This window comes from Saimiri boliviensis, chromosome 3 (genome assembly GCF_048565385.1).
Source record: "Saimiri boliviensis isolate mSaiBol1 chromosome 3, mSaiBol1.pri, whole genome shotgun sequence".
Taxonomy (NCBI): domain Eukaryota; kingdom Metazoa; phylum Chordata; class Mammalia; order Primates; family Cebidae; genus Saimiri; species Saimiri boliviensis.
The window spans coordinates 189,211-329,184 of record NC_133451.1 but is presented as its reverse complement, the minus strand read 5'-3'; the positions used below and the strand labels follow the sequence as shown (position 1 = coordinate 329,184).

The 139,974-nt window shown below is 42.7% G+C and overlaps 1 protein-coding gene and 1 pseudogene across 7 annotated transcripts; one reads left to right on the top strand and one right to left on the bottom strand.

Annotated features, from left to right (window-relative positions):
- Positions 1 to 19,705: 19,705 nt before the first annotated feature.
- LOC120363082 (uncharacterized) lies at positions 19,706 to 136,529 on the bottom strand. Of its 7 annotated transcripts, XR_012516773.1 has the most exons (5): positions 136,343 to 136,529; positions 129,054 to 129,180; positions 125,169 to 125,264; positions 86,087 to 88,630; positions 79,412 to 84,114 (listed from the first exon to the last, which is right to left on the bottom strand). XR_012516773.1 is itself a non-coding variant. In XM_074395745.1 (4 exons), exons 2-4 carry the CDS (start codon positions 43,282 to 43,284, stop codon positions 20,923 to 20,925), a joined length of 1,335 nt encoding a protein of 444 aa, XP_074251846.1. In that variant the 5' UTR covers positions 43,285 to 43,377; positions 125,169 to 125,258; the 3' UTR covers positions 19,706 to 20,922. The 7 variants fall into 7 exon arrangements, 6 of the variants coding, with proteins under 6 accessions (XP_074251846.1, XP_074251843.1, XP_074251847.1 ...); XM_074395745.1 differs by lacking the exons at positions 79,412 to 84,114; positions 86,087 to 88,630; positions 129,054 to 129,180; positions 136,343 to 136,529 and adding exons at positions 19,706 to 22,127; positions 42,727 to 42,822; positions 43,251 to 43,377 and having other exon boundaries at positions 125,169 to 125,258; XM_074395742.1 differs by lacking the exons at positions 79,412 to 84,114; positions 86,087 to 88,630; positions 125,169 to 125,264; positions 129,054 to 129,180; positions 136,343 to 136,529 and adding exons at positions 19,706 to 22,127; positions 42,727 to 42,822; positions 43,251 to 43,377; positions 66,693 to 66,914.
- On the top strand, positions 105,408 to 107,223 carry LOC104650420 (nuclear receptor coactivator 4 pseudogene; annotated as a pseudogene).
- Positions 136,530 to 139,974: the final 3,445 nt, after the last annotated feature.

The window sequence follows — 139,974 nt, the reverse complement described above, 5'->3', positions numbered from 1 at the left end:
GGGTTCATTTTTAACCCTCAGACGTGTTAAGGTTACACGCATTTATAAATTGTGAACGCACGCGCGTGCGCACACACCGACACACTCTTGTTCACAAATGGAAACAATATAATGACAACTATTTTAATATTTTACATTTCATAACCTTTCTGACCTCTGGTCTTTTGAGTAGGACACCTGAGATTTGAAGAGGGAAGCAATCCTCTAAAAAATAAAATGTTAGGGCCATGCCCGGTGGCTCACCCCTGTAATCCCGGCACTTTGGGAGGCCAACGTGGGTGGATCACGAGGTCAGGAGATCAAGACCATCCTGTCCAACATGGTAAAACCCCGTCTCTACTAAAAATACCAAAAAAAAATTAGCTGGCCTAGGTGGCACTCACTTGTAGTTCCAGCTACTCAGGAGACTGAGGCAGGGGAATTGCTTGAACCTGGGAGGTGGTGGTTGCAGTGAGCAGAGATCGCTCCACTGCACTCTAGCCTGGTAACAGAGCGAGACTCCCTCTCAAAAAAAAAAAAAAAAAAAAAATTAGCTATTTGTGAATTTTCGATTTTTTGTTAGCCACATCAAAACTAATAAAAATAAACAAGTGAAATTATAATTTTAACCGCTTTTATCCAAAATACTATTGTTTTAATGTGATCAATATTTATTTAGAAATAAAGTATATTTCTGATTTAATTCTTCTAATCTCACTGTATAATTTACTTTTGCAACACATTTTACTTCAAAACATCCATATTCTAGGTACCCAGTAGCTGCATAAGGCATGTGACTGCCACAATGAGTGCAGCCGCAAGGGCTCTGACCTCAGGGAAGTGAGGGCCTGAAACACCTTATTTCTGCTGGAAGAGAGGAAACAGCCTGTCTACCAACTTTTCTCCTCCGGGTTAAGGGTGGTTGGGACAGTGACCCTAGAGAGATCAGGGGCTGCAAGATGAGAGTGTCCATGTGAAGACCACGGTCTCCCAGTTGCTGTTTGGTGCTGGTGTGGTGGACTCCTCAGTTCAGCCAGGTCTGGGCTCTCATCCCCTGACCAGAAGAATAAGGCATACAGATACCAGAGAGTAAAGCAGAGTAGGATTTATTAAGCAAAAGGAAAGCTCTCAGCAAGAGGAGACATAAGAGCAGGTTGCCAGAAATGGAGCTGAGTTCTAGGTCTTTTATGTGTCAAAAACAAGGAAGTCTTCTGCAGGTTCTGCCCAAATGGGAGGGGTAAAGTTCCCCTCAAGGGTGTTGCATCTGAATATGTCTGGGGTTGACCACAGTATCTCCATCTTGGTTATTACCCATGAGTGCCCCGGCGAAACCCAGGGCAGGTGGAAAGCATAAAGCTAAAACCAAAATACTTATGTCATGTTAGTAACATTATAAGGAGCTTGGTCAAGTTAATGACATTTAGGTTGATTTATTACACTTGGGCCTAAGTTGGGACAGTCCCTTCTGAGCAACATTCTGGCATAAGAGGAAGCTCTCAATCATATTTCTTCTGCTAGCTACATGGGTGGTGCAGGTGCAGTCCTGCATGTGTTTTTCCTCTCCCGAGACCTTCCCTCCCTATCTTCCTAACCAGCCTCTGACTGCCTCCTCTCTCAGGGGTTCCTCTTCCTTTTAAATATCAGACAGTAAAAAAGAATGATGGGGCCCCAGGAGGAGAGAGCACCATGTTTTCAGATCTCTTCACAGCCTTGGCCTCCAGAGTTTAAATGTAGAGGGAATAGACTGAAGGCAAACTTCTTGTTTTGCTATTTGCCTTTGGACCTAATTGTCAGGCTGTAACTGTATGTTTTTCTCCGGTGGTGTGGGGCACTGTGTGAGTTTAATCACAAATCACCTGCATCCGTATCTACCTGCATTTCTGTTCCCAGAAGGAAGGCTGTGAATATGAGTTATCCAGATCCTTGACATTTTGAACAAAGAATCAAACAAAACGCACAAAGGAATGAAACATATGAAGGAAGCAGCAAAAACGGGGGTTTATTAAAGTGAGAAAGCACTCCACAGGGTGGGTGTAGGCCCCAGCAAGCAGTTTAAGGACCCGGTTACAAAGTTTTCTGGGTTTTAAGTACTCCTTTTGAGGTCCCTATCAGCTATCCATTATCTGAATGAAAGATTTGGACTGTGGCAATTGAAGGCTGAGGTGAATTTGTACCCTATGCAGATGAAGGCATGGCCTGTGCTTGGCCCATGGCCACTGCAAGGCACTCTCCTTTTCTTTTCTTTTCTTTTTAAGATGGGTTTCACCCTGATGGCCAGGCTGGTCTTGAACTCCTGACCTCAGGTGATCCACCCACCTCGGCCTCCCAAAGTGCTAGGATTACAGGCCTGAGCCACCGCACCCGGCGGCACTCTCCTTTTCTATCAGAGAAGTGGTGCAAGGGGGAGGGTTGTAGTGACAGTAGCCTTTGATCCTTTGCTACCTGGGTGTAGATGAGGTTTTACCTTTTGGTTTAGATGTGGAAAGTTCATATTAATTGGCCTTAGGTTCCCTGCTCCCAGACCTTGGTGCTTTTTCTCTTAGGAAGTCAGCACGAATTGGCTTTAAGCTCCCTGCCTCCAGACCCTGTTCTCCTGCCTCACTTACATATAAGTCAATATCATCTTACAACAAATTTAACTTTAAATAAAGGAAAAACAAAATCGATACTTATAGGGTGTCAGGCATTTGCAGGTTATTTGTAATCAATCTGTCCTGGAATCCTGGAAACCTGTCTTTTTTTTTTTTTTTTTTTTTTTTTTTTGAGACGGAGTTTCGCTCTTGTTACCCAGGCTGGAGTGCAATGGCGCGATCTCGGCTCACCGCAACCTCCGCCTCCTGGATTCAGGCAATTCTCCTGCCTCAGCCTCCTGAGTAGCTGGGATTACAGGCACGTGCCACCATGCCCAGCTAATTTTTAGTATTTTTAGTAGAGATGGGGTTTCACCATGCTGACCAGGATGGTCTCGATCTCTCGACCTCGTGATCCACCCGCCTCGGCCTCCCAAAGTGCTGGGATTACAAGCTTGAGCCACCGTGCCCGGCCGGAAACCTGTCTTTAATGGGTTTATATGTTACTAAGCTGTAACTGCATAACAATCCGAAAACATACTAGCTCAGGATTGAGCTGGTTAGAAATTTAGGCTGGGCTCAGCTGGGCCATTCTTCTGGGTTCAGTTTGGCTCCTTCAGGTGTGAGTGGTCAGCTCCTGGTGAATTAGGTGGCTCTGCTTCTGGGAGTGAGCTGTGTGTAAACTGGCACACTTTGGCTTTTCTCAGCATGCTATTTTATCCTCCAGAAAGCTGAAATGGGCTTGTTCTCATAGAGATGGAAGAATTCTGGACAAGATAACAGAAGTATTTAAGACCTTTTGAGCCTGGGCTCCAAACTGGCACACTGTGATATGCACAGCTTCGGCCTGTGCAAATAAGGCAAGAGAAATTCAAGTTTAGGAAACAGAAGCTGTCTCTTGATGGGAACAACTATAAAAGCCATTTCTAGGGACATGAATACAATAAGAAATACTTTTAAATTGCTGTTTTTGCAATCAATTTTTATCATGATTTTTCTTGCAGATGTGGCTTATATAACTAGCCCACAGCTGCCAAGCAGCTTGCCTGGACTCAGGATCAATGCTGCCTAACCCTGAAGCCCATGCACCTCCATAGACCACATTACTCAGCCAGGTTTCCTGGTCCTTCAAAGGGCTGAAGATTGACACTTCTGAAACAGAAGCAAGATTTTTTTTTGAGAATCTCATCCCATACATCCATTACTCTTCACCATTGGAAACAATTCACTCCAGGGAATGCTGCTGAAGTCTCTTGGAAAAACTAGAAACAATTTTAGGAAGTTGCTGAGCATTGATTTTAGGAAACTAATGCCCAACATTACATTTTTAATTTCTTATCATAGGAGAAATTTGAAAACACCTATAATGCACTCAACAGATCTGCAAACTCTTGGTAGTTTTTTGTATTTACAGACTATTTAAATTACCGTTCCTGAAACAAATTTTGCTCTGAAGGCAAGTGGCATAGCAATAGGGCTGCTGATATTTTTTTCCTGCTGCAATTTAGCCAACCAGAAGAGTATGCTTTGAAGGGCAAAGATGTTTTCTAAGACCCCACATTTAGGAGCATCTATAGGGCAAATCCCTAGAACACACATAGAAATCAAACACAACCAATGTATTTCTCATCCTGAATCAATGCTTCTCACCTTTGCTTGCATGTTAGAATAAACTGCCGTGCATGTTGGTGGTGGTATTTAAAGTTCCCAAACCCAAGTTGCAAGGGAATAATTAAGCCAGAATCTCTAGAGTGAGACCCAGGCAACGGTGTGATTTAAAGCTCTCCAGGTGATTACAATACGCAACCATACTCCCAAATGTCTGTGTAAACCAACATCTTTCAGAGAACCAGATGAAAATATTTCTCAAATTAATGTAAAAAGGGTTTGCTGTTGAGTTGTGGCCTTTCACAACTACCTGTATTATCTGCATTCTATCCTTTGAAAAACTGACCTCTGCTACTTGTTTTGTTCCTGATTAGAACCAGTTCCACACACACTGAGGGCACACTATGTGCAGCCCACTGTGCTAGGTGGCCTGGCTGTGGTGAATGTTATTGTGGAGGAAGGACTTTGCTGTAAGAAATTACATTCCCCAAAACTAAAACTATGCTACTCACTCAACTAAGGTAAAAAATGAAAGACTAAGGGGGATTCCCAAGGGTCAGGACATAAATAAACACCTTGGAATATTAATATCCATCTCATGATGCCTGAGTGTAAATGCTCTACTTTTTTTTTGGGTGGCAGGGGAAGAGTCTCACTCTGTTGCCCAGGCTGGAGTGCAGTGGTGCCATCTTGGCTCACCACAATGTCCACCTCCAGGTTCAAGCGATTTTCCTGCCTTAGCCTCCCAAGTAGCTCGGACTACAGGTGTGTACCACCATGCCGGGCTAATTTTTGTATTTTTAGTAGAGAAAGGGTTTCACTATGTTGGCCAAGCTGGACTGGAACTCCAGGCCTTGTGATCCACTCCCAAAAGCATTTACAAGCCCAAAAGATTACAGGCGATGCCTGGCCAATGCTCTGCTTTCAAATAATACCAAATATTGCATTAAAAAATGCATATTGCATTATTCTGAAATATTAAGTTAGGATTAAATATGTAATATTTACATTTTTATTGATGTATAACAATGCATACAGAAATACATCCACAGGCCGGGCGCGGTGGCTCAAGCCTGTAATCCCAGCACTTTGAGAGGCCGAGGCGGGTGGATCACAAGGTCAAGAGATCGAGACCATCCTGGTCAACTTGGTGAATCCCTGTCTCTACTAAAAAAAAAAAAATACAAAAAATTAGCTGGACATGGTGGCGCGTGCCTGTAATCCCAGCTACTCAGGAGGCTGAGGCAGGAGAATTGCCTGAACCCAGGAGGCGGAGGTTGCGGTGAGCCGAGATTGCGCCATTGCACTCCAGCCTGGGTAACAAGAGCGAAACTCCGTCTCAAAAAAAAAAAAAAAAATACATCCACAATAAATTATTAATGTAATGCTCAATAAATTACAACAAAGCCAACACATTTGTGTAACTACCCTTGTTTTTGCCCACAAATCACTTCCTCTTTTTCTCCTCCCCAAATATAACCGCAGTCTTAAGAGCTAAAGTTATAGATGGTTTCTCCTTTTATACAAGTGTTTTATTAGACAATATTTTAAACTTATACATAGTAACCAAAATAATGTAATAGGCTGATGCTCAGCCTCAACATCTACTAATTATGTCTCATTTCTGTTTAATTTCTACTTCAACTCCTTCCCTATCCCCACTTCATTGTTTTTAGTTATTTTCTGTAAGATAAGATGTATATGCATCGAAACATGCAGTCTTTACTGTACCTTTTGGACAAATCACTATATCCATATAAAGAATTACTGCCACTTAACAATTATTAATGTGCATATGAATCACCTGGAAATATTTGAAATACAGATTTTGATACACTATATCTGGGTTTTGCCTGAAAACCTGAATTTCTAACAAAGTACAGATCCATAGAGCACATGATAACTAGAAGGTCTCTTCTGCCTAAAGTGTATAAGACTTGATGAATAAAATTAAGAAAAATTGACCTCAGATAAAGGAACAGACCAAAATGCATGTGCAATATGCCATCTGGAGGAGCATTTTGTCAACAACGACTCATAGTTATATGTGACCTTTACTGAATTGCCCAAAATTCAGTCATTTATATACCAAGTGCACATAAATTTCAGTTTCCTATTAAAATTATATTTAATGCCTTTATAAAATCTGTTTTCTTATAAAATTAAGTAACAATATTTTATAGGACATTATAAGTTCCATTTATATTAAACTCAAGCTTACATAATTTTATTAGTCAGTGTCTGTGTGTCTACCACCGAATATTCTTTTGGGTTCCAGCATATTCACAGGCACCGAAGCTGAGAAGCACAGATTCACCATACACAGGATGTTCCCTGCATCTTTATCTTTCTCATTTCATCAGTTAATCAAGTCAGGTGAGAACTGAGGTCATGTATTCACTAGCATAGAGTCTCATGGACCCTCTCTTCAGAGGGAAAAGAGATTAGAAGATTCTTTTAGGGAGCAGTTCCTAGGACACGGGCTAAACTGCCGAAGGGGTGAGGTACAGACCAGCAGGTACAGACTTCTCAGAAGAGAAAGATGAAGTGGCCATTCTAAAACTGGAGCTCCATCACCCCTTATCCCATCTCATTAAGAGAATTCTGAGGGATTGTTCTGGAACATGTCTGGATGGTGGAGGTTAAAAGACAATGTGGGCTTTGATGGGACTTGGGTCAGATCTGTCATGGGAAGGCAGGAGGCCAGTGTTCAGCATCTGAGTTTGTGTTCTTGAGGATAATGAGTTGCCATTTTAGAGCCAAGTCTATTTTCACTAAAGAGTAGGCTAGAGAGTCTGAATGGCTCCCAGATTCCATTTATGATTCTTTCAGGGGGTGAGGTCAGGAAAAGGTAAGAGTCTGGGAAATTCTGGGAAGTCTGTTTTGGAAACTTGGAAAGACCTCTTGCCTTGTGCCTGAATGCTTGATTTGCTGTTCTGGATTTATATATTCTTGGCAGCCAGAGAGCCAGGTTTGCATTTACACCAATACAGCTGTGAGTCAGAGGCTGAAGTGGGCAGGACAAGCGTCTTGGTGGCAGGCTAGGGTACATTATGATAGCAAACTTCCAGGCTGTTTACAGTCAGCTTGGCAATCAGGGTTGAGTCCTAGCCCAAGTGCTTGGATGCAGCATGGGGCCAATCAATAAACCCACCTCCAATTCTTCAGCTGTCTATGAGGTAAAAAGGAGCCCAGTTCATGTCTTGATGGGAGGCTCTACCAGGGATTTAGATGACACCCTGGATTTCTTGACTTCTGACTTGCTTATAAAAACAGGTTGAGGACAGATGTATTCTTTTTTTTTTTTTTTTTTTTTGAGACAGAGTTTCACTCTTGTTACCCATACTGGAGTGCAATGGCATGATCTCGGCTCACCGCAACCTCCGCCTCCTGGGTTCAGGCAATTCTCCTGCCTCAGCCTCCTGAGTAGCTGGGATTACAGGTACGCGCCACCATGCCCAGCTAATTTTTTGTAGAGACGGGGTTTCACCATGTTGACCAGGATGGTCTCGATCTCTTTTTTTTTTTTTTTTTTTTTTTTGGAGACAGAGTGTCGCTCTTGTTACCCAGGCTGGAGTGCAATGGCACGATCTCGGCTCACCGCAACCTCCGCCTCCTGGGTTCAGGCAATTCTCCTGCCTCAGCCTCCTGAGTAGCTGGGACTGCAGGCACGCGCCACCATGCCCAGCTAATTTTTTGTATTTTTAGTAGAGACGGGGTTTCACCACGTTGACCAGGATGGTCTCGATCTCTCGACCTCGTGATCCACCCGCCTCGGCCTCCGAAAGTACTGGGATTACAGGCTTGAGCCACCGCGCCCGGCGGTCTCGATCTCTTGACCTCGTGATCCACCCGCTTCGGCCTCCCAAAGTGCTGGGATTACAAGCGTGAGCCACTGCGCCTGGCATGACAGATGTATTCTTGAATGTGTGGACAGTCATTACCCTGCTAGAATGATGTGGGAGAGATTGCAGTAAAATAGGTGTTAAGGGCTGGGCACGGTGGCTCATGCCTGTAATCCCAGCACTTTGGGAGCCTGAGGCGGGTGGATCACGAGGTCAGGAGCTCGAGACCATCCTGGCTAACACGGTGAAACCCCATCTCTCCTAAAAATACAAAAACAAAATCAGCCAGGTTTGGTGGCAGGCACCTGTAATCCCAGCTACTCAGGAGGCTGAGGTAGAAGAATTGCTTGAACCTGGGAGGCGGAGATTGCAGCAAGCCGAGATTGCTCCACTACACTCCAGCCTGAGCAACAGAGTGAGACTCTGTCTCACACACACACACACACACACACACACACACACACACACACACAAAAGGTGTTAGAAACCCCTGACAATAAAGAAAAAAATCACAAACTCAATTAAAAAATACACAGAATTTATTAAAAAAATTACACATTAAAAGAAGTAAAAATGGCCATTTTTCATAAGACATCTGACTTCAATGGTGGTTAGGAAAAAAAGCTACAAAATATATGAGTTTTGTCTGACCATCAGTTTGGGAAATTAAATGTTTTCTAATATTGTCCCTTTTTATGAGCAGTAGAAACACACTGTTCATACTTGCAAAGTGTATACATGTTCAATAACCTTTTGAAAGATAATTTAAAAATATGTATCAATAGTTGAAAGAAGCCAAGCATGACAGCTCACACCTGTAATTTCAGCACTTTGAGAGGCCAAGGTGGGTGAATTGGTTGAATACAGGAGTTCAAGATCGGGCTCAGTTACGTGTCAAAATCTCGTATCTAAAAAAATGCAAAAAAGATCTGGGTGTTGTGGTGTGAGCCTATAGTTCCAGTTACTTGGGAAGTTGAGGTGTGAGGATCAGTAGAGTTTGGAAGGTAGAGGTTATAGTGGGCTGAGATTGTATTATTGCACTTCAGCCTGGGCAACAGAGTGAAACCATATTAAAAAAAAAAAAAAAAAAAAAAGAAGTTGAGAGTCACATGTTACTGCATAAAGGATTCTACCTCCTCAAAGGCATCTCATAAGAACACTTGAGCATCTGCACAGAGATGCTCACACTAGCATGTTGTTTGTTGGTGGGCATATACATAATAAATAAGAAGAAACAGAAGTGGAAGTGAAAAAAAAAAGGAAAAGAAGGAGAAGGAGAAGAGGAAGAGGAGGAGGAGGAAGAGCACACATATATGTGAATTTTTTGGGTCAAGAACACCTAGAAATTTTTCTTGGCCAGGTGTGGTGGCTCTCACCTGTAATCCCAGCACTTTGGGAGGCCGAGGCAGGTGGATCACAAGGTTGGGAGTTCAAGACCAGACTGGCCAAGATGATGAACCCTGTCTCTACTAAAAATACAATAAAAAATTAGCTGAGTGTGGTGGCAGGCACCTGTAATCCCAGCTATCCAGAAGGCTGAGGCAGAGTATTGCTTGATCCTGGGAGGCAGAAGTTGCAGTGATCCAAGATTGTGCCACTGCACTCCAGCCTGAGTCACAGAGTGAGACTCTGTCTAAAAAAAAAAACAAAAAAAAAACAACTTTCTTGACATTGGGAAAGAATTTTTGGCTAAGTCCACAAAAGCAATTGAAAGAAAAACATTGACAAGTGGGACCTAATTAAACTAAAAAGCTTTTACACAGCAAAAGAAACTATCCACAGAGTAAAGAGAAAATCTATGGAATAAAAGAAGATAGAAAATTAAAAAAAAATAAAAAGACGATAATTGCAAACTATGTATCTGACAAAGGTCTAACTTCCACAATCTGTAATAAATGTAAACAATCAAAAAAGGCGAAAAAAGCCTATTTTAAAATGAGCAAAAGCATGAGCAGATACTTATTAAAGGAGAAATTACAAGCACCCAACAAACATGAAAATATGCTCCACATCACTAATCATCAGAGCAATGCAAATCAAAATCAGAGTGAGATATCATCTCATATCAGTCAGAATGGCTATGATTAAAAAGTCAGGGCCGGGCGCGGTGGCTCAAGCCTGTAATCCCAGCACTTTGGGAGGCCGAGGCGGGTGGATCACGAGGTCGACAGATCGAGACCATCCTGGTCAACATGGTGAAACCCCGTCTCTACTAAAAATACAAAAATTAGCTGGGCATGGTGGCGCGTGCCTGTAATCCCAGCTACTCAGGAGGCTGAGGCAGGAGAATTGCCTGAACCCAGGAGGCGGAGGTTGCGGTGAGCCGAGATCGCACCATTGCACTCCAGCCTGGATAACAAGAGCTAAATCCGTCTCAAAAAAAAAAAAAAAAAAAAAAGAAAAAGTCAGAAAAGACAGATATTGGTGAGGCTGTGGAAAAATGGAACACTTATACACTCCTAGTAGGAATGTAAATCAGTTCAGCCACTTTAGAAAGCGGTATGGAGATTCCTCAGAGAATTTAGAGTTACCATTTAATCCAGCAATCCCACTACTGGGTATTTATCCCAAAGAAACCCAATTATTCTACCAAAAAGACATATGCACTCACATGTTCATTGCAATACTATGCACAATAGCAAAGACATAAAATCAATCTAGGAACCTATAAGAAACCCAATTATTCTACCAAAAAGACATATGCACTCATATGTTCATTGCAATACTATGCACAATAGCAAAGACATAAAATCAATCTAGGAGCCTATCAGTGATGGGTTGGATTTTAGAAATGTGGTACTTTGGTTATCTTTTGAGCAGTGTCCTATTCTACTGGTACCAATTTACTGTATTTGTCCATTTTCATTTTCATGCTGCTGATAAACACATACCCAAGACTGGGCAACTTACAAAAGAAAGAGGTTTAATGGACTTACAGTTCTACATGGCTTTGAAGGCCTCACGATCATGGCACAAGGTGAAAGGCACATCTCACAGGGTGGCAGAAAAGAGAAGAGAGCTCATGAAGGGAACCTTCCCTGTATAAAACCATCAGATCTCATGAGACTTACTCACTATCATGAGAACAGCATGGAAAAGACCTGCCCCCATGATTCAATTACCTCCCACCAGATCCCTCCCACAACACATGGAAATTCAAGATGAGATTTGGGTGGAACACAGCCAAACTGTATCAGGCCCCTCCTGGGCTTTTGCTGTCCTCTGGGTGGACTGGCAACCCCTTCTCCTAGAGGACTCCACCTTCACCCAGCCCCTCCCATTCAGTATTCTCCCCTGCTACTCCCCCAGAGGCTAATTATTGCTCACTTGAGTCTTTCTCATCCTAATTGAAAATTAATGTCTGATTCCCTGTTTCCTCTGCATAACCTATGTGAAAAATGTCAGATGCCCTTAGATCCAAGAGGTTTCTTGCCTGTATTTCCATTCCCAGCTCCCATTCCCAGGCAATGTAGACTCCTTCAATTCATTCATCCACGTGTCCAGAGCCTACCCTATTCCAGCTCCTGGGGGTATAGCAATGAACAAAACAATGCCCACATCCTTGGGAGCCTGAGTTCTCGTTGAGGGAGACAGGTAAGAGACAAGATGAATAAACAATATATGTTGTGTGACTGGTGGTGATAAGGACTGTGGAGAAAATGAGATAGGGAAAAGACAGCAAACCCCTGAGGGAGGCAGTTCTGCATCTTTAGAGGCAGGTCAGGGAAGACCTCACTGTGAAGGTGACATTTAGGCAAAGGGTTGAAGGAGGTAAGGGAGAAAGCTGTGCAGCTATCTAAAGAAACGGCAGTTTCAGGCAGAAGAAACAGCAGGTGCAGGGGCCCTGAAGGGGCCCATATGTTCCAGGAAGAGTACAGGGCCAGGGTGGCTGGAAGGGAGCAAGTAAGAGGAGGTGCGGTGGAAGGCAAGCTCAGAGGGGTGATGTGCAGGCAGCATGAGCCAATTCTCCAATGTCTTCCGGGTCACCTTAAAGCCTTTGGCTTTTACTCTGATGAGACAGGAAGCTAGTTCATGGTTCTGTGCAGAGCACTGGTACGATCTCACCTAGTGTTGGGTTGTAAAGGGACTTCAGGGGTCAACAATGGAAGTGGAGACCAGGTGGGGGAGAGGGAATATGGAGGCTCACACCAGGCAATGAGTAGCCATGGGGGATGAGAAGCAACTGGATTCTTATATCTTGAAGTCGGGGCCCACAGGAGGTGGATGTGAGAGAGGAGGTGAGGATAGTGCCTGGTTCACTAACTGGAAGGATGGGATTTGGGGAGGAGGATGCAATGTAGGCAGCCTGTACACAGCATTTAGAGGTTTTTCTCTAGCAGTGTGTCAATGTGTACTTACCTCTATGCCTTTGCACATGCTGGCTTCTGTGCCTGGAAATCTTTCCCTGCCCCGGCAGAAGAACTTTAACTGCCTTCTCAGAAGTCCCTTTGTGAATCTGTCCTGTTGGCCTCCATTCCCTCTCTCTCTCTTGGCTTCATGCACATGCTGGACTTCTGAAGTTGCACAGCCTTGGCTATATTGTGCCCCAGAAATAAGGAGAGTGTGCCTTCCATCCCTGAAACCTGTGTTTCTTAGTGTCCACACTCTGCCATGCAGTAAGGGCTCAATCAAAGACTGACTGGGGACCTGACTGGGGTCTTGCTCTCCCTGTAAGCCTCAATTGGCAGGAATCACAGAGCTTTGTCCGACCCTGTGAGCCTGCCTGAGTGTTTTTGCTGGATGACATGCATGCCTCTGCCAGGAGTGCATAGACTAGGGTCTGGCTAGGCAGCCATGGCAGAAAAGAGCTTCAACATTGACTTCATCAGGCTGCTGTGCTTTTTTCTGTTGGCCCTCAGCACCTTTCTCATGGGCCATGATCAGCCTCTGGTCTATGTCACCTTCTGCAGCTATGTCATGGTGACTGGGGACACCATCTGAGGCATGTGCCACTGCTACCTCATAGCAGGTGTTGGAGGGGCTGAGTGGGGTTAGGAGGACTGGAGACTATGCTTCTATTTCATGCATCAATTCTTTATCCTTCAATCATCTCCTCATTGTCATTTTTACTCTCTTTACTTCTTTCTGCTCCCCTGAGCATCCATCCGTTTCCATCCATCCTTTCATCCACCCATCCATTCATCTATTCATCCATCACTTAGCAGAAGGGTTGATCACAAGGCCCCAGGATCTGGAGCCATGAAACTGACACCATGGAGAAGAGGAAATGAAACATATTACTACTCATGTGCTTAAACCAAAAGTCAGTGAGTGTTTTCCACCTGCCAGGCACTCCTGCATTCAGAGTGCAGTTCTGCCCTTATGCTGAGCTTATTGTTGCCTTGTAGTTTCATTTTATAACAGAAAAGGCTGAGGCTCAGCAAATGAGGTTTTATAGCTGCGTGGCAGAGTTTGGATTGGAGCTTAGATGTGCAAATGTAGGCATTATTTTCGTCCTTGATTTCTCTATCCCAAGGTCCCAGAGCTGCTTAGCTTTCTGGGGTGGGTCAGGTCTAATCTTGGTGGAATGTATTGAGACTTTTATTTGATGGAGTCTCACTGTGTCACCAGGCTGGAGTGCAGTGGGGTGACTGGCTCACTGTACAATGGAGTTTCACAATGTTGGCCAGAATGGTCTTGATCTCTTGACCTTGTGATCCATCCACCTTGGCCTCCCAAAGTGTAGGGATTACAGGCATGAGCCACCATGCCCAGACTAAAAATTTTATTTCTAACACGTATTTTCTCTTAAGAAATTTCAAGATTCTGATGTGATTTTTCATATGGTGCTTACAATATGCAACTCATTCATATTAATGCTTATTCTACGTTTTCTTTCTTTCTTTCTTTTTTTTTTTTTGAGGCGGAGTTTCGCTCTTGGTACCCAGGCTGGAGTGCAATGGCGCGATCTCGGCTCACCGCAACCTCCGCCTCCTGGGTTCAGGCAATTCTCCTGCCTCAGCCTCCTGAGTAGCTGGGATTACAGGCACGTGCCACCATGCCCAGCTAATTTTTTGTATTTTTAGTAGAGACGGGGTTTCACCATGTTGTCCAGGATGGTCTCGATCTCTTGACCTCGAGATCCACCCACCTCGGCCTCCCAAAGTGCTGGGATTACAGGCGTGAGCCACCGCGCCCGGCCCTACGTTTTCTTATATTTAGCACACTTTATGACAGAATCTCACACAATTTTTCTGTTACAAATACAAAAAAAGCAATACTGAATGACTTATTTCTCTTACCTGTGGAGTGAATTACTCTTATCTCAATTAAGTGATCTAAATGGCCGGGCGCGGTGGCTCAAGCCTGTAATACCAGCACTTGGGGAGGCTGAGGCGGGTGGATCACGAGGTCAAGAGATCGAGACCATCCTGGTCAACATGGTGAAACCCCGCCTCTACTAAAAATACAAAAAAATTAGCTGGGCATGGTGGCGCGTGCCTGTAATCCCAGCTACTCAGGAGGCTGAGGCAGGAGAACTGCCTGAACCCAGGAGGCCGAGGTTGCAGTGAGCCGAGATCGTGCCATTGCACTCCGCCTGGGTAACAAGAGCGAAACTCCGTCTCAAAAAAAAAAAAAAAATTTACCATATTAAAAAACTTCAGTCTTATCATCAGAACCTAAAGTCCATGTGAAATTACATGGCATGAAAAGACTAGTGAGGAAATTTTAGCCATAACACAAAGAAGAGGAAAGGCTGTGAGGCACACCGAGCTGGGGATAAACACATAAAGACATTACAAAACCAAAGTAATGGCCGGGCGCGGTGGCTCAAGCCTGTAATCCCAGCACTTTGGGAGGCCAAGGCGAGTGGATCACGAGGTCAAGAGATCGAGACCATCCTGGTCAACATGGTGAAACCCCGTCTCTACTAAAAATACTAAAAATTAGCTGGGCATGGTGACACGTGCCTGTAATCCCAGCTACTCGGGAGGGTGAAGCAGGAGAATTGCTTGAACCCAGGAGGCGGAGGTTGCGGTGAGCGAGATCGCGCCATTGCACTCCAGCCTGGGGATCAAGAGCGAAACTCCGTCTCAAAAACAACAAAACAAAACAGAAAAAACAAAACCAAAGTAATTAGAAAGCAAGAACAGAAGTTCTCTTTAAATTCATGAGTTGGTAATGCAGCCTGGGAACAGATATCCTCTCCACAGGCACAATTAATGCCATTTCTTCACCATACATATTTTCAATTTCTTACTTGGCGCTACAAACTAACTCCAGGAATATTTACGGCTAATTATGAAGCATGTGTTACAATCTCAGCGTTTTGTTTGTTCACTACAATAATGTATCAAAACATCCCCATGACTTACAAAGTCTTCCCACTACTTACCTGAACAAATTGGCAGAATAAACTCACTTATGTTGGTTATAAAAAGTGAAAGAACAATAACTAAAGAAAACAGCTCATGTAGGCTTCTTCAATTAAAACAAAATGAAATGTTCTAACTAAAACATAACTTAATACACACATTATGAAATTACAGCCAAAAATTATTTTGGGCTCACTACTGAATTTCATAAAAATAATCCTTTTTTTTTTGAGACGGAGTTTCGCTCTTGTTACCCAGGCTGGAGTGCAATGGCGCGATCTCGGCTCACCGCAACCTCCGCCTCCTGGGTTCAGGCAATTCTCCTGCCTCAGCCTCCTGAGTACCTGGGATTACAGGCACGCACCACCATGCCCAGCTAATTTTTTGTATTTTTAGTAGAGACGGGGTTTCACCATGTTTACCAGGAGGGTCTCGATCTCTTGACTTCGTGATCCACTCGCCTCGGCCTCCCAAAATGCTGGGATTACAGGCTTGAGCCACCAGGCCTGGCAAAATAATTCTTATAATTTCTGACCAGCTCACATAGTATTTCATGAAGTGAAAACAAAAACAGAGAAACAAAGAAATTATAGCTCTAGCATGAGCACCAGACAAATAAAAACAGAGAATTTGCATGGGGAGATTTTCAACAACAATCCAATAGACTTTATAGTAATTAATTAGATAAAAAATACAGATGTCGTTTCAGAATGTTTTAGGTTTATAGATTTCTAGTAAATTATCCATGGTATTAATAAAATATTCTTTGTTCTAATATTGCTATTTTCTTTTTTTTTTTTTTTTTTTTTTTTTTTGAGACGGAGTTTCGCTCTTGTTACCCAGGCTGGAGTGCAATGGCGCGATCTCGGCTCACCGCAACCTCCGCCTCCTGGGCTCAGGCAATTCTCCTGCCTCAGCCTCCGGAGTAGCTGGGATTACAGGCACGCGCCACCATGCCCAGCTAGTTTTTTGTATTTTTAGTAGAGACGGGGTTTCACCATGTTGACCAGGATGGTCTCGATCTCTCGACCTCGTGATCCACCCGCCTCGGCCTCCCAAAGTGCTGGGATTACAGGCTTGAGCCACCGCGCCCGGCCTATAATATTGCTATTTTCTTTGGAAAATAGGTGCAAACTGACACAAAATAGAATTGCTCGCTCCATAATTTTCTTAAACCTAATGTTTACCTTTAGAGCAACACATTTATGTATTTAACTTCATATAAATGAAACTAAAGGCTGTATGAGTTTGCAGGAAAAGATGCCACATGTTGAAAGATAAACATAAAACATTTTTAAAGTACTCATTCAGGACTCAGAAATGTATGAATTATAATTATACTCTGATATACTACAATCATAATTTTACATTTAAAAATAATTAAAGGCCGGGCGCGGTGGCTCAAGCCTGTAATCCCAGCACTTTGGAAGGCCGAGGCGGGTGGATCACGAGGTCAAGAGATCGACACCATCCTGGTCAATAGTGAAACCCTGTCTCTACTTAAAATACAAAAAAATTAGCTGAGCACGGTGGCGCGTGCCTGTAATACCAGCTACTCAGGAGGCTGAGGCAGGAGAATTGCCTGAACCCAGGAGGCAGAGGTTGCAGTGAGCCGAGATCGTGCCATTACACTCCAGTCTCGGTAACAAGAGCGAAACTCCGTCTCAAAAAAAAAAAAAAAAAAAAAAAAAAAATTAAAGTGTATAACTGGATTGTGTATAATACAAGGGACAAATGCTTGAGGTGATGAATAACTCATTTACTCTGGTATGATTATATGTTATATGCCTATATAAGAAAATAATGCATCTATATCATAGATAAATACACATACTATGTGCCCACAAAAATTAAAAAAAAAAACAAAACAATAAAATGCAACATATGGAAAGGATATTCTTCAATGCATTTGCTATTTAAAGCCATTGGAAAAAGAATACTAAAAATTTCATTCAACTATGTTACCATTGTTGCCATCTTTTACCTACAACCTTGAGTAAGGAGGGACAGGTTAAAGTTGGTGGCATAATAACACTTCATTCAAACAATTATTTCAACACATTAACAATTTTGTTTAGTTAAAAAAATTATGTTCCCACATAATATTAAGAGAATTTAAAAATTTACTGCATTTTATTACATAAATGTACAATTGGTAAAACAATTTACTACTAAAATAGAGATTATTTTTCTCACTACGATGCAGAAGAATATTACACTGAACACCTACCTCATGCGTCACTCAATATTGTCAACTACAAAAAAGCCTCTCTGCTTGGATTTTCACTGTGGATCTTTCATTTCTGTCCTCTTTCTTTTAAAGTTAATGAATAGGCCGGGCACAGTGGCTCATGCCTGCAATCCCAACACTTTGGGAGGCTGAGGTGGGTGGATCATGAGGTCAAGAGATAGCGATCATCCTTGCCAACACGGCGAAACACTGTCTATACTAAAAATACAAAAATTATCTGGGCATGGTAGTGTGCACCTGTAGTCCCAGCAACTTGGGAGGCTGAGGCAGGAGAATCATTTGAACCTGGGAGGTGGAGGTTGCAGTGAGACAAGATTGTGCCACTGCACTCCAGCATGATGACAGAGTGAGACTTCATCTCCAAAAAAAAAACCCAGAAGTTCATGAACAATGCCTACCTAATGAAAAATAATCTCTTATCTCTGATGCAGCAACAATTCATCACATGCTTTCACATAAACAGAAATGTTGAAATAGTATGAAACAATTTGAGTCGAACTATTATAAGCTTTTCAAAAAATCTATACTTTTTTCAAGTGAAAAAATATACTTTAAATGTGGTATCTCTTCAAAAATCTTCTTTCAACTTATATACAAAGAAATTCTCTAAGAGGTTCAACTTTGGATTGCTTTTTATACTTAATACTCCAATTTTCTGTAGTATCTCGTGTTAGCTGGTTAGTTCTACTGTAAATCCTGGTGTTTACATAGTCTTAATTTTAGACTAAATATTTCTCTAATTTACTGCATCTACAAATGTCTTCTCGTATAAACTCTCTGGTGTTTTTTAAGCTGCAGTTTTTCAACAAATGTTTTTCCACATTTATTTCATTTGTAGGATTTCTCTCCCATATAAATTTTCTCATGTTGAAGAAAGTCTCCTTCAGGGTCTTCTTCTATTGCAAGATGAGCACAATTAAGATCCATGATAGAAGTACTGGTACTACAACCCTCTTTATATTTGTATTGTTTGTCTTAAGATTACTCTTCTTCTCTTTAAAGGTCTATATTTTCTAAAAAGTCTCTGATCATAAATTACATTTATAATGTCTTTAGGAAGTCTGAACTTTGCTAGTTTAGTTAGTAAAATGTGAGTAGATATGACTTTTCTACAATTTTTATATTTCTGCAACTTTTCTCAAGTATAAAGGCTATCTTGTGCAAAAAGATGAGCATTGGTAAAGAGTTTTGCCACAGTTTTTGTATTTCCAGGAGATTTCTTCAGTAGGAATTATATACAGTAAGATGTGACAAGCATTTGAAAGCTTTGCCATTGCCACATTTTTCTTATTATTATGGCTTTTCACCAATATCAGTACTCTTATATTTAGAACAGACAGGTGTGCTTAAAAGCTTTGTCCCATTTTTTCATGTTTATAGTTTCTCTCCAGCATGAATTATCTTATGATTTAGAAAGGACTGAGGAAGATTTAAAGACTGCCACATTATTCACATTTATAAGACTTTCCTCCAGTATGAGGAATGTTTATGACTTTCCTCCAGTATGAGGAATCTTCTTATGTTTAAGAAGCCTGGGGTATGGCTTAAAGGCTTTGCCACATCCTTGACATTTCTATGGTTTTATATCCAGCATGAATTTTCTTTTTTTTTCTTTTTTGAGACGGAGTTTCGCTCTTGTTACCCAGGCTGGAGTGCAATGATGCAATCTCGGCTCACCGCAACCTCCGCCTCCTGGGTTCAGGCAATTCTCCTGCCTCAGCCTCCTGAGTAGCTGGGATTACAGGCACGTGCCACCATGCCCAGCTACTTTTTTGTATTCTTAGTAGAGACGGGGTTTCACCATGTTGACCAGGATGGTCTCGATCTCTCGACCTCTTGATCCACCCGCCTTGGCCTCCCAAAGTGCTGGGATTACAGGCTTGAGCCACCGCGCCCGGTGAATTTTCTTATATTCATTTCTTGTATCTTCTCACAATGCCCAAGTATGAATTTTCATAAAGGCATGCAAACTGTCTTAAGGCTTTGCCACATTCTTCATATTTTTAAAATTTTTCCCCAGAACAATTCTCTTGTGTATAGCAAGGGTCTCTTGAGAGCCTATTAAAGGCTTTTCTTCATGTGTAGGCTTTCTCTCTGGTATGAATTCTCTAATGTTTAACAAAGTTTGAGGATGTGGTAAACACTTTGCATCATTCTTCACATGTGAAGGGCTTGGCTCCAGCATGAATTTCCTTATGTTCATTAAGGGTTGAAGACCATTTAAAGGCTTTGCCACATTGTTCACATGTGAAGTTTCTTTACAGGATGAATTATATTTATTAAGGGTTGAGGACCAATTAAACACTTTGCCACATGTGTAGGGCTTCTCTGTAGCACAAATTTTCTTTCTCTTTCTTTCTTTTAGACAGAGTCTCACTCTGTCACCAGGTTGGAGTGCAGTGGCGTGATCTTGGCTCATAGCAACCTCCGACTCCCTGGTTCAAGATATTCTCCAGCAACAGCCTCCCGAGTAGCTGGGAGTACAGGTGCCCACCATCACACCCAACTAATTTTTGTATTTTTTTTTTTTTTGAGATGGAGTTTCGCTGTTATTACCCAGGCTGGAGTGCAATGGCGTGATCTTGGCTCACCCGCAACCTCCGCCTGCTGGGTTCACGCAATTCTCCCACCTCAGCCTCCTGAGTAGCTAGGATTACAGGCACGAGCCATCATGCCCAGCTAATTTTTTGTATTTTTTTTTAGTAGAGACGGGTTTTCACCAAGTTGACCAGGATGGTCTCGATCTCTTGACCTCGTGATCCACCTGCCTCAGCCTCCCAAAGTGCTGGGATTACAGGCTTTAGCCACCGCGCCCGGCATTTTTTTTTTTAAGTAGAGATGGGGTTTCACTGTGTTGGCCAGGATGGTCTTGATCTCCTGACCTGGTGATCTGCCCACCTCGGCCTCCTTAAGTGCTGGAATTACAGGCATGTGCCACCGCACCTGGCTTTACAAATTTTCTTATGTTGATTCAAGATTGTGGACCATCCAAAGGCTTTGCTACATTCTTCAAATTAGCAGGGGTTCTCTCTAGTATGAATTTTCTTTTATTCATGGGTGAGGACTGTTTTTTGTCACATTCTTTACATTTTAAGGGTTCATTTCCAGTAAGAATTTTTTTGTTCATTCAGATTTGTGGACCATGCACAGGCTTTGCCTCAGTCTTCACATTTGTAGTTTCTCTCCAGTATTAATTCTCTTATGTTTAGCAAGGTTTGAAAATGAGGTAAAGAACTTTTTCATACTGTTGACACTTCCAGGGTTTCTCTCCAGTATAAATTTTCTCATGTTCATTCAGTTTTGCGGACCATCCAAAGGCTTTGCCCACATTCTTTAAATTTATGGGATTTCTCTCAAGTATGAATTTTCTTATGTTTATTCAAGTGTGAGAACCGTTTAAATGCTTTGTCACACTCTTTACATTTGTAGGGTTTATCTACAGTATGAATTTTCTTATGTTGACTCAGGAGTGAGAACTGTTTAAAGGCTTTGTCACATTCTTTACATTTGTAGGGTTTATCTGCACTATGAATTTTCTTATGTTGACTCCGATCTGTGGACCGTCTAAAGGCTTTGCCACATTCTTCACATTTGTAGGGTTTTTCTCCAGTATGAATTTTCTTATGTTCATTCAGGACTCTGGACCGCCCAAAGGCCTTGCCACATTCATCACATTTGTAGGGTTTCTCTCCAGTATGAACTTTCTTATGTTCATTCAGTTTTGAGGACTGTCTAAATGCTTTGCCACATTCTTCACATGTGTAGGGTTTCTCTCCAGTATGAATTCTCTTATGTTTAGTAAGGGTTGTGGACCTATTAAAGGCTTTGCCACATTCTTCACATTGGTAGGGTTTCTCTCCAGTATGAATTCTCTTATGTTTGGCAAAGTTTGAGGATGAGGTAAAGATTTTGCCACATTCTTCACATGTGATGGGCTTCTCTCCAGCATGAATTCTCTTGTGTTTAGTAAGGGTTGTAAACGTATTAAAAGCTTTGCCACATTCTTCACATTTGTAGGGTTTCTCTCCAGTATGAATTATCTTATGTTTAGCAAAGTGTGAGGATGTGGTAAAGATGCTGCCACATTCTTCACATGTAAAAGGTTTCTCTCCAGTATGAATTCTTTTATGTTCATTAAATATTAAAGACCATTTAAAGGCCTTGCCACAGTCTTCACATGTGTAGAGTTTCCCTCCAGCATGAATTCCTTTATGCTGAGTGAGCTGCGAGAACTTCTGAAATGATTTGCCACATTCTTTACATTTAAAGGGTTTCTCTCCAGTATGTCTTGTCTTACATTTGTTTGAATTTAAAAACTTACCAAAAACTTTGACACGTGCTTTACATTGAAACATTTTGCTCTGGGTAGTTGGCAAGCATTCAATAAATTCATTATAACCTCCTTTCTGCACCTTACACTCATTCAAACTGTTGCAGCCTTTTCTTAATTGTAAATTCTCATGTCCACACTTCTCATATGTTCTCAGTATAAGTTTGTGGAATGAATCTTCTATGCCCTCCACTGGCCAATGGTCTTGGGTGAAAGGAGAACACATAGCTGAAAGAAAAAATAACAAATTATCCCACTTACTAGATTCATGTGAATATACTTTACAAATCTTATATAATTATACTAAGTACATTAGTAAGATGGCATAACAAAATACCACAGGCCATAATTCTTTTACAGACATTTACATGTGGTCGGGTGACTCATGCCTGTAATCCCAGCACTTTGGGAGGCCGAGGTGGGTGGATCACAAAGTCAAGAGATTGAAACCATCCTGGTCAACATGGTGAAACCCCATCTCTACTAAAACAACAAAAATTAGCTAGGCTTGGTGGCACATGCCTGTAATCCCAGCTACTTGGGAGGCTGAAGTGGGAGAATCACTTGAACCCAGAAGGCAGAAGTTGCAGTAAGCTGAGATCGCGCCACTGTCTGGTGACAGAGTAAGACCCCATCTCCAAAAAAAAAAAAAAAAGATATACACATGTAACAAACACATACGAACAAAAACGCCTTTATGTGAAATCTATAAATGAGTTAATTGTATGCAATGCCTCATGTAAGCACAATGCCAAGAGACATATGGAACAGGAAGGAAAGTTTGTTACATTTACCCACCAACAGCTCTTCCTCCTCCCTAATATAGCATTGTGCCCTTAGGAGTAAACTGTCAACTCCTGGCTTCATCCTTTAAAGAGAAGAAAAATGCTGACACACATATCCTTACTTCTGGCTTTTGGGGGTCTTTACAAAAAATGCTTTCTGTCTCCAATAACAGAGTGGTGAGAGAAGTGGTGGTATACTTTGAAATGTTTCAGGAGCAGACTGCAGTGCTAAATACAGGCAACAGGTAGGACAAGTGATTAGAGACTGTTAAGAAGAAACATGAAAAATGCTTTTAACTGAAAAACAAACACAAAATTTAAGACAAGACACATCCCTAGAACATGTATGAGTTTCCCATACTCTCTATCAAAGACAACTGGTTTTAGATTATGTCAGGAAAAAGCTACATTGTAAAGATTGTGACAAACAGCTTTTTGTTAATGTTCAAATAACAAGCAAACATTACAATGTATACAAAATATTGAACATGGACCAACAATTCAAAAATTTTCAGAAAAAAAATGAAGTACAAATTTTAAAAATTTAACGTGAATAAAGCCCAATGAGCTAAATGGTAATACAACTAAATATAATTTTAAAAATCAAAATATTAGTGAAAACATTAAAAATATTTTTAAAATCATGGAGGTGAAAGATACAAAACTAATGGCTGAGGAATTTTCAAAAGTAAAAAAAGGATGTAAAAAATGAAGAAGTTCAGCTGGGCATGGTGGCTCAAGCCTGTAATCCAAGTACTTTGGAGGCCAAGGTGGGCGGATCACCTGAGGTCGGGAGTTCAAGACCAGCCTGACCAGTATGGTAAAACATCGTCTTAGGAAAAAAAAAAAAAAAAGAAGAAGCTCAACAAACTTCAACTAGGATACACACAGAGATTTATAACAAGGCACATATACAAGCGAAGTTTCAAAAGTCAAAGAGAAAAATGGAGCAGCAAGATAAAAGTATTGTGTCATTTATAAGTATGTTCTTGTAAGATAACCAGTGAGTCTGTCAACAACATTTTTTAGAGAAGAGAAAGCTGTGATATAGTTAATGTGCTGTAGGAAAAATAACTTCTAAATGAGAATAATAAAACCAGCAAAACTGTGCTGAAAATCAAGAAAAAGTAAAGACTTTTCAAGATAACCAAATGCTGAAAAAGTGTATTGGCACACCTGCCTTATAAAAAAAAAATGCTGAAGTATCTTCCACTGAAAATAACATGATGCAAGAAAACAAAACATAATCATATGAAAATACGTAACTTTCTGAAAAAGATACGCACATACATGAAGTTCTGTATCATTATCATAATAGTGTAAAAAACTTTAATTATTCTCTAAAGTTTCAAAGACAAAAGCATAAAAATGATTATAAACAGTTCACCATAATCTGGTAATAAAAATACAACATAAAAAATATGATCAGTGACATCAATAACAACATTGAGGGCAGATGCAATAAGAAAGAATTTTCAAATGAAACCAAAGTTACATTTTTACCAGTTTAAAATATATTATTTTGGCCAGGTACAGTGGCTCACACCTGTAATCCAAGCACTTTGGGAGGCTGAGGCAGGTGGATCACAAGGTCAGGAGATCAAGACCATCCTAGACACAATGGTGAAACCCCATCTCTACTAAAAATACAAAATGTAGTTGGGCATGGTGGCATGCAACTGTAGTCCCAGGTACTCAGAAGGCTGAGGCAAGTAAACTGATTGAACCCAGGAAGCGGAGGTTGCAGTGAGCCAAGTTCACACCACTGTACTCCAGCCTGGGTGACAGAGTGAGACTACATCTCAAAAAAAAAAAAAAAGAAAAAAGAAAAAAAAAAGATTTTATCTTTCAGAAATTTTACAGAATTCCCAAGATACCACAAATAAAGTATCTGTATAGTTATGCAAAAGTATAAGAAGTCCTATCAATACAAAAATCTAGAAGACGAATAGGAAGACAGAAAAAGAAAATAAGGGACAAAGATAAAATAATCCAGGAAAACAATTAATTAAACAAGTAAGCTTTTCTATTTCAGTAAATTATTCAAGTATTTATGAAGTAAACGTTCCATTCAAAATACATGCACCAAATAAAATGATTCCAAAAATTAAAGAACAAAATGTGGCTGGGCGCAGTGGCTCAAGACTGTAATCCCAGCATTTTGGGAGGCCGAGGTGGGTGGATCACGAGGTCAAGAGATCGAGACCATCCTGGTCAACATGGTAAAATACCGTCTCTACTAAAAATACAAAAAAAATCAGCTGGGCATGGTGGCGCACGCCTGTAATACCAGCTACTCAGGAGGCTGAGGCAGGAGAATTGCCTGAACCCAGGAGGCGGAGGTTGCGGTGAGCCAAGATCGCGCCATTGCACTCCAGTCTGGGTAACAAGAGCGAAACTCCGTCTCAAACAAATAATAATAATAAGAACAAAATGCAACTTGTTTTTCTACAAGTCACTTGAGGTCTAATGATTAAAGGAGACTGAAAAAGGCAACATGAAAGAAGACATTTCATGGAAACAACCAAATAAGAGAAGAGGCCCAAGTAATGTAACACAAAATACATCTTAAGTCAAAAACTCTATTTCATAAGATATACTTTAACTAAAAGCTCATAAGGGGCAAAGGAGAACATTAAACAATAATAAAAAGGTTCACTTATTGAGAACCCATGACAAATGTGTGTAGACATATATTAATGTGTGTAAGTGTGTGTGGGTCAAAATGCAAATACTGACAGAATTACATTAGGGTTACATTAAGGTTCAAAAGCAAATACTGACAGAATTAGGGTTCAAAATATATAAAGCAAATACTGACAGAATTAAAGATATAGGGAGCAATATAATTTTAATAGGATATTCAATACTTCAATTTCTGTAATGAATAATGAAACAAGACAGAATATTCACAAGGGAATAGAAGAATTGAAAGCAGTATAAAACAATTATGCCTAACAGAATTGTAGGAAACACTGCTCAACAACAGAATAGCTCATACAATATTCTCCTTGATAGACTACATACATGCTAGGGCACAAAAAAAGTCTTTTTTTTTTTTGAGACGGAGTTTCACTCTTGCTACCCAGGCTGGAGTGCAATGGCGCGATCTCGGCTCACCACAACCTCCGCCTCCTGAGTTCAAGCAATTCTCCTGCCTCAGCCTCCGGAATAGCTGGGATTACAGGCACGTGCCACCATGCCCAGCTAATTTATTTTTTGTATTTTTAGTAGAGACGGGGTTTCACCATGTTGACCAAGATGGTCTCGATCTCTTGACCTCGTGATCCACCCGCCTCGGCCTCCCAAAGTCCTGGGATTACAGGCTTGAGCCACCACGCCCGGTCACAAAAAAAGTCTTAACACATTTTATTTAAACTTAAATTTTACCGATTACTTTTAATGATCAAATTGGAATGAGAGTAGAAATAAAAAAAAAAAGAATTCACACATTTATAGAAATTATACAACACACTCTTAAATATGCTTTTGTTCAATGTTTAAAATAATGAATACTATGAAGATGTCTACACTGCTCAATGTAATGTACAGATTAAATGCAATCCCTGTCAAATTTCTAATTAAATTCTTACAGAAAAAGAAACAGCAACACCAAAATTATATGGAATTTCAAGAAACAATGAAGCACTCAAAAATTTCAGAAAGAGATACAATGTGAAAAATACCACAGTTCCTGATACCAAAACACATACAAAGCTAAAGAATTAAAACAATTTGGTAAGTGTGTGACGGTGCACACCTAAATTGATCAAATCCGGCAAAAATATAAACTCTCACATATATGGTCACATGAAGAGTAATTTGAACACTCTTAATTGTAGCACTGTTACTGAAAGCAAGTAAATGAAAGCAATGCAAATTTCTCTCACCAAATAAATGAATATAATTTGAAATATTAAAATAATATTAATATTTGTAGAAAGCAAAAAATATTCTAACATGTATAATAAAGATCAATCTTAATGATACTGTGCAACATGAAATAAGTCAATCACAAAGAGACAGAAATTGTATGAGTCAACTTACATGGGATATCGAAAGCAGTCTGACTCTAAAACAGAAAACAGAATTGTATTTGTAAAAGGCCAAAAAACAGAAAAAGTAGGTAGTTGTTTAATGTGTATTGAGTGTTAGCTCTGCAAAATAAATGTATTCCAGAGACGTAGTGCATAAAAATATCAATATAATACAACTAAGGTGAATATTTAAAAATATTTAAGATTGTAAAGTTTATGTGTTTTTGACAACAATTAAAAATAATATCTAAAATCTGAGATATAGATATATGACAGTTTTTGAAATTATCTTCAAATCACAAAAGTGTTTCTCCCATACACAGAAATATAGATTTACAAAGAGAGGGTAAAATTAGGAGGACTTCAATGACTACTCAAAAGCACCACTGTATACACTCAAACAGAACAAGTATACAACTCATAAACGATATGCATACAGAACAAACACAGACTCATATTGGAAAATAGACATACCACTGATCCATATTCGACTTGTGTTCCAGTCTTATAGTATACATAGTTGAATGCTGTCATACATTAAAATATAAACTGAAACATCCTTGTCTTGTTCCAGATCTCAAATAAAAAGTTTTCTGCTCTTTCCTATCCAGTATATCAGCTATTAATCTGTCATATATGGTCTTTATTGCATTGAGGTACATACCACCTATACATAATTTGTTGAATTTCTTAAATCACAAAGGCATGTTCGATTTTACCAAATGTTGCGTCTACATTCACAATAAAAAATAAAGATGTTGGCCGGGTCCACTGGCTCACACCTGTAATCCCAGAACTTTGGGAGGCCGAGGCAGGAGGAACACCTTAGGTCAGGAGTTCGAGAGCAGCCTGGCCAACATGGCAAAAGTCTGTCTCTACTAAAAATACAAAAATTAGCCAGGTGCAGTGGCACATGCCTGTAATCCTAGCTACTCAGGAGTCTGAGGCAGGAGAATTGCTTGAACCCAGGAGGCAGAAGTTGTAGTGAGCCAAGATCACACCACTGCATTCCAGCCTGCGTGACAAAGTGGGACTCCATGTCAAAATAAATAAAATAAAATAAAAGATGTCTAGCAGCAAACCGAATTGAAAAGGTGAACACTCTCTACACTGTTAATTATAAAACACTGATAAGGCCAGGTGCAGTGGCTCACACCTGCAATCCCAGCACTTTGGGAGGCTGAGGCGGGCAGATCACAAGGTCAGAAGATCAACACCAGCCTGACCAACATGGTGAAACACTGTCTCTACGAAAACTACAAAAATTAGCTGGATGAGGGCGCATGCACCTGTAATCCCAGCTACTCAGGAGGCTGAGGCACGAGAATTGCTTGAACCTGGGTGTTGGAGACTGCAGTGGGTCGAGATGGCACCATTGCACTCCAGGCTGGGCAACCAGAGCAACAGAGCAACGCTCTGTCTCAATAAAAAAAGGAAAAAAAAATTTGATAAAAAACAGAAAAAGACATAAAAGTTGAAAGATATTTTTCTTCATGAATTGAAAAAATATTAAAAAAGTGGACATACTACCCAAGGTGATCTATAGATTCAATGCCATCTCTATCAAAATACCAAAGACTTTTTTCACAGAAATAGAACAAGCATAAAATTTACAACAAACAAGCAAACACCCCCAAAGAGCAAAAGTAATCCTGAGCAAGAAGAACTAAGCTGGAGGCATCACACTACCTGACTCCAAAATATACTACAAAGCTATATTTAGCAAAACAGGATACTGTCATAAACACAGATCAAACTATCCAGTGAGCCTAGTAAATTCATGAACCTAGAGGCAAGTGATTTTCAACAAAGATGTCAAGAATATACATTTGAGGCCAGGCGCGGTGGCTCAAGCCTGTAATCCCAGCACTTTGGGAGGCCGAGGAAGGTGGATCACAAGGTCAAGAGATCGAGACCATCCTGGTCAACATGGTGAAACCTCGTCTCTACTAAAAATACAAAAAATCAGCTGGGCATGGTGGCGCGTGCCTGTAATCCCAGCTACTCAGGAGGCTGAGGCAGGAGAATTGCCTGAACCCAGGAGGCAGAGGTTGTGGTGAGCTGAGATCGTGCCACTGCACTCCAGCCTGGGTAACAAGAGTGAAACTCCGTCTCAAAAAAAAAAAAAAAAAAAAATACATTTGAAAAAAGACAGTTTTTTCAATAAATGGTGCTAGAAAAATTGATTATCTACATGATAATAAAAAAAAATGATACTAGGCCCCTAGCTCTTAACTCAATCGCACATAAAGATTTAAATGTCAAACCAAAACCTATGACGCTATTTGGGTAAATATAGAGGAATGCTTTACACATATTACAGAGAAAAAAAATTTTAAGACAGACGTCAAAAGCAAAGACAAGAGGCTAAACTATGCAAATAGGATTACAACAAACAAAATGTTTTGCACAGTAAAGAAAACAATTAACAGAGTGAAGAGATAATCTACAGAATGAAAGAAAATATTTACAAAATGTATACATAACAAAGATAAACTTGTAGAATATATCTTAACAACAAAAAAATACACAATTTAAAAATAGAGCAGAGACCTTTTTTTTTTTTTTTTGAGACGGTGTTTCACTCTTGTTACCCAGGCTGGAGTGCAATGACGCGATCTCGGCTCACGGCAACCTCTGCCTCCTGGGTTCAGGCAATTCTCCTGCCTCAGCCTCCTGAGTAGCTGGGATTACAGGCATGCGCCACCATGCCCAGCTAATTTTTTTTTTTTGTATTTTTAGTACAGACGGGGTTTCACTGTGTTGACCAGGATATTCTCGATCTCTTGACCTCGTGATCCACCCGTCTCGGCCTCCCAAAGTGCTGGGATTACAGGCTTGAGCCACCGCGCCCGGCCAAGAGATATTTTTTAAAAGAAATACAAATGGCCAAAAAGTACACGCAAAGATGCTCAACATCACTAATTATCAGAGAAATGCAAATCAAAATCACCATAAGATACCATTTCACTACAATTAAAATGACTGTAATTAGAAAGACAAATAAAATGTAGTGAGAATGTACAGAAAAGGAAACATATACTAAAGAATATGTAGTAAATACATACAACAAAATACTATTTAGCTACAAAAAAGAATGCAATTTTGATATCTGCCACAACATGGATGAACCTGGAGGATATTACATTAAGTGAAATAAAATGGATACACTGAGACTAATACCTCATGATCTTACATACATGTCAAATCGAATATGAACATTTATGATGAAGGTTTCACATAACTGGTGTCAGCAATCACTTCTCGGGTATAACATGAAAAGCTCAGGAAACAAGAATGTGGAAACACACATGGTACTACATAACTGTATTCAAAATATCCCAAGAATATTAAAAACAGAACTTTATTAAAATAGATATTTACACATGCATGTTCGTTCATTATTATTTACAAAAGGCAATTCCTGGAAACACTACAAATGTCCCTTTAGAGCTCAGTATCAGTTTTGAAATGTGACATACACATACAATGCAATATTATTTCATTTTAAAACAAAGATACTCTGACACATCTTACAAAATTGAGATTATGTTAAAAAATAAGATAGTAAAAAAAAAAACAGATATTACATAATTACAGTGATAAGAATATAAAAATCAGTCAAAAGTAAGTAAAATGGTGTTCTCCAAGAGCTGAAAAGGGAAAAAGAGGAGTTTATTGTTTATTATTATATTTTACTTTTCTAAGATAAAATTAATCCAAAGATCTATTGCAAAATAATGTAAATGTACTTAACTCTACCAGACTGTATACTTGAAAATGTGTAAGATGGCAATTTTGGCCAGGCGCGGTGGCTCAAGTCTGTTAATTCCAGCACTTTGGGAGGCTGAGGTGGGTGGATCACGAGGTCAAGAGATCGAGACCATCCTGGTCAACATGGTGAAACCCCGTCTCTACTAAAAATACAAAAAATCAGCTGGGCATGGTGGCATGTGGCTGTAATCCCAGCTACTCAGGAGGTTGAGGCAGGAGAATTGCCTGAACCCAGGAGGCGGAGGTTGTGGTGAGCCGAGATCGCGTCATTGCACTCCAGCCTGGGTAACAAGAGCGAAACTTTGTCTCAAAAAAAAAAATAAAAGATGGCAATTTTGTTTTTCATCACAATTAAATATTTACATTTACCCAAAAAGCTTACATTTTTCAAAAATCACCTTTAAATAACAAGTGTTTCACTCACAGAATAACATAAACGATAAACAGATGGTAATTTTATACTGCTTCTTTGACTACTCGCTTAAACAAGAAAACACTGATGACTACCAAAGAAAATAAATAATTTATAAACCGGCTGGACGCGGTGGCTGACACCTGTAATCCCAGCACTTTGGGAGGCCAAGGCGGGTGAATCACGAGGTCAAGGGATCGAGACCATCCTGGTCAACATGGTGAAACCGTGTCTCTACCAAAAATACAAAAAATTAGCTGGGCATGGTGGGGCGCACGCCTGTAATTCCAACTACTCAGGAGGCTGAGACAGGAGAATTGCTTGAACCCAGGAGGCAGAGGTTGTGGTGAGCTGAAATCGCGCCATTGAACTCCAGCCTGGGTAACAAGAGCGAAACTCTGTCGCAAAAAAAAAAAAATAATAATAATAATAATTTATAAACAAAATAGGGATAATATTTATATAAGCAAATACCACATAAATAACTTTTATAGACAATAGAAAATTTAAATTTGCTCAAAGTGATTTTTCCAGGCAAATACCACCTAGATAACTTTTATAGGCAAAGGAAATGTCTCATATATGTATATATATATATATTCATTTAAATTTGTTCCAATGATTTTTATGTGAATACATGCTCATAAAATATAGAGTTGAAAATTACCAAATATGAAGATTAAAAACACACAAAAGTAAGCCAGGCGCGGTGGCTCAAGCCTGTAATCCCAACACTTTGGGAGGCCGAGGCGGGTGGATCACGAGGTCGAGAGATCGAGACCATCCTGGTCAACATGGTGAAACCCCGTCTCTACCAAAAATACAAAAAATTAGCTGGGCATGGTGGTGCGTGCCTGTAATCCCAGCTACTCAGGAGGCTGAGGCAGGAGAATTGCCTGATCCCAGGAGGCGGAGGTTGCGGTGAGCCGAGATCGTGCCATTGCACTCCAGCCTGGGTAACAAGGGCGAAACTCCGTCTCAAAAACAAACAAACAAACAAACAAACAAAAAAACACACAAACGTAAATGATCGAGGAGAGCCTACATGAAAAGAGACTCCCCAGTAAAATACAGTTGAAAACAATAAAAAATTCTGATCTGTAAGATACTGAATATAGATGTATCATAAAAACAATCCTTTAAATAACTAGTTTTCAACTGTGACTTATGAAGAGCCTGTATTTTGAATCTTTGATATGTAATGTACAGCAGTAATACATAATTAAATAATAATTAAATAATCTCAGTAATAAAATGAGAATCAAGCATTTCAGTATGTTTACTTATTACACAATGTGTATATCTGAATATTTTATTTCAGAAATTCGCATGTGTAATCAGATACATTTGACATAGAACATATGGGAAAGTAAAACATACAAGGGGTGTGACATAGCAAGATGGCAGAACAGGAGGTCCTCTACCCACATCTTTTACAGTAACAAAAATGCAGCAGTTAAGCCCTGACAAAAGCACTTTGGAATCCACGTGCAAGGTTGTGAACCCAAGACTGAGGAGGACTGTATTGAAAAGGCATGCCCTTACTTGAGTGGCATGCTTGCCCATCACTGTCTCAGCTACAGAATAAAATATGATTAATTTTCATTGTAAACATAGCTATAGACTATTTGGTTTTGTTTCTGCCACTAGCATCATCTGTCAAGATACCTAGGAGAATTCATAATGTCCTATGTCTCAGGTGAAAGGCCTTTAGATGTTGGTCCTGTCTGTGATCTCTGAACTAGCCCAAAATCCACTGCTTGCACGTATCCGTCATGATGTGGAAGAAATCCTACACAAATAGGGGCCCACAAACAGAAATATCCATCTATGCCCCTGAATGTAGGCTTGCCAATATTTGACAGTAGATCTTGACATGGCACTGTAACTTGGCTCCAAGTCCATCAACCAAAATCCAGAAGCAGTTTTTCCTAACCTGGGATCTGCCAAAAACCACATCTATATGTGTCCATGCTGGCTGACTTTATTCTTGCTGTAAATCTTGAGGCAGTCCTATAACCCAGTTCCAGTCCCTGTCAGCAAGAGTCTGGAAGCAGTCCTGCCCACCCAGGAATGTGGAGGGAAAAATGCCATAAACCCAGAAACAGACCTGAAGACTTTGGTCTCGGCTGTGTATCCTAAAACAGCCCTATGAATCAGTTCCAAACCCTCTCAGCTGTGATCAAGGGTCAGTACTGCTCATCTAGGAACCTGTCCGATGACTAGGTTAGAGCATTTCCAAACATCCAGCAAGAGCCAAACAGCAGGAGCCACACCTACTCATATTAATTGTATCAGCATCTCTAACTGCAGATATTAACTGGGGTTTGTTTTTTTTTTTTTCTCAGTGCCAATCTTATTGAACAAGATCTTGGAGACAAGTTCAGTCTCCTCAGAAAATAGAATCCACAACTATCTAATGCCTTTATAACAGGTCTGCCAAGCATGAACTTCACTGCAGATCCAGTAGTAGTTATGTGATCTGGATCCAGTAAAGTTGACTGAAATCTTAGTGGAAATCTCATCAGCCCAGAAATCCAATAGGAGATTTACCTCCCCAGACTAGTCTATGATTACTGAAAGAGGTATTTACTCCTTCAGATACAAGAACATCAAAACAAGGCTTCACAGATGATGAAGAATCAGGCAAACATAACACCACCAAAGGAAAGTAAAAATGCTCCAGAAACCACTAGCAATAAAGCACAGATCTAAAAAATGGCTAAGAATTCAAAATAACCTTCTTTAAAAATCTCAATAAAATGCAAAAGTACACAGATTACTAATTTTTTTTTTTGCAAAAATGCGTGGACAAAATCAGTTATAATAAAGCAAGAGAAACCATTTAAAAAGTACCAAATAGATATGCTGGAGCTGAAGTACATGACAGAACTAAAAATTTAATAGAAAGTTTTAACAGGAGACTCAGTTATACAGAACAAAAATAAGCAAACTTTAAGTAATTTGACAGTTGCTCATTAAAATTTTTAAAAATGAAAGAGTGAGGCCGGGCGCGGTGGCTCAAGCCTGTAATCCCCGCACTTAGGGAGGCCGAGGCGGGTGGCTCACAAGGTCAAGATATCGAGACCATCCTGGTCAACATGGTGAAACCCTGTCTCTACTAAAAATACAAAAAAGTAGCTGGGTATGGTGGCACATGCCTGTAACCCCAGCTACTCAGGAGGCTGATGCAGGAGAATTGCCTGAACCCAGGAGGCGGAGGTTGCGGTGAGCCGAGATTGCGCCATTACACTCCAGCCTGGGTAACAAGAGCGAAACTCCGTCTCAAAAAAAAAAAAAAAAAGACAGAGTCTGGCTCTGTTGCCCAGGCTGGAGTGCAGTGGCGTGATCTCAGCTCACTGCAGCCTCTGCCTCCCATATTCAAGCGATTCTCCTACCTCAGCCTCCTGAGGAGCTGGGACTACAGGTGTATGCCATCACACCTGGCTAATTTTTTGTATTCTTAGTAGAGATGGGGTTTCACCACGATGGCCAGGATGATCTTGATCGCCTGACCTCGTATTTACATATAAAAATACAAAAGAATTTACATATAAAAGTTTTCTAGATCAAAGGTTTTAAGAAAACGGAGGAGAATAAACACTGTTCCAATTTGAGGATTAAGTCTCTTAATTCTATTTTGCATTTGTATTTACAATAACCACACCCAAAAACTTTGCCTTGAACTCATGGACATCTGATTTCCTGCAGGGCCTGTATTTAGGCATCTGCAGGGTGATGTTGGGCATACTGTGTTCACAAGAAAGAGGGTCTGTGGGGGGAAAACGCAGAATAAAAAAAGATGCTATCAAGAACCCATGGGTGAAGGTCAGTGCACAGTTGGTAAAAGAACTGGTTAGCGGGCTAGGCGCAGTGGCTCACGCCTATAATCCCAGCACTTCAGGAGGCCGATGCAGGTAGATCACGAGGTCAAGAGATTGAGACCATCCTGGTCAACGTGGTGAAACCCCATCTCTACTAAAAATACAAAAAAATCAGCTGGGCATGGTGGCGTGTGCCTGTAATCCCAGCTACTCAGGAGGCTGAGGCAGGAGAATTGCCTGAACCCAGGAGGCGGGGGTTGCAGTGAGCCAAGATCACACCATTGTACTCCAGCCTGGGTAACAAGAGCGAAACTTCATCTCAAAAAAAAAAAGAATTGGTTAGCGCTCTAGATATTGGCCCAGGCAGGACTTATAAATGTGTGCATGCAGGGAGATGAGCTTGTCAGGTGATCCAGAAGCCGATTCTACTGGAGAAAACAGGTTACTGGTGCAAACTCAAGATCTGGCAGGTAGAAAGAGCCCATGAGTCTTCTGGACACTTATGTAGCCTATTCGTGGAACTCTAGAAGCAGAGGCGTTCTCAGCGCAATTCTTGAGTGAAGCTTTGTCATGAGACTAGTGTGGCCACACCATTGCCTAGCATGCATGTGTGTGAATGTGCAGAAATCACATTGTAGCAGAAGGGCGGAAGGAAGAGTCTGTCCTCAGAACGCCCTCCCTTTAAGTCCTCAGTCCCCTATGGAGGAGATCTAGAATCACAGGACACCTAACCATGTGACAACTTGTGTGCAAAAAAAATAAACTCTCAGCTGGGCACCATAGCTCACACCTGCAATCCCAGCATTTTGGGAGGCCAAGTTGGGTAGATCACCTGAGGTCAGGAGTTGAGACTAGCGTGGCCAACATGGTAAAACCCTGTCACTACTAAAAATGCAACAAGGCCGGGCGCGGTGGCTCAAGCCTGTAATCCCAGCACTTTGGGAGGCCGAGGCGGGTGGATCACGAGGTCAAGAGATCGAGGCCATCCTGGTCAACATGGTGAAACCCCTTCTCTACTAAAAATACAAAAAAAATTAGCTGGGCATGGTGGTGCGTGCCTGTAATCCCAGCTACTCAGGAGGCTGAGGCAGGAGAATTGCCTGAACCCAGGAGGCGGAGGTTGCGGTGAGCCGAGATCGCGCCATTGCACTCCAGCCTGGGTAACGAGAGCAAAAACTCCGTCTCAAAAAAAAAAAAAAATAAATAAAATAAAATAAAAATGCAACAAATTAGTCGGGTGTTGTGACACATTCCTGTAGTCCCAGCTACTCAGGAGGCAGAGACAGGAGAATCGCTTGAACTCAGGAGGCAGAGGTTGCAGTGAGCTGAAATCACACCACTGCACTCCAGCCCAGATGACAGACGGAGGCTGTCTCCAAAAACAAAAAGGAAAAATAAACTCTCCATTCTTCAGCAGACCCACCATCTCCCTGCAACCAACTCTGCTGTGACTTTTTTTTTTTTTTTTTGAGACAGGGTCTCACTCAGGCTGGAGTACAGTGGCAGCATGATCTCAGGTCACAGCAGTCTTGACCTCCTAAGGTTCAAGCAATCCTCCAGACTCAGTCCTCCAAGTAGCTGGGAATACAAGTGTGTCTCACCATGCCGAGCTAATTTTTTGTATTTTTGGTAGAGGTGGCATTTCACCATGTTGCCGAGGCTGGTGCTGAATTCCTGAGCTCAAGCCATCTGCCCTCCTTGGCCTTCCAAAGGAGGCGTGAGGCACAACACCCAGCCTGATCTCTTTATTCCAACACCAAATATATGGAGTTTGCTTAGCAGCAATGAATCCTCTAACACAACTGGGTGTCCAACAACTCAATTCTGACAACACCCAGGGTCAGCATAGACCCCACCGGCTCAGGGCTCAGCCCAACAACACTGCTTCCACTGCACATGCCAGTCACAAGCCCCAGGGGCCCATCTATACTTCTGAGCAACTGACTATAAATAATGGGCTTCCATAACTCCTTCCCTGAAGTTTAATAATTTGATAAAAATACTCACAGAACTTAGCAGAAACACTTTACATATGTTTACCAGGTTATTATGTTGAATACAACTCAGTAAAAGCCAAAGGGAAAAAAATGTATAGGACAAAGGAAAGTGGGAGAAAAGATGAGGTGGTGGCAAATCTTGGTAAATAGCTATGACTGTCTCTACAATCCTTTGTGTTCTGGAAGAAAAGCTTATTGCAAAGAAATACCCTTTTCATTATGACTTTGATGATGCTCCCTCTTTAGATATCACAAATTCGCAGGCTCTACATTCTCATTTTTCCCTCATAAACAAATAATGTTGTCTTTAGTGTTCAGAACAGAATACTTGTTAACCAAACTTTGCTTACATTTCTCTCCTTCCCCCAGGCCCTGGACTCTGCTACACCTTCAGTCTGATCCAGCATACAACTTCTTTTTATGACTCTCCCAAATACAGGCTGACTTCAGGGTGAAACATTGTCTAATCTTTAATCTAATTTTGCCATTCTCCAATCTGCCCTTTCCCTCTCACCTTCCTTCTAATCTTGTTTGCCCCTCTGTATGAAAAATAGCCCTTTTTTGCCTCATTTTGGAGATGCTTGCAGGTCTTATTCTCGATGCTTTCCCCATTGCAATACTCCTTAGAATAAACTCACTTTTTATTTGACAATATCTAGAAACAGCCCCATGACAATAACAATTACAGTCTCTCAGAGGATATCACAATCTCTTCCCATCCGAACCCGCACTGCATCTGCCTGTAGATATCCAGCTTTCCAGGGGTCTGTAGCTTCTCAGTACACGTATTGACCGACTTACGACCTATGCAACTTACGACCATTCGACTTTACGACCACAATCAGTAGCTACGACTGCTCCACCTCTGGCAGCACAAACGTTGCCCAGCTGGGCGTACGACAGTGCAGACCAGCTTCTGGCAGCACTACCATCTTTGCGTGCACCATTTCAACTGTACATATAGCCTACTCAACTTATGACCAAATTGTGTTATGACCGTTCCGCGGTCCCAACCGTGGTTTTAAGTCGAGCACTAGCTGTACAAAGTCTCCTTCCCTATCTAATTTGAGCAGGCAGGGACACCTGAAGGAAAGGTTCACCTGCAAAACATTATTGGGCTATTAATGACCTGCTTTGGCAGGATCAAGATTGACCTTACCCTGCAGTCAACTGGCTTAGGTCTCTGATTCTCAGTCAAAGTTAATCACTTAGTTTTGTATAAAAAGAACTCAGTAGTTGAAGAATACAGCAAAATTCTTCAAACCAGTGCTTATATTTATAGGAGGAAAGAAAATTGTAAGGCACTTAAGTTTTATACTTCCCCAAGTATATTGAAGTATAAATGTTTCTCCAAAGATGAAATACACAGGAACCCACAGACAGAAACATCCATCTGTGCCCCAGGATGTAGGCTTGCCAATATTTATTTGACAGTGGATCTTGACAAAGCAACCAATTATTGAGAAAATTTCCAATCTTTAGAAAAATGTGAAGCAAGGCCTGGTATGGTGGCTCACGCCTGTAATCTCAGCACTTTCGGAGGCCGAGGCAGGGGGATCACCTGAGATTAGGCAAGACCAGCCTGGCCAACATGGTGAAACCCTGTCTTTAAAAAAAGAAAGAAAGAAAAATGGGAAGCAAAACCACAATGAGGTATTATTGTGCATTAATTAGAATGGCCAATATTAAACAAACAAAAAATAACAAATATTGTCAAGAATGTAAAGGAAATGGCCAGATGTGGTGGCTCAAGCCTGTAATCCCAGCTCTTAGGGAGACAGAGGTAGAGGACTGCTTGAGCCCAGGCATTTGAAACTTGCCTGGGCAATATAGCGAGATCCCGTTCTCCAAAAAAAGGAAAAGAAAGAAGGAATGTAAATGAATTGAAACCCTTATGCACTGTTGGTGGAAAAAAAGTGATGGAGCCACAAGAAAAATGTATGCAAGTTCCTCCAAAAATAAAAAATGAATCTATATGACCCAATAATTCCACTTCTGAACATCTATTCAAAGTACGCAAAGTATGTATACCTGAAAGAAATATTCACACAACCATGTTTACTGCAGCAGTATTCACTTTATTATTCTCGCATTGCTATAAATAAATACTTGAGACTGGATTATTTATTTTAAAAAGAGGTTTAATTGGCTCATGGTTTTGCAGGCTATACAGGAAGTATAGCGGCTTCTGCTTCTGGGGAGGCCTCAAAAAGCTTCCAATCATGGCACAAAGCAAAGGGAGAGTGAGTCATCTCACACAGTGGGAGCAGGAGCAAGACAGAGTGACAGGAAAGGTGCCACATGTTTTGTTGTTTTTTTAGACGGAGTTTCTCTCTTGTTACTCAGGCTGGAGTGCAACGGTGCGATCTCAGCTCACCGCAACCTCCGCCTCCTGGGTTCAGGCAATTCTCCTGCCTCAGCCTCCTGAGTAGCTGGGATTACAGGCACGCGCCACCATGCCCAGCTAATTTTTTGTATTTTTAGTAGAGACGGGGTTTCACCATGTTGACCAGGATGGTCTCGATCTCTTGACCTCGTGATCCACCCGCCTTGGCCTCCCAAAGTGCTGGGATTACAGGCTTGAGCCACTGGGCCCGGCCGGTGCCACATGCTTTTAAAAAATAAGATCTCAGTAGAAGTTGCTCACTATGGAAAAGACAGTACCAAAGGGGCTGCTGCTAAACTATTCATGAGATGCCAACCCTATGATCCAATCACTTCCCACCAGGCCCCACCTCCAACATTAGGGATTGTAATTTGACATGAGATTTAATTGGGGACATAGATCCAAACCATATCATTCATAAAACTGAAAAAGTAAAAAAATTCAAACATCCTTCTTTTAAAGTCATTCATTCATTGATGTGGCTTGTACATGCAATGAAATTTTTTTTTTTTTTTTTTTTGAGACGGAGTTTCGCTCTTGTTACCCAGGCTGGAGTGCAATGGCGTGATCTCGGCTCACCACAATCTCCGCCTCCTGGGTTCAAGCTATTCTCCTGCCTCAGCCTCCCGAGTAGGCGGGACTACAGGCGTGCGCCACCATGCCCAACTAATTTTTTGTATGTTTAGTAGAGACGGGGTTTCACTATGTTGACCAGGATGGTCTCAATCTCTTGACCTTGCAATCCACCCGCCTCGGCCTCCCAAAGTGCTGGGATTACAGGTGTGAGCCACCGTGCCCAGCCAGCAATGAAATATTCTTTACGTTCGCATGAAAATATCTTGTCAGATGCTACAATAAGAATAAATCTTAAAGCCATTATCTTAAGTGAAATAAGACACCAACAAAATGACAGTACATGAGTCTACTTTTACACACTATTTTAAGTAGTAAGCATATAAAAAACAGAAGTAGAAAGGTGCTTGCCTATGGTTAGCATTGTGAAACCTCAGTGGAGCCAGAGATCAACAAGGGTTATTTGGAATAAGAAGGCCCTCTGTCAGATGGCCAACTCAAGAGCCCATAGACATGGCTACAGACAAGAAAATGGTGCACCCAGCTTGGTCTTACTAAGAATTCTGAAGCAGTTCTGCAACCTTTTACAAACTCCTCTCCCAGCTACAGTACACAAGTGGTCCTTCCTATCAAGAAACCTGCAGGGAGATACACTCAGCCATGGCCCTGGAGGCAGGCCTGCAGATCTTGGCCTCAACTGTGGTCCCTGAAGCAGCCCTGTGACTCAGTTCTAGCCCTCACAGCCACAGTACATAGCCAGTTGTACGCAATCACGGAACCAGAAAGAGGCCTGTGAAAACTGTTCCCCGGTAGTCAACAGAAGCCAAACCCATTCATATACCTGGTATCTGGCCCATCATATGCAGACGAACTTCAAAATCCTAGCCTACTGCCTGCCATATAGATTAATATCCTCAAGAAAACTTAATCTTTCCAGGGACCAAAAAGAATTCATGACTGTCCAAATCTCTGGTAACAGAACCATCAAAGGCAGACCCCACAGCAGACCCAGTAGCACCCTTGTGACCCAACTAGAACCCTTCTCTGTAACCCCAGAGGTAATATCATCAGCCTGGGGACTCCATGAAAAATCTTTACTTGCCAAAAATAGTTTATAGAAACTATAAGAGTTGCCAAATGCGCAAACACAGGGGTGCTTCAAGGACCACAGCCCAGGCCAAGATCTGCAGGCCCGCCCCCAGGGCCACAGCTTCTATCTTAACATATTACTGGAAATTTGTATCAGAATAATTAGACAATGAAAAGGAGAATAAAGCTCTCCACCTTGGAAATGAAAAAAAAAAATTACCATTTGTGAATAATCGAATCATGCATATATATAAAACCCTAAAGTAAAACCAGAAAAATTGATTGAACTAATAAATGTATTCATTAAAGTATCAGGATACATAATCAAAATATAGATGTTACCCAATCTATATTGGTTGTTGGGATTTTTTTTTTTGAGACAGGGCTCTATTGCCCAGGCTTATCTCAAACTCCTGTACTCAAGTGATATAACTGTCTTGGCCTCTTAAAGTGCTGGGATCACAGAAATGAGCCGCTGCACCTGGGACCACATACAAATATTTCTTGCATTTCCACAGAGTAAAAACAAACTTTCCAAAAAAAGAAACTTTCCATTTGCAATAGTATAAAAATAAGAAAGTTAATCCAAATACATTTAACAGATGATGTAAAAAATATATAGTATTATACACTAAATCCAATAAGATATTAATGACAGAAATTGAAGTAGACACAAATAAATGGAAACATATTCCATTAGGATAACTAATATTGTCAAAGAATATTATCCAAAGTGATCTACAAATTCAGTGTGATCCCTATCAAAATTTTACTGGCTTTTTTCACAATAATAGAACACACGATTGTAAAATTTAAGTAATCTTAAATGACTTTAAATAACCTGAGCAATCCTGAGAAAGAACAAAGCTGGGGGGCAGTGCACTCCCTCCCTCCCTCCGTCCCTCCCTCCATCCCTCCCTCCTTCCTCCCTCCCTGTCTCCCTTCCTTCCTCCCTTTCTTCCTCCCTCCCTCCCTTCCTCCCTCCCTTCCTTCCTTCCCTCCCTCCCTTCTTCCTTCCTTCCTTCCTTTCTTCCTTTCCTTCTCTCTCTCTCTCTCTTTTTTTCTTTTTGAGATGGAGTCGGGCTCTGTTGCCAAGGCTGGAGTGCAGTGGCACAATCTAGATTCACTGCAACCTTTGCCTCTTGGGTTCAAGAGATTCTCCTGCCTCAGATTTCAGAGTAGCTGGGATTACAAATGCCCACTATCACACCTGGCTAATTTTTGCATATTTTTAGTAGAGACAGGGTTTCACCATATTGGCCAGGCTAGTCTTGAACTTCTTTTTTTTTGAGACGGAGTTTCGCTCTTGTTGCCCAGGCTGGAGTGCAATGGCGCAATCTCGGCTCACCGCAACCTCCGCCTCCTGGGTTCGGGCAATTCTCCTGCCTCAGCCTCCTGAGTAGCTGGGATTACAGGCACGCACCGCCATGCCCAGCTAATTTTTTGTATTTTTAGTAGAGACGGGCTTTCACCATGTTGACCAGGATGGTCTCGCTCTCTTGACCTCGTGATCCACCTGCCTCGGCCTCCCAAAGTGTTGGGATTACAGGCGTGAGCCACCGCGCCCGGCCTGGTTTTTTTTTTTTTTTGAGGCAGAGTCTCCCTCTGTTGCCAGGCTAGAGTACAGTGGCAAGATCTCAGCTCACTGCAACCTGTACCTCACAAGTTCAAGTGATTCTCCTGCCTCAGCCTCCCAAGTAGCTGGAACTACAGGCGCATGCCACCACACCCAGCTAATTTTTGTATTTTCAGTGGAGATGGGGTTTCACCATGTTGTCCAGGATAGTTTTGATTTTTGACTTTGTGATCTGCCCACCTCAGCTTCCCAGAGTTCTGGGATTATAGGCGTGAGCCACCATACCTGACCCCAAACTACATTTTAAGGCCTGAGTTCCTTCTTGACCTTTGGTCCCCTTGCCTGTGTCTTCTCCTTCATTCACTCTCACATACCTGGTGGTCTGGCTACTGTCTTATGTATCTTCACATTGTAGGGCTCCTTTGTTTGCTCCAGACAGGTGACCAGGTCTGGGTTAGAGATAGCAACACCTGTTTTATTAAAAAAAAAAAAAAATGACTATTGACGGGATTCTCCAATTACCAACCTAGTAGTATGCTAAGCAGAATAGAGAAATTATGGAAGATTCTAGAAAATTCATCCAAAAATTGTTCCTGACAGAAACTTTAGAATATTTAAGTGTTTTAAATCTGTGGGTTCTAAGTTCCACTACCCAGTACTACTGAATAAAAAAAAACTTAAAATACAATACAAATTGTATTTTAAGATGTGGGAAATGATATTGCATGTCACTGAATTTCTAGAATTACCACTAACCTAATTTGTGAAGGACACAAATTAGCTCAAGAAAACAGAAGACTTACGTAAAGACATAACAAAAAAGTTCCCAAGAGACATTCTACAAAGGAATAAAATAAAGCTGAGAGAATTAGGAATTACGTGTTAAAGTTATACTCACCTAGGGAGACCAGGTTTCTGTAGTTCTCCAACATCACATCTCTATATAAATTCTGCTGGGCAGGGTCCAGACATTTCCACTCTTCTGGAGTGAATTCTACGGTCACATCCCTGAATGTTAAGAGTTTCTGAAAATACATATGTATCAAGTTACAGAGTTCTTCATTTGATCACAGGTAAAATGAGTTAAGATAACTAGTTCTAAGATGTGATTGACTGGGATTCTCTGACAAAACAACTTTGAACACAGTAATGTTCTCTAAGTATTCTATTCTGTAACTGCGGAAAAAGAGGGCAAACAAAAATTTCTGTCGCTGCAATAAAGAAAATGGGCTCAACAGCAGCAAGATGGCCGATTAGGAGCAGCTCAGGATTGCAGCTCCCAGCAAAAGCGCAGAGGGTGAGTGGGCACCGCATTTCCAGATGGATATTTATTGCCCAAAGACCAGGAGATTCCAGGCAGAGGAACCCCCCAGGTCACCAGCGAGGCGGTTTTGGCTGGTGCAGCCAGTGCAGCTGCTTCAGCCGGAGTGGCTGTTTCGGCCGGTGCCCCGGCGCAGCAGTTCTCCATAAAAAATACACGGGTCTGGGCACCATTTTAACTGGTGACTGGAGCTCAGGGAAAACAAGAGTCACCCATTCAACTGATAGAAAACAGGACTGAAACAGGGAGCCAGGCCAGGAGATTCCCAGGGAAAAAAGTGCCACGAATCTCAGCGGCAGCTGTTTCAGCCAGCGCAGTGGGTTGCTGCATGGGAAATCACACAGATCCCAGCGCCTTTTCAACAGGCTACTGGAACACCTGGGAGACAAAAAAAAAAAAAAAAAAGAGGCTCTGAGGCAGGGAGCCAGGTGATCAAGCTTGGCTGGTCCCACCTCTACAAAAAAACAGCAATCTGAAACGCTCTGGATTGAGAGTTTCACAGCAAGCACAGCTGAATCTGAGACTGTCCAGCTCTGTGAGGTAGGGGCATCTGCCATTACCGAGGCACTCCACCACTATGGAGGTAGTTTGCCATTGCTGAGGCAGCCTGCCGTTGCCGAGGCAGCCCGCCATTACAGAGAGAGTCCACCATTACAGAGGTGGGCAGCCATTGCCGAGGCAGTTCTAACTACACCCGTGTATACAGGACTGCAGGGAAGTTCACACGGCAGCTGGGTGGAGCCCACAGCAGCTCAGCAAAGCCTCTGCAGGCAGACAGTGACTAGGCTACCTCCTCACTGGGCAGGGCAGCCCCCAAAAAAGCCAGCAGCACAACAGAAACTCAAAGCCCCAACTCCCTGGGACAGAGCACCTGGGAAAAAAAGGGCGTTTATGAGCTCTGCTGCAGCAGACTTAAACGTACCTGTCCAGCAATTCTGAATGAACACCACAGCTCACATCTCAGCACTTGAGCTCCTATAAAGGACAGACTGTCTCCTCAAGCAGCTCCCTGACCCCCATATATCCAAAAAGTCACCTCATAAAGGAGAGCTCAGACTGACATCAGGTGGGTATCCTTAGGGGACAAAGATAGCAGAAGGAGAAACTGACAGCAACACTTAATGTTTTGCACCCGCTGCAGGTGATCCCCAGGCAATCAGGGCCTGGAGTGGACCTCAGAAGTCCTACAGTAGAGGTCCTGACAGTTAGAAGGAAAACAAAGAAACATAAAGAAATAACTTCATCATCAACAAACTGTACGTCCACTCAGAGACGCATTCTGAAAGTCAACAACTACAAAGACTACAGGTGGATAAATACACAAAGATGGGAAGAAACCAACACAAAAAGGATGAAAACACCCGAAATCAGAATGCCTCTCCTCCTACATAGGACCACAACTCCTCACCAGCAAGGGAACAAGGCTAGATGGAGAATGAGTGTGATGAATTGACAGAGAGAGACTTCAGAAGGTGGGTAATAAGAAACTTCTCTGAGCTAAAAGAACATGTTCTAACCCAACGCAAAGAAACTAAGAACCTGAAAAATAATTTGATGAAATGCTACCGACAATAGACAACTTATGGAGGAATATAAGTGAATTGATGGAGCTGAAAAACACAACATGAGAACTTCGTGAAGCATACACAAGTTTAAACAGCTGAATTGACCAAGCAGAAGAAAGGATACCAGAGGCTGAAGATCAACTCAATGAAATAAAATGAGAAGGCAAGATTAGAGAAAAAAGGGTAAAAAGGAATAAACCAAGTTTCCAAGAAATATGGGACTATGTGAAAATTCCTAATCTACATTTGATAGGTGTACCTGAATGTGACGGAGAGAATGAATCCAAGTTGGAAAACACTTTTCAGGATATCATTCAGGAAAAATTCCCCAACCTAGCACAGCAGGCCAATATTCAAGTCCAGGAAATACAGAGAACACCACAAAGATATTCCTCAAGAAGAGCAACCCCAAGGCACATAATCGTTAGATTCACCAGGGTTGAAATGAAGGAGAAAATGCTAAGGGCAGCCAGAGAAAAAAGTAGGGTTACCCACAAAGGGAAGCCCATCAAACTCACAGCAAATCTCTCAGCAGAAACTCTACAAGGCAGAAGAGAGTGGGGGCCAATATTCAACATCCTTAAAGACCTTTCAACCCAGAATTTCATATCCAGCCAAACTAAGCTTTGTAAGTGAAAGAAAAACAAAATATTTTACAAACAAGCATGTACTCAGAGATTTCCTTACCACCAGGCCTACTTTACAAGAGCTCCTCAAAGAGGCACTAAACATAGAAAGGAACAACCAGTACCAGCCACTCCAAACACATACCAAATGGTAAAGGGCATCAACACAATGAAGAAACTACATCAACTAATGGGGAAAACAGCCAGCTAGAATCAAAATGGCAGAATCAAACTGACACATAACAATAGTAACCCTAAATATAAATGGGCTAAATGCCGCAATCAAAATACACAGACTGCCAAATTGGATAAAAAGCCAAAACCCATTGGTGTGCTATATCCAGGAAACCCATCTCACATGCAAGGATACACAAAGGCTCAAAATAAAGAAATAGAGGAAGAATTACCAAGGAAATGGAGGGCAAAAAAAAAAAAAAGCAGGAGTTGCAATTCTCATCTCAGATAAAATAGACTTTAAACTAACAAAGATCAAAAGAGACAAAGAAGGACATTACAAAATGGTAAAAGAATCAATGCAACAAGAAGAGCTAAGGATCCTAAATATATACGCACCCAATACAGGAGCACCCAGATACATAAGGCAAGTTCTTAATGACTTACAAAGAGACTTAAGACTCCCATACAATAATAGTGAGAGACTTTATCAACTGATTGTCAATACTAGACAGATCAACGAGACAGAAAATTAACAAGGATATCCAGGACTTGAACTCAGACCTGGAACAAGCAAACCTAATACACATTTACTAACTCTCCACCCCAAATCCACAGAATATACATTCTTCTCAGCACCACTTCACACCTACTCTAAAATTGACTACCTAATTGGAAGTAAATCACTTCTCAGCAAATGCAAAAGAACGGAAATCTTAACAGTCTCTCAGACCACAGTACAATCAAGTTAGAACTCAGAAATCAGAAACACTCAGAACCACACAGCTTCATGGAAACTAAACTGGCTCTTGAATGTTGACTAGATAAACAATGAAATGAAGGTAGAAATAAAGATGTTCTTCGAAACCAATGACAACGAACACACAACATACCAGAAACTCTGGGACACATTTAAAGAAGTGTCTAGAGGAAAATATATAGCAATAAATGCCCAGATGAGAAGCAAGGAAAGAACTAAAACTGACACCCTATCGTCAAAATTCAAAGAGCTAGAGGAACAAGACCAAAAAAACTCAAAACCTAGCAGAAGACAAGAAATAACTAAGATCAGAGCAGAAATGAAGGAGATAGAGACACAAAAAACCCTTCAAAAAAAATCAATAAATCCAGGATCTGGTTTTTCAAAAAGATCAACAAAATAGACAAACCATTAGCCAGTTTTTTAAAGAAAAGAGAGAACCATCTAATAGATGCAATAAAAAATGATAAAGGGGATATCACTACAGATTCCACGGAAACACAAAGCATCATCAGAGATTATTACAAACATCAGAGATTATTATCTCTATGCACATAAACTAGTAAACCTGGAAGAAATGGATAAATTCCTGGACACTTGCATCCTCCCAATCCTAAACCAGGAAGAAGCTGAAACCTTGAATAGGCAAATAACAAGGTCTGAAATAGAGGCAGCAATTAAGAGCCTACGACCCAAAAAATGCCCATGTCCAGACGGGTTCACAGCCGAAATCTACCACACATACAAAAAGGAGATGGTACCATTCCTTCTGAAACTATTCAAAATAATCCAAAATGAGGGAATCCTTCCCAAATCATTTTATGAGACCAACATCATCCTAATACCAAAACCCCGCAGAGACAACAAGAAAAGAAAACTTCAGGCCAATATCCGTGATGAACGTAGTTGCAAAAATCTTCAATAAAATACTGGCAAACCGATGGCAAAAGCACATCAAAAAGCTTATCCACTATGATCAAGTAGGCTTTATCCCGGGGATGCAAGGCTGGTTCAACATATGCAAGTCTACAAACGTAATTCACCACATAAACAGAACCAAGGACAAAAACCACAAGATTATCTCAATCGATGCAGAGAAGGCCTTTGACAAAATTCAACAGCCCTTTATGCTAAAAACACTCAATAAACTAGGTACTGACGAAACATATCTCAAAATAATAAAAGCTACTTACAACAAACCAACAGCCAATATCATACTGAATGGGCAAAAACTATAAATATTCCCTTTGAAATCTGGCACTAGGCAAGGATGCCCTCTCTCACCACTCCTATTCAATATAGTATTGGAAATTCTAGCCAGAGCAATCAGGCAAGAAAAAGAAAGAAATAAAGGTGATTCAAATAGGGAAGGAGGAAGTCAAATTGTCTCTATTTACAGACATGACTGCATATCTAGAAGACTCCATCACCTCAGCCCAAAATCCCCTGAAGCTGATAAGCAACTTCAGCAAAGTCTCAGGATACAAAATCAATGTGCAAAAATCACAAGCATCCATATACACCAATAACAGACTTAAAGAGAGCCAAATCAAGAATGAAATGCCATTCACAATTGCTACAAAGAGAATAAAATACCTGGGAATACAACTAACAAAGGATGTAAATGACCTCTAACTACAAACCACTGCTCAACGAAATAAGAGAGGACACAAACAGATGGAGAAACATTCCATGTTCATGGTTAGGAAGAATCAACATCCTGAAAATGGCCACACTGCCCAATGTAATTTACAACTTCTACGCTATTCCCATCAAGCTACCAATGACCTTCTTCACAGAACTGGAAAAAAACACCTTAAACTTCATATGGAAGCAAAAAAGAGCGCACATAGCCAAGTCAATTCTAAGCAAAAAGAACAAAGCTGGAGGCATCACACTACCAGACTTGAAGCTATACTACAAGGCTACAGTAATCAAAACAGTATGGTACTGGTACCAAAACAGAGCTACAGACCAATGGAACAGAACAGAGGCCTCAGAAGCAACAGAACACATCTACAACCATCTGATCTTTGACAAACCTGACAAAAACAAGCAATGGGGAAAGGAGTCCCTGTTTAATAAATGGTGTTGGGAAAACTGGCTAGCCATGTGCAGAAAGCAGAAATTGGACCCCTTCCTGACACCTTACACTAAAATTAACTCCAGATGGATTAAAGACTTAAACATAAGACCTAACACCATAAAACCCTAGAATAAGATCTAGGCAAAACCATTCAGGACGTAGGCATAGACAAGGACTTCACGACCAAAACACCAAAAGCATTGGCAACAAAAGCCAAAATAGACAAATGGGACCTAATCAAACTCCACAGCTTCTTCACAGAAAAGAAACACTCATTAGAGTGAATCAGCAACCAACAGAATGGGAAAAAAATTTTGCTATCTACCCATCTGACAAAGGGTTGATATCCACAATCTACAAAGAACTGAAACAGATTTACAAGAAAAAAAACAAACAAGTCCATTCAAAAGTGGGCAAAGGACATGAACAGACACCTTACAAAAGAAGAGATACATGAGGCCAACAAACATATGAAAAAATGCTCATACCACTGCTCATTAAAGAAACGAAAATCAAAACTACACTGAGATACCATCTCACACCAGTTAGAATGGCGATCATTAAAAAATCTGGAGACAACAGATCTTGGAGAGGATGTGGAGAAATAGGAACACTTTTACACTGTTGGTGGGAGTGTAAATTAGTTCAACCATCGTGGAAGACAGTGTGGTGATTCCTCAAGGACCTAGACATAGAAATTCCATTTGACCCAACAATTCCATTACTGGGTATATATCCAAAGGATTATAAATCGTTCTACTATAAGGGCACATGGACACGAATGTTCATTGCAGCATAGTTTACAATAGCAATGACCTGGAACAAACCCAAATGCCCATCGATGATAGAAATCGACAGGGAAAATGTGGCATATATACACCATGGAATATTATGCAGCCATCAAAAATGATGAGTTTGTGTCTTTTGTAGGGACATGGATGAACCTGGAAACCATCATTCTCAGCAAACTGACACAAGAGCAGAAAATCAAACGCCGCATGTTCTCACTCACAGACGGGTGTTGAACAATAAGAACACATGGACACAGGGAGGGGAGCACTACACACTGGGGTCTGTTGGGGGGAAATAGGTGAGGGACAGCGGGGGATGGAGAGTTGGGGAGAGATAGCATGGGGAGAAATGCCAGATATAGGTGAAGGGGAGGAGGGCAGCAAATCACACTGCCACATGTGTACCTATGCAACAATCTTGCATGTTCTTCACATGTACCCCAAAACCTAAAATGCAATTTAAAAAAATTACATCCTATATATGTAATCATAAAATGAGTTGTATAAATTAGTAAATCCTAATTTTTAAGTTTGAATAGCAATCGGAAAATAGGAAAGCATGAAAATGTATCATTGATATTACTTTCTTTGCCTGCACATGACACTATAATTTTAGACATTTATTTATTTATTTATTTAGTAAATACTCCAGCTGTGTATAAAGGATCACTAAGTTTATCACCATAAAATGTATTGAGGTATCATTCATGTGGAATATTATTTTATATGCCAATAATACTTGCCATGTTAAATTTTGTTGTTTAAGTACTTTATTATTAATAGTATTCTTTGGACCAACTGATCAGTAGTCAGGTTTTTGCAGTTTTGCTGGGGCATTTCAGAGCTTCATAAGCATGATCTTTGGATTAGTTTTTCTTTTCTTCATATTATTATTAGAGACTTTATTTTTAAAGTGTCATCTTAGACTGCAAGGATGTTCATTAAGCATCACAATTAAACATGCCAGAGGACGGAAAAAAAAAAAAAAAAAAGAAATTCCATTTGACCCAGCAATCCCATTACTGGGTATATATCCAAAGGATCATAAAATCTTTCTACTATAAGGACACATGCACACGAATGTTCACTGCAGCACTGTTTACAATAGCAAAGACCTGGAACCAACCCAAATGCCCATCGATGATAGACTGTGGCACATATACACCATGGAATACTATGCAGCCATCAAAAACAATGAGTTCGTGTTTTTTGTAGGGACATGGATGAACCTGGAAACCATCATTCTCAGTAAACTGACACAAGAACAGAAAATCAAGCACCGCATGTTCTCACTCATAGGTGGGTGCTGAACAATGAGAACACATGGTCACAGGGAGGGGAGCATCACACACTGGGGTCTGTAGGGGGGAAAAAGGGGAGGGACAGCAGGGGATGGGGATCTGGGGAGAGATAGCATGGGGAGAAATGCCAGATATAGGTGATGGGGAGGAAGGCCGCACATCACACTGCCATGTGTGTACCTATGCAACAATCTTGCATGTTCTTCACATGTACCCCAAAACCTAAAATGCAATAAAATATAAAAATAATAATTAAAAAAAAAGAAAGAAAATGGGCTACACTGACATGCCCCTACCAAAACCAAGTGGAGTAGACCCTGTGACCTCCTGGAAAACAGGTTGAAATCACCTCTCAGTAAAGTATCTGGAAGCCCTCATGCTTGACCCTGGCATTGCTGTAGAATCATGCGAGGAACTGAATTTAAAAAATGGGGATGTTTTCACCCAGAATAACAGCATCTGTGAAGAGGGTACACCTGATGGTTTCTCTTCAAACTGTCCATGTGATCCTTTTGGAAGACTGGGCTAAGAGACACTGAGTTAAGCACTGCCTCTCAATCTTCAATGTACATATAAGTTATTTCATATTCTAGTCCTCAGTTTAAGTAACAAAATTCTGCAGGTTTGAAAAGGGTCCATGAATTAGCTTTTTATAGCAAGTCTCCTGTTAATGCTGACGCTCCTCCCCCTTGTTGGGTAGAAATAGCCCATTCCCCATATCCGGGGCCCACATCCAGCGGGCTGCCTCTGGAGGTTGGTCTGCCCAGCAACAGGACTAGCCAATTGCTCTCCCGCGTCAGCCCGCCAAAACCCGGACACGCCCCGACAGCAGCCCGCCAAAACCTAGTCACGGGGCTCTTCCCTCTTCTTTGTTTAGCCTCCACCAATCATCTCCTCACTTTAGCCTGCCAAAGCTAAACCAACCCTTGCACCCCACGATATTCCCACTCCACCCATGTCCAATCTCCACCAATCACTCCACGACACCCCACCTACGCGGGCCCCCTCCCTATAAAAACCCTCTCCGGCAGCTGCTGGGTGCAGCTCTTCCCTCTCCCGCTCGAGTTGCCCGTAAACCCCAATAAACCTGGACTCGGCCCAGCGGTTCCTTGGACTGAATTATTTCGGGAAGGGTCTCTGCGGGTCGCACATTTGGTGCCGAAACCCGGGAGGTGTGGGCGGCTGGTCCACCAGCGGCCCCCTCCCTCCGGCGACCCCCCTTCCTCTGAATTGGCCTCCACGCTCCGGATAAGGTAAGTCCATTTACTTGCCTATCTTCCCCGCGGTGCGTGTGGTGGCCTCTTTTCCTTTTGCGTCTCCCCTTCCACGGATCCCTCGCCAAGCGCCGGCCGGCCCGAGAGTCAGATCCTCCAACCAGGCTCCAGGAGCCTTGGAAGTGATCAGACGAGGGACGCCTCCTCTGGTCCTTCCCCCACTTCCACTTCCACAATAGGAACGGTCAGACAAGGGGACGCCCTTCCTGACTCTTCCTACCGTCCTCTAGAGGGGCCGTGGGACAGACGGGACGCCTCTTCCCACACCACTCTAGCCCAATCTCGCTAAAGGGAAGGTCCTGCCACACGCGCCATGGGGAACACAGAGTCTAAAATCCCTAGTAACACCCCCCTCGGGTGCTTACTCCTCAATTTTTCTAAACTGGGATATAAACAAACCTTGCGCAAGAAAAAGCTCATTTTCTTATCCCAGGTTGCTTGGCCCCAATATAAACTTGATAACCAGTCTCATTGGCCTCCGACTGGCACTTTCGATTCCAATGTGCTCCGAGATCTGGACAATTTTTGTCGCCGTTCTGGCAAGGATCGTGAGGTGCCTTACGTCCAGGCTTTTTGGGATTTGCGTTCCCACCCCGACCTCTGCTCCTCCTGTTCCACTCATCAAGTTCTCTTAGCTCGCTCCCCTCCCAAGGTCAGCTCTCCTCCTCCTTACGAACAGCAGGAGGAGCTGCCTGACCACCTATCCCATCCCCCTCCTGCTCACTTCAACTCCCTTCCTCCGCGGGTTGCAAACCCTGCCCTCACTCCCGCAGCTCCTCCTCCTCCTTCTCCGTCCCCCTCCCCTCCGACCGTAGCGGCGCCGCCCCCTTTAAGCTCTCCAGTTGCGGCCCGTACTAGATCCCACCCACCAGCTGTCTTGGCTCCCCTCCGCGAGGTGGCCGGGACGGAGGGACTCGTCAGAGTTCACGTTCCTTTCTCTCTCCAAGACCTGGCTCAAATTGAACGCCGACTTGGATCTTTCTCAGCCGACCCCTCCACCTATATTAAGGAGTTTCAGTACCTTACTCGGGCCTATAGTCTCACTTGGCATGATATCCATGTCATCTGCACCTCCACTCTTTCCGCGGAAGAGCATGAGCGCATCCTAGCAGCAGCTAGGCATGCAGCTGACAGGGACCATGCTATAAACCCCAACCAGGTCCCCGTTGGAGCTGAAGCTCTCCCTAGCACAGACCCCCAGTGGAATTATCAGGAGGGGCCAGGATCCCACATCCCAGCTCGCGATCGCATGCTCCAATATCTCCTACGGGGCATGGATACTGTCTCCAATAAGGTAGTAAACTATGACAAACTCAGAGAAATAACTCAGAAGCCAGATGAAAATCCCGCTCTCTTTCTCAGCCGCTTGCAAGATGCCCTTGTCCGTTTCACCCGGCTAGACCCTGCGTCCCAAAACGGGGCAACTGTTCTCGCCTCTCATTTCATCTCACAGTCTGCCCCTGATATCCGAAAAAAACTAAAAAAGGTTGAGGATGGGCCGGAAACCCCCATACAGGACCTGGTAAAAATGGCCTTTAAAGTTTTTAACGCCCGGGAAGATGCAGCAGAGGCAGCCCGCCAAGCCCGGGAAAATGCGGCAGAGGCAGCTCGCCAAGCTCGAATGAAACAGAAGGTCGCTTTACAAACCCAAGCCTTGGTAGCAGCTCTGCGGCCGGCAGGAGGCGGAAAAACGGGTGGCCGTCAGCGGCCCCCCCCGGGAGCCTGCTTCAAATGCGGGAATGAGGGTCACTGGGCCTCCAACTGCCCACAACCCCGTCCGCCCACTAAGCCTTGCCCCCTTTGTCAACTCACGGGACACTGGAAGTCAGACTGCCCTAGTGCGTCCGAGACCTCAGCCGCCCCTGGCAGAGGGATTGGATCGCGCAGGGCAACCCCGGATGATCCAGCCTCCGGCCAAAGTGCACGGAAGTCGGATTCTTCCGGAGGTTTCGGCCCCGAGTTGCTGGGACTCTTAGACGACTAGGGAGGCCCTGGCTCTTCAACCCCAGTTACCCTTGCCGAGCCCAGGGTGTTGCTTCAGGTAGCGGGTAAAAGTGTTTCCTTCTTACTCGATACGGGGGCTACCTTCTCTGCACTCCCTTTTTACCATGGCGAAACTCGTCCTTCCCAGGTTTCTGTTGTGGGGATTGATGGCGCCCCCCACGTCCCACGGCAAACCCCTCCGTTAATTTGCTCATACGGTCCCACTTTGTTTAGTCATTCCTTCCTAGTCATCCCCTCCTGTCCTGTACCCCTGTTAGGCCGAGATATTCTTGCCAAACTCCACGCCAACATCACCTTCCCTCCTATCACCAACTGCAGCTTCCTAGCGCTACTCCACAGCTCAGACCCTACGCCAACTCCCACTAACTCTCCTTCCCTCCTCCCGGACATCAACCCTCAGGTCTGGAACACTGAAACACCCACAATTGCAAAACACCACCAGCCTGTCAAAATTTCCCTTAAAGAGCATTCCCCCAGATTCCTCTGTCGTCCCCAGTTCCCCATCTCCAGGAAGCACCGCCTTGGACTTTCCCCCATCGTCAACAGACTCAAAGGTCGCGGTCTCCTCATCCCCATCAACTCCCCATGTAATACTCCCATCCTCCCTGTTCGCAAACCGTCTGGAGAGTATCGACTGGTCCAGGATCTCCGCCTGGTCAATGATGCTGTCATCCCCATACACCCGGTTGTCCCCAACCCCTACACCTTGCTCTCAAAGATCCCCTCCAACACTGCTTTCTTTTCAGTCCTGGATCTCAAGGATGCCTTCTTCACTATTCCCCTTCACCCTGATTCGTACTTTATTTTCGCCTTCACCTGGGAGGACCCGCACACGGACCTTTCTCAACAACTCACTTGGACGGTCCTCCCCCAGGGCTTCAGGGACAGCCCTCACTTATTTGGGCAAGCTCTGGCCGCTGACCTCCTTGACTGCAACCTCGCTCCTTCTGTTGTCCTTCAATATGTTGATGACCTGCTGGTCTGCTCCCCCAGCCACCCTGAATGTATTCGAGCCACCACCCTCTTGCTGAACTTTCTAGGCGCGAGGGGGTACCGCGTATCCCTCAAAAAGGCCCAAATAGCCACCCCCTCTGTAACCTACCTGGGCCTGCAAATAACTCCTGGGAAAAAATCTATCACAGCTGACCGCTTGCAGGCCCTCAGGTCCCTCCAACCGCCCCAGACGGCAGCAGAAATACTCTCCTTCCTGGGAATGGTTGGGTTCTTCCGCCACTGGGTCCCAAATTTTGCCCTCCTGGCAAAACCATTATACCAAGCCGCCGCGGACACTCCTGAGGGACCGTTGTCCTCTCCAGGCGTGGTCGCACGAGCCTTCCACACCTTACTCCAAACTCTATGCGCCTCCACAGGCCTGGCCTTACCAAACCCTAGCCTCCCCTTCCACCTGTACACTGACGAAAGGGCTCATGTGGCCCTAGGAGTCTTAGTGCAGCCCGTTGGCCCCACCCTTCTTCCCTTAGCCTATCTCTCTAAGCAGCTGGGACCCACCGAAAGAGGGTGGCAACCTTGTCTCCGGGCACTGGCGGCAGCCGCTATTCTCACTCCAGAAGCCCTCAAGATAAATTTGCAGCAGCCACTTCAGGTCTTCTCCCCCCATAAGCTCCGAGAACTCCTTTCCCATCAGTCCTTGCCACATCTGGGACCTTCTAAAATCCAGCTCATGCATCTACTTTTTATAGAAAATCCCAACATTACTCTTTCCCACTGTCCTGCCCTAAACCCGGCCACCCTCCTTCCTAATCCCGCTGCTCCCTCCCTGGAGCATAGCTGCCCCGAGGTTCTATCTGAGGCCCAGTCCCCCCGATCAGATCTACAGTCTACCCCCATAGAGGCAGCCGTAACCCTCTTCGTAGACGGCAGCTCTTTCTCACGTCCCTCCAAACCTCGCGCAGCTGGGTATGCCGTCGTCACCCACTCTGAAGTCATTGAAACCCGCCCCTTACCTTTAGGTACCACCTCCCAACAGGCAGAGCTTGTCGCGCTCACCCAAGCTCTTAAATGGGCAAAAGACAAAATTGTCAACATCTACACAGACTCCAAGTATGCCTTTCTTATTGCACATTCTCACTGTATGATCTGGAAAGAAAGAGGGTTCCTCACCACCAAGGGTACCCCGGTAATCAATGGCAAGCTTGTCGCTGGCCTCATCGAGGCCATCCAACTGCCCAAACAAGTAGCCATCATTCATTGTCGGGGACATCAGTCCTCGGGGTCTCCTGAGGCACTCGGTAATGCATTTGCCGACAGGACAGCAAGGAACACTGCGCAAAACTGTCCACCCCCAGCCAAAATATGTTTTCTATCTCATTGTTACAACCCCCAGTATTCTGACACCGAACTCCAAACCCTACAACAAACCCCTGGTGTTGCCTTCAGGGATGGATGGGCCTTTAAGCATAACCTACTTATCCTTCCCCAGTCCCAGAAAACCACTATCATACAGGACATCCATAACTCGCTCCATATTGGACCAAAAGCCTTACTTCACTTCCTTACACCTCTGCTACACCCCAGTGGACTTGCTCAAACTATCCACCAAGTCCACGCAAGCTGCTCCACGTGTGCAAAGACCAATTCTCAAGGGGCGTGTCACCTCCGCCAGCAACTCCACCAACTTCGCGGGTTTCTACCGGGTCAGGACTGGCAGATAGACTTCACCCATATGCCTAAACACAAACGCTTTAAGTATTTGTTAACCCTGGTTGACACTTTTTCAGGATGGATAGAGGCTTTCCCTACCACCTCTGAGTCGGCTGACCAAGTAGCCCACCATCTGATCCAGGACATCATTCCTCGTTTTGGACTCCCGGCTACCATCCAGTCCGACAACGGTCCTGCCTTTATCTCCAAAGTCACTAATGCGGTCTCTACCTCCCTAGGAATCCAGTGGAAACTCCACGCGGCCTACCATCCTCAATCTTCTGGTAAGGTGGAACGGGCCAACGGGCTCATCAAGGAGCAGCTCACCAAACTCTCCTTAGAACTCCGACAGTCGTGGATCACCCTGCTTCCCTTAGCCCTTGCCAGGTTGCGGGCACGTCCACGGGGCTCATCACAGCTCAGCCCGTTTGAACTCCTTTACGGGCGCCCCTTTTTGCTGTCCACCCCTCCACCTCCAAACACAACCCCTTTAGAAAACTATCTCCCCTACTTCACCCTCCTCAGAAACCTCCTCAGGGAACACGCCAACTCCTCCATACCCCATCCCTCTAATTCTCCTACCAGTTCCAAGGGTATCTCCCCCGGTGACTCAGTCCTCATAAAAAACCTTACCCCAAAGCCCCTAGTTCCTCGGTGGGAGGGTCCTTACACAGTTATCCTCGCCACCCCTTCAGCCATTAAGGTCGCACAAATCCCGTCGTGGGTCCACCTGTCCCGAGTGAAGAGGTGCCCTGATGGCTCTCTCTCTCCCCGCTGGGAGTGTACTCCTACTGGCCCTCTATCTCTCAAGCTTACCAAAACTTAGCTCCTCTCAGTATGTCTGGAGATTCTTCCTTACTGAAAACTATACCAAAACACAACATATCTGTGACCCTCCCCCTTACTCTCACAATTATCTTCTAGCCACCACTGACTGCCCCACAACGGGGTGCTCACGCCCCATACAGCTCAACTTTTCTAGGTTTTACAATTCCAGGGTCCCCTTCCCTGTTCTCTGCTACCATTACAGACAGCCTAAACCCTGTAAGACTTCTACCTGGCATTCTTGTCTGGGCTGTGTCTGGATGAACTCCTGTGCCCTGGAAAAAACTCTGAAAAAAGGCAGAAACAGTCTCTCACGTCTAACCAAAACTGACGCACTCAATTCCCAGGGCGCCCCTACGGGAGACGACCAATTCACTCTGCCCATTCCCGACCCTTGGGACCCAAGATGGACCAGCCCCCAAAAGGCAGCACTCTATGACTTCCCAGGGCAATCGTACCCCTCCTCACACCTTTACATATGGTGCGCTTATGTGCTCACTTCTGTAAGCGCCTCTATACAAAAGCAGGAACAAGCGCTAACCACCCAACTCCAATCCCACAATACTCCCTTTTCCTGGATAGCCCTCCTCAGGGAGGGGTTAGCACTTGCTAACCAGTCCGGACTTACTAATTTAACCTCCTGCCTTCTGTGTGCCACTCTAGGACAGACTCCTCTCGTTGCGGTACCAGTTCCCTTTCCGCGTAATGCTCCGGGATCATCTATCCCCTTTACTCCCATTCCTAACGTACAACTCTATGCCTTACCTGAGTCTCAGCTCCCGGCCTGCTACTCCCTAGGCCACAACTATTCCTATTGTAACCACACCAAGCGGGTTTCAACCAGCCTAACCGCTCCAAGGGGCATCTTCTTTTGGTGTAATGGCACCCTAACAAAAACCCTGTCTTCCAGCCAGCCTCCAACCCTCTTATGCCTTCCAGTCACCCTAGTACCTCGACTCACTATCTACTCCCCGGCTGAGTTCCTCTTATTACAAGTCCCGCAGGCTCCATCTCATCGCACCCGAAGGGCAGCATTCCTCCCGGTGGCGGTAGGTCTGTCCCTCGCAGGTTCGGCGCTGGCCACAGGGCTGGGAGGTGGGGCTCTGCTCCACTCTCACCAAGCCCTCGCCCGACTCTCCTCACAACTTCAGGCAGCCATCGAAGACTCAGCAGCATCTCTCGCATCTCTCCAACGACAAATCACCTCGGTTGCCCAAGTAGCCCTACAGAATCGTAGAGCACTGGACCTACTAACAGCAGAGCGTGGAGGAACCTGCATCTTCCTACAAGAGGAATGCTGCTACTATGTCAACGAATCTGGACTGGTAGAAATGCGAATCAAAAATCTCCAAAAAATCAAAACCAGCCTCCAGAATTACAAGTTTTCAACAGAGGCCTCCGCATGGTGGTCGTCTTCCATGTATACCCTCCTATCCCCACTACTTGGACCCTTACTAATTATCTGTCTTCTTCTGCTCATTGCTCCTTGTTTTTTCCAGTTCCTCCAACGCCGGTTTCAAGAACTGACCCGAGTCACCATCAATCAAATGATGTTACAGCCAGTCCTCCCCCCACCGGAGCCGAACTACAGTAGCACCGCACCAGCACCTGTTCCCCAGAACAACTACACCACTTCCCCACCAACCTCCCCGGAAAGCTACGCCCTTCTGCCCACTTCTCAGGCTCCCTAAAGATCAGATCCCTCCGCCGCCCACTTTCAGCAGGAAGTAGCCAACGACCTCGTCATCCTTTTTCCTTTTTTAGGGAGTCGGGAATGTTGGGTAGAAATAGCCCATTCCCCATATCCGGGGCCCACATCCAGCGGGCTGCCTCTGGAGGTTGGTCTGCCCAGCAACAGGACTAGCCAATTGCTCTCCCGCGTCAGCCCGCCAAAACCCGGACACGCCCCGACAGCAGCCCGCCAAAACCTAGTCACGGGGCTCTTCCCTCTTCTTTGTTTAGCCTCCACCAATCATCTCCTCACTTTAGCCCGCCAAAGCTAAACCAACCCTTGCACCCCACGATATTCCCACTCCACCCATGTCCAATCTCCACCAATCACTCCACGACACCCCACCTACGCGGGCCCCCTCCCTATAAAAACCCTCTCCGGCAGCTGCTGGGTGCAGCTCTTCCCTCTCCCGCTCGAGTTGCCCGTAAACCCCAATAAACCTGGACTCGGCCCAGCGGTTCCTTGGACTGAATTATTTCGGGAAGGGTCTCTGCGGGTCGCACACCCCTAGGCCCATAATAGTACTGCTCAGCTAGAGAAAGCAGACACAGCACACAGAGTCCCTTACCCCAACACCCTTATCACAACACAAATACTTTTCATCTGAAGATAAGACCATCAATCATCCTCTTGAAACATGGCATTCTCTGCAGCCCTTTAAAGGTTACAGAAGTTGGAAACTGTGGCAATGTCTATGTCTGCATTTGAAAAACAACGTGCACCTGCATTAATGCCATCTTTATGGGGCATGTAATACATGCTCAGATATATGTCATGGAGCACTGTGCTGGAAAGCTCACATTATGGGTGTTAATTCTCATAACATCCAGGAAGGTGGATACTAACTAAGTGTCCTATACTTTCCAGATTTAAATGCAGGGCCCAGAATTTCTATTTCCTTTCTTTTTTCCCCTCATTAATTTTTTTTTTTTTTAAATACATAGAATAATAGCTAGTAAATACAAGTGGATGGGAGAGAGACAGAAAGAAAGTGTTAAGTACAATTCAGAGGAATTTTTTATTCTTGTGTTTCTATTTACTTTGAGACTTGTAAGAAATAGCCACTGAAACTGCAGGGATGGAGAACAGGTTGCTGGATGGGATGTCTCTAGAAACACTGGTTTTAAATTTATAGAAAAGATTTAAGGCCCCAAAGTATCTAGCTTTTCCCTACTTACTGGCTTTTGGGTTTTAGAAAATTGTGAGCACCAGCTCTAGAGAGGAGGTAGGAGTAGCCACTCCAAACTCTGATCTCTTCTAACCAGTTCTGTGAGAGATTTCAGTGTGGGGTGAGACCTGGACAAGGATCAGAAGAGGATGGATCTGGGCAGGGATGGGACAGAAAGTGGGCCCTCTGCCCTCTGCTGTCTATGCCACTAAGTACTTTGAGTTTTGTCTTTTCTAAGCCTTACCAAGGGAAATTTGATTCCCAGAGTTTGCGAAATTTTAATCTATTTTAACCACTTCCCTGTCTCTTTTGTAACATACAATAACAAGGAATTTAACCAAAACTCTTATGTTTTTCTAGAGCAATTATATTAGAAGTTATTTATTCTTAGCAAGGTAAACACAATAAAAATAATTACAAATTCTCTTCTGTCACTGAATAGCCATTCACATGGTGGCATCAAAACTCATAAAACAGGCTGGGCGCAGAGGCTCACACCTGTAATCCCAGCACTTTGGGAGGCCCAGGCAGGCAGATCACAAGACCAGGAGTTCAAGACCAGCCTGGCCAATATGGTGAAACCCTGTCTCTACCAAAAATACAAAAAAAATTAGCCAACATTGTTGCAGTCACCTGTAGTCCCAACTACTCAAGAGACTGAAGAATCAACTGAACTCGGGAAGTAGAGATGGCAGCCACTGCACTCCAGCCCAGGTGACAAAGCGAGACTCCATCTCAAAAAACAAACAAACAAACAAACAAAACCAACTCACAAAATAATAAAGGGGAAGTAGTCCAAATGAAGTTTAAGTCTCCTGTACAGTTTCCGTCTTTGTACTGAACACATGATGCTGAATTCAACCATTTATTCATGTGCTCTAGACTGCAAGTTCCTTGAGGGTAGGGACCATGACTGCTTCATGTCTTTTTCTAATGACTACATGAAATATAAGCAATTAGCTTATTGATCAATTTGAGTCTCCAGATATCTTTATTTTTCACCAAAGAACCAGAAAACTAGAGCAACTCTTATCTGGGTACAAACCAAGGAGATTATTTTTGTGAGGGGAGGAACAAACCCTGGATGAATCACTTCTTTTCCTCTGAAATGGGAGCAGAATTAGACCTTGTGGTGAGACTGACCCTAGTCTGCAAAGGACATCCTCACATATCTCAAATACTCATAGATGCTGGTGAGAGTATCCCCAGTGACTGTGGGCTAACAGACTAAGGCTGACTTTGTGGGGTCCAAACAGAAAATGGAACAGCCCTGGTGGAGCTGCAAATCCTGGATCCAGATGTGATTGCCCCTGTCACTGATCAGCTAGTAGGGGAAGGATCAAAGTAATCTACTCAAGTAACACAGTTTATAGGGAGGCATAGTTGTGATTATGGCTCTGGATGTTTTGTAGCCCTGTCCTCCTACTGCTAAGGTGCTTGTTTACACTTACAGATTCTGCCAGAGAATTCTATTTATACCAGAAGCCTTGCACACAGCTGTATCAGGTCACAGGACAAGATCTGGAAAACTCAAAGGGCCCCACTATAAAAATGGGGCTTGGCCGGGCGCGGTGGCTCAAGCTTGTAATCCCAGCACTTTGGGAGGCCGAGGCGGGTGGATCACGAGGTCAAAAGATCAAGACCATCCTGGTCAACATGGTGAAACCCCGTCTCTACTAAAAATACAAAAAATTAGCTGGGCATGGTGGCGCGTGCCTGTAATCCCAGCTACTCAGGTGGCTGAGGCAGGAGAATTGCCTGTACCCGGGAGGTGGAGGTTGCAGTGAGCCGAGATCGCGCCATTTGCACTCCAGCCTGGGTAACAAGAGTGAAACTCCGTCTCAAAAAAAAAAAAAAAAAAAAAAATTGGGCTTAAGATTTCTATGTTGACCTCTTGTGATGCAGAAAATGCCTTCTGTTAGTTTTCTGTATGTCTTTTATTCAAAGTCTGCCCCAGTCTTGGGAATCCTAAGCAGAGGCCAGCTTTTATGTGCAGATTCTAGATGGGATCAGTGTGCTTCTGCATTCTTAGGGGTTACAGCAAGCAGAGTAAAACCAGACAACAGGTCCTCTCATGGGGGCTCCTTCAACACATTCTAAAGAATATTTTGACCTAAAAGGAAAAGCTGGGATAAAAGTAATATAGAGTTTATTTGGGCCAAAGCTTGAAGACTGCAACCCTGGAGTATAAAGCTGCCCTGAATATACACTCCAATTAGAAGCAGTTAACAAGTTTTGTTGTTGTTGTTGTTTTTTGAAACGTAGTCTGTAGGCCAGGCTAGAGTGCAGTGGTGCAATCTTGGCTCACTGCAACCTCCACCACCAGGGTTCAAGCAATTCTCCTTTAGAGTAGCTGGGACTACAGACATATTCCACCATGCTCAGCTAAAGTTTTGTATTTTTAGTAAAGACAGGGTTTCACGATGTAAGACAGGATGCTTTTGATCTCCTGACCTCGTGATCCGCCCACCTCGGCTTCCCAAAGTGCTGGAATTACAGGCACAAGAATATTTCTAAAGGCAAAAGAAAGGCAGAGGGAACTGAAAGAAAGCTTTCAGAAAATCTTACTGGTTTATAAAATTAACATAGGTTAGCAACTGGCTATATACATTGTTAAGCAATAATGTGTGGGTTATAGTGTCCAGTATGGCATCATTAGGTTAATTTATATCCACTTGTGGCAATAGCAAGCAATTTCAAAAGACAAATAGTTCAAAGAGGGGAACAGTAGGACTGTGGTCTAATTTTAACACATCCCTGGGTCTCATAATTAAAAGATCTTGTATTTCTCAGATAAAAGTTCTGTTCTTGTCTCAAATCCCAGGACATAAATTCAGAATTTGGAACTGCACATTTAAGACTTGGAGGGCTGGTGAGCTATGCACATTTGTGGGCATTTGGGCAAAGGGAGGAGGGAGTTGAAGTTCTCAGGTTTAATTAATGCACATGTGTGATCCTGGTTGGGTTCATGGGCCCCATGATCTCTGAATCAGTGTCAGAGCTGAAGATGCCTGGTGCACTGAAGGAGATCGAATAACTAATTGCAGTCCTAAAAAGTAATTTTTGTAGAAATCTAGTCTAACTGCTCTAAAAGGGACTGCAGATCCCAAATAGAGAGACCATTCTGTTTGCAGCTTTGGAAAGCACTTTGCTGCACAATTGTGCGTTGTAACTAGAATCCTGAGAAAGATAGTTTTCCTCTAAAGTGAAGCCCGGTGGGTACTTTGTGTGTAGCATCTGGTAATTCTGGGCAGTGTGTGGAAAACTATAATTAAAAGCAAAATCATCTCTGGACTCTCCACAATAACAGAACAGCAAGAAAATGTGTTGTTACATAATTAAACAAAATGTGATGGGCATGCATTACAGTAATCTACTAAGATTATAAAGAGAAAGTCACCATAATTAGTTCTCAAGCAGACGACTTGACAGCACCACTTGTCACACACAGTTTATAATAATGTCACCTAATTTGGGAGGTCATCTGGGTTTCCTAATTGGTAAAATTCAAGTGGAAAATAAACTTCCCGCAGCTTCATAACAGGAGGTGGATTTGAAATGTGATGTCAGGTACCTGCTGAAGGCAGCCTCCTATTCTCCTACAGAAACTGTGGAATAGGGTGTACATTCTTGCTATTTACATTTCTTTTTTCTTTTTTTTTTGAGATGGAGTTTCATTCTTGTTACCCAGGTTGGAGGGCAATGGCACGACCTCGGCTCACCACAACCTCCACCTCCCAGGTTCAAGCAATTCTCCTGCCTCAGCCTCCCAAGTAGCTGTGACTACAGGCGTGCACCACCATGCCCAGCTAATTTTTGGTATTTTTAGTAGAGATGAGGTTTCACCATGTTGACCAGGATGGTCTCGATCTCTTGACCTCGTGATCCACCCACCTCGGCCTCCCAAAGTGCTGGGATTATAGGTGTGAGCCACCTAGGTCCCGCTAGTTACATTTCAAAGCAACAGTTTCCATGCCCTAGATAAAGACAATTTTGAGTCAAAAAAGACAAATGACCTAGTTAATAGATAAAAATGATTTACATATGTTTCAAAGAAGTGTAGAAAACATTTAAATAAAAAAGTTTTCAAACTAAATGCTTTAAGAAAAGGCAGAAGAACAAAAATTCTTCACTCATTCTAAAGAGAAAGCATTAAGCCTCTTCTAATTTGAGTTTGCTCCTACAACAGCCAGGTCTAAAGGCATGGTCTTGAACTCACTAACTTCTTAATTCTAGTAGAACATGAGGGAAGGACTTGGGTACACCGCGTGCACAGGGAACACGATCTGTGAGGAAAGGAAAAAGCAGACAAGAGAAAGCAGCTATCAAGAGCCTTGGGAGGCCGGGGGCAGTGGCTCAAGCCTGTAATCCCAGCACTTTCGGAGGTCGAGGTGGGTGGATCACGAGGTCAAGAGATCGAGACCATCCTGGTCAACATGGTGAAACCCCGTCTCTACTAAAAATACAAAAAATTAGCTGGGCATGGTGGCGCGTGCCTGTAATCCCAGCTACTCAGGAGGCTGAGGCAGGAGAATTGCCTGAACCCGGGAGGCGGAGGTTGCGGTGAGCCAAGATCGCGCCGTTGCACTCTAGCCTGGGTAGCAAGAGTGAAACTCCGTCTCAAAAAAAAAAAAAAAAAAAAATAGCCTTGGATGGGGGTAGGGCAGGACTGACAAAAGGATTGGTTTGTACTACAAGTGCAGGCCCAGGCAGGGTTACTTTCTGACTCATTTCTGTGTCCATAAAGCCAGAAGAGATTAGCATCAGGAGGTCCAGAAGCCTGGGCTGGTGAAGGAATCAGGTTCCTGCTACAGATCCAGTGTCTGGGGTTGAGATGAGCCAGGAGTCTTCTGGGCAGTGTGGGTGTTCTTGGCAGAACACTCGAGGGGCAAAGCTGCCATTGGCACAATTCCTGAGGGAGGAAACCTATCCTGGGAGGGGTGTGACCATGCGAATGCGCAGTGGGCGTGCTCAGTAGTGGGTTAGAATTGGGTGAGGGCTAGCAGCATGGTGCAGAGAAGAGATAATTCTCAGAACTCCTTTCCTCTGTGTTTCCCGTCCCCTCTCTCCTCTGGAGACCTGGAAGAACAGGACAGTGCCCAGCGGGATAGAGCATGGGCAGAACCCAGTCACGCATCCCGCAGACACCCGGCATCTCCCTTCAGCCCAGGCCCAGTCATGTCTTTCTTCTCAAGGAAAACAGGCAGTTTGCTCAACCCGAGTCAGTGCTCCACCCAACGCGATGTCCAGCAACTCACTAACGACACCACCCAGGGTCAGCGCCGACCCCACAAGCTCAGCGCTCTTCCCGCAGCTGCCCCCCGCAGACGCCAGTCCCTGCCTCTGGACACGCGTCTCCAGTTCTGAACGCCTGCCTACAAACCAAGGGCGCCCACACCCTCCTCAGGCTCAATCACGTGGCAGAACTGCTCAGAACTCAGCGCAGCGCTGGGCGCACCTACGCCGGTGGATTCGAAAAGACGCCCCTCAGGAACGCCACGCGGGGGACACGCACAGGGCGAGGGAACCGGCGGGAAAGTCGGGGCGGGCGGGTGATTCGCTTCGCTCCCTCACACACCTCACAAAAGCCTTTCCTTCAAGACCCGCGGGCAGCCCCCAAACCACGAGCCACGGCCGGGGCCGTCCCATCCCCGAGTCCCCGTTTGCTCACAGGAACTCCATGTTTCCACGGAGCCTCCATCTAATTCCGAACGGGGTCCAGTAGCGACGGGACCCCGGACCACAGCGCCTCCCACGCAGGCACCGCGCACGCCGCGCCGGCGTCTTCCCGATCGGCTCCTCCTCACCTCACAGCCCGGGGACGCTGCGGGTGCGGGCGCAGAGCTGCACAGGAAGGGCCGCAGGCCGGGCCAGAGCCGCCGTGCGGGGGCCGACGGGAGCCCGGGTCCCCCACCGGAGGGGACTGAGGACCGACGGCCGAGCGGCGGCGGCGGGGACTCGGCTCACACACTCGGTCCCGCCGCCGCCGCCATTTCCGGCCGGTTCCGAGGAGGCCTCCCCGGCCTCGGGACGCCCTGCCCCGCACACTCACCATTTCTGGGCTTCAGGGTGTCGCGGAGTCTCAGCTGCGAATCATGCGATGCCCGCAGCTCACAGAGCGACGGAGGCCGAGGCTGTGGCAGAGTCACCCGAGCCTCCCTGACGGGGTGGAAGCAGGGCGGCGAGGCCCTAAACCGCGCCCTGGCAATAGCCAGAGGCAAAGGCCGCGCCACATCCCGGAAGCCGCCGTCTCCTCTCCGGCTGCGCGCCTCATTGGGCAGTTCTCGCCCCAGCGCCCTGATTGGATAGGACTCTAATCCCCGCCCTCAGGCCTTGAGTGATAGAAGTTGCAACCATACACTCCACGGAATGTGGGGAGAGTCACAGGCTGGGGCCTTCAGGCACTTTCAGGCAGGGCTTTCTCTCAATGCTTGGCCAGGCACAGCACACGGGTCATTTTTTAACCTTGTAGTGTGTATGTAAGGCGATGTCCATTTAGAAATTATATACGCACTCACGCACACAGACGTACACACGCGCGCGCGGACACACGCACAGTCCCAAACACATAGTCACACAGTGGCACACAATGTCACACACAGCCACACACAAACACACATAGTCACAGTCACACACAGTCATACAGTCACACACAAAGTGACACAGTCACACATACACAGTCACACACACATAGTCGCAGTCACACACAAGGTGACAGTCACACAGAAACACACAGAGTAACACATAGTGATATACACACACGGAGTCACACGCACACACACAGTCACACACACAGAATCTCACACACACAGAGTAACACACACATAGTGATATACAGTGACACATACGGAGTCACACACACAATCACACACACACACAGAATCTCACACACACACAGCCTGTCCTTCCTCCAGGCTCACGAATCACCTCTCCACAAACCCCGCCTTGGGGCGCAGCCCGAATGCTGACCTCAGTCTGTCCTCACACAGCGAGTGGGGTGCGCGGCCCCCCCTGACGCGGGAGGAGCAGGTTCAGGGGAGTCGGTCGCGCTCCCCAGCGCCCTGCGGGCCTCGCACCGGCTGGGGCAGGAACCTCGGGTGAGGAACGCTTCGGGACCGGTCGCCGTTGCTGAGGACGCCCTCCTCGCCAGGAAGCGGGGTCCTGGGGGGAATGGGGGGTCTGGGGGGCCGGTCACTGCCCGCTGGGAACGACAGCTCAGTGGTGTCCATGCAGCAGGCAGCAAATGCGCAGGAAGGGACCGTCCCGTGTTTGGCCTCAGCTTCGCGTCTGTAAAACCGGGGTGAGGGGGCCTCGGTCAGGCCTCGGAGCGCGGCCGGCGGGGCGATGTGGGCTGAGCGTGTGTCTCCATCCCCAAGCCCACCCGGAGCTGCGCGGGGCGGGGCGCAGGACCCTCGGTGCCGAGCAGCTCCCGGGGGCTCCGGGCAGCCGCAGCCCCGGTCCCGCCGGCCCCACCGCGCGGTCGCTTCGAGGTCGGCCGGGGTCTGCCCGGCGATGGCGACGCTGCAGCCGCTGGAGTCCTCCCGGCGGCGCCGAGGACGCGGACCCGGGAGAGGTGGGAGTGGGCGCCCGGAGCCCAGTCCCCGCCCACACCCGGCGGCCGGCGGCCAAACCAGGGCGGGGGCGGACACCGTGGGCGTCCAGGGCGAGGCCGGGCCGCGCCCCTGGGCGACCCCCTGAGCCGCGGAGCCCCGCGGGGTGGAGCCGGGCCAGGGCCCTCGGGTCCGGCGCGGGCGGCTGAGTCTCGGGTGGGCCAGGGCCCAGGACGCGCCCGGGAGTCCGACCTCATGGCGCTGCACGGTGGGGAGCGGGGCTGGGGACGGTGCCAGGGCTGCCCCGACGCCAGCGCCCCCGCAGGCCCCAGGGCCGCCTGTGGAGAGGCCGGACAGGTGCATTAAGCGATCCGAAAAGTCACTGGCCCGCTGTTGAGCAGAACGCTTGGCGGGAAGGTATGCTCACGGAGTGCTTGGACAGCATTCACGTAGTCTGACACTTGTCTGCTTGGGCAGATAGATGCTCATATGCTTACACGGAATGGATATTGTGATGGTGGAGGGTCGGTGGATGCTACCAGTAAAAATTACAGTCATGAGTTACTTTAAACAAGCAGTGGTGAAGGATCTCCTTCTGCAAGTTGGCCGGGCTTCAGGTATATTCATTCCATGTCTTTGATTTACATGGAGAAATCAGTTTTGAACAGGCAAAAATAAACATATATATACTCATATATTAAACAATAAATAGCCATATAACAAGACAACAAGATAAAATATTAATGAAATTATTGTATAAATTCTAAATTTCACCAACTTTTAATAAAAATATAATACAATTTTTCAAAAACCTTTCAGCAATAGAACAGGTAACATTTTTCTATTTATCTATTAGCCAAGAGTACTGTGATACCAAAACCAGACACAAGGATCACAAATAAAAAAGACTATGCACTTTGGGAGGCCGAGGCGGGTGGATCACAAGGTCGAGAGATCGAGACCAACCTGGTCAACATGGTGAAACCCCGTCTCTACTAAAAATACAAAAAATTAGCTGGGCATGGTGGCGCGTGCCTATAATCCCAGCTACTCAGGAGGCTGAGGCAGGAGAATTGCCTGAACCCAGGAGGCGGAGGTTGCGGTGAGCCGAGATCGCGCCATTGCACTCCAGCCTGGGTAACAAGAGCGAAACTCCGTCTCAAGAAAAAAAAAAAAAAAAGACTATGTATGGACCAAAGTCATATATAAATATAGGATTCCTGATGAAATTATCAGAAATATTAGCAAACTAAATTTAGCAACATCTAAAACTGATGACATACAATAACCAAGTAACAGTTTTTCACAAATGCAGTGTTGACTTAATATTTTAAAAATCAGTATCTTACAAAATGTTACTTGAATGATAGAAAAAAGTGACAACTTAAATAGATGGAAAAGTTTGACAAATCCAGCACCTATTTATGGTAGAGCACTCAGAAAACTACTAGAATGTAACTTCTAAGACCTGCTAGAAAGCATCTATAAAAAATCAACAGCTAATAGTGTACTTAATGGTGGATGACTGCAGACTTTATGTACATTTCTTCCACTCTGTTTAGCACTGTACTGGAACTATTAGCCAGAAAACTATACTAGAAAAAATATAAAACCTTTGGATTAGAAAATAAGTAGAATGCTATTTTCTTGCCATAATGTTGTATAAAAAAACTATTATGAATTTACCAAAAACTTACTTGAGCTAATAAGTATATTAATGTCACAAAATATGATATTAATATTAGAGGTTAAATAATATATACATTTTTTGAGATGGAGACTCACTCTGTCACCCAGACTGGAGTGCAGTGGTAAGATCTTGGCTCACTGCAACCTCCACTTCCCAGGTTCAAGCGGGAGCCTCAGCCTCCTCAGCCTCCTGCCTCAGCCTCCAAGTAGCTGTGACTACAGGTGGCCATCACTATGCCAGGCTAATTTTTGTATTTTTAGTAGAAATGGGGTTTCACCATGTTGGCCAGGCTGCTCTTGAACTGCTGACCTTGTGATCTGCCCACCTTTGCCTCCTAAAGTGTTGGGATAACAGGGGTGAGCCACTGTGCCTGGCCAAATACTACTTTTATAAAACAGTAATCAACATACAAAAAATTAAGTCAAGAAAAAAATTATTAATAAAAACAGAAAAAACATTTAGGAATATATATATATTTAAAAGTACACATACTTTACAGTGAAAATTTTTTAAATGCTGAAAGAAATTTTAAAAACTGTATAAGGAAAGATACATCTAATATTCAAGGTTATCAATAAGAAATGTTAAGATCAAAATCCCCAATGAAAGCATTTGCAGTATCTCGGTGTGGCAGCAAGTGCCTGTAATCCCAGCTACTCCGGAGGCTGAGGCAAGAGAATTGGTTGAACCCAGGAGGTGGAAGTTGCAGTGAGCTGAGGGCGTGCCACTGCACTCCAGCCTGGGTGAGGAGAGAGCCAAACTCTGTCTTAAAAAAATAAATAAAAATAAATAAATAAATAAAAATTACAGATTCAATGAAAATTTCGAAGTAACATAAATTGACAAGCTCTTTCTAAATTCTATATGGGTGTGCAAAAAAACCAAACACACATGAGAATTTTGAAAATAACAAAATTTATTTCTGATGTCAGTTCTTACTAAAATGTTATAGTAACCAAACAATATGATACTACTGTAAGGATAAATTTAGGGGACCTATGGAGGAGTGACACAGAGCCAACAAAACTCCCACCCCCCAGCCAAGAAAATCGGTCAGTGAATTTGCAACTCTAGGAAACCACACTTCCCCTACAGATCTTTGCAACCCTTGGATCAGGAGAGCCCCTTGTGAGCCCACTTGACTAGGGCCTTTGGCCTGACAAACAGAGCTATGTGGAGTCTCGGTAGAGCAGCTGCTCAGATGCACAGAGCCCCAGGGCTTTACTGACTTCAGCCCTGGAATTTCCAGCAAAGGTGACTGCAACTCAGGCAAGATGGGAGGTCAGTATGTACCTCTAGGAAGGGGACTGAATCCATGGGGCTGAGCAGTATCGGTCTGTGGGGACCACTTCCACTGCACCTCACTAGCTTGGTGATGATAAGACCCAGTAGCTTGGAATTCCAGCCAGCCACCAGCAACAGTGTAGAAGCTGACTGAGATGCGTTAGAGCCCCTGGGGGAGTGGCAGGCCGCCCTCTTTGCTGTTTGGATGATGCAGCCATTGCAGCCTGTGGGCTCTGGAGAATCCAGACAATCTGAATGAGGAAGGGTCCCCACAGCACAGCATAGCTGTTTTACCAAAATATGGCCACACTGCTTCTTCAAATAAAAATTCAATCCATTGCCGGGCGCGGTGGCTCAAGCCTGTAATCCCAGCACTTTGGGAGGCCGAGGCGGGTGGATCACGAGGTCAAGAGATCGAGACCATCCTGGTCAACATTGTGAAACCCCGTCTCTACTAAAGGTGCAAAAAATTAGCTGGACATGGTGGTGCGTGCCTGTAATCCCAGCTACTCCGGAGGCTGAGGCAGGAGAATTGCCTGAACCCAGGAGGCGGAGGTTGCGGTAAGCCGAGATCGTGCCATTGCATTCCAGCCTGGGTAACAAGAGCGAAACTCCGTCTCAAAAAAAAAAAAAAAAAAATTCAATCCATTATCCTCGCTGGATGAGTCCTCCCAGCAGGGGCCTCTAGCCAGCCCCACCCATCTTTTATGAACAGAGTTCTGATTTCTCCCTAAGATGGAGTGCCCAGAAAGGGGAAAACAGGCTGCCACCTTTGATGTTTGGGTGACTCAGCCATTCCAGCCTGTGGCTTTGGAAAGTCAAACCTGACTGGGATAGAGGTGGTTCCCCAGCACGGAATGGCCATTTTGTTGAGGCATGGCCTGACTGCTTCTTTGAATGGGACCCCAATCCATTTTTCCTTGCTGGGTGGGTCCTCCTGGCCAGGGCTTCCTGCCACCCATGCCCATGTTCTAAGGCCAACAGAGTTCTAATTCCTCCCTGGGATGGGGTGCCCAGCAGGCAAGGTGGGCCACCATCTTTGCTGTTTGGCCATCTCAGCCAGTGCAGCCTGTGGGCCTTAGAGAGCCCAATTGGGGGCTGAAGAAATCCCAACATGGTACAGTTGCTCTACTAAAACACAGCCAGACTCTTTCTTTAAATTGGTTGCTCATCCCCTTTCTCCTGATTGGGTGAGTCCTCCAAACTGTGGTCTCCAGCCACCTCCTACAGTTGTGTTCAAGCAGTCAACAGGTCAGTACCCCCTGAGATGGAGACCCCAGAGGAATGGGCAGGCTGCCATTTTTGCTGTTTTGCAGCCTTAACTGGTGATACTTAAAAAACCAAGGTGACCAGGGCCTGGAGTGGACCTCCAGTAAACCACAGCATCCCTACAAAAGAGCAGCCAGTTGATTAAAAGAAAAACAAACAAACAACAACAAAACCCACATTAACCCCATCCAAAGGTCAACAAGCTGAAAGATTGAAAAAAGATAAGCCCACAAAGATAAGAAGTGGCATAAAAATGATGAAAACTCGAAAAGTAAGGGTGCACCCCCATTCTCCAAATGACTGCAACACCTCTCCAACAAGCTTCAGAACTGGGCTGAGGCTGAAATGGCTGAAATGACAGAAGTAGGCTTCAGAATGTGAATATAAGTGAACTTTGTGGGGCTATTGGCCCCTTAGGGTCGTGGGGAGTCCTTTTTACTGTGCTGAGGTGCTGTATCCGAGAAATAAAGAGACAGGACACAGAAGAACTGGAAAAGAGCAGTTGGGCTCAGGGGCCATGTGACCAATGAGCGGAGACAGGTGAGGTCCTGAACGTCCATAAACGCCTGTATTTATTAGGTACAAGCCAGGGGGAAGGGTTGTGAGTTAGGTCATCTATAGGCTTAATGATAGGACATACATAATCACGTGAATAGTAAGAGGTGGTGGTGGTGGGGGGCACCACATTAGGTCACTTGGGCAGAGAGGTGGGCCGTGAGCAGTAGGGGGCAGTGCCAGGCACAGTCGTAGAAGGTTGTTTACTAAAAGGGGTCCAACCCCATTAGGTCACTGAGGCAAGTGGGTGAGCTGTGTGCAACAAGTGCTGTGTGCAACACTTCTTATCTGGGTGCTAGAAACTTCAAAGGATTCTTTTTTTTTTTTTTTGAGATGGAGTTTCGCTCTTGTTACCCAGGCTGGAGTGCAATGGCGCGATCTCGGCTCACCGCAACCTCTGCCTCCTGGGTTCAGGCAATTCTCCTGCCTGGGTAGCTGGGATTATAGGCACGCGCCACCATGCCCAGCTAATTTTTTTTTGTATTTTTAGTAGAGACGGGGTTTCACCATGTTGACCAGGTTGGTCTCGATCTCTCCACCTTGTGATCCACCCGCCTCGGCCTCCCAAAGTGCTGGGATTACAGGCTTGAGCCACCACGCCCGGCTGAAAGGATTCTTATAGAAAGAAACCAATACAGTGGGAGCTGACAGTCTTGTGCTCTTCTCTAAGATATTTTGTGGATGATTTGAGCTAGTACAGAAGCGAGAAAAGGCTGACAGTGTGTACAGCCGCCATGACCCGGTCACACCAGAGGGCTTCTTCTCCCTCGGTTATTTGCGGGATCTCAGGCCTGAGGCAGACTTTCCACAGGAACTGGATGCAAGGCACTACAACTCCTTTTTCAGGAGTTGTAGTGCTCCAAGCCTGCCATACAGCGTGTGCCCTTTCAGGCAGGGACGCTACCACCTGGGTCTTGGGTTCTCGTCCTGGCCTGGCTGTTTTTCCCATGTGCTTGCTTCCACTCTGTGACTGCTCTAGGCATTCCTCCTATTACAAACTACGATATGGTTATATGGAAGGATTATATAAATCAGCACTAAATGTGTCAGTACAGCTCTGACTACAATACCTATAGATTATATAGAATACATATGATTATATAGACTGTAATATTTACATGACTATATAGAAAGATTACATGGAACTAAGTATGCTAGATATAAGTACTAAATATAATTATATAAGCTAGATATATGTAAGCAGTAAGTTACACTTGAGGCACTAATTGTTCCAACTATAAACTAATACATGATTATATATAAAGGATTAGATAAAGGAAATAGCTGAGTAACAACACTGTAAACTAAGATATTCTTCAGGCACTAATTGTGCCTGAGGTTTGCAAAGCTCTCTCTCTTTCCTCAGTGCCCATGTAAGGGGTTACCCACAAACTTCGCTGAGCTAAAAGGGCACATTGTAACCCAATGCAAGGAAGCTAAGAATCATGATAAAACAATGCAGGAGGCTGGGTGCAGTGGTTCACGCCTGTAATCCCAGCACTTTGGGAAGCCAAGGTGGGTGGATCATGAGGTCAGGAGATCAACCCCATCTCTACTAAAAATACACAAATTAGCTGGGCATGGTGGCACATGCCTGTAGTATCAGTTACTTGGGAGGCTGAGGCAGAATCACTTGAATTTGGGAGGCGGAGGTTGCAATGAGCCAAGATCACACCACTGAACTCTAGCCTGGTGACAGATCAAGACTCTGTCTCATAAAACAAAACAAAAACTAATGTAGGAGCTGACAGCCAAAATAGCTAGCATAAAGAGAAAAATAACCTGTAAAGCTGAAAAACACACTATAAGACCCTCACAATGTAATCACAAGTTTTTTTTTTTTTTGAGACGGAGTTTCGCTCTTGTTACCCAGGCTGGAGTGCAATGGCGCGATCTCGGCTCACCACAACCTCCGCCTCCTGGGTTCAGGCAATTCTCCTGCCTCACCTCCTGAGTAGCTGGGATTACAGGCATGTGCCACCATGCCCAGCTACTTTTTTGTATTTTTAGTAGAGACGGGGTTTCACCATGTTGACCAGGATGGTCTCGATCTTTTTGACCTCGTGATCCACCCGCCTCGGCCTCCCAAAGTGCTGGGATTACAGGCTTGAGCCACCGGGCCCGGCCTCAATTTTTTTTTTTTTTTTTTTTTTTTTTGAGACAGAGTTTCGTTCTTGTTACGCAGGCTGGAGTGCAATGGCATGATCTCGGCTCACCGCAACCTCCGCCTCCTGGGTTCGGGCAATTCTCCTGCCTCAGCCTCCTGAGTAGCTGGGATTACAGGCATGTGCCACCATGCCCAGCTAATGTTTTGTATTTTTAGTAGAGACGGGGTTTCACCGTGTTGACCAGGATGGTCTCGATCTCTTGACCTCGTGATCCACCTGCCTCGGCTTCCCAAAGTGCTGGGATTACAGGCTTGAGCCACCGCGCCCGGCCAATATTCTTAAAGAAAAGAAATTCCAACCCAGAGTTTCAAATCTGGCCAAACTAAGCTTTATTAATGAAGGAGAATTAGGATTTTTTTTTTCAGACAAGGCAAATACTAAGGACTTCTAAAATACAACCAATAGTGAATAATTTGATTTTTATTTATTTATTTTTTATTTTTATTTTTATGATTAACATTTTATTTTTGAAAAAACAGATGTACTGTTGGGTCAGGATTATATGGAAAACAATTCCTGGTTTGGACACTTTCTACCCCTGGGAGCAGGACTTTCCCCACATCAGGCACAGCAGCTGCACTTGTCCAACATCCCTTTGCAAGCACAACCCTGGGCACACTTGGCACAGCCCATAGGGCAGCAGGAGCAGCAGCCTGGAGTAGAAGGGGAGGGTGACAGGTCGCAGAAGACTTGACCAGGCACCTCCCTGCCCCAAAAGCGGGACTGGCCCAAGCTCACACCCAGACCCAGAGGAACCTTAGTTCAGGATGGTGTGCTCCCTCAGGAGACAATGCGTCAATTTTTGGAGTGAAAGTCTTCCTATTGTAATAACCTACCCTGGACTAACATAACTGACTCCACTTTAGCTGTAAACTCCAACCTGGCTTCCCCTTCCTTATCACAGCCTCTTTGGGTGCATAACTGGATCATGCTGCACTTGGAAGCATTGAAGCCTACTGTTCTTAACACTTGTATCCTGCTTGGCATATCTCCCCCAACCCCCCATTGTAAGAAAAAAGTTTCCCTTTGATCATTGTTTAGAAGGAATCAGATTGCCCCCTTCTTGGTAATTGTATGGAAACCACTTGTGCCCGCAGACCTCTAACCTGCTTTTCTGCTTCTGTAAAATTCCACTTCAGCTAGGTACTTCCCTCCCCTACCTAAATCAAGGTATAAAAGATAATCAGGCCCCTTCCTTGGGGCTGAGAGAGAATTTTGAGCGTTAGCCGTCTCGGTCGCTGGTTAATTAATAGACTCTTAATTTGGAACTCAGAGCGTGGTGCATTCCTTCTAACTAGCTCAGTTACAACACTATGAAAAAGACGCTCAGCCCCACCTGAGCCCAGGACAGGGCAGAAGACTGGACAGGCAGTGACTGGGGTCTGTGGGGACAAAGGAAGGCGAATTCCCCAGGTCCATACGCTTCTGTGAGGAAAGTCCTCAAGTATCAGGTCTGTGCTTGGCCAGCTGGTGCATTCTTGTGTCTTCAGTTTCTCCATTGTAAGAATGAAGGGTGGGCATCAACCATCTCTAATGTTCTTCCAGATCTGATCCTGAATCCGTTTCTGGGGATGTGGGAAGCTGGTGATTGGCTTGCTCCTGCTGTGGACATCTGAGATCCCTCCTCTGACTCTGTCCAGCCTCCAGATTCCCAGGGAAGGCCCCACGCTCACTCTTTTTGCAGGAGGTGCATGTGCACGCTTTGCATTTGCAGGAGCTGGCACAGGTGCAGGAGTCACTACTGGAGCAGGAGCAGTTGGGGTCTATTTCGAGGGGAGATGAAACTGGAGTTTCTAAGCAAGAGGCGAAGACGCAGCGGGGCAGTTGGGAGGCGTGGTCAATTCTAGGAACAGCGGGCTCTCAATTCACTGTCAGAGGAGGGGGCCAGGTGCAGAGCACTCCTCCCGACCCCCACGTGGAATCCGCAGCGCCAGCTGTCCTTGCTTGGGCTGTGCGCAGCAGGCGGGCCGGGCGCACTATCCCCTGAGTGTCCCAGGGTGGGCCCCCGGGGGCCAAATAATTTGATTTTTAACAAAATGAACCAAGGTCTCCAAAGACATTCCTTTAAAAAAAGCTATGCAAATGGCCTAGAGCAGGCGTCCCCCTGAAGCCATTTATCCGGCCCCTCGCAGCACTTCAGGAAGGGGCACCTCTTTCATTGGTCAGTGAGAGGAGCACAGTATGTGGCGGCCCTCCAACGGTCTGAGGGACAGTGAACTGGCCCCCTGTGTAAAAAGTTTGGGGACGCCTGGCCTAGAGCCATTTGAAAGGATAATCAAAATTATTTTAAGAGAAATGCAAAGCAAAATCCCAATGGGCTCTTACCTCACGCATTAGGATGACCATTATTCTGCACTCAATAAACAAGAATGAATGCAGAAAGAGGTGAGTTCAGTTCCAAACATTGACAAGTGTCCGTTTTGGCTGCCCGACATCTGATATTCTGCCACTAAAGTTGCTGCTGCCCAGATCTAGACATGGGTGATTAGTTTAAATAAGAGAATGATTCCTATTTTCATACAAAATCACGGGTCTAGTGGTATCTGGGAGAAAGGTTTTCAGAAAGGCATGAAAGACTTGAAACCTATTGCATAATCCATACTGGCTCTGTTGGTATCGTGGGTTGGACTGATTGCAAGAAGGGTGATTGAGGCAGAATTCAGTGGCATCACTTGGGATAAATAGTCCAGGAGTTTAAATATTGGGAGTGGCCGGGCGCGGTGGCTCAAGCCTGTAATCCCAGCACTTTGGGAGGCCGAGGCGGGTGGATCACGAGGTTGAGAGATCGAGACCATCCTGGTCAACATGGTGAAACCCCGTCTCTACTAAAAATACAAAACATTAGCTGGGCATGGTGGCGCGTGCCTGTAATCCCAGCTACTCAGGAGGCTGAGGCAGGAGAATTGCCTGAACCCAGGAGGCAGAGGTTGCGGTGAGCCGAGATCGCGCCATTGCACTCCAGCCTGGGTAACAAGAGCGAAACTCCGTCTCAAAAAAAAAAAAAAATATATATATATATATATATATATTATATATATATATATATATAATATATATATATATATAATATATATATAATATATATATTATATATATATATATTATATATATATATTATATATATATACAGGGAGTGATGAGTAGAGAACCTCATTTAGTATTGGGAATATTTAGTGAAAATGAGAAAAGTTTGAGAGGTAGTAACAGTGGTGCTGGATGTGTTGCATTGTGTTGGGTCAAGAGGATCCCCACCCACAAAGGTTCTGGAATTTAAGGTAGCACAGATGCACAGGGATGCCTGGCCAATGAGGGTAACAGGGGAGAAGAAGGGGTTTAAAACAATAGGAGTGGGCTTAAGAAAACCTTCAAAGGCCTCTTTAGCTTGGGTTAGAAACAGTATGTTAGCAGGGCAAAGGTTTTGTATAAAGAGGTCCCAATGGTAAGTGAAGCTAAGTTGGGTTTGAGTAGTTGCCCATTCTTGTATTGTGGCCAAGGAGGCCATTTTTACCCTGAATGGAATTCATGCACAGCTAACAGGTCAAGGCATAGGAGGAATTGACAGGCTTTAGTAGTTGTGGAGCTGCCTACGGAGTTCTAAAATGTGGGCAGCTAGAGATTATGATGATTTTAGCCATAAGCGTGCGTAATGATCAGAGAGCATTAATGTGCATAGTTCTAAGGCAAGTAGATTAGGGCCAAATTGAGATGTTTGTTGATTACGAAGAAAGACTGTTAACCCAAATAGTATTAGAGATAGAGACCCCTATTCAAATTATGGCTTTGAAGTTTAAATTGAGGGGGGGCATAGCAAATTCTTCCTTGGAGGGGTGTTGGTATATAGTAACAAAGGCATATTAGTAAATCTGCAGAGTATTAGGACTTGTAATATAAACATCAAAATATTACTAACATTGCTGATGCACCAAAGCAATCAAAAGTAAAATCACTAGGCCAGGTGCGGTGGCTCAAGCCTGTAATCTCAGCACTTTCGGAGGCCGAGGCGGGTGGATCATGAGGTCGAGAGATGAGACCATCCTCATCAACATGGTGAAACCCCGTCTACTAAAAATACAAAAAATTAGCTGGGCATGGTGGCGTGTGCCTGTAATCCCAGCTACTCAGGAGGCTGAGGCAGGAGAATTGCTTGAACCCAGGAGGCGGAGGTTGCGGTGAGCTGAGATCGCGCCATTGCACTCCAGCCTGGGTAACAAGAGTGAAACTCTATCTCAAAAAAAAAAAAAAAAAAAAAAAAAAAAAAAAGTAAAATCACTAAATCATTAGGTCAAAAAATTCATATCAGATAAAGCAAGCTCATATTGGAACTCCTGGAGCTGCACAAGATAGGGTTAAACTAAAAATAAACAGTACCCTTTCAAATAAGATTGACAATATTTGGACTACCCTACCTTAAGGTAAAAGAAGTAAGAGCATTACTTATCTTCTCATTTAAAGAGAAATTATAAGTCCTCCAGTGGCTCACAAGAGTAGCTAAGTTCTGGTTCCATCTTTGGTTCCCTAAAGTGTTTCCAGGGTTTTATTCAGAAGTGATTTATCCAACTAGAGATGCCAGAAACTTTGATGAGTGGAAAGTATGATAGTAAAAGGTTCTTTTGTAAAGAGGTTAGTTGAGATCCAAAAGATCCATCTCTCCAGATTTTAATGAGGCCTATGTGGTAGAAAGGTTGTTGGTTGTTATGCGGGTCACTTAGGCAGGCAAATTCCTGATGGCCTCTTGAAATTGAGTCAGGGATTTTATGCATTGGGTTATTTTGGTAACTTCTTGGTGTAATATTGTTTGCATATAGAAAGGATCTCCCATACAGGATATATATGTAATTTAGGGGCTTTTCTGATCTGCAAAAGGCAGAAGTTCTAGCCATGGAAGAGGGGTTTTCCTGGAATCATTTGCTCAGGGTGCTTTTAATAGTTCAATTCATTCTTTTTACATCCCTGGAAGATTGTGGTCTTCAGGAGGACTATAAAAAGTATTTTATCCCTAGAAAGGCTTCTGCCACTAATTGGGTAGTGTGTAAAATAAAATATGGACCCTTGTTACTTTGTGAAGGTAGTGGAAGCCCAAACCAAAAGGTAATCTGAGAAGGGCCTTGGCAACTACTTGATTTTTTTTTTTTTTTGAGATGGAGTCTTGCCGTCACCCAGGCTGGAGTGTAGTGGTGCACTCAGCTTACAACAACCTCCGCCTCCTGGGTTCAAGCAATTCTCTTGCCTCAGCCTCCCAAGTAGCTGGGATTATAGGTGCACAGCACCACCCCTGGCTAATTTTTGTATTTTTAGCTAGAGACAGGGTTTCACCATGTTGGTCAGGCTGGTCTCGAACTCTCGACCTTGTTATCTGTCCGCTTCAGCCTCCCAAAGTGCTGGGGTTACAGACATGAGCCCCGCACCCAGCTGAATCTTTTCTATTCTACTGTGAGACACTTCAACTCTGTCAGTAAATGTATCCTCAAAGATCAGAAGCCTTGACAGGCTAACAATTAAGTGAAGTCCATCTGCCAGTCTTCCTGCTAGGTAGGTTTCTTGTTGCTGAACAGGCTGAATTCACGCTGCTGGAGAAGATACAGAACCTTTCCCAATTTATACAATCTTTCACATTCTAGGAAATATTCGCACTTGATAGTCCATTTCTTTTTCTTGTGAGCATATTGCAGGAAGGGTAGATTTGTCAGGTAAATTCGGAATAAGGGCCACAAAAGGTTCCCAGAGAAGGTGGTGGCCCTAGCTGCTTTGTTAGCTCTTCTGTTTCTCTGGGCAATTTTAGCTTGGCCCTTCTGGTAGCCTCAATGAACTACAGCTACTTTCGGTGGTAGGTGGACAGCCTAAGATAGGGTAAAAACCTGTAACTCTTATTAAATGGCAGCCTCCTTTGCTGTCAAAAATTTTCTTTTCAGATGGCTGCATTAAGTGTGGGAAACTAGAAGGGCATATTTAAAATCTGTATAAATAGTAACCATTTCCTAGTTCTAGGGCTCTTGTCAGGACTATGAGCTCTGACTGCTGAGCTGAGGTTTCTAAAGATAATTTAAAGTTTTATAAACAAATAGAAAAGTATTTTGGTGGAAAAATAAGTGGTAGTCTTTCAGCAAAGCTGAGAAACAGGCACAAAGGAAACTAAACTTGAGTGAAACAGCTCAAGAAATAAATTTGTATTAACAAAGGTAATAAAATCATCGTTTAAAATTATGCTGTAAGTACTCTGAGTTGCTGGAGGGGTAGGGAAGGGCAGCTGAAAAAAGTTGTTCCCAAGTTTATATGGTATAAATAGAGGAAATATTTCTCCTTTACATATCATATTTTACATATTTACACACACATATAACAAAAGAAGTATCAGTTGTTTCAATTTTTGTTGAAATTTTACTAAGAATGGGTGTTATTTTGCTTGAGAAGACGATTTACTGTATTAGATAAGAGCGCTGTTGGACATGGTTAATCATGCCTATAATCCCAGCACTTTGGGAGGCTGAGGCAGGCAGATCACCTGAGGTCAGGATTCTAGACCAGCCTGGCCAACATGGAAACCCCATCTCTACTAAAAATACAAAAATTAGCTGGGCGTGCTGGCACATACTTGTAGTCCCAGCTACTCGGGAGGCTGAGGCGGGAGACACGCTTGAACCTGAAAGGCGGAAATTGCAGTGAGCCGAGATCGCACCACTGCACTCCAGCCTGGATGACAAGAGTGAAACTCTGTCTTAAAAAGAAAAAGAAAAAAAAAAAAGAAAGAAAGAAAAGAAAAGAAAAGAAAAGAAAAGAAAGACTTGTTTCTGAAGTCAAAGTTGCTTGTGTTTTAATACTTGATTTGATGTAAGCAAGTCATTTTTCTCTGTGGCTCTGTTTCTCTGTAAACTTAGGATAATAACAATACCTATGCTATTGAGCTACTGTGGGAATTAAATTTATTAACATACATATAGAGTTTTGGTTAGTGTTTGGAACAAATTAGCTTTATTAATAAAAATTTTTACATTCTGAATTATATTAATATATGCTTTAACACAAATGTATCTTCATTATGAGTTTCTCAACAAATAAATGGTTATACATTTAAATTTTTTTTTTTTTTAAGACAGAGTATCACTCGTTACTCAGGCTGGAGTGCAATGGCACAATCGCGGCTCACCGCAACCTCTGCCTCCTGGGTTCAGGCAATTCTCCTGCCTCAGGCTCCTGAGTAGCTGGGATTACAGGCACACGCCACCATGCCCAGCTAATTTTTTGTATCTTTAGTAGAGACGGGGTTTCACCATGTTGACCAGGATGGTCTCGATCTCTTGATATCGTGATCCACCAGCCTCAGCCTCCCAAAGTGCTGGGATTACAGGCTTGAGCCACCGCGCACGGCTATACATTTAAATTTTTTAAAATGTGGTATATACAATTAAATACTATTCAGCAATAAAAGGGAAAAAAATCTTGTTATTTGAAACATGAATAAATTTTGAGGATATAATGCTAAATGAAGTAAGGCAGACAGTAAAATGCTGATTACCAGATACTTGGCTATTTAGAAAAAAGGGGCATTTGGAGAGATGTCTGTAAAATACATAATTACAATTGGTTAGGAGTAGGTTCTGAAAATTTACTATAGTCACCATGTACAGTATATGCTATACAATATAGAATACAGACTATTCTGCATAAAAAAGTTAGTTTTGCTATATTATGGAAAATTTATGTAAAATTTTTCACCTATAACTAAATCTCCAGAAAGTTTATTTCTAATACATATTTTATTCTAAGAGATTTCAAAATTCAGATGAGTTTCTTCATATGATGCTTACAATATGCCACCCACTCATATTAATGCTTTACCTATGCTAGCTTATGTTTCATTTAACAAACTTTGTTTAGAATCTCATTTTTCTTTTACAGAGAAAAACAACGCTGACTGACTTAATCCTCTGACATGTGAACAGTAAATCTGTAGTGATCTAAATGTTGCACTGACAAGCTTTAAATACCCTCAGATACGCCAGTTAAACACAGTAATTTACCACATTTAAAAAAACAAACATTTCATAAGAACCTAGAAAATCCATGTGAAATTACATGGCATGAAGAGAACAGTGAAAAAACTGTAGCCATAACACAAATCAGAAGGGCTGGGAGGTACATAAAGCTGAGGATGAACACATAAAGACACCAAAAACTAAAGAGAAACCTTCTTTAAATTTAGAATGAGTCATTTTTACAGTCTGGGAACAGATGTCCTCTTAACATGCAGAACTAATTCTTCACCATAGATATTTTCAATCTCTTACTTGGATCTACAAATAAACTCCAGAAAAATATTTCTGCCTAATTATGGAGCATCTATTACACATCCATCACTTTCTTAACGTTTATTCGCTACAATTACATATCAAAACATCCTCATGACTTATAAAGTGTATCCAGTACTTACTTGAACAAATTGGTAAAATCAATAAACTCAATTATGTTGATTATAAAAAGTGAAAGTAACAATAACTAAACAGCTTATATAGGATTCCCCAATTAAAGCAAGAAAACAAAATGTTCTAAAATATTGCTTAATACACATATTGTGAACTTATAACTAAAATTTGTATGCATACCAAATTTTATAAAAATCATTCTTTTTTTTTTTTGAGACAGAGTTTCACTCGTTACCCAGGCTGGAGTGCAATGGCGCGATCTCAGCTCACCACAACCTCTGCCTCCTGGGTTCAGGCAATTCTCCTGCCTCAGCCTCCTGAGTAGCTGGGATTACAGGCACGCACCACCATGCCCAGGTAATGTTTTGTATTTTTAGTAGAGAAGGGGTTTCACCATGTTGACCAGGATGGTCTCGATCTTTTGACCTCGTGATCCACCCGCCTCGGCCTCCCAAAGTGCTGGGATTACAGGCTTCAGCCACCGCGCCCGGCTTAAAAATCATTCTTATAATTTCAGATCAGCTCACACAAGTTAATGATGCTAAAAACAACAACAAAAAAACAGAAACAAGTGAATTACAGGTTTAGCATGAGTACCAGACAAAATAAATAATTTGCATAAGGAGATTCTCAACGATTCATTAGATTCTTTTTTTTTCAGATGGAGTCTTGCTCTTCGCCACACTGGAGTGCAGTGGTGCGATCTCAGCTCACTGCAACCTACGCCTCCCAGGTTCAAGTGATTCTCCTACCTCAGCCTCCCAAGTAGCTGGGACTACAGGCGTGCACCACCACACCTAGCTAATTTTCATATTTTTAGTAGAGACGGGGTTTCATTATGATGGCTAGGATGGTCTTGATCTCTTGACCTCGTGATCAGCCCTCCTCGGCCTCCCAAAGTGCTGAGATTACAGGCATGCACCACTGCGCCTGGCCATGATTCATGAGATTTTACAGTAATTAATTAAATACAAAGAAAGTATAGATTTGATTCCAGAATATTTTAGGTTTTAAAATTTCTAGTAAATTACATATATTATTAAAAGAATCTTTCTTATTCCAATTTTGCCATTTTCTTTAAAAAATTGGTACAAACTCCCAAACACAATTGCTTGCTCTATAATTTTTTTTTACACCTAAGGTTGGTCTTAGAGGAATACATTTATATATTTATCTCCATGTAAATCAAAAATCAAAAGTCTGCCGGGCGTGGTGGCTCAAGCCTGTAATCCCAGCACTTTGGGAGGCCGAGGCGGGTGGATCACGAGGTCGAGAGATCGAGACCATCCTGGTCAACATGGTGAAACCCCGTCTCTACTAAAAGTGCAAAAAATTAGCTGGGCATGGTGGCACGTGCCTGTAATCCCAGCTACTCAGGAGGCTGAGGCAGGAGAATTGCCTGACCCCAGGAGGCGGAGGTTGCGGTGAGCCGAGATCGCGCCATTGCACTCCAGCCTGGGTAACAAGGGCGAAACTCCATCTCAAAAAAAAAAAAAAGAAAAAAAAAAAAATCAAAAGTCTATACGTGTTTCCCAGAACAGGTGCCACATGTTCAAATGAAAATATTAAACAGTTAAAAAAATATTCAGGAATCAGAAATGTATAAATTGTAATTATACGAACATAATATTGAATACAATCTTAAAATGCCCTATAAAAATAATTTAATTGTACATTTAAAAATAAAGTGTATAAATGGATTATTTGTAATACAAATGATAAATGCTTGAGATGATGAATAACTCATTTTACTATGATGTGATTTTACGTGTTGTATGCCTGTATGAAGTAACTCATATATGCCATGAATATATACACATATTATGTACCCACAGAAATTAAAAAAAATAAACTTAAATAAGGAAAACAGTAACAATTTAACATGGGAACAATATTCTTCAATTTATTTGCTGTTAAAGCCACTGAAAGAGAGATTACTAGAAATGTCATTAAACTATTAATCTCTATTACCAAAAAGTACACTGTTACCATCTTTTACCTACACCACTGAATATGGTAGGATAACTGAAAGTTGGTGGCATAATACTTAATTCCAGACACAGTAACTTCTTTTTTTCTTTCTTTTTTTTTTTCTTTTTTTTTGAGACGGAGTTTCGCTCTTGTTACCCAGGCTGGAGTGCAATGGCGCAATCTCAGCTCAACACAACCTCCGCCTCCTGGGTTCAGGCAATACTCCTACCTCAGCCTCCTGAGTAGCTGGGATTACAGGCACGTGCCACCATGCCCAGCTAACAGACACAGTAATTTCAACACATTAACAAGTTTGTTGATTAACAAATTAAGTCCACACAAAATCTCAAAAGAGAATTTAAATTTTACTGCTTTTTATTACACAAATTTACAAGTGGTAAAACAATTTACTACTATAATTCAGATTGTTTTTCTCTCACTGTAATGCAGAAGAATATTACCCTGAACCTCATGCACCATTTCATGCATCTTTCATTTTAATGGCCTTACTCTTTCATGTAAAAGTCATGAATGGTACCTACCTAAAAGGAATCTCTCATATCGTGATGCAATAATTCTTCACATGCATGATTTCATATAAGAAAGTTGAATGAGTATGAAGTTTATTTTAGAGTTGAATTTGCTTTTCAAAAACTCTTAATTTTTTTCAAGTAAAAAAAGTATAATTTCGATGGAATAACTTCAAAAATTTACTCCTTTTCAACTTACATGTAAAAAAATTAACAGTTTCAGCTTTGGAGTTTAACACTCTGATTTACTGTAATGTTTCAAGTGCTAATGCCTTAGTCCTTTCTACTGTAAGTACTCTAATATTTATATAGTCTTTAGACTGAATATCTTTTCATATTTACTGCATCTACAAAATATCTTCTAGTATAAACTCTCTGGTATTTCTTAATCTACAGTTTTTGAACAAGCATTTTCCCAAATTTATTATAGTTGTAGAATTTCTTTCCAATGTAAATTATCTGATGTTGAAGGAAGTTTGGGCAACTGCTTCAGGGTTTTCCTCTAGTACAAAATATGCACAATAAGATCCATGATGCAAGTACAGGATCCATGATGCAAGTATTCTTACTATTTGCATTGTCTGTCTTCAGAATACTCTTCTTCACATGAAAGACCCATATTTCTAAAAGGTCTTTCAACAAATTATTACATTTATAATGCTTTTATTAAGTATGAACTTTCTGATATTTAGTAACACGAGTAGATATTAATGGCTTTTAACATTTTTTACATTTGTATGATTTTTCTCAAGTATATATGCTATCATGTGCAAAAGATACAAGCATTTGATAAAAGTTCTGTCACATATTTTATATTCCTAGGGATTTTCTTCAGTAAGAATTCTATACAGTAAGGCTGGGTGCAGTGGCTCACACCTGTAATCCTAGCGGTTTGGTAGGCTGAGGTGGGTGGATCACAATGTCAGGTGTTCAAGACCGGCTTGGCCAACATGGTGAAACCCTATCTCTACTAAAAACACAAAAAATTAGCTAGGCACGGTGGCAGGTGCCTGTAATCCCAGCTATTCAGGGGGCTGAGGCAGGAGAATCCTTTGAACCCGGGAGGCAGCCCTTGAAGTGAGCTAAGACTGCACCACAGCACTGGGCAACAGAGCAAGACTCTGTCTCAAAAATAAAAATTACCTACAGTAAGATGTGACAAGCATTTGAAGGCTTTGCCACATTTTTCGTATTTTTAATGGCTATTCACCAATACCATTTCTCTTATGTTTAGAACAGATTGAGGTGTGGTTAAAAGCTCTGTCACATTTTTCACATTTGTGGAGTTTCTCTCCAGTATGAATTATGATTAGAAAAGATTGAGGAATACTTAAAGACTCCCACATTCTTCACATTTCTAAAAATTTCCTCCAGTATGAGTTCTCTTATGTTGAGGAAGGTTGGAGTTCTGCTTAAAGGCTTTTCCACATTCTTTAAATTTGTCGGGTTTATCTACAGGATGAATTTTCTTATGTCTATTTAGGTGTGAGGACTGTTTAAAGGCTTTGCCACATTCTTGACATATGTAGGGTTTCTCTCCAGTATGAATTTTCTTATGATTACGCAGGTTTGGAAACCCTTTAAAGGCTTTGCCACAATCTTCACATTTGTAGGGATTTTCTCCAGAGTGAACTCTCTTGTGCACATTAAAGGTTGAGGACCAATTAAAGGCTTTACCACATTCTTCACATGTGTAGGGTTTCTCTCCAGTATGGATTCTCTTATGTGTAGTAAGAGTTGTTGACCTATTAAAGGATTTGCCACATTCTTCACATTTGTAGGGTTTCTCTCCTGTATGAATTATCTTATGTTTAGCAAAGTCTGAGGACGTGGTAAAGAGACTGCCACATTTTTCACATGAGAAGGGTTTCTCTCCAGCATGAATTCTCTTGTTATGTTCATTAAGGGATGCGGACCACTTAAAGGCTTTGCCACATTCTTCACATTTGTAGCATTTTTGTCCAGAATGAATTCTCCTGTGTAAATTAAGGGTTGAGGATTGGTTAAAAGCTTTACCACATTCTTTACATGTGTAGGGTTTCTCTCCAGTATGAATTCTCTTATGTTTGGTAAGGTGTGAAGACTGAGTAAAGCCTTTACCACATTCTTCACACTTGTAGGGTTTCTCTCCAGCATGAATTCTCTTATGTTTAGTAAGAACTGAGGACCAATTAAAGGCTTTGCCACATTCTTCACATGTGTAGGGGTTCTCTCCAGTATGAATTCTATTGTGTTGAGTTAGGCGTGAGAACACGTGAAATGATTTGCCACATTCTTTACATGTAAAGGTTTTCTCTCCAGTATATCTTATCTTATGTTTGTTTGAATTTGAAAATTCATTAAAAATTTCGACGAATGTATTACATTGAATTATTTTGCTCTGGGTAGTTGATAAGCACTGGTTAATTCCATTATAACCTCCTTTCTGCACCTTACAGTCATTCACACTTTTAAAACTTTTTCTTAAATTCTCATGTCTTTTCAGTATAAGTTTGTGGAACAAATCTTCTATGCTGTGCTCTGGCCAAAGGTCTTGGGTGAAATGAGAACACACAGCTGAAAAAAAAAAAAACAAACCCAAATTATCCCACTTACTAGATTCATATAAATGTACTTTACAGGCCAGGTGTGGTGGCTCACACCTGTAATCCCAGCACTTTGGGAGGCCAAGATGGGCAGATCATGAGGTCAGGAGTTTGAGACCAGCCTGGCTAACACAGTGAAACCCTGTCGCTACTAAAAACACAAAAAAATTAGCTGGGTGTCGTGGCACATGCCTATAATCCCAGCTACTCAGGAAGCTAAGGCAGGAGAATTGCTCGAACCTGGGAGGCGGAGAATACAGTGAGCCAAGACTGCACCACTGCGCCCCAGCCTGGGTGACAGTGTGTAGCTCTGTCTGAAAAAAATAAATATACTTTACAAATCTAATATATAAAATTATATAAAGTACATTAGTAAGATGATCAGTAAATACCACAGGCTATAATTCCTTTATAGACATATGTAATACAAATACACTGACAAAATGCCTTTTTTGTGAAATCTATAAATGAGTTAATTGTGTGCAATGCCTCAGGTAAGCACAATGCCAAGGGCCACATAAAACAGGAAGAAAAATGTGTTACATTTACCCACTGCGGCTCTTCCTCTTCACAAATATATCATTGTGCTTTTAGGAGTAAACTGTCAACATCTGGCTTCTTAGAGAAAAAATAATGACACACATATTCCAACATCTGGCTTTTGGGATTATTATAAAACTGGGTTTCTGTCTCCAATAACACAGGGTGCTGAAAGAAATGGTGGTGCGTCTACTGAGATCAAAGGTAAATGTTTTATGAGCAGACCGCAGTGCTAAATACAGGGAACAGGTAGAGCAAGTGATTAGAAACCATAAGAAGAACAAACTATTTTAACTGGAAAAAAAAAAAAAAAGACAATACACACCCTTACAACATGTATGAGAGGCTCTCATAATCTCTATAAAAGACAATTGGTTTCCAACTATGTCAGGCATACATATACAAGGCAACATTGTAAAGATTGTGAAAAATAGCTTTTAGTTAATGTTCAAATAACAATATTACAAAGTAGACAAAGTATTAGGGCAATGTGTCCCAATTTAAAAATTAAAAATGGCCAGGTGCGGTGGCTCCCACCTGTAATCCCAATACTTTGGGAGGCCAAGGCAGGCAGATCATGAGGTTAGGAGTTACAGACCAGTCAGGTCAACATGGTGAAACTTGTCTCTACTAAAAATGCAAAAAGTAGCCTGGCATGATGGCACATGTCTGTAGTCCCAGCTACTCAGGAGGATGAAGCAGGAGAATTGCTTGAACTCGGGAGGTAGAGGTTGCAGTGAGCTGAGACCCCACTACTGCACTCCAGCCTGGGTGACAAAGTGAGACACTGTCTCAAAAAAAAAAAAAATAAATAAAAATAAATAATAATAATTTCAGAAAACTGTAAATAAAGGACATTCAAATTTTAAAATTTTAACCTAAATAATGCTCAATGAGTGAAACAGAAACACAATGGACAAAATCAGAAAAATAACAGTATCAATGAAAACACTAAAAATATAAAAAACAAAAGTCATGAAGGTGAAAAATACAATAATGACAGAAATTTTCTTTTCTTTCTTTTTTTTTTTTTTTGAGATGGAGTTTCGCTCATGTTACCCAGGCTGGAGTGCAATGGCGTGATCTCGGCTCACCACAACCTCCGCCTCCTGGGTTCAGGCAATTCTCCTGCCTCAGCCTCCTGAGTAGCTGGGGTTACAGGCACGCGCCACCACGCCCAGCTAATTTTTTGTATTTTTAGTAGAGATGGGGTTTCACCATGTTGACCAGGATGGTCTCAATCTTTTGACTTCGTGATCCACCCATCTCAGCCTCCCAAAGTGCTGGGATTACAGGCTTGAGCCACCGCGCCCGGCCAATGACAGAAATTTTCAAAACTAAAAGGACGTAAAAATGGAAGAAGCTCCACAAGATTCAACTAGGATACACACAGAGAGATTTATAACAAGACACATATAAGCAAAGTTTCAAAAGACAAAGACAAGAAGAGAATCTTATGAGTTACAAGATAAAAGTGATATGTCATTTATTAGTGTGATCTTATGAAATAACCAGTGAGTCTGGGGAAAAAAAAACTCAGATGAGAGGGAATTGTAATATAAAGTACTGAAAGAAAAATAGCTTCTAAGCGAGAATAATATAACCAGTAAAACTGTCCTAAAAATGAAGAAAAAGCAAAGATCTTTCAAGATAACAAAATGCTGAAAAGTATATTAGTACTATACCTGCCTTGCAAAAAAAAAAAAAATCTAAAGAAAGTATCGTCCATTGAAAATAACATGATGCAAGAAAACAAAACATAATGTGAAAACATAATTTTCTGGGAAAGATATGCACATATGAAAATATAAAGTCCTATATCATTATGTTAGCACAGAAATCATTTTAATTAATCTCCAGAATGTGAAAGATAAAAACAAAACAATCATAAACTGTTCATCGAAAACTGTTAATATGCAAAATACAAACATGATTAGTGACATCAATAATAAAGGGCAAATATAATGAGGAAGAATTTTGATATGTAACTAAAGTTAAGTTTTTACCAGTTTAAAATACATTATTTCAACTTAAATAAATTTTATGTAATTCCCAAGATACCAAATAAAAAAGAAACTGTATAGATACTAAAAAAAAATAAGACGACCTGTCAATACAAAAATAAAAAAGACATAAAGGAAGACAGAAAATAAGGGACAAAGATAAAATTATCAAGTAAAATAATAAAATAACATGACTAAGCCTATTTAAGCAAATTACTTAAATATTTATGAAGTAAACTTTCCATTCATGCATCCATTTATGCACTGAATAAAAAGATTTTAAAAACTGGCTGGGTGTGGTGGCTCACACTTGTATTCCTAGCACTTTGGGAGGCTGAGGTGAGTTGCAGTAAGCTGATATTGAGCCACTACACTCCAGCCTAGGTGACAGAGTAAGACTCCGTCAAAGAAAAAAAAAAAAAAAAAAAATTAAAAATTTAAAAAACAAGCTCCAACCTGCTTTTCTACAAGTCACTTAAGATCTAATGATTAAAGGAGACAAGGCAAGATGAAGACATTTCATGCAAATAAGCAAATAAAAAGAGGTCAAAATCATATTACACAAAGTGCATCTTTTTTTGTTTGTTTGTTTTGTTTTGAGAAGGAGTTTCCGCTTGTTACCCAAGCTGGAGCGCAATGGCGCAATCTCAGCTGACCGCAACCTCCACCTCCTGGGTTCAAGCAATTTTCTTGCCTCAGCCTCTCGAATAGCTGGGACTACAGGCGTGCGCCACCATGCCCAGCTAATTTTTGTATTTTTAGTAGACACGGGGTTTCACCATGTTGACCAGGATGGTCTCGATCTCTTGACCTCGTCACCTCAGCCTCCCAAAGTGCTGGGATTACAGGCGTGAGCCAAAGTGCCCCGCCCACAAAGTGCATCTTTAGTGGAAAGCTATCTTTCTTCATAAAATATACTTTAAGTAAAAGCTTGTAAGAGACAAAGGATATTAAAGAATAATAATGCTTCATTTACTGGGAACCCATGACAATGTGTGTATGCATATATTAACGTGTGTGTGAGTGCATCTCACATTATGACTCCAAATATATAAATACTGGCAGAATTAAAGCAAGATACAGAAAGCAATATAATTATACTAGGATATTTTGATACCTCAATTTCTGTAATGAATAAGACAAAAAGACAATATTCATAAGGGAACAGAAGACTTGAGAGCAGTATTAAAAAATTACGCCTAACAAAATTGTAGAGAACTCCTCAACTAGAGCAGAATACACATTTTTCTCAATAGCTCATACAAAAGTTCTCTTGATAACCACCTGTTAGGCCAGAGTCTTAACAAATTTTTTTTAAATTAACATTTTACAGATTGCTTTTTTTGACCAAACTGGAATGAGAGTAGAATTAAAAAAAAAAAAGCAGAAAATCTTACATGATTGAAGAAATTAAACAATATACTCTTTAGGATGCTCTTGTTCAATCTTTGAAATAATATTATAAGGCTGTCTAGACTGTGTAATGTAATCTACAGATTAAATGCAGTCCCTGTCAAACTTCTAATTCAGTTTTTTTGCAGAAATAGGAACAGCAACTTCAAAATTATGTAAAATTTCAAAAGCCAATGTAGCACCAATCTTCAATAAGAAAACTAACAATGTTAAAGGCATCACAGCTCCTGATTTCAAAACATATACAAAGCTAAAAATTAAAACAATTTAGTATGAGTATAAGCTGAACAGCTAGATCAATAAAATTAAATCCAGCACAAATATAAACTCTCATACAAATGGTCACATGAAGAGTAATCTGTATACTCATAATTACTGCAGCATTGGTACTGAAGCAAATAAACGAAATTTCTCCCATCAAATGGGTAAATATAATTTGAAATATTATTACTCACAGTTTAGAAAAAAAATATGCTAACTAGTATAATAAATCATAATGAAATTGTGCAACATAAAATAAGTCAGCCACAAAGAGACAGAACCTATGTAAATCAACCTACATAAGAGATCTAAAACAGTCTGATTCTGAAGTAGAAAACAATTGTTTTGTACAGTCCCAGAAAACAAATAATACGTAGTTGTTCAATGTGTAGTGTTTTAGCTATGCAAGATAAATACATTCTAGAGATACAGTATATAATAATGTCAATATGATTAACATGACTAAACTGATTAAAAACATTTAAGATCGCAGTTTGTTGTTTTAACAATTAAAAATAATCTCTAAAAGAGATACAGAAGTATGATAGTTTCTGAATTATATTCAAATCACAAAAGTACTTCTCCACATAAAAATATAGATTTACAAATAGAGAGTAAAATTAGAAGTATTTCAATGACAACTCACCTAGACAGGGAAAATGACCACTGTATACACACAAACAGAACAAGTATCAAGTATAGAACTTATAAAGAATGCAGAACAATATACATACAGATAAACACAGAGACTTATATTGAAAATAGACTGATGCATATTTGACTTGTGCTCCACACTGTCTATATTAGTCCATTTTCATGCTGCTGATAAACATACCCAAAGACGGGGTAATTTTTAAGAAAAAAAAGTTTAATGGACTCACAGTTATATGTGGCTGGGGAGGCCTCAAAATCATTGTGGGAGGCAAAAGGTGAAAGGTACATCTTACATGGTGGCAGACAAAAGAGAGTAAGAGCCAAACAAAAGGGGAAACCCCTTATAAAAATCATCAGGTCTCATGAGAGTCATTCACTACAATAAGAACAGTATGGGAAAAACCACCACCATGCTTCAATTATATCACACTTGGTCCTTCCCACAACACATGGGAATTACAGCAGCTACAATCGAAAATGAGATTTTGATGAAGACACAGCCAAACCATATCATTCTACCCCGGCCATTCCCAAATCTCATGTCCTCACATTTCAAAACAAATTATGCCTTCCCAACAGTCCTCCAAAGTCTTAACTCATTTCAGGTTAACTAACACATCCACATTCAAGTCTCATCTGAGAGAAAGTAAGTCCCTTCCAACTATGAGCCTGTAAAATCAAAAGCAAGCTAGTTATTTCCTAGATACAATAGGGATATTGAGTAAATACACCCATACGAAATAAGAGAAATTGGTCAAAACAAGAAGGCTAGAGGCCCCATGCAAGGCCAAAATTCAGCAGGGCAATCAAATCTTAAAGCTCCAAAATAATCTCCTTTGACTCCGTGTCTCCCATCTAGGTCACATTGATGCAAGAAATGGGTTCCCATGATCTTAGACAGCTCCACCCTGTGGCTTTGCAAAGTTCTCTGAAACGCCCTAGAGACATTTTCCCCAGTGTCTGGTGATTATCACTTGGCTCCTAATTACTTATGCAAATTTCTGTAGGCAGCCTGAATCCCCCCTTCAGAAAATGGGTTTTCTTTTCTAGCACATCATCAGGCTGCAAATTTTCTGAACTTTTATGCTGTTTCCCTTTTAGAACTTAATGCTTTTAACAGCACCCAAAGTCACTTTGTGAATCCTTTACGGCTTAGGAATTTCTTCTGCCAGATACCCTAAGTCATCTCCCTCAAGTTCGAAGTTCCACAAATCTCTAGTGCAGGGCAAAATGCCACCAGTCTTTTTTGCTAAAACATAGCAAGAGACACTTTTACTGGTTCCCAAGTTCTTCATCTCTGTCTGAGACCACCTCAGACTGGATTTCGCTGTCCATATTATTATTAGCATTTTGGTCAAAGCCATACACACATCTCTAGGAAGTTCCAAATTTCCCCACATTTCTTGTCTCCTGCTCAGTCCTCCAAACTGTTCCAACCTCTGTAGGTTACATAGTTCCAGAGTCACTTCAACATTTTCAGGTGCAGTTCTCAACTCCACCGGTACCTATTTACTGTACATTGTCACACTGCTAATAAAGACATATCCAAGATTGGGTAATCCATAGAGAAAAAGCGGTTTAATGGACTCACAGTTCCATGTGGCTACAGAGGCCTCACAATCAGAGCAAAAGCCAAAAGTCATGTCATATATGGCAGGAGACAAAAGAGAATGAGAGCCAAGTAAAAGGGGAAACCCCTTATAAAATTATCAGATCTCCTGAGACTTATTCAACACCAAGAGAACAGCATGAGGGAAACTACCCCCATGACTCAATTATTTCTCACCGGGTCCCTCCCATAATATGGGAATTATGAAAGCTATAATTCAAGATGAGATAATTATGAACTATAGCTTTCACACCATATCAAACAAACCATATCACCATCTTACAGTGTACACAGTTGAATATTGTCACACACAATCATAATATAAAATAACATCCTTGTCTTGTCCTAGATTTCAAATGAAACATTTTCTGCTTTTTTTCTGTTCAGCGTATCAGTCATAGATATGTTAAATGTGGCCTTCATGATACTGAGCTACATACCATCTATACCTAATTTGCTGAGTTTCTTTTCTTTTCTTTCTTTCTTTTTTTTTTTTTTTGAGACGGAGTTTTGCTCTTGTTACCCAGGCTGGAGTGCAATGGCGCGATCTCGGCTCACCGCAACCTCCGCCTCCTGGGTTCAAGCAATTCTCCTGCCTCAGCCTCCCGAATAGCTGGGATTACAGGCGTGCGCCACCATGCCCAGCTAATTTTTTTTGTATTTTTAGTAGAGACGGGGTTTCACCATGTTGACCAGGATGGTCTTGATCTCTTGACCTCGTGATCCACCCAACTCTGTCTCCCAAAGTGCTGGGATTACAGGCGTGAGCCACTATGTGCCCGGCCAGGCAATTTTTTAATAACAATTATTTACATCTACCTAGAAAGGTTACATTTTTCAGAAATCACCTGCAAATAACAAGTGTTTCTCTCACAGAATAACATATAATAAAACAATAAATAGATGGTAATTTTACACAGTTTTTTGACTACTCAGCTACACAAGAAAACATTGATGACCATCAAAGAAAGTGCTGATGCCTGTAATCCCAGCATTTTGGGGTGGATCATGAGGTCAGGAGATTGAGACCAGCCTGGCTAACACACTGAAACCCCATTCCTATTAAAAATACAAAAATTAGCCAGGGTTGGTGGCACGTGCCTGTAGTCCCAGCTACTCGGGAGGCTGAGGCAGGAGAATCATTTGAACCCAGGAGGTGGAGAATGCAGTGAGCCAAGATCATGCCACTGCACTCCAGCCTGGGCAACACAGAGACTGTGTCTCAAAAATAATAATAATTTATAAACAAAGAAGAGGCAGTATTTGTATAGGCAAATACCACATAACTTTTATAGGGAATAAAAACATTTGACTTATAAATGTCAAATTTTAATTTGCTTAAAGTGAACCCCAATGATTTTTATTTGAATTAAACATAACTTGGTCATAAAAAGTACAGAGTTGAAAATTATCATACAAATATGAAGATTAGAAATGAAAAAATTAATCAAAGAGAATCTACATGAAAAAAGACTACCCAGTAAAATGGAGTTGAATACAATAAAAATTCTGATCCATGAAAGATTAAATATAATATCAATGTATCATAAAAACAATCCTCTAAATAACTACAGTTTTTTTTTTTTTTTTTTTTTTGAGACGGAGTTTCGCTCTTGTTACCCAGGCTGGAGTGCAATGGCACGATCTCGGCTCACCACAACCTCCGCCTCCTGGGCTCAGGCAATTCTCCTGCCTCAGCCTCCTAAGTAGCTGGGATTACAGGCATGCACCACCACGCCCAGCTAGTTTTTTGTATTTTTAGTAGAGACGGGGTTTCACCATGTTGACCAGGATGGTCTCGATCTCTTGACCTCGTGATCCACCCGCCTCGGCCTCCCAAATAACTACAGTTTTAAACTGTGACTATGTACTTATTGAAGAGCCAAGATTTTGAATCTTTGGCATGCTACGTAAAGAAGTAAAAGAAAATGCATCTCAATAATTAATAAAATGCTCCAATAAAAATGAGCCATGACAATACATGAACTTATTACACGTGTAAATTTGAGCATTTTATTTCAGAAATTTTGAATTTGAAATCAGATAATTTTGACACAGACATATCAGAAAGTGAAACATACAAGGGGAGTGACATATCAAGATGGCAGAATAGGAGGTTCTCTACCCAACAACTTCTACAGTTATGAAAATACAGCAGTTATGCCCTGATAAAAGAACCTTTATGAAAACTTAAAAATCCATGTAAAAGGTTGCGAATCCAAGACTGAGGAAGGCTGCATTAAGAGGGCATGCCCTTGCTTGAGTGGCATGCTTGCCCATCATAGTCCCAGCTACAGAATGAAATACGACTAACTCTCAATGTAAACATAACTATAGACTATTTGGTTTTGTTCCTACCATTAGCACCAATCAATCAAGACACTTGGGAGAATTCATAATGTCCTGTGTCTCAGGTGAAAGGCCTTTATATACTGGTTCTGTCTGTGATCTCTAAATTAGCCCAAACCCCACACCTTGCACATATTAGTCATGGCATGGCAGAAATCCTGCACATGCAGAGACCCACTGACAGAAACATCCATCTGTACCCCTAGATGTAGGCTTGCCAATATTTATTTGATGGTGGATTTTTTTTTTTTAGACAAGAGTCTCAGTCTGTCACCCAGGCTGGAGAGTGCAGTGGTGTGATCTCTGCTAACTGTAACCTCCGGCTCCTGGATTCAAGTGATTCTGCTGCCTCAGCCTCCTGAGTACCTGGAATTACAGGTGCCTGTCACCATACTGGGCTAAGTTTTATATTTTTAGTAGAGACGGGGTTTTGCCAAGTTGGCCAGGCTAGCCTTGAACTGACCTCAGATGATCCGCCCACCTTGGCCTCCCAAAGTGATGGGGTTACAGGCAGGAGCCACCAAGCCCGGAATTGATGGTGGATCTTGACATGACACTATAACCTGGCTCCAAGTCTATGCAACCAAAGTCCAGGAGCAGTTTTTACTAACCTGAAACATGCCAAAAAGCACACCTCTATGTGCCCCTGTAGGCACGCTAGCTGACTTTATTCCCACTGTGAATCTTGAAGCAGCCCTATAACCCAGCTTCATTCCCTGTCAGCTAGAGTCTGGGAGCAGTCCTCCCCACCCAGAAATCTGAAGGGAGAAATGCCATGAACCCAGAAACAGACCTGAAGTCTTAGCTGTGTATGCTGAAGCCGCCCTATGAATCAGTTCCACACCGTTTCAGCTGTTATCAAGAATCAGCCCGCCTCATCCAGGAATCTGTACAGTGACTGGATTAGAGCATTTCCAAAAAACCAGCAAAAACCTCACAGCAGGAGTCACACCAACTAACATTTACTGCATCAGCACCCCCAGATATAATGGAGTTTTTTTCTGTTAATTTTCTGAGTGCCAGTTGTATTGGTCAACATCTTGAAGGTTTAACCTTCTCAGAAAATAGAATCCACAACTGTCTGATATCCTGATTATAGGTCTGCCAAACATGAACTTCATGGCAGACCCAGTAGTAATTATGTGACCTGGCTCCAATGCACTTAACTGCAAGCTCATCAGAAATCTCTTAAGTCCAGAGATCCAATAAAATATATCTATCTCTCCAAACTAGTTTATAATAACTAAGAGTATTTGCTCCTTCATATGCAGGGACATCAAAACAAGGCTTAACGGATCGTGAAGGATCAGGCAAATATAACACCACCAAAGGAAACTAAAAATGCTCCAGTAACCACTTAAAATACAGATCTAAAATATGACTAACAGAGAATTCAAGATAATCTTAAAGAAACTGACCAGCCTGACCAACATTGCGAAACCATCTCTCTACCTAATATACAAAAATTAGCAGATGTGGTGGTGCATATTTGTAGTCACAGCTACTTGGAGGCTGAAGCAAAAGAATCGCTTGAACCTGGAGGGCAGAGGTTACAGTGAGTTGAGCACCCGACTGCACTCCAGCCAGGCATCAGAGACTTTGTCTCAAAAAAATAAATAAATAAAAACCCAGGCTGGGCGCGGTGGCTCACGCCTGTAATTCCAGCACTTTGGGAGGCTGAGGCGGGCAGATCACAAGGTCGAGAGATAAAGACCATCCTGGTCAACATGGTGAAACCCCGTCTCTACTAAAAATACAAAAAATTAGCTGGGCATGGTGGTGCGTGCCTATAATCCCAGCTACTTGGGAGGCTGAGGCAGGAGAATTGCCTGAACCCAGGAGGCAGAGGTTGCAGTGAGCCGAGTTCGCGCCATTGCACTCCAGCCTGGGTAACAAGAGCGAAACTCCGTCTCAAAAATAAATAAATAAATAAAATAAATAAATAAAAATTAAAAAAAAAAAATAAAAACCCAGTAAGCTGCAAAAATACACAGATTCCTAAATTTTTTGCAATAATGCATGAACAAAATCACAATTATAATACAGAAAAAGAAACCATTAAAAAAGAAACAGATATGCTGGAAGCAAAGTACAAAATAGTAGAACTGAAATATTTAAGAGAAAGTTTTAATAGGAGATTCTACTATACAAAAAAAAAACAAACAAAAAAACTGGCAAACGAATTAAGTCATTTGAAAGTTCCTAATTAGAATTTTTTTAAAAAATGAAAATGTCGGCCGGGTACAGTGGCTCATGCCTGTAATCTCAGCATTTTGGGAGGCTGAGGTGGGTGGATTACGAGGTCAAGAGATTGAGACCAACCTGGCTAACATGGTGAAACCCCATCTCTGCTAAAAATACAAAAATTAGTTGGGCGTGGTGGTGTGCACCTGCAGTCCCAGCTACTCAAGAGGCTGAGGCAGGAGAATTGCTTGAACTCAGGAGGCAGAGGTTGCAGTGAGCCAAGATCGCGCCACTGCACTCCAGCCTGGTGCCTGACAATGGAGTGAGACTCTGTCTGAAGGAAAAAAAAAAGTGTGAATAAAGCATTTAGAGGCCATATTGTATAACAAACTGTTAAAAGGTATATATTTTAGGAGGTTCAAAAGAGAAAAAAAATTTTTTTTAAATTGTTTAAAGATAGATATAATGTCTTCAATTTTTCACAGTCTTGGAAGAAAACTAGACATTCAGCCTTATGCAGCTCAAAATATCTACAGCAAGAAGAACCTAAAAAAGAAACTGCCCAGGACACATTATAATTAAACTGCCAAAATTCAAAGACAATGAGAGATTCTTTTTTTTTTTTTGAGATGGAGTCTCATTCTGTCACTCAGGTTGGAGTACAATGGCACGCTCTTGGCTCGCTGAAACCTCTGCCTCCCAGGTTCAAGTGATTCTCTTGCCTCAGCCCCCTGGGTAGCTGGGATTACAGGCAACTGCAACCATGCCCAGCTAATTTTTGTATTTTTTTTTTTTTTTTTACTTTTTCTTTTTCTTTTCTTTTCTTTTCTTTTTTTGAGACGGAGTTTCGCTCTTGTTACCCAGGCTGGAGTGCAATGGCGTGATCTCGGCTCACCGCAACCTCCACCTCCTGGGTTCAGGCAATTCTCCTGCCTCAGCCTCCTGAGTAGCTGGGATTACAGGTACACACCACCATGTCCAGCCAATTTTTTTTGTATTTTTAGTAGAGATGGGGTTTCACCGTGTTGACCAGGATGATCACCTTGACCTCGTGATCCACCCGCCTTGGCCTCCCAAAGTGCTGGGATTACAGGCTTGTGCCACCGCGCCCAGCCTAATTTTTGTACTTTTAGTAGAGATGGGGTTTCGCCATGTTGGCCAGGCTGGTCTTAAACTTCTGACCTTGTGATCTCCCTACCTTGACCTCCCAAAGTGCTTGGATTACAGGCGTGAGCCACCGTGCCCAGGCAAGAGATTCTTCAAAGAAGCAAGAGAAAAGAGACTCTTCTCATACTGGGGAATATCTATATGGTCATCAATAAATAGCTCAGCAGAAACTATGCAAGCCACATAGAAGTGAGACCATATATTTGAAGTGCAAATGAAGAAAGAAAAAACTTTGACAAATAAGAAGACTATACCTGACAAAGCTGTCCTTTACAAATGAAGTATCAATCAAGATATTCTCAGATTAAAAAAAATAAGTTGAGGAAATACAAAAAAATGCTAATCAGAATTTTTCAAGTTCTAAGAATGGAATCCTAACTTCCAGCAAGAAAACACATAAAAGTATAAATCTTACTGGAAAACATATATACATAGAGGGCTATAAAACTATGATGCATAGATCACTTTTAATGCTGGCATAAAAGCTACAAGAAAGTATTAAAATACATATAGCTTCAATAATTTGTTAACAGGTATACAGTATAAAAAATGTAAAGGGTGACATAGTATGTTAAAGGAAGTAAAATTGTTTAATTTTTCTATACATAGAAGTTAACTTAACTTTTGCTTGAGGCCTGGAGTTCAAAACCTGCCTGGTCAATATAGCAGGACCCTGTCTCTAAAATAAATACATGAATACAATAAAGATCTCACAAAGCTATTTAGTCTTTTGTAAAAAGAATCACTGATTGTGATGTCTCATGCCTTTAATCCTAGCACTTTGAGAGGCCAAGGCAAGTGCGCTTCTTGAGCCCAGGAGTTCCAGGCCAGCCTGAGCAACATGGCAAAATCCTGTCTCTACATAAAGTACCCCAAAAAGGTAGCTGGACTTGTGCTTGTAGTCCCAGCTGCTCAGGAGGCTAAGATGGGAGGACTCCTTGATCCTGGGGAGTTTGATGCTATACTTAGCTGTGAATGCACTGCACTGCACTATAGCCTGAGTAACACAGCAAGACCCTATCTGTACAAAAAAAAAAAAAAAAAAGGAGTTAAATTGTCATCTCAAGTTAGACTTTTTTTTTTTTTGAGACGGAGTTTCTTTCTTGTTACCCAGGCTGGAGTGCAATGGCGCGATCTAGGCTCACCGCAACCTCCGCCTCCTGGGTTCAGGCAATTCTCCTGCCTCAGCCTCCCGAGTAGCTGGGATTACAGGCACATGCCACCATGCCCAGCTAATTTTTTGTATTTTTAGTAGAGACGGGGTTTCACCATGTTGACCAGGTTGGTCTCGATCCCTTGACCTCGTGATCCCCACCTTGGCTTCCCAAAGTGCTGGGATTACAGGCTTGAGCCACTGCCCCCGGCTCAAGTTAGACTTTTATAACTATGAGTTATTTTATGTAGGTCACTTGGAAATTAAAAACTATAGTAGATACACACAAAAAAGAAAAAGAATCAAAGCATATAACAACAAAAACAAAACAAAAATTCAAGAAAATGCAAGGGAAGAAAGCACAAAAGAATTAAAACACAGAAACTACTAAATGGTCAGAAAACAATGAACAAAGTGGCTCTGGTATATACTTTCTGTCATCCTCAAGCTTTTGGTCATATTGTAATATGGAAATATGATTCTCATCAGATAAGAACTGCATGATCTTGGACTTCTCAGCATCCGGAATTGTGAGCTAAGAAAACTTCTTTATACATTATCAACTCTGGGATATTCTGTTATTGGAGCAAAAAATAAATTAAAACACTCATGGAATGTCTGAATTGATTTTAAAAATCAACAATATGCTGTGCACGAGAGACTTACTTTAGATTTAAGAAAACACATAGGTTAGTGGTTTAAAGATGAAAAAGAATATTCCATGCCAATAATTAAAACAGTGTAGGAGTGGCTATATCAAACAAAAGAGACCTCTAGAGAAAAAAATCTGTCACAAAAAAAAGAACTTTGTTTGCATATGATGCAGTCTTACATTTGGAAAAACCTAATTCACTAAAACACTATTAGAACCCATACATTTAGTCAAGATACAGGATTTAAAAATTAGTGTTTCTACATACCAAACAATGAGCAATCTGAAAATCAAACCAAAGGAGTAATCCCATTTACAATAGCCACAAATTAAAATTAAATACCCAAAAATGAACTTAACCAAAGTGAAGAAAGATCTCTGTGATGAATACTATAAAACATTGATGCAAGAAATTAAGTAAGACAAAAAAAAGATGTTTTATGTTCATGAATAGGAGGAATTAGTATTATTAAAATTTTCATACTCCCCAAAACAATCTACAGACTTAATCTACGGATTTTTAATTGCATTAAATCTGTAGATTTAATGCAATTCCTATCAAAGCATCAATGACATTCTTCACAGAAATAGGAAAAGCAATTTTATAATGTAGACAGAACTCAGAATAGCCAAAGCCATTGTAAGAAAAAAGAAACTGGAAGAATCACAGTATTTGACTTTACATGATACGACACAGCTACCATAATTAAAACAGCATAAACTGATAAGTAGAGAGAATGCAGAGATAAATCCATACAACTATAGCAAACTTATTTTTGACAAAGGTGTCAAAAATATATTGTTACTGGTAGAAAGTGCCCAGGTTCTTGGCATCTTGAACAAAGAACTACACAAAACGCACAAACAAAGCAAGGAAGGAATAAAGGGATTTACTGAAAATCAAAGCACACTCCACAGTGTGGGTCCAAGTGTAGGGGCTTTAAGGCCCCATTACAGAATTTTGGGGAATTTAAATACTGCCTAGAGGATTCCATTAGTTACTTCGGGTATGCCCTATATCAGGCGTCCCTAAACTACAGCCTGCAGGCCACATGCAGCCCCCTGAGGCCATTTATCACCCACCCCCGCCCCTGCCGCCATACTTCAGGAAGAGGCACCTCTTTCATTGGTGGTCAGTGAGAGGAGCACAGTATGTGGCGGCCCTCCAACGGTCTGAGGGACAGTGAACTGGCCCCATGTGTAAAAAGTTTGCGGACGCCTGCCCTTTATAAATGGAGAGGATAAAGTACAGTTATAGTTACTTACAGTATGATGCCCTATGGAGAGGATGTTTCCTGGTATGGCTGGTATGAATTGGCCTTATGTTCCCTGCCTCCAGACCCTGTTTTCCTGCCTCATCTCCCCCGTGAGAGATGTGATCCCCCTAAATCTTTATAGGAGGTAGAGGAACTGATGGTCTTTTTCTTGTAACTTCCTTATGCTGGCTTGGGACGTAGTACCTGCCTACTGGGGATCCTGGAACTCTCGCCTGTTCTGTCTGGTGGAGGCAGGGCAGTTTCTTGATGCCCGGGGGGGTTTATCCTGGAAATGGTTGGAGCTTTTGTTTCATGATTATCTGAAGTTTGATGGTCTCTTGATGAGAGCAAATGTATTTGGTTAAGATTTAATGGGGGCGGATACCTATGCTGTTAGGAATGTTTGTTATAGAGATTTGCAGGAGGAAAACAAAACAAAACCTGGTTTGTTCTAGGATTTATGTGCTTCCTTAAAGTCTTAGCACAAGCAACTCCATTTTGGTTTGGTCTGTTGGGGCCTAGTATATGAGCTTAGTTCAAAATAATGGTATCCCAGAATTTTGTTTAAAGACTTCCCCCTTTTTAGTTAGGTTCTCACTTAGAGTGTGTCCAAAACTTAGGGCCTTAGAGTTACCACCATTTTGGGTTTCTGGTCTCAGCACGTTATTTATAGGTTATGGTATTCTCATGGTTGCACATTTCTTTTAGCTCCTGTTATCCTAGTTGAAGAGAGACCATAGAACATTCTGAAGATGGCTGCATGCAAGCATTTAAAACCTTTGAGAGACTACAGCGCACAAGGGAGACTATGATTTTGATTACTGGGAGGAAAATACCAAGAGTTCACAGTACGCTCCTTGCCGAAGGTTTCCATAAACCAAACCTTGTAAAATTAAATAGATCAAAGAATGAGCCAGATAAACAGTTTACTTACTTAATTAAGCAGTTTCTTTGTTAATATCCTACTACTGAATTTCTGTAATCTTTATTTGATGTATTTTTCCATAGGCCACAAATGCCAGCAGCTACACAAGTACTTCTTTGTTTAGTCACTTCTATTATAACTTTCACAAAAGAATTTAAGGTCTATTGGGTAACTGTAACCTTTACAGTACAATCTGCTGTAAAGCCTATCATGAGGGACACATTTTTAATCAGTTTTTTTGTTTGTTTTTGTTTTGAGATGGAGTCTTGGTCTGTCACCCAGCTAGAGTCTTGGTCTGTCACCCAACTCTCCACCCCAAGTCCACAGAATATACATTCTTCTCAGCACCACATCACACCTACTTTAAAATTGACCATGTAATTGGAAGTAAATCACTCCTCAGCAAATGCAAAAGAACGGAAATCTTAACAAACAGTCTCTCAGACCACAGTGCAATCAAGTTAGAACTCAGAAATCAGAAAATAACTCAGAACCACAGCTTCATGCAAACTGAAGAACTGGCTCTTGAATGTTGACTGGATAAGCAATAAAATGAAGGCAGAAATAAAGATGTTCTTGGTGTGGGGCCGTGTCTCAGTCCATCCAAGGTCCCCTCGGATCGCCCGGAGAGGCATTCGGACCTGGAGCAGTGAGCAGAATGAATACCTTCCAAGACAAGAGTGGCAGCTCCAGTAATAGAGAACCCCTTTTGAGATGTAGTGATGCACGGAGGGACTTGGAACTTGCTATTGGTGGAGTTCTCCGGGCTGAGCAGCAAATTAAAGATAACTTGCGAGAGGTCAAAGCTCAGATTCACAGTTGCATAAGCCGTCACCTGGAATGCCTTAGAAGCCGTGAGGTGTGGCTATACAAACAGGTGGACCTCATCTATCAGCTTAAAGAGGAGACACTTCAGCAGCAAGCTCAGCAGCTGTACTGGTTACTGGGCCAGTTCAATTGTCTTACTCATCAGCTGGAGTGTACCCAAAACAAAGATCTAGCCAATCAAATCTCTGTGTGCCTGGAGAGACTGGGCAGTTTGACCCTTAAGCCTGAAGATTCAACTGTCCTGCTCTTTGAAGCCGACACAACTGCTCTGCGCCAGACCATCACCACCTTTGGGTCTCTCAAAACCATTCAAATTCCTGAGCATTTGATGGCTCATGCTAGTTCATCAAATATTGGGCCCTTCCTGGAGAAGAGAGGCTATATCCCAATGCCAGAGCAGAAGTCAGCATCCAGTATTGCAGCTGTCCCTCTCAGCGAATGGCTCCTTGGAAGCAAACCTGCCAGTGGTCATAAGTCTCCTTACATATCCAGCACCAACCCCCAGGACTGGCTCACCCAAAAGCAGACCTTGGAGAATAGTCAGACTTCTTCCAGAGCCTGCAATTTCTTCAGTAATGTCTGGGGAAACCTAAAGGACTTAGAAAACTGGCTTCTCAAGAGTCAGCAACAGGAAGTTCCTGAAAAACCAAGTTATCAAAAGTGTAACAGCCATTCCAATGCTAGTTCTTTCTCCACTGAAATGGAAAAGGTTGAAGATCTAGAGCTTCCTGATCAAGATAAGATGGACTTATCAGATTGGCTGGTGACTCCCCAGGAATCCCATAAGCTGGGGAAGCCTGAGAATGGCAGTCATGAAATCAGTGAGAAGTTTAAGCTCTTGTTCCAGTCCTATAATGTGAATGATTGGCTTGTCAAGACTGACTCCTGTACCAACTGTCAGGGAAACCAGCCCAAAGGTGTGGAGATTGAAAACCTGGGCAATCTGAAGTGCCTGAATGACCACTTGGAGGCCTAGAAACCATTGTCCACCCCCAGCGTGGTTACAGAGGATCGGCTTGTCCAGAACTGTCAGGACCCATGTAAGGTAGAGGAGGTGTGCAGAGCCAATGAGCCCTGCACAAGCTTTGCAGAGTGTGTGTGTGATGAGAATTTTGAGAAGGAGGCTCTGTATAAATGGCTTCTGAAGAAAGAAGGAAAGGATAAAAATGGGATGCCCATGGAACCCAAACCTGAGCCTGAGAAGCATAAAGATTCCCTGAATATGTGGCTTTGTCCTTCTAGAAAAGAAGTAATAGAACAACCTAAAGCACCAAAGGCAATGGTTCCTTCTAGAATTGCTGATTCCTTCCAAGTCATAAAGAACAGCCCCTTGTCGGAGTGGCTTATCAGGCCCCTATACAAAGAAGGAAGTCCCAAGGAAGTGCCTAGTACTGAAGACAGAGCTGGCAAACAAAAGCTTAAAAGCACCATGAGTACTTTCTGGTGTCCCTTTAATACAGCAGACTGGGTCCTGCCAGGAAAAAAGATGGGCAGCCTCAGCCAGTTATCCTCTGGAGAAGACAAGTGGCTGCTTCGAAAGAAGGCCCAGATGTGAAGACAAGAGTTGAGCCGCCTTTCTGCCAGTTATCACACATCATGAGCTGAGTGACTGCAGCTTGCCAAATCATTGTGTTTCTGGGTCTGAACAGTTAGCTTAGTTCTTCTCTCACCTAATTTTGAACTAGTAAAGCAAAGTGAGTCATCAGATTTGAGTTACTGTTTAAAAGAAAAATGCTGTTTATTGATGCTGAGGTAATTCAGTTCCTTCCTTCTTACAGAAGTGTTAATTTACTCCCACACTAGAAATGCAGCATCTTTGTGGATACATCTTTTTCACAAGCCTCCAAGGCTTCTTAGATTGGGTCGTTACTAAAAGTACATGAAAACACTCACTCTAGTTTTAAAAATGAAATATTTCTGTAATCGAGGTATATTGATATATTCTAAAGCTAGTAAACTTCCCTAATGTTTAATTGCCCTATAGATGCTTCTCTTGCTGTGGGTTTTCTTGTTAGTGGTCTGAAATAATGATTTTCCTGTTCTATTAATATGTAGTGTATTTTACACAAAAAATTAATCTGGCTAATAGTGACTACCAAAATATGTATTAATAATCTTGGCAATTTTTGACATTACCCAATGTTTTAGCCTACATGTTTTACATTACTATTCACTTGAAACTCAGCTACTGCAAACTTTTTTCTTTCTGTAAATGTTACTAAAATATCCTGTGAGCTCTTTTAGAAGGGTTCAGTATTTCAAGAGGATTTTTGAGGCAGTTCTAGCCTTTTAAAATATTCTATAGACCTACGGGGTTTAAAGGAACCCCAGTAATAACTAAGCAAATAGGCAAAGACATGTTGGAAATATAGTATGGTACTTGAACTATTCACTATATTGGTGCATCCTGTGTAAATGGAATTATTGGTGCATCCTGTGTAAATGGAAGCTGAGCTTGACACCTGGTGCTTTTAACTAGGGATACAGTCGTCCTTCTCCTGCAAGCACAGCACACCTTTACCTCCAAAGGTGACATTATAGTGAATAGGCTGTTTTCAACACTTGTGCCTTCGGGTGTTCATTGAAACTTTATGAAAACTACTGATGTTTTCTCAATGTCCTTAAAGTTATGTCCATGCTTTAAAATGTCTCTGTAGGAGAGAAGTGGGGTTTATAATGTTTTTAAATTCTCTAAAGATATCTTTGCTGCTTTCCAGACTTTGAAACTATTAAGCTTCTTAACTGCCTGTTACTGGAAATACTTCTGGGGAAACTTCATGGTTCCACAATATCATTGCTATACAGCTTCACTAGAGTTCTTTGAATCACAGCTGGAAAGAGCTTTGTATTATTTTTTAATTCCCTCCCCAGATATCACTTAGAACTATTATAATAAAGGTGATGGGCAAAAACAACATAAGGAGCCTTTCAGTTATCTTAAGTTGCAGCTAACTCTGTAGTTTCTTTCTTGAGGCCAAATACACTGTATTTTACATTGTCAAAATGTAATTTACATTAATCACTATGTTAATGAGTATGTGAAACATTCTTTTGCATTGATGAATTTTGCATCTGCCTCCATTAAAAGCATAACAGCCATAAAAAAAAAAAAAAAAAAAAAAAAAAAAAAAAGATGTTCTTACAAGCCAACGAGAACAAAGATAAAACATACGAGAATCTCTGGGACACATTTAAAGCAGTGTCTAGAGGAAAACATATAGCAATAAATGACCAAATGAGAAGCAAGGAAAGATCTAAAATTGACACCCTATTGTCAAAACTGAAAGAGTTAGAGGAGCAAGATAAAAAAAACTCAAAACCTAGCAGAAGACAAGAAATAACTAAGATCAGAGCAGAACTGAGAAGATAGCGCCACAAAAAACCTTTCAAAAAATCAATAAATCCAGGAGCTGGTTTTTCAAAAAGATCAACAAAATAGACAGACCACTAGCCAGATTAATAAAAAAGAAAAGAGAATAATCAAATAGATGCAATAAAAAACGATAAAGGGGATATCACCACAGATTCCACAGAAATACAAACCATCACCAGAGATTATTTCAAACTACTCTATGCAAATAAACTAGTAAACCTGGAAGAAATGGATAAATTCCTGGACACTTATATCTTCCCAAGCCTAAACGAGAAAGAATCCTAAACCCTGAATAGACCAGTAACAAGAGCAGAAGTTGAGGCAGCAATTAAGAGCCTACCACCCAAAAAAAGTCCAGGTCCAGATGGGTTCACAGCTGAATTCTACCAGACATACAAAGAGGAGCTGGTACCATTCTTTCTGAAACTATTCCAAATAATACAAAATGAGGGAATCCTTCCCAAATCATTTTGTGAGACCAACATCATCCTGATACCAAAACCTAGCAGAGACGCAGCAAGAAAAGGAAACTTTAGGCCAATATCCATCATGAACATAGATGCAAAAATCTTCAATAAAATACTGGCAAGCCAACCGCAACAGCACATCAAAAAGCTTATCCACCATGATCAAGCAGGCTTCATCCCGGGGATGCAAGGCTGGTTCAACATACGCAAGTCTATAAACGTAATTCACCGCATAAACAGAACCAAAGACAAAAACCACATGATTATCTCAATCGATGCAGAGAAGGCCTTTGACAAAATTCAACAGCCCTTTATGCTAAAAACCCTCAATAAACTAGGTACCGATGGAACGTATCTCAAAATAATAAAAGCTATTTACGACAAACCAACAGCCAATATCATACTGAATGGGCAAAAACTGGAAGCATTCCCTTTGAAATCTGGCACTAGACAAGGATGCCCTCTCTCACCACTCCTATTCAATCTAGTACTGGAAGTTCTAGCCAGAGCTATCGGGCAAGAAAAACAAATAAAGGGTATTCAAATAGGAAAGGAGGAAGTCAAACTGTCTCTATCTGCAGATGACATGATTGTATATTTAGAAGACCCCAACGTCTCAGCCCAAAATCCCCTGAAACTGATAATCAACTTCAGCAAAGTCTCAGGATACAAAATCAATGTGCAAGAATCACAGGCATTCCTATACACCAATAACAGACTTTAAGAGAGCCAAATCAAGAATGAAATGCCATTCACAATTGCTACAAAGAGAATAAAATATCTAGGAATACAACTAACAAAGGATGTAAATACCTCTTCAAGGAGAACTACAAGTCACTGCTCAATGAAGTAAGATAGGACACAAACATATGGAGAAACATTCCATGTTCATGGTTAGGAAGAATCAATATAGTGAAAATGGCCATACTGCCCAAAGTAATTTACAGATTCAATGCTATCCCCATCAAGCTACCAATGACCTTCTTCACAGAACTGGAAAAAACTACCTTAACTTCATATGGAACCAAAAGAGAGCCCGCATAGCCAAGTCAATTCTAAGCAAAAAGAACAAAGCAGGAGGCATCACACTACTGGACTTCAAACTATATTACAAGGTTACAGTGATCAAAACAGCTTGGTACTGGTACCAAAACAGAGATATAGACCAATGGCTCAGAGGCAATGCCACACATCTACAACCATCTGATCTTTGACAAACCTGACAAAAACAAACAATGGGAAAGGGATTCTCTGTTAAATAAATGGTGTTGGGAAAACTGGCTAGCCATGTGCAGAAAGCAGAAATGACCCCTTCCTGACACCTTACGCTAAAATTAACTCCAGATGGATTAAAGACTTAAACATAAGACCTAACACCATAAAAACCCTAGAAGAAATTCTAGGCAAAACCATTCAGGACATAGGCATAGGCAAGGACTTCATGACCAAAACACCAAAAGCATTGGCAACAAAAGCCAAAATAGACAAATGGGACCTAATCAAACTCCACAGCTTCTGCACAGCAAAAGAGACAGTCATTAGAGTGAATTGGCAACCAACAGAATGGAAAAAAATTTTTGCAATCTACCCATCAGACAAAGGGCTCATATCCAGAATCTACAAAGAACTATAACAGATTTACAAGAAAAAACAAGCCCATTCAAAAGTGGGTGAAGGATATGAACAGACACTTTACAAAAGACATACAGGAGGCCAACAAACCTATGAAAAAATGCTTATCATCACTGGTCATTAGAAAAATGCAAATCAAAACTACATTGAGATACCATCTCACACCAGTTGGAATGGCAATCATTAAAAAATATGGAGACAACAGATACTGGAGAGGATGTGGAGAAACAGGAACACTTTTACACTGTTGGTGGTAGTGTAAATTAGTTCAACCATCATGGAAGACAGTGTGGAGATTCCATGGACCTAGACACAGAAATTCCATTTGACCCAGCAATCCCATTACTAGGTATATATCCAAAGTATTATAAATCTTTCTACTGTAAGGAGACATGCACACGAATGTTCATTGCAGCACTGTTTACAATCACAAAGACCTGGAACCAACTCAAATGCCCATCGATGATAGACTGGACAGGGAACATGTGGCAGATATACACCATGGAATACTATGCAGCCATCAAAAACAATGAGTTCGTATCCTCCGTAGGGACATGGATGAACCTGGAAACCATCATTCTCAGCAAAATAACAGAACAGAAAATCAAACACCGCATGTTCTCACTCATAGGCAATGAAAACACATGGACACAGGGAGGGGAGCATCACACACTCGGGTCTGTAGGGGGAAAATAGGGGAGGGACAGCAGGGGGTGGAGAGTTGGAGAGAGACAGCATGGGGAGGAATGCCAGATATAGGTGATGAGGAGGAAAGCAGCAAATCAATCTGCCATATGTGTACCTATGCAACAATCTTGCATGTTCTTCACATGTACCACAAAACGTAAAATGAAACAAACAAACAAACATATGGGCAGACCCGGAGCAGTGACTCACGCATATAATCCTAACACTTTGGGAGGCTGAAGTGGATGGATCACTTGAGGTCAGGAGTTCAAGACTAGCCTGGCCAATATGATGAAACCCCATCTCTACTAAAAATACAAAATTGGCCGGATGTGGCGGTGCATGCCTGTAGTTCCAGCTGCTGGAAGGCTGAGGCAGGAGAATCACTTTAACCCAGGAGGTGGAGGTTGCAGTGAGCCAAGATCTCACCATTGCACTCCAGCCTGAGCAACATAGCAAGACTCTGTCTCAAAATAAATAAATAAAAAAAAATATCTACTCTAATAGTGCTTATAAATAAATAAATAAATAAATAAAACCGAACATATGGGCAAATTACCTGAACCACAATGTCACATCAGTGCAATTATTTTCCCCTTATGCTATCTAGTTGATTTGTTTTTGTTTTTTGGGATGGAGTCTTGCTCATCACCTAGGTTGGAGTGTGGTGGTACGATCTTGGCTCACTGCAACCTCTGCCTCCCAGTTCAGGCGATTCTTCTGCCTCAGCCTCCCAAGTAGCTGGAACTACAGGTCCATGCCACCATGCCTAGCTAATTTTTGTATTTTGTATTTTTCACCATGTTGGCCAGGCTGGTCTTGAACTCCTGACCTCGTGATCTGTCCACCTCAGCCTCCCAAGATGCTGCGATTGCAGGTGTGGGCCACAGCACCTGGCCTTAATTGATTTTTTTTTTTTTTTTTTGGAGACAGGGTCTCACTCTGCTGCCCAGGCTCGAGTGTAGTAGCAGAATCATGGCTCGCTGCAGCCTCCATCAGCAAGGCTCAAGCCTCACCTCACCCTCCCAAGTAGCTGGGATTACAGGCTCATGCCACCATGCCCAGCTAATCAATTTTCTTTTTCGGTGACAGGGTTTGGTCATGTGGCCTAGGCTGGTCTTGAATTCCTGGGCTCAAGTGATTTGCCATCCTTGGCTTCCAAAAGTGTTGCATTATAGACGTGAACCACTTTGCCTGGCAGATCAGTGCAAATTAACCCATGAAAAGATGTTCAAAGTCATTAGTCATTGGCTGGTTTAATGGCTCACACCTGTGATCCTAGCACTCTGGGAGGATGAGGTGGCTGGATCACCTGAGGTTAGGAGTTCAAGACCAGCTTGGCCATCAGGGTGAAACTCTATCTTAAATAAATAAATACATATATAAAAACAAAAACATCATTAGTCATTATGAAAGCGCAAACTAAAACCACAATGAGATTGTTGTGTACCTTTTGGAATGGCTAAAATTTAAATGATTGAGTACATCAAATGTTGTTACTGATTCAGGGTAACTGAAAGTCTCATATCCTACTTGTGGGAATGTAAGATAGTATATCCACTTCCAAAAACAGTTTGGTATTTTATTTATTTTTTTGAGACAAAGTTTCACTCTTGTTGCCCAGGCTAGAGTACAACGCTGCCATCTTGGCTCATCGCAACCTCTACATCCCAGGTTCAAGCAATTCTCACGCCTCAGCCTCCCTAGTAGCTGGGATTATAGGCATGGGCCACACGCCCGGCTAATTTTGTACTTTTAGTAGAGACAGGGTTTCTCCATGTTGGTCAAGCTGGTCTTAAACTCCCGACACCTCAGGGGATCTGCCCCCCTCGGCCTCCCAAAGTGCTGGGATTACAGGCGAGAGCCACTGTGCCTGGCCATATTTTTTTTATTTTTTGGGACAGAGGCTTACTCTGTTGCCAGGCTGGAGTGCAGTGGCGCAATCTCAGCTCACTGCCACCTCTGCCTCCCGGGTTTAAGTGATTCTCCTGCCTCAGCTTCCCTAGTAGCTGGGACTACAGATGGCTGCCACCAAACCCAGCTAATTTTTGTATTTTTAATAGAGATAGGGTTTCACCATATTGGCCAGGCTGATCTCAAACTCCCAACCTTGTGATCTGCCTGCCTCGGCCTCTTAAAGTGCTGGGATTACAGGTGGGAGTCACTCCACCGAGCTTATTTTATTTTTTTGAGGCAGTCTCACTGTCTCCAGTCACCCAGGCTGGAGCGGAGTGGCGCAAATGTGGCTCACTGCAGACTCTGCCTCCTAGGTTCAAGAGATTCTCATACCTCAGCCTCTGAAGTGGCTGGGATTACAGGCCTAGGCCACCTTGCCTAGCCTGGTAGTTGTTTTTTTTTTCTCTCCACTCTGAAATGGAGTTTCCCTCTTGTCGCCTAGGCTGGAGTGCAGTGGCACCTTCTCGGCTCACCACAACCTCCACCTCCCAAGTTCAAGCAATTCTCTTGCCTCAGCCTCCTGAGTAGCGGAGATCATAGGCATGCACTACCACGCCCGGGTACTTTTGTATTAGTAGAGATAGGGTTTCTCCATGTTGGTTAGGCTGGTCTCCAACTCCCAACGTCAGGTGATCCACCTGCCTCAGCCTCCCAAAGTGCTGGGGTTACAGGTGTGAGCGACTGCACCCAGCCTGGTAGTTTATTTTTAAAATTGAGCATTTACAGGCCGGGCGCGGTGGCTCAAGCCTGTAATCCCAGCACTTTGGGTGGCCGAGGCGGGTGGATCACGAGGTCAAGAGATCGAGACCATCCTGGTCAACATGGTGAAACCCTGTCTCTACTAAAAATACAAAAAATTAGCTGGGCATGGTGGCGCGTGCCTGTAATCCCAGCTACTCAGGAGGCTGAGGCAGGAGAATTGCCTGAACCCAGGAGGCGGAGGTTGCGGTGAGCTGAGATCGAGCCACTGCACTCTAGCCTGGGTAACAAGAGCGAAACTCTGTCTCAAAAAAAAAAAAAAAAAAAAAAAAAAAATTTGAGCATTTACTACCTTTAGACTTAGCCATTCCAAACTTAGGTATTTATTCTAAAGAAATGAAAGCATATGTCTGTATAATGACTTGTACATGAATGTTTATAGTGTAGCTTTATTTGTAATAACCCAAAACCAGAAACAGTCCATGCCACGTCATGGAAAAACACTCAATGATAAAAAAGCATGAACTATTTATATATGCAAAAGTGTGGATGAATCTCAAAACAATTATGTTAAGTAAAAGACATGAGACAGAAGAAAGTAGATGCTGTAGCGCTCCACTTATATAAAATCTAAAATATGAAAACTAACATACAGTGACAGAAGCAGATTGGTGGTTAGCGGTGATTGAGGTGGGGGTTCAGGGAACAGCATGTGGGAGGGATTATAAAGCTGCATGAAGAAACTTTGAGGGGGATTTGAGTAAATTCATTATGTTGAAATGGTGAAGGTTTCACAGGTATTTATGTATATCGATACTAACATACTTTTAAAATGCACACTTTAGGCAGGGTGCAGTGGCTCACACCTGTAATCCCAACACTCTGGGAGGCTGATGCAAGCACATGATGAGGTCAGGAGATTGAGAGCATCCTGGCCAACATGATGAAGCCCCTTCTCGACTAAAAATTAAAAAAAAAAAATTAGCTGGGTGCGGTGGTGTATGCCTGTGGTCACAGCTACTTGGGAGGCTAAGGCAGAAGAACTGCTTGAACTTGGGAGGTGGAGGTTGCAGTGAGCTGAGATTGTGCCACTGCACTCCAGCCTGGTGACAGAGTGAGACTCCCGTCTCAAAAAACAAATAAAATAAAACAAAACAAATACAATAAAATGTACATTTTAGGACAGGTGTCGTGGCTCCAGCCTGTAATCTTAACACTCTGGAAGGCTGATGCAGGCGGATTGCTTGAGCTGAGGAGTCCAAGACCAGCCAGTGCAACATGGTGAAACCCCATCTCTACGAAAAATGCAAAAATTAGCCAGCCATGGTGGTGTGTGCCTGTAGTCTCAGCTACTTGGAAGGCTGAGGTGGGAGGATAGCTTGAGCCCCGGGGGCAGAGGTTGCATGCATTTTATTGTATGCTAACTATGCCTCAATAAAGCAATTAAAAGCAAACACTGTGGGCCGGGTGCCGGTGGCTCACGCCTGTAATCCCAGCACTTTGTGAGGCTAAGGCAAGCAGACCACGAGGTCAGGAGTTCAAGACCAGCCTGTTCGAGACACGATCACAAGGTCAGAAGTTCGAGACCAATGCTGAAACTTCATCCGCACTGAAAAATACAAGAATAAGGCTGGGTGGGGCCTTATATATGTATTTTATATATAGAATTATTCATATATAAAAACTTTTATATATAAAATTATGTGTGTGTGTATATATATATATATATATATATGGGGGGGAGGGGGAGAGAGAGAGAGAGAGAGAGAGAGAGAGAGAGAGAGAGAGAGAGAGACTGGGGGGGTTGGGGTCTCACTATGTTGTCCAGACCGGTCTTGAACTCCTGGGCCCAGGTGATCTTCTTGTGTTGGCCTCCCAGGGTGCTGGGATTACAGGAGTGAGCCACTGTGTGTGGCTAGCATTCTTTTTTTTTTTTTTTAAAAAAAAGGCAGAGTCTCCCTCTGTCACCAGGCTGGAATGCAGTGACACAATCCATAGCTTACTGTAACCCGGAACTCCTAGTCTCAAGGGACCCTACCGAGTAGCTGGGACTAAAGGCATGTACCACCACTCCCCAGCTATTTTGTGGAGACAGGGTCTTGCTTTGTTGCCTGGGCTGGTCTCAAACTCTTGGGCTCAAGTGAGCCTCTCACCTTGGCCTCCCAAATTGCTAGGATTACAGATGTGAGCCATTGTGACCAGTTTAGCTTTCCTTACACATAGGAAAGCTCTCCCCATTAATAAATTTTGTCTAACATGCCTGATTGTTTTTTAAGACGGGGTCTTGCTCTGTTGCCCATGCTGGGTGGGGTGTGCAGTGGTGCAAGCGTGGTGCTCACTGCAGTCTCCTGGGCTGAAGGAATCCTCTGTAACTGGGACTACAGGCTTGAGCTCCCACGCCTGGCTAATTTTTTTTATTTTTGGTGCAAAGGAGGTCTCCTTACATTGGCCGAGCTAGTCTGGAACTCCTGGGCTCAAGAGATCTTCCTGCCTTGGCCTCCCAGGGCACTGGGATTACAGGCATGAGTCACTGTGCCTGGCCTGATTTTGTACTTTGAGAGAATAAAATGCAGTATAACCTTAAAAAAAAAAAAAAAAAAGTATTCATTTGACAGAAGTTAACATCCAGAATAAACTCCAAAAAATCAACAAAGTAACATGATTAACAAATGGACACGAGATAAAAATGTTCCTCCAGGCCGGGCACAGTGGCTCAAGCCTGTAATCCTAGCACTTTGGGAGGCCGAGGCGGGTGGATCACAAGGTCAAGAGATTGAGACCATCCTGGTCAACATGGTGAAACCCCGTCTCTACTAAAAATACAAAAAATTAGCTGGGCATGGTGGTGTGTGCCTGTAATCCCAGCTACTCAGGAGGCTGAGGCAGGAGAATTGCCTGAATCCAGGAGGCAGAGGTTGTGGTGAGCCGAGATCGCGCCACTGCACTCCAGCCTGGGTAACAAGAGTGAAACTCCGTCTCAAAAAAAAAAAAAAAAAAAAAGTTCCTCCAAAGATGAAATACACATAGCAAACAATTATTGAAAAAATTTTTAATGTTTAGAAAAATGTAAAGCAAAACTACAATGAGGTATTATTGTTTATTAATTAGAATGGCCAATATCAAGCAAACAAAAAATAGCAAATGTCAAAAATGTAGATGAATTCAAACCCTGGTGCACTCTTGGTGGGAAGAAAGTGATGCACCCCCTAAAAATGTATGGGGATTCCTAAAAAAAAAAAGTTATTCTATGACTTAGTAATTCTACTTCTGTGCATCTATTCAAAATATGCAAAGTACATCTGACAGAAATATTTGCACATCCGTGTTTAGTGCAGCAATAATCACTGTTATTAGTTTATTCCTGCACTGCTATAAATACCTGAGACTAGGTAATTTATTATTTTTTTAAATGTTTAATTGGCTCATGGTTCTGTAGGCTGTACAGGAAGCATAGCAGCTTCTGCTTCTGGGGATGCCTCAAAAAGCTTCCAATTATGGTAGAAAGCAAATAAAGACTAAGTCATCTCACACAGTGGGAGCAGGAGCAAAACAGAGTAAAAAGGCAGGTGTTACACGCTTTTAAAAAATGAGATCTCAGGAGAACAAACTCACTGTGGCAAAGACAGTAGTACCAGAGGGGCTGCTGCTAAACCATTCATGGGAAGTCAACCCTGTGGTCCAATCACGTTCCACCAGGCCCCACCCCCAACATTAGGGACTACAATATGAGCTCAGATTTGAATGAGGACACAGATCCAAACGATATAATTTACAAAAGTCAAAAAGTGAAAAAAAAAACCGAAATGTCCCTTAATGGTTGAATGATTTAAAAACATGTGGTTTATACATACAATGAAATATTCTTTAGCTTCAAATGAAACTATCTTGTCAGATGCTACAATAAGAAAAAATCTTAAAGCCATTATTTTAAGTGAAATAAGACACCAACAAAGTGACAGTGTGTGATTTCACTTATGTAAGATATCTTAAGTAGTAGACTCACAGAAAACCTAAGTAGAAAGGTGCTTGCCTTTTTAGGGGTGTGAAACCTCCGTGGAGCCAAAGATCAAGTAAGGACATTTGGAAAAAGCAGGACCTTACCCAGGTGGCTAACTCCAGAGCCCATATACACGGCTGCACACAAAACATAGCACACCAAGCTTGGTCTTAACTAAGGCTTCTGAAGCAGTTCTGCAACCTTTTTCAAACTCCTCTCAGCTATAGTACACATGTGGTCCTTCCCATCAAGAGACCTGCAAGAAGACACACTCAGCCATAACCCTGGAGGCAGGCCTACAGATCTTAGCCTCAGCTGTGGTCCCTGAAGCAGCCCTGTGACTCAGTTCTAGCCCTCAGAGCCATAGTCCATGGCCAGTTGTACACACTCAGAGACCCAGAAAGACCTGTGAAAACTGTTCCCCTGGTAGTCAGTAGAAGGCAATCCTATTCATACACTTGGTATGAATGAGATATGATTTAGAGCAGTACTTTTAGTACTTAGCCCATCACATGCAGACGACTTTCAAAACCCTACCTTACTTTTTGCCATATAGATTAATGTCCTCAAGGGAATTTAATCTTTTGAAGGCCCAGAAAGAATCTGTGACTGTCCAAATCTCTGGTAACACAACCATCAAAAGCAGACCCCACAGCAGACCCTGTGTGACTCAGCTACAATCCTTCTCTGTAACCCTAGAGGTAATCTCATCAGCCTGGGGACAGAACAAAAGGAGATCTTTACCTGCCAGAACTAATTATAGAAACTGTAATCATTGTTAGATCCTTCAAATGTACAGACACACAGGGCTGCTTCAGAGACCATAGCCAAGGCCAAAATCTGCAGGCCTGCCTCCAGGGTCACAGCTTCTATCTTAACATATTACTAAAAATTTGCATCAGAACAATTAGGCAAGGAAAAGGAGAACAAAGCTCTCCAGCTTTGGAAAAGAAATAAAAATTTTACTGTTTGTAGATTATATAATTATGCATATATATATATATAAACTCTAGAGTAAATCAACAAAAACTGAACTAGTAAATGTATTTGTTAAAGCATCAGGATACATAATCTTAAGACAGGAAAATAAATCTTAGAAATCTTGGGGCCCCCAAAATCACTAAGTCAAGATGGGAACTGCCTAGGGCAAACCAGCCTCTCATTCTATTCAAAGTCATCCCTCTGCTGACTGAGATAAATGCACATCTGATTGCCTCCTTCGGACAGGCAAATCAGAAACTCCAAAGAATGCAGCATTTGTCTCTTTCTCCTATACCTATGACTTAGAAACCCTATCCCTGCTTGAATTGTCCTGCCTTTCAGGATGGAACCAATGTATAAGTTACATATATTGATTTATGTCTCATGTCTCCTTAAAATGTATAAAACCAAGTTGTGCCCAAACCACCTTGGGCATATGTTGTCAAGGAATTCCTGAGGCTATGTCATGGGCACGAGTCCTCAACCTTGGCAAAATAAACTTTCTACATTAACTGAGACCTGTCTCAGATTTCAGAATTCATACTCTGTTGCCCAGGTTCATCTTAAACGCCTGTGCTCAAGTGATCCACCAGTCTTGGCCTCTGAAAGTGCTGGGATTACAGAAATGAGCCCCTGGACCTGGTCCAACATACAAATATTTGTTGCATTTCCAAATAGTAACAAAAAACTTTCCAAAAAAGAAAGAAAGAAAAGCCAAAATAGACAAATGGGATCTAATTAAACTTGAGAGTTTCTGCACAGCAAAAGAAACAATAATTAGAGTGAACCAACAACCAACAGAATGGGAAAAATTTTTGCAATCTACCCATCTGACAAAGACCTAATATCCAGAATCTACAAAGAAGTAAAGCAGATTTACAAGAAAAAAACTAACCCATTCAAAAGTGGGTGAAAGATATGAACAGACACTTTTCAAAAGAAGACATTTATGAGGCCAACAAACATGAAAAAACGTTCATCATCATTGGTCATCACAGAAAGGCAAATCAAAACCACACTGAGGTACCATCTTGTGCCAGTTAGAATGGTGATCATTAAAAAATCAGGAGACAACAGATGTTGGAGAGGATGTGGAGAAAAAGGAACACTTCTTTTTTTTTTTTTTGAGATGGAGTTTCTCTCGTTACCCAGGTTGGAGTGCAATGGCACGATCTCGGCTCACCGCAACCTCCACCTCCTGGGTTCAGGCAATTCTCCTGCCTCAGCCTCCTGAGTAGCTGGGATTATAGGCACGCGCCACCATGCCCAGTTAATTTTTGTATTTTTAGTAGAGACGGGGTTTCACCATGTTGACCAGGATGGTCTCGATCTCTTGACCTTGTGATCTGCCCGCCTTGGCCTCCCAAAGTGCTGGGATTACAGGCTTGAGCCACCGTGCCCAGCCTAAAAAGGAACACTTTTACACTGTCGGTGGGAGTGTAAATTAGTTCAACCATTGTAGAAGACAGTGTTGCGATTCCTCAAGGATCTAGAAATAGAAATTCCATTTGACCCAGCAATCCCATTACTGGGTATATACCCAAAGGATTATAAAGCATTCTATTATAAAGACACATGCACACATATGTTCATTGTGGCACCGTTTACAATAGCAAAGACCTGGAACAAACAAAATGCCCATCAATGATAGACTGGATAAAGAAAATGTGGAACATAATACACCATGGAGTACTACACAGCCATAAAAAAGGATGAGTTCATGTTCTTTGTAGGGACACTGATGAATCTGGAAACCATTATTCTCAGCAAACTGACACAGGAACAGAAAACCAAATACCACATGTTCTCGCTCATAGGTGGGTGTTGAACAATGAGAACACATGAACACAGGAAGGACAGCATCACACACTGGGATCTGTTATCGGGGGCTAATGGAGGGACAGTGGGAGGTGGGGAGGGTGAGGAGAAATAACATGGGGAGAAATGCTAGATATAGGTGACGGTGGGGGGATGGAGGCAGCAAACTACCTTGCCATGTATGTACCTATGCAACAATCCTGCATGATCTGCACATGTACCCCAGAACCTAAAGTACAACAAAAAAAATTTTTAAATAACTTAATTAAAATAAATTTAACTGATGAGATTAAATACGTATACATTAAATACAATAAGATATTAATGACAGAAATTATAGTAGACACAAATAAATGGAAACATATTCCATTAGGATAACTAATATTGTCAAAGTATCATATTATCAAAAGTGATCTATATATTCACTGTGAAAATTTAGTGTCATTTTTTACAGTAATAGAAAACACAATTGTAAAACATAAGTGTAACCTTCAACAACTTTAACATGAGCAATACTGAGAAAGAAGCTGGGACCTCATACTCTAATTTCAAACTTTATAAGAAGGTTACAGTAATCAGGAGTATGGTATGTGCATAAAAACAGATACAAAAACCAATAAAACAGAATAGAGAGCCTAGAAACAAATCCATGTATACAAGATAAACTAATCTTTGATAAGGGCACCAAGAATATGCAAGGCAGAAAGTATAGTCTTGCCAATACATGGTGCCAGGAAAAATTGGATATCCACAAGCAAAATAAAAAAGTAGAACATTTTCTTACACCATACCTCCAAATCAACTCAAAATAAAAGACTTAAATGTAAGACATAAAAACTTAAAACTCCTGAAGAAAACATAGGGAATAACCTGTTGATATTGGTCTTGGCAATAACTTTTTTGATATGACATTAAAAGCACAGCAACAGAATAAAATACAAACGAGTAAGATTGCATCAAAGTAAACAGCTTCTACAAAGCAAAGGGAAAAAAATTTTTTTTAAAGCATGCAAAATAGAAAAATATTTGAAAGCCACATATCTGATAAGAAGTTAAAATCCAAAATGTACAAGAAACTTCTGAAATTCAAAGCAAAACGATAACCCATTCAAAAATAGGCAAAAGGTGAGTTTTTCACCCCCAAAACAAACATACATAACAAGGGAAAATCTGTATGCTGATGGTGAGATGCAAATTAATAAATTCATCATAACAAAACAGTAAAAAATAAAAATAGAAGTATATAATCCAGCAATACCACTTCTGGGCATATTACCAAGGGAAATAAAATTAGTACCTCAAAGAAGTATCTTTAGCCCCATGTTCATTGTAGTATTGTTTACAATGGCCAAAATATGGGGTCTGTGTGTGTGTGTGTGTGTGTGTGTGTATGTGTGTGTGTATGCAATAGAGTGTGTATATATAGAATACGTAAGACAAAATTATATATATAATTATATATTTTATATATATACACACACATATATACACACACACACAATAGAGTATATATGTGTGTGTGTATATATACACACAGTAGAATACTATTCAGCCAGAAGAGAGAAGGAAATCTAGCCATTTACAACATGGATAGACCCGGAGGACATTATGCTAAATGAAATAAGCCAAACACAGATAGGAAAAGAAACTGCATCTTCTCAGTTAGATGAGAAACTTAAAAATGTAAACTCATAGAAGCAGAGAGCAGAATGGTGGTTATCAGTGCCAGAGGGTGGGAAATGGAGATGTCATTCATGTTCAAAGAATACAAATTTTTAGTTATAAGCTGAGTACAACTCTGAAAAATCTAAAGTACATTCCCATTAGATCAGCAAAATAGTACTGTGTTTATAGTTAGTAATACTGTAATGTATGCTTATGATTTGCTACAACAGTAGACCTTAAGTGTTCTTACTATAAAAAAAAATTGCTGGCAGGTGCAGTGGCTCATGCCTGTAATCCCAGCACTTTGGGAGGCCGAGGCGTGCGGATCACGAGGTCAAGAGATCAAGACCATCCTGGCCAACATGGTGAAACCCCGTCTCTACTAAAAATACAAAAAAATTAGCTGGGCATGGTGGCGCCTGCCTGTAGTCCCAGCTACTTGGGAGGCTGAGGCAGGAGAATTGTTCGAACCTGGGAGGCGGAAGCTGCAGTAGGCCAAGGTCGCATCACTGCACTCCAGCCTGGCGCCTGGTGACGGAGTGAGACTGCCTCAAAAAAAAAAAAAATGCTCATCTACATGAGGTAATAGATGTGTTCATCAACTTGAGTATATTTTATTTTACTAGATATATTAAACCATTACATTGTACACATTAAATAGTTACACAACTTTTTTATTTATCAGAAAAATCCAAGTCATATAAACACGGATGTACAATAAGCCCTCATTTTATGTTCAAAATAGGTTCTTGATAACTACATCATTAAATGAAGCAATGTTGCTATATGTCATGCAAACATAACTCTTGTCTATATCCATTATACTCTGGTAAAATTAGTTTTCTCACACAATATGTTGCTTCACTTACTGTTTCCAGAAACCTATCAACAAAGTTAAGTGAGAATTTATTATACACATATATAACTTACATAGGTGTGTGTATGTGTGTGAGACACACATTTTTATATATAGATCTCAATAACAGAGAATTTCAGAAGGCTTCCTACTAAATAAGATAAAATTATAGGATAATAGCTATTAAGAAATATGCTCTAAGCTGGTTAATAACACAGTGCATTTAAGAAATCTAGAAGGTGAGTAGATACTTTAAACCAGTGGTGCAACCCTTTGAATGTGAGGACATTTTTGCTTATCTGTGGTGGTGGATATCACAAAAATTATTCACAAGACTTTTTTTTTTCTGTTTTTCCTCTTCAGCTATTATTAATGTTAGTGTATTTCATGTGTGGCCAAGACTATTTTTTTTTTCCAGTATGGTCCAGGGAAGCCAAAAGGTTGGAAACTGTGCTTTAAATAATTTGAAAACTTCCAAATTTCAGTTTACATTAAAACAAGAATATTTTAAAGTAAAATAAAATTACATTTTTTCAGATTTAGAAAAATGCTTATTGTTCTGATAAAATTGCTGAGTAAGAATTTTTGTAGAATTACATTTGTAACCTCTATAGGATTCAAAATCACTAAGCAGCCAGGCGCGGTGGCTCAAGCCTGTAATCCCAGCACTTTGGGAGGCCGAGGCGAGTGGATCACGAAGTCAAGAGATCGAGACCATCCTGGTCAACAAGGTGAAACCCCGTCTCTACTTAAAATACAAAAAATTAGCTGGGCACGGTGGCGCGTGCCTGTAATCCCAGCTACTCAGGAGGCTGAGGCAGGAGAATTGCCTGAACCCAGGAGGCGGAGGTTGCGGTGAGCCGAGATCGCGCCATTGCACTCCAGCCTGGGCAAGAGTGAAAGTCCGTCTCAAAAAAAAAAAAAAAAATCACTAAGCAGAAGAGATGTCCAACATGTGTTCCTGGGATTTCTGAACCAAATCCCAGTATGTCCATTACTCACCTTACACATTTTAGACATGATGCAAAAAACAGTATTTGGAAGAAAAAAAAAACCTTTAACAGAGCTCCTCAATTATTCAAATATTCCCAGGTCTCCAAAAGCAATGGAACAAGTCAGATCATGGAGCCCTTTATAAGTGATAAAGTAGACCATGGCTTTCCCTGTAAACTTGAAGGGAGCTCACTAAAGGAAAAACAGAATTATTAGATTTAAAAGCATGGGACAGAAAATGACCTTATTTGTGAATATGAGAAAAAATGCAGCCTTTCCAGAAATTATTTTTACTGGCACAGAGCTTCTCAAACTACATGTTAAGGCCAGGCTTCTTTCTTGACCTTTGGCCTCCTTGCCTGTGTCCTCTCGTTCGTTCACTGTCACCTACCTCGGGGTTTGGCTACTGTCTCACGTATCTTCACATTGCAGGGTTCTTTTCTTTGCTCCAGACAGGTGACCAGGTCTGGGTTAGAGATAGCCACACCTGTTTTATTAAAAAAAAATTAACATGACTATTGCTGGGGATACTCCAATTACCAACGTAGCACTATGACAAGTAGAATAGAGATATTATGGCAGATTCTAGAAAATTAATCTTTAGAATATTTAAGTATTTTGGCTGGGCGTGGTGGCTCATGCCTGTAATCCCAGCACTTTGGGAGGCTGAGGCAGGAGGATCACGAGGTCAGGAGTTCCAGACCAGCCTAGCAAAGATGGCAAAACCCCATCTCTACTAAAAATACAAAAATTAGCCAAGCGCAGTGGCAGGTGCCTATAATCCCAGCTACTTGGGAGGCTGAGGCAGGAGAATTGCTTGAACCCAGGAGGTGGAGATTGCAGTGAGCCAAGACCATGCCACTGCACTTCTAGCCTGGGTGACAGAGCAAGACTCTGTCTCAAAAAAAGAAAAGAATATTTAAATATTTTAAATCTGTGGGCTTTAAGCTCCACTACCAAGTACTACTGAATCAAAAATAAGTGGTGCGAATAGCATTTTAAGATGTGAAAGACAATTATTTTATGTCATTTATATATAGAATTACCACTAACCTAGAGTGAAGGACACAAATTAGCTCAAGAGTTTTACATAAAGATGAAACATACTAAAGATTTTATTTTTTATCAAAAAATCTCAAAACCTAGCAGAATACAAGAAATAACTAAGATCAGAGCAGAACTGAAGAAGACAGACACACAAAAAACCCTTCAGAAAAAAACTCAATAAATCCAGGAGTTGGTTTTGCGAAAAGATCAACATAATAGACAGACCACTAGCCAGATTAATAAAAAAGAAAAGAGAGAATAATCAAATAGATGCCAATAAAAAACAATAAAGGAGATATCACCACAGATTCTACAGAAATTCAAACCATCACCAGAGATTATTACAAACAACTCTATGCACATAAACCAGTAAACCTGGAAGAAATGGATAAATTCCTGGACACTCACATCCTCCCAAGCCTAAACCAGGAAGAAGTCTAAACCCTGAATAGACAAATAACAAGGTCTGAAGTTAAGGCAGCAATTAAGAGCCTACCACCCAAAAAACGCCCAGATCCAGATAGGTTCACAGCTGAATTCTACCAGACATACAAAGAGGAGCTGGTACCCTTCCTTCTGAAATTATTCCAAATAATCCAAAAAGAGGAAATCCTTCCCAAATCATTTTGTGAGACCAACATCATCCTGATACCAAAACCCAGCAGAGACTCAGCAAGAAAAGGAAACTTTAGGCCAATATCCATCATGAACATAGATGCAAAAATCTTCAATAAAATACTGGCAAGCCAACCGCAACAGCACATCAAAAAGCTTAACTACCATGATCAAGCAGGCTTCATCCCGGGGATGCAAGGCTGGTTCAACACACGCAAGTCTATAAACGTAATTCACCGCATAAACAGAACCAAAGACAAAAACCACATGATTATCTCAATCGATGCAGAGAAGGCCTTTGACAAAATTCAACAGCCCTTTATGCTAAAAACCCTCTCAATAAACTAAGTACTGATGGAACGTATCTCAAAATAATAAAAGCTATTTATGACAAACCAACAGCCAATATCATGCTGAATGGGCAAAAACTGGAAGCATTCCCTTTGAAATCTGGCACTAGACAAGGATGCCCTCTCTCACCACTCCTATTCAATCTAGTACTGGAAGTTCTAGCCAGAGCTATCAGGCAAGAAAAACAAATAAAGGGTATTCAAATAGGAAAGGAGGAAGTCAAACTGTCTCTATCTGCAGATGACATGATTGTATATTTAGAAGACCCCAACGTCTCAGCCCAAAATCCCCTGAAACTGATAATCAACTTCAGCAAAGTCTCAGGATACAAAATCAATGTGCAAGAATCACAGGCATTCCTATACACCAATAACAGACTTTAAGAGAGCCAAATCAAGAACAAACTGCCATTCACAATTGCTACAAAGAGAATAAAATACCTAGGAATACAACTAACAAAGGATGTAAATACCTCTTCAAGGAGAACTACAAGTCACTGCTCAACGAAGTAAGATAGGACACAAACATATGGAGAAACATTCCATGTTCATGGTTAGGAAGAATCAATATAGTGAAAATGGCCATACTGCCCAAAGTAATTTATAGATTCAATGCTATCCCCATCAAGCTATCAATGACCTTCACAGAACTGGAAAAAACTACCTTAACTTCATATGGAACCAAAAGAGAGCCCGCATAGCCAAGTCAATTCTAAGCAAAAAGAACAAAGCAGGAGGCATCACACTACTGGACTTCAAACTACATTACAAGGTTACAGTGATCAAAACAGCATGGTACTGGTACCAAAACAGAGATATAGACCAATGGCTCAGAGGCAATGCCACACATCTACAACCATCTGATATTTGACAAACCTGACAAAAACAAGCAATGGGAAAAGGATTCTCTGTTAAATAAATGGTGTTGGGAAAACTGGCTAGCCATGTGCAGAAAGCAGAAACTGGACTCCTTCCTGACACCTTACACTAAAATTAACTCCAGATGGATTAAAGACTTAAACATAAGACCTAACACCATAAAAACCCTAGAATAAAATCCAGACAAAACCATTCAGGACATAGGCGTAGGCAAGGAGGACTTCATGATCAAAACACCAAAAGCATTGGCAACAAAAGCCAAAATGGACAAATGGGACCTAAGACAACAGATCCTGGAGAGGATGTGGAGAAATAGGAACACTTTTACACTGTTGGTGGGAGTGTAAATTAGTTCAACCATTGTGGAAGACAATGTGGTAATTCCTCAAGGACCTAGACATAGAAATTCCATTTGACCCAGCAATCCCATTACTGGGTATATATCCAAAGGATCATAAATCTTTCTACTATAAGGGCACATACAGATGAATGTTCATTGTAGCATAGTTTACAATAGCAAAGACATGGAACCAACCCAAATGCCCATTGATGATAGACTGGACAGGGAAAATGTGGCAAATATACACCATGGAATATTATGCAGCCATCAAAAACAATGAGTTCATGTCCTCTGTAGGTAAATGGATGAACCTGGAAACCATCATTCTCAGCACAACTGACACAAGAACAGAAAATCAAACACTGCATGTTCTCACTCATAGGCAGGTGTTGAACAATGAGAACACATGGTCACAGGGAGGGGAGCATCACACACTGGGGTCTGTTGGCGGGGAAATAGGGGAGGGACAGCTGGGGTTGGGGAACTGGGGAGAGATACCATGGGGAGAAATGCCAGATATAGGTGAAGGGGAGAAAGGCAGCAAATCACACTGCCATGTGTGTACCTATGCAACAATCTTGCATGTTCTTCACATGTACCTCAAAACCTAAAATGCAATTAAAAAAAAAAGAAAGAAACAGGAAAAAAAATATTTTATTTTTTACAGTAGGCTGGAGTGCAGTGGTGCGGTCTCGGCTCATTGCAACCTCATTTCCCTGGTTCAAGTCATACTCCTGTCTCAGCCTCCTTAATAGCTGGGATTACAGGTGTGCATGATCACACCTGGTTAATTTTTGTATTTTTAGAAGAGATGGGATTTCACCATGTTGGCTGGGCTAGTCTTGAACGCCTGACCTCGTGATCGTCCCACGTTGGCTTCCCAGAGTGCTGGAATACAGGCATGAACCACCATCCCCAGCCAATCTTTTCTTGAAGAGAGGAACTGAAATTCACACAAAGCAGAAGCTTCCAAGAGACATTCTACAAAAGAAGAAAATAAAACTCTAAAAAAGTATTAGGAATTACATATTAAAGTTATCCTCACCTAAGGAGACCAGGTTTCTGTAGTTCTCCAACATCACATCTCTATATAAATTCTGCTGGGCAGGGTCCAGACATGTCCACTCTTCCGGAGAGAATTCTATGGCCACATCCCTGAATGTTAAGAGTTCCTGAAAATACATATTTAGGAAGTGACAGAGTTTTGTTTTTTGTTTTTAATGGAGTCTCACTCTGTTGCCCAGGCTGGAGTGCAGTGGCACAGTCTTGGCTCACTGCAACCTTTGCCTCCCAGGCTCAAGCAATTCTTCTGCATCAGCCTCCTGAGTAGCTGGGATTACAGGAACCGCCACCATGCCCAGTTGATTTTTAAAATTTTTATTAGAGACAGGGTTTCACCATGTTGGCCAGGCTGGTCTTGAACTTCTGATCTCAGGTGATCCACCCGCCTCAGCCTTGCAAAGTGCTGGGATTACAGGCGTGAGCCACTTGGCCCGGCCGTGACAGAGTTCTTAATTTGACTACAGGTGTAATGAGTTAAGAGAACTAGTTCTGACTTATGAGACTGACTGGAATTACCTGATAAAATAACTTTCAACTCTGTAATGTTCTCTAAAGTATTCTGTAACTCTGAGGAAAAAGGAGGGCATGCCTTTCTGTTGCTGCAATGGAAATATAGGATACACAGATCTGCCCCTACCAAAACCAAGCAGAGCAGGCCCTGTGTGACTTACTGGAACAAAGGGTCAATTCACTTCTCATTAAAGTGTCTGGAAGCCCTCATATTTGACCCTGGCCGTGTGGTAGAATCATGTGAGGAATTTAAGAAGCAGAAATTTTTCCACTCAGAAAAACAGACAGGATCTGTGGGGAAGGCAATGGTGATGGTTTCTCTTCAAACTGTCCATGTGATCCTACTAGAAGACTAGGCTAAGAGTCACTCAGCCAAGCATTGCTTCTAAAGTTCAATGTGCATATAAGTTACTTGGTATTCAAAGCCTCACTGTAAGTAACAACATTCTGCAGGTTTAAAAAGGGTCCATGAATTAGCTTCTTATTGCAAGTCTGCTGTTAATGCTGACATTCCTCTTCCTGGATCCTTTAAAATACCACTCAGCCAGAGAACATAGATACAGCACAGCATAGAGTCCCTAACCCCAACAACCTTATCACAACACAAATACTTTACATTTGAAGACAAGACCACCAATCATCATTTTGAAACATGGCATTCTCTGCAGGCCGCTTAAAGTTTACAAAGACAGGAGATGGTGGCAATGTTTGACTAAGTCTGCGTTTGAAAAACATGCACATTCATTAATGCGATCTTCATGGAGCATGTACTATATGCCCAGAGTGTGTCACAGAGCAGTGTGCTGGGAAGTTCACATTATGTGTGTTAATTCTGTAACATCCTGAAAAGAAGGTACTAAGTGTCCCACACTTCCCAAGAAGGAAATGCAGGGCCCCAGCATTTCCATTTGTTCTTGTTTTCTTATCATTGATTTTTTTTTAATGCATTGAATAATAGCTCAATATAGATAGGAAAGATGCAGAAAGGAACTATTAAGTGCAATTCAGAGGAACTTTTTACTTTTGTGTTTGTATTTAGTTTTGAGACTTGTGAAAAAAACACTGAAACTGCAGAGATGGAGAACAGGATGCTGGATGGGATGTCTCTAGAAACACTGACTTTAATTTTATAAAAAAGAATTTAAGGCACAAAAGTATATAGCTTTTCCCCATTTATCAGCTTTTGGGTTTCAGGAATTGTGAGCACCAGCTCTGGAGAGGCAGCAGAAACAGCCACCCTAAACTCTGATCTCTAAGCAGTTTTGTGAGAAATTTCAGTGTAGGGTCAGATCTGGACAAGGTTCATCAGAGGGTGGATCTGGACAGGGTTGGGACAGAAGGAGGACCCTAGGCATCTGTTCTCTAGACCCAGAAGAATTTTCAGTTTTGTCTTTTCTAAGCCTGCCCAAAAGAAATTTGATTCCCAGAGTTCCAAAACCCTCATGTTTTTTTAGACCAATTATATTAGAAACGAATTATTTATTCTCAGCAAGGTGAAAACAATACAAATAATAATTATAACAACTTCTCTTCTGTCAATGAATAGCCAATCAGGTGGTGGCATCGAAACTCACAAAACAAGAAAAGGGAAATAACCCAAATGAAGCTTAAGTCTCCTGTACAGTTTCTGTCTTGGTACTGAACACATGATGCTAAATTCGACCATTTATTCATGTGCTCTAGACTGCAAGTTCCTCGATGGTAGAGACCACGACTGCTTCATGTCTTTTTCTAATGACTATATAAAATAGAAGCAATTAGCTTATTGATGAGTTTGAGTCTCCAGATCTCATTTTTCACTGAAGAACCAGAAAACTGGAGCAATTCTTATCTGGGTACAATTCAAGGAGATTCTTTCTGTGACGGAGGAACAAACCCTGGATGATTTCTCTTTCTCTGAAATGGGAGCAGAATTAGACCTTCTTGTCAGACTGACCGCAGTCTGCACAGGACATCCTTAAATATCTCAATTACTCAAAGATGCTGGTAAGAGTGTCCCCAGTGACCTTGGGTCAATGCAATGCCCCCATAGTAATCCAGGGAGGAGACACTCAGGCTGACTTCATAGGGTGCAAATAGAGCTGCCCTGGTGGCCTTGCAGATCCTGGGTCCAAATGTGATAACCCCTGTCCCTGATCAGCTAACTCTGACGTAAGGGGAAGGACAAAATACTGTATTTCTGCAACACAGTATACAGAAGGAAGGCACACTTGTGATTATGGTTCCATGTCATTATGGCTCTGGATACTTTGTGGCTTTGACTTCCCACTGCTAAGAAGCTTGTTTACACTTACAGATTTTGCCACAGTATTCTATTCACATCAGAAGCCTCACACACAGCTGTGTAGCAGGTCACTGAACAAGACCTGGAAAGGTCAAAGGGCTCCACTCTAAAAATGGGGCTTAAGATGTCTATGTTGACCTCTCATTATGCAGAAAAAGTGTTCTGTGAGTTTTCTGTATGTCTTTAACCTACAGTCTTGGGAATCCTAGGCAGAGGTCAACTTTTATGTCCAGATTCTAGGTGGGATCAATGTGCCTCTGCATTTTTAGGGGATACCTCAAGCAGAGTAAAACCAGAGAGATCCTCTCATGGAGGCTCCTTCAACACATTTTAAAGAACATTTTGACCTGAAAGGAAAAAGCTGGGATAAACATAATATAAGTAGAGAGTTGTTTTTTTTTTTGGGAGCGGGGGTAGGCAAAGCTTGAAGATTGCAACCCTAGAGCAAAGAGCTGCCCTGAATATACACTCCAATCACAAATATATTTGTAAAGGCAAAAAGGAAGGCAGAGAGGGAACTGATAGAAAGTTGTCAGAAATTCTTATTGGTTTACAGAAGTAACATTGGTTAGTGATTGGCTATATACATTGTTAAGCTATAGGGTATGGGTTATAGTGTTCAGTGTGGCATTACTGGGTTAACTGATAGCCACTTGTGCCAACAGCAAGGAATTTCAAAAGACAAATAGTTCAAAGAAGAGAACAGTATATGACTGTGGTCTCATTTTAACAAATCTCTGGGTTCGATAATTAAAAAACATAGATAAAAGTTCTTTTTGGGTCCAGGTGTGGTGGCTCACGTCTGTAATCCCAGCACTTTGGGAGGCTGAGGTGAGCATATCACAAGGTCAGAAGTTTGAGACCACCCTGGCCAATACAGTGAAACCCTGTCTCTACTAAAAATAGAAAAATTAGCTGGGTGTGGTGGTGGGTGCCTGTAGTCCCAGCTAGCCAGGAGGCTGTGGCAAGAGAATCGCTTGAACCTGGGAGGCAGAAGTTGCAGTGAGTTGAGACTGTGCTGCTGCACTCCAGCCTGTTGACAGAGCAAGACATTCTCTCAAAATAACCCCAGCACTTTGGGAGGCCGACGTGGGCAGATCACAAGTCAGGAGTTTGAGACCAGCCTGTCCAATATGGTGAAACCCCATCTCTACTAAAAATACAAAAATTAGCTGGGTGTAGTGGTGCACGCCTATAATCCCAGCTACTCAGAAAGCTGAGGCAGGAGAACTGCTTGAACCCAGGAGGTGGAAGTTGCAGTGAGCCAAGATCATGCATGCCATTGCACTCCAGCCTGAGTGACAAGAGTGAAACTCCATCTCAAAAAAAAAAAGTTCTTTTCTTCTCTCAAATCCCAAGACATAAATTCAGAATTTAGAAGTGTACATTTAGGTCTTGGAGGGCTGGTGTGCTGCTGTGCACATTTATGGGCATTTGAGCAAAGGGAGGAGGGAGTGAATTAAAGTTCTCAAATTTAATTAATGCACATGTATAATCCTTGCTTCGTTTATTAGCCCCATGATTTCTGAATCAGTGTTAGATCTGAAGATGACAGAAGCAGTGAAAGAGGTGAAATAACAGATTGCTGTCCTGAAGTTATTTTTGCAGAAATCAAGTATAACTGCTCTACAAGGGACTGTAGATCTCAAAAAGAAAGACCATTTTGTTTGCAGCTTTGGGAAGCACTTTGCTGTACTTTGTTGCACAATTGTGTGTTGTGACTGGAATCCTGAGAACAAAGATTTTTCTCTCTAAAGCCTGGTGGGCACTTTGTGTATAGTATCTGGTAATTCTGGACCGTGTGTGGAAAATAAAACTAAAAAAAAAATTATTGGCTGGGCATGGTGGTTCCTGCCTGTAATCCCAGCACTTTGGGAGGCCAGGAGATTGAGACCATCATGGCCAACATGGTGAAACCCCGTCTCTACAAAAAATACAAAAAAAAGTACCTGGGTGTAGTGGTATGCACCTGTAATCCTAGCGACTCAGGAGGCTGAGGCAAGAGAATTGCTTGAACCTGGGAGGCGGCGACTGCAGTGGCTGAGATTACACCAGTGCCCTCCAGCCTGATGTCTCAAAAAACAAAAAAAACAAAAAACAAAACAAACAAACAAACAAACAAAAATCTCCAATCCTAAAACAACTCTCCACCATAATAGAACAGCAATAAAATGTTTTGTTATATAATTAAATCAAAATGTGATGTGCATCACAGCCAATTTACTAAGAGACTGCAAACACAGAAAAAAGTACCATCATTAGTTCTCAAGCAAAAGACTTAAAAGCGCCATCTGTCGTACACAGTTTATTACAACTTCACCTAGTAATTTGGGAGGTCACCTGGGTTTTCTAATTGGTAATATTCTAAGGAAAAATAAACTTCCCACATCTTCGTGACAGGATGGAGATTTGCAATGTGGAGCAAGGTACCTGCTGAAGGCAGTCTCCTACCTTCCCACAACAGCTATGGAATAGGGTTTATATTCTTGCTATTTACATTTCAAAGCAATAGTTCCCAGGTCCTAAAGACAAGTCTGAGTCAGAAAAGACAAATAACCTATTCAACTGATTAAAATGATTTAAATATATTTCAAAAACCAGTGTAAATACTTGCACATGGCTGGGCACAGTGGCTCATGCCTGTAATCCTAACACTTTGGGAGGCCAAGGTGGGCAGATCACTTGAGGTCAGGAGTTTGAGACCGGCCTGGCCAACATGGGGAAAGCCCATCTCTACTAAAAAACAAACAAACAAAGAAAAAAAAAAATCAGCGGGTCGTGGTAGCAGGTGCCTGTAATCCCAGCTACAGGGGAAGGTGAGGCAGGAGAATCACTTAACCTGGGGAGGCAGAGGTTGCAGTGAGCCAAGATCATGCCACTGCACTCCAGCCTGGGTGACAAGAGTTTAACTCCATCTCAAAAAAAAAAAAAAGAAAAAAAGAAAAAGAAAAAGAAAAAAGAAAATACTTTCATGTAAGGGATGAACTTAGACACACTGTGTGCATAGGGAAGAGGATTTGTGGGGAAGTTAAAAGAGGAAGAGAGAAAGGAGCTATCAAGAGACATGGGTGGGGGCAGGACAGGACTGACTAAAGCACTGGTTTGTGATACAGGTACAGATCCAGGCAGGGCTATGCTGACTGATTTCTGTGTCCATAAAGGCAGAAGACATTAGGATTAGGTGGTCCAGAAGCCTGGGTGGGTAAAGGAAACAGGCTCCTGCTACAGATCCAGTATCTGGGGTTGAGATGAGCCAGGAAACTTCTGGGCACTGCGTGTGTTTTTGGCAGAAAATTCTAAGTGCAAAGCTGCCATGGGCACAATTCCTGAGGGTAGACCCCTGTTCTGGGAAGGGTGTGGCCGTGCAAATTCCCAGTAGGCGTGCTCGGGAGTGGGTTAGCATTTGGACAGGGCTGGCAGCAGGGTGCAGGGAAGAAATGTTTCTCAGAACTCCTTTCCTCTAAGTGCCCAGTCCCCTCTCTCCCCGGGAGGAGACCTGGAGGAACAGGACAGTGCCCAGTGGGACAGCGCATGTGCAGAACCCGGCCGGGTCTCCCGCGGACACCCGGCATCTCCCTCCAGCCCAGACTCAGCCATGTCTTTCTTCTGAGAGGAAACGTTCGGAGTTTGCTCAACACCAGTCAACGCTCCAACCCCAACGGGACGGGACGTCCAGCAACTCACTAACGACACCACCCAGGGTCAGCGCCGACCCCACAAGCTCAGCGCTCTTCCCGCAGCTGCCCCCCGCAGACGCCAGTCCCTGCCTCTGGACACGCGTCTCCAGTTCTGAACGCCTGCCTACAAACCAAGGGCGCCCACACCCTCCTCAGGCTCAATCACGTGGCAGAACTGCTCAGAACTCAGCGCAGCGCTGGGCGCACCTACGCCGGTGGATTCGAAAAGACGCCCCTCAGGAACGCCACGCGGGGGACACGCACAGGGCGAGGGAACCGGCGGGAAAGTCGGGGCGGGCGGGTGATTCGCTTCGCTCCCTCACACACCTCACAAAAGCCTTTCCTTCAAGACCCGCGGGCAGCCCCCAAACCACGAGCCACGGCCGGGGCCGTCCCATCCCCGAGTCCCCGTTTGCTCACAGGAACTCCATGTTTCCACGGAGCCTCCATCTAATTCCGAACGGGGTCCAGTAGCGGCGGGACCCCGGACCACAGCGCCTCCCACGCAGGCACCGCGCACGCCGCGCCGGCGTCTTCCCGATCGGCTCCTCCTCACCTCACAGCCCGGGGACGCTGCGGGTGCGGGCGCAGAGCTGCACAGGAAGGGCCGCAGGCCGGGCCAGAGCCGCCGTGCGGGGGCCGACGGGAGCCCGGGTCCCCCACCGGAGGGGACTGAGGACCGACGGCCGAGCGGCGGCGGCGGGGACTCGGCTCACACACTCGGTCCCGCCGCCGCCGCCATTTCCGGCCGGTTCCGAGGAGGCCTCCCCGGCCTCGGGACGCCCTGCCCCGCACACTCACCATTTCTGGGCTTCAGGGTGTCGCGGAGTCTCAGCTGCGAATCATGCGATGCCCGCAGCTCACAGAGCGACGGAGGCCGAGGCTGGGCCAGAGTCACCCGGGCCTCTGGGGGCGGAAGACACAAGGCAGCGAAGCTCTAAACCGAGCTCGGGCTGAAGCGCGGCAAAGGCCCCGCCAGATCCCGGATGCCGCCCCCTCCTCTTTGGCTGTGCGCCTGATTGGGCAGTTGTCACTCCGGCACTCTGATTGGATAGGACCCCAATCCCCGCCCTCAGGCCTTCAGTGACAGAAGCTGCAACCATACACTGCACTGAGTGAGGAGAAAAAGACAGGCTCCGGCCTCCGGCACTTTCAGGCAGTTTTTTATTTTTATTTTTATTTTTTTGAGGCGGAGTCTGGCTCTTCTCCTCCAATTTGGAGTGCAGTGGCGCAATCTCTGCTCACCGCAACCTCCTCCGTTCCCTGTTTTTTTTTTTTTTTGAGAGGGCATTTTGCTCTTGTTACCCAGGCTGGAGTGCAATGGCGCGATCTCGCCTCACCGCAACCTCCGCCTCCTGGGTTCAGGCAATTCTCCTGCCTCAGCCTCCTGAGTAGCTGGGATTACAGGCACGCGCCACCACGCCCAGCTAATTTTTTGTATTTTTAGTAGACACGGGGTTTCACCATGTTGACCAGGATGGTCTCGATCGCTTGACCTCGTGATCCACTCGCCTCGGCCTCCCGAAGTGCTGGGATTACAGGCGTGAGCCACGGCGCCCCGCCCGCTTCTTGGGTTTAAGTGATTGTCCTGCCTCAGCCTCCCAAGGAGCTGGGATTACAGGTGCCCGCCACCACGCCCGGTTGATTTTTGTGTTTTTAGTAGAGATAGGGTTTCACCACGTTGGCCAGGCTGCTCTTGAACTTCTGACTTCAGGTCATCTGCTCTCCTGGGCTTCCCAAAGTGCTAGGATTAAAAGCGTGAGCCACCGCGCCCGGCCCAGGCCAGGTTTTGTCTGTGTTTGGCCTCGCACAGCCCATGGTCATTTTTAAACCCTGTGGTGTGTAAGGTTAAGTCCATTTATAAGTTGTACACATACGTGCACGCACATACAACACGCGTGCACACGTGCACGTGCACACTTGTGCACACGCATGCACACACATGCACGCACATACACACCCACTTGTTCACAAATGGCAACCATATAATGGCAATTATTTTAATGTTTTATAACCTTTTTTGCCTCTGGTCTTTTGAGTAGGACAGAGATTTTTTTTTTTTTTTTTTTTGAGACGGAATTTCGTTCTTGTTACCCAGGCTGGAGTGCAATGGCGCGATCTCGGCTCACCGCAACCTCCGCCTCCTGGGTTCAGGCAATTCTCCTGCCTCAGCCTCCGGAGTAGCTGGGATTACAGGCACGCGCCACCATGCCCAGCTAATTTTTTGCACCTTTAGTAGAGACGGGGTTTCACCATGTTGACCAGGATGGTCTCGATCTCTTGACCTCGTGATCCACCCGCCTCGGCCTCCCAAAGTGCTGGGATTACAGGCTTGAGCCACCGCGCCCGGCGCTTTTTTTTTTTTTTTTTTGAGACGGAGTTTCGCTCTTGTTACCCAGGCTGGAGTGCAATGGCGCGATCTCGGCTCACCGCAACCTCCGCCTCCTGGGATCAGGCAATTCTCCTGCCTCAGCCTCCTGAGTAGCTGGGATTACAGGCACACGCCACCATGCTCAGCTGATTTTTTGTATTTTTAGTAGAGACGGGGTTTCACCATGTCGACCAGGATGGTCTCGAACTCTCGACCTCGTGATCCACCCGCCTCGGCCTCCCAAAGTGCTGGGATTACAGGCTTGAGCCACCGCGCCCGGCTTTTTTTTTTTTTTTGATACGGAGTTTTGCTCTTGTTACCCAGGCTGGAGTCTGGAGTGCAATGGCGCGATCTCGGCTCACCGCAACCTCCGCCTCCTGGGTTCAAGCAATTCTGCTGCCTCAGCCTCCTGAGTAGCTGGGATTACAGGCACGCACCACCATGCCCAGCTAATTTTTTTGTATTTTTAGTAGAGACGGATTTAGCCACATCAAAAATATAAAAAGAAACAAGTGAAATTATTTGTGATAAGTTTAACCTACTGTATCCAATATATTATTGTTTTAATATGCGATCAATATATAATTAGAAATAACGTATATTTTGATCTAATTATTCTTTACTCACTGTGTATTTTATGTTTGCAGCACATTTTACTTAAAACCAGCCACATTGCAGGTACCCAGTAGCTGCATATGTCAGATGGCTGCCATACTGAGTGCAGCCATGAGGGCTGTGACCTCAGGGAGGTGAGGGCCTGAACACCTCTTTGCTGCTGGAAGTGAGGGAACAGCCTCTCTACCAACTTTTCTCCTCAGGCTCAACTGTGGGTGGGACAGTGCTCCTAGAGAGAGCAGTGGCTGCAAGCTGAGAGTAGCCACATGAAGAACACAGTCTCCCAGTTGCTGTTTGGTGGAGGTGTGGTGGTCTCGTCAGTTCAGCCACGTCCAGGCTCTTGTCCATGACCAAGAAATGAAAGCTCTCAGCAGCAAGAGGGGACCTGAAAGCAGGTTGCCAGAAATGGGGCTGAGTTCTGGTTTTTGGGGGGTTTTCTGTTTTTTTGAGACAGTCTTGCTTTGTCACCCAGGCCTGATTTTGGCTCGGTGCAACATCCGCCTCCCCAGTTCAAGTGATTCTCCTTCTTCAGCCTCCCAAGTAGCTGGGATTACAGGCACCTGCCATCATGCCTGGCTAATTTTTGTATTTTTGTAGAGATGGAGTTTACCATGTTTTTGGCCAGGCTGGTCTTGAACTCCTGAACTCAGGTGATCTGCCTGCCTTGGTTTCCCAAAGTGTTAGGATTACAGGCGTGAGCCACCTTGCCCAGCTGAGTTCTGGGTCTTTTATGGGGCAAGAGAAAGAAAGCCTTCTGTGGGTTCTGTCCAAATGTGGGGGGTAAAGTTCCCTACTAAGAGTGTTGCATCTGAGCATGCCTGGGGTTGGCCACAGTGATTCCATCTTGGTTATTACCCATGAATGCCTAAGCAAAAACTTGGAAAAAGGAGGAGTTGGGGCGGGGGAGTGCTGCTAAAACAACAATGCTAATGTCATGTGAATGATAGTCTAATAAGCTGGGTCAAGTTTAGGACACTTAGGTTGATTTAGTGTTCCTGAACCTCAGTTGAAGTAGTCCCTGCTGAGCAACATCCTGGCATAACAAAGTTCTTAACCACATTTCTTCCCGCTAGCTACAGGGACAGGTGCAGATGCAGTCCGGCCGGTGTTTTTCCTTTCCAAAGACCCTCCTTCTCTATCTGCCTAACCAGCCTCTCACTCCCTCCTCTCTCAGGGGTTCGTCTTCCTTTCAAATATCAGACAGTAAACAAAGAATGATGGGGCCACAGGAGGAGAGAACACTATATCTTCAGATCTTTTCACAGCCTTGACCTCCAGAGTTTAGATGTGGAGGGAATAGATTAAAGGCAAACTTCTTATTTTGCTATTTATCTTTGGATCTAATTGTCAGGCTATAACTGTGTGTTTTTCTCCTGTGGTGTGGGGCACTGTGTGAGTTTAAGCACCAATCACCTGCATCCACATCTACCTGCACTTCTGTTCCCAG

Excerpts from the sequence above, each read along its gene's own strand:
- LOC120363082 (XM_074395742.1), bottom strand. Across the intron at positions 42,823-43,250 it reads CAGAAACCTGGTCTCCCTAG|GTGTTGCTATCTCTAACCCA; the intron begins GTGAGTATAACT and ends TTAATAAAACAG. Across the intron at positions 22,128-42,726 it reads GACAGTAGCCAGACCACCAG|CTATGTGTTCTCCTTTCACC; the intron begins GTATGTGAGAGT and ends TTTTTCTTTCAG.